Consider the following 144,179-nt stretch of genomic DNA (forward strand, 5'->3'; position numbering starts at 1 on the left):
CATCAGAGCTTTACATGTAGTCTTTGCTTTGCACAGTAGTGTGAGACTGTGGAAATGACCAAGCAAGCTGAAACTGTACTATGCAATCTCAATAATCAATGAGAATAATCCATTAGATTGTTTCACGACCTTCAAAATCTTTGTCAAAACATTAAGGACTTTCTTACTGTTGGTTATAAATGTATAAGAAAAATTTAAACGTGGCAAAACTAATATTTAGCATACTGTAACTTAAAACCTTAGAAATATTGAGATATAATGTTTGATTTCTTTATACATATTTTTTTGAGAGCTTTCAATAGTAAGAAATGGGCCAAGCACCTCTTCTAAGCCTTGGTGAATTATTCTCCTTTCTAAATTTGGCTCAGCTTCCAACATTCTGTCTTTTTCCTTCAATGTTATGAAATATCCCCAAGAGTTCCCTTAGATGACTTTTTTTTTTTGCCAGCATTTTTATCTTTTTTCTCCCCACAATTGCTTTCCTCATTTATTTGAACACATTTTCTAGGTTCCACTGGCTGAAGATCTAGAATCTCTTGAACAAGGACCCTTCCGTCCTTCCCACCTGACACCCCAAAGATGTTTCTTCTAGAACTATGCTTATGTCTCATTAAACTTTGACTTCCGGCATCACGACTTTCTGTGTCTTTGTCACACCTTCATCTTTGTTAGCTAATTCTGTCTTAGGAGTCAGTAAAATGTCATGTGGGTTTATCACAGTGAGACCAGGAGACCACACAACTGCAAGTTTTGCTGTCTGTACGTGAACTAATAACAGGTGCACAGTGACCAGTCACTGGCAGGCTCTGAATGGAGTTATGTGGTGGTTGGTCCCCAATCAGGACGCACAACTTACATTGTGTAACTTAGTGATCTGCAAACTGAAACACAAGCAGCAGAGATTGTGCCAGATGTAATTACTCACCATTAAGATAGTGTGGTGAGTGAAATTGGGACTGTGTTGTTGGGGGGTTTGTATTAGTTAACTTCTGTTGCAATAGGGTAACTGGCAATTGTGCATAAGGGAAATGTGCGAAGGGAGTCTTGCCTGCATAGACCAGAATGTGATGGCTGCCTGAGAATACAACGCATAATTGTCGCTGAGGGATTTTCATCATTCTTGACCGTCAATTTCAAGAAGTCCTTGTTGAAGGTATCAGGTCGCTCATGCGTGAAGGAGCATTCCTCCTCCAAGAAATGGCATTTCTAGTTTTCCTCATTGAATCCATTGCTCCACATGTATTTGGGGGAATTCGCTTGATGCTTTCTTTAGTGGCTTCCAAGCTGTGGTACTCAGAGTGTACCTGCATGGTGATTAAGCACTGGGAATAAGAGTTAGCTTTAAAGAAGTTGCAGACTTTTTCAGAGCATTTAATACGTTCATGCACATTGTGACTCTCTAGATATATCGTGTTTGGATTTGGAGCTGCTGCTATTTAAAAAGTATCACTGGGTTAATAACAGCTTTATAGAAAGTGTCTTGGGGAGCCTGGGTGGCTCAGTTGGTTAAGCGTCTGACTCTTGATTTAGGTTCAGGTCATGATCTCACATTTTGTGAGATTGAGCCCTAAGTTAGGCTCTGCACTGTCAGAGTGGAGCCTACTTGGTATCCTATCTCACTCTCTCTCTCTCAAAAATAAATAAATTAAAAAAAAAACAAAAAACAGTGTCTTGGCCTGCCAAGGCTGTCATAGCAAAGTTCCATGGACTGGGCAAGTTAAACAGCAGAAGTTTATTTTTTGACCATACTGGAGGCTGAAAGTCCAAGATCTGGGTGTCAATAAGGTTGGTTCCTACCAAGGCCTCTGACCTTGACTTGAAGATGGTGACTTCTTCCTGTGTGCTCTCATGGTCTTCCCTTCATGCAAGCACATTTCTTTGTGTGTTCAAATGTCTTATTCTTATAAGGACATGAAGCTGATTGTATTAGACCCACACAAACAGACTAATTTTAACTTAATCAGTTCTTTAAAGGTCCCATGTCCAAACTGAGCCACATTCTGATACACTGAGAATTAGGGCTTCAACATATGAATTTCACTGAATGAAACTGAGTGTGAGAATCCAGAAAATGTGGTAGTATACAGTATCTGTCTAGTTTATCTGACACCAGCACACTTCTTTCATACATCATCTCATTGAGGTGGTATTCTACAGATCACACTTAATGCAAAATGTTGAAGTTGGCTGGTAAAGAGACAGTAGGAAATAATGCATGGATTTTGTACAATGTAGAGAAGTATATCTACTAAAAGATTTTGTTTGGGATTGTCCTGACTGTCTAAATATATTTATAAAAAATTTACCATAATCATCAGAGATTTAAACTCTCTGCCTCCAAGTACAAGTTTAAGAAATGTTGTCAATTGCAAAATGGTCCTTTCTGATGGGGTGAGCCCTTCCTTTTGTGATGTTCCTTAGTCTGCAGAGCTTCTTGGTGCTAAATCTATACTCCATCAGTCAGGATCCTTCAGTTGCACATGTGCCTCATCTCAACTTTGGATGCTTCTAGCTTCCTGTCACTGTTCTAAACTCTAGTAAGGGATGTCTGCAGGAACTTGCTCAACACTCTCATATGCTCAACCTGGAAAGAGGGGCCAATGGAGCTGGGGGCAGAGGCCAACAGATTAATGCTCTTGTCTCTCATCCCTTGGGCAGAGAATCTTGAGATGTACTGTATAGGTTTCTCCAAAGGCCCTAGCAAGATCTTTCTCCAGGCATCCATCTTGGGGGTTAACTTGATAATACATCCTTGCATTGACATTTCCTCTTTCCTTAATTCCTGCTCCCTAGACCTTCTTCCCAAATAAACTATTGCATGTAATGCTCTGCTTTCGGGAAAATCCAAGCTAAGGCAGATGGGGTCATATAATTAGCCAGACCTGAGTCCTGGGTCTTTGCCTGGGGCCCCAAATAGCTGTGGGATGGGCTGGGATGTGGTATTCAGGTGGAGAAAGTGCAGATACTCAATGGAAAGCAGTGTTGTTTCCAGAATCAGGGAGGAAATAAATTGCAGAGACCAAAAACAGGTAAAATAGAGAATGAGAGAGAGGATTATCCACTACCTACACAATAGCCTTGAGTAGTAGTAGAAACTAGACTTTTAGAAGTATGGTTTACTAAATGGTCAGGCTGGAAGTTTACTCACAAGTGTCTCATAGTGGTAGTTAGCATTCCTTCTATGTTTTCCCCATTAGAAGATACGAAACAGTCACGTTTCCCAAATTCTTAGTTATCAGAACATACTTGTAGAGGAGATAAGACTATTATTACACAGATGGGAAACCAAGGCAAAGTGATTAATTATCACCCAAAGCCATAAAAGAAAGTCACTGCTGAGTTTGGGATTATGTTTTGGGTTTCCTGCCCTTTGCAGTTGAGCCCCACCTTTTACTGGAACCAACCCCAGGGAAGAAGGTTTGCCGGGTTTCCTGGAAGGCAGAGGTTTGCAGTTGCATGCCCTGTGCTGAGGCTTTTGACTGGGCACAGCCAGAAGAATGTTGCAGTTGGTGTGCCTAAGGAAAGGGAGTGGAGAAAAAGGATTCTGAGCAAGCCAACCTTGGGATTGGGCTATGTCATCACTAACAATCTGCTCAAGACTGGACTTGCCAGAGCTGGAAAAGAGTCTCTCTGACTCCATCCATGGTCACCAAAGGACAGAACAGAACTCATTTCTCTACAGACTTGACTCATGCCAACAGGTATTCTTTGAAAGATCACCATTTGTAGTTGAATGCAAAAAAAAAAAAAAAAAAGAAAAAAAATGCCTCCAATGTTTAGTTATTTTTATGTGCTGGTGAAAATCTGTGATTTTCAGGAGAAATTCTCTCTACTGTATTTCTCAGTTGAAATACAGACAAAAACATATTTCAACTTCATTTAAAAATTTCTTAAAAAAAAGTTTACTTATTTATTTTGGGGGTGGGGTGGGGAAGGGCAGAGAGAGAGAGGAAGAGAGAGAATCCCAAGCAGGCTCCAAGCTGTCAGCACAGAGCCCTACTATGGGGCTCTATCTGACAAACCGTGAGATTATGACCTGAGCTGAAATCAAGAGTCAGACGCTTAACCAACTGAGCCACCCAGGTGCCTCTCAACTTTGTTTTTTTAAATGGTGGTTCTGATTTATTTTCAGCTTTTGGGGTGATTCCTGGATCTGTTTATTAGGGAAGGGATACATGAGGGGGAGCAAAACATATTTGGCATTTATTAATGACATTCACTTAAGTTACTCTATTTATTTCTTATGACAGCCCTACAAGAAACATACTATTATTATCCTTTTTTTTTTTTTTTTTTACAGATGAGTAACCTGGAACTTAGAGGGGCCCCATGCCATGAGCATCACTGGGCAGGTTTAGTGAGAAAACTGACATCCAAGCCCAGCTGTGCCTGACCCCAAAGCCTGTGCTATGTGTACCTTACACAGCCTAGCTCCCTGCACTGTGGATTCACACTGTGGATGAGCTGGAGGCATTCTGGGGAGTCCACTGCCATGACCCAAACCATGGGTTTGCCATGTTTTTCTCAACTGTGGTTTTTTTCTGTTCTTTATTATGGATGTCACATCTTCCTCCTTCCCTAAAAGTTATCTTTACACACACACACACACACACACATACACACACACACACCCTGTATCTGGGTCGGGGGGAGGGGGTGTTGATGGGAGACAGCAAAAGTACACATTAACTTTGAGTGAGTATGTCTTAGTCAGTTAGGGCTTCCACAACAAAGTACCACAAACTGGGTGGCTTATAAACATCAGATATTTCTTTCTCGCAGTTTTGGAAACTGGTCAAGGGATCAAGCCACCAGCAGATTTGGTGTCTGGTGAGAGTCCACTTCCTGACCAGGCTTATCCAGACATCTTATTGCTGAGTCCTCACCTAGTGAGAGGGGTGAGGGTACTTTCTGGGGTCCTTATTATAAGGGCACTGGTCCGATTCATAGAGCTCTGCCCTCGTAACCTAGTTACCTCCCAAAGGCCCACCTCCTAATACCATCCCCTTGGAGATTAGATTTCACATATGAATTGTGGGGGGAACATAGCCACCCCATTTCATTGATTTTAAGAGGAGCACCTTCGCCTGCTTCAGCCACTCTGAAAGCTCCGTGCCTAGTAGTCACTGTCGGGGAGGCAGTGTGTGGCATACTTGTCATCACCACCATCTGACCATCAAAGCTCAGACAGCAGGTGTCAGAGTCTTGGAGGAAAATCCTGGACAATCATGGGGCACTTTTAGAAGAAATACAGCCTTACCAGACCTCTCCTGAAAGCTCTGGATGGCTCATAAGACAACCATGTATGGGAAAACAGGGATATCAAAGAGCCTGCATCAAAACGTGATTCCAAAGAGGTAGATTCTGCTTGTCACAAAGTTTTAGGCATAACTTAACCAGTTTATTGAGCTTATATTTCCCTTTTTGCATTTGCAGGAGAGTGATACATGATTTAAAAAATTCTATGTTCAAAGAGGTCTAAAAATGTTTTTAAAAATTCGTTTGAAATAAAAACTGAGCGCTAAGAAAGCACTGTGACACGTTATAGTTAGATATGAGCATTTCTTCTTTAGTGCTTCATTTAGTAAGTGTGTCTTATACCAATGGAGTTTTAGATTCCATATTATACAGTATTTATGTTTCAATATTTCAATACTCATCAATCTGTTTCTCATGTATCTGTGGAGAAATATGTGAGCCATATTGCCATTAAACTATTTTCGAAATCTTGTGGAAACCTGCCAAGTTTTTGTAACTTAGCTGAGAAACTCTTTTGCTTTTGGAAGGGGAAGGACCAATAGTGTAGGGCTATGTTTCTAGGTATATTTTTGGTTAGGTTTTTTGTCAATCCTGGCATTTTTCTTTATTTTTTTAAAAAAATGTTTATTTATTTATTTTGAGAGAGAGAAAGCCCACAAGCAGGAGAGGGGCAGAGAGAGGGGGAGAGAGAATCCAAGTAAGACTCCACGCTGTCAATGTAGAGCCTGACATGGGGTTTGATCCCATGAACCATGAGATCATTACCTGAGCCAAAATCAAGAGTCACACATTTAACTGACTGAGCCACGCAGACGCCCCAATCCTGACATTTTTCTAAAGAAAAAAAAAAAAAACTCCCCCCCAAAACAACAGTAATAATAAATGAATATGAGCAAAAATAAAAATGCTTTCATTAGGAAAAATGTGCCATCTGGAGAACACAAAGTCAGTCATGCAAAGTTGCTGCAGATTGTATAAACATTTCAGTCTGAAAGTCTTGCTTATTTGCTCCTTCCTTGGTTCACTATGATTAGGGATATGTGTGTCCTTGAGCTTTCTTGGTTGTGGCCCATGAATTTATTTATTGGTGTATTTAAATAGAAAAAATTCACCTTATCATTGGTTTTGCAGGTGTATTTATTTATATTATCTTGCTTTTAGAAAAACGCTATTATATCATAAAATATTTTAACCTTAAATTACTTCCCACCAGCCTCAGGTTTCATGTGGTTCCTATCAGGGCATGAAAAGAAATCAATACACTCTGACTCAAAGGGCAGTGGACTTTGGTACTTGTCACACTTTCAGATAAAAAATGCCTCACATAAAGTAGGCCCAGTCTTCCCAATTTGTACCATTCTTTCAGTTCTGGTGCTGCTGTGCAGTCATGTCTGGGCTGATAGCAGTTTCCATGCTCGGAGGAAATTGCATTTCCAAGAAAGTAGAACACACACATCCTGTGGTTTATGTACATCTGCATTAAACAGAGCCCCCACCTAAAATGAGCCCCCTGGTTTGGGATTTGGTGCCCTGTTGGCCTTTCAAATAAACGGTCCTTCTCCATCTCCCAGTCCCTCAACACTGAAGCCAAGCTCCTCAGTGTCCCCCTGCTTACCCCCCAATGTGAGGGCACAAGTTGTTCCTTCCACATATGCTCTCCTCCCTGTGGTCCCGGAGCCTCTGCAGCTCCAGCTCTGGGGTCAGAGTTTGCTCCCACGGTCCCAATATCCTGAGGGGGAAATGGGTTTCATCTGTTCTGATCAGGTGGATCCCCACTTAACAACATTTGATGGTGCCCCATTGCCTTCAGGATAAAATCTAAACTCCTAAAGTGGCTTCCCAAATCCTTGATCATCTCCTGGGCTTCAGGGCACCTTTCACTGTGTTGCTCTCCATTCCTGGCCCTCCAACCCAAACTCCCCAGCTTGCCATACTTTTGCTCCCCATACAGTTTTCTCCCCAACTCTGACCTTCGTCTAGCCCCCGCCCCCCCAGCTTGCCATACTTTCCCTGGCTCCCTGGTCTTCTTCACAAGGCCTACAGTGGGTTTGGCTGGTTTTAGGGAGTTCTGTAAATGCACTGCCATGAACCTCCCTGTTTTAGTGGGAAAACATATTTCAAACCAACTTTCAAACCCAGGGCTGCACAGGTTTTGTTAACCAATCATATTACACTGCAAGAGTGAGGTCTGGGGGCTAACTCCTTCATCCAGTAAGAAGCCCTTTTGGAGCTTTGGAAGCTTTTACTCAGAAGGCTGACCCATTCCATGCCTGCCCTGTGTGGCACATAAGGGCATTTGGAATACAACTGGCTAGGACAGAATGCTGACCACCAAGGCAGCCCTGGTAAATACTCCAGGTTCTCAGGGGACTGCTGGGCCAGTACATCCAACATCCATTGGCATCACCACAATGGGAAGTGGCATTCCTAGTGGCAAACATACTTGCAAAAACTACCTACGCTGTTGCAAGCTCATTCTCAGGGGTTAATAGGTGCGAAATCGGTATTTATTGCAGTGGTGTTTTACTGTGTAGCTTCTGTGAGTACTCATCTTCTTTCTAACCTCAGAAAGGATGCTTTTCCTTCCCTATAGTTCAAATATGTGTTAGAGCTTTGTCTTGGTGTCAAGGTTTCTGACGCCACATAAGCAAACATTTCTGTTACTCTTATCAAAATCAGCAGGTGACTTTTCTCTGGAGACAGTGGAAACAGAGGGCTGCTCAGGTAAGTCCTGTACAGTGGGCCAGAGCCAGGGCCACTGCAGGGATGCAGAATCTGTGGGGGCTGAGCTGCAGAAGGGACCCTCTGGAAACCTTTTCATGCAGCTGGAGGAAGGAAAACCTTCCTTCAAGATGTGGCATCTTGGCTGAAGAAAGCAATGACTCTAAGCAGACCTGGTGTGCGTGTGCATGTGCGCGTGCATGTGTCAAGGATCTTAATAGATTGTGGGGTATGGTGAACCTCAGACCTTGCTGGCATCTGCTGGTCAGCAGGCTTGCTCTATTTGATGACCATGCCCCAGGTCAAGTCTGTCCATGATGACTACTGTTTATCGAGAATTTACTACAGCTCAAGCCCTGTCCTAAGGATTTGCATATATGATCTTATTCAATCCTCATAATGATACCGGCAGTATCATTATCCCTATGTAACACATGAGGAAACAAGCTGGAGACCCTACAACCATTCTTCCGAATCCTGAAGCTGGGTCCCTCTGATGCCACGGCTGATGAGCTATTCTGCCATCTTTTGTCTCCTTGGGGACTGAATATATGGAAATGGGGACTGCTTGGTCCCCAAGGATGCAGCAGAGATAGGACAGTATGAGCACACTGCCAGACTTTTCCTCAACAGTCTTCAAAATATGTCATCAGAAATACAATAAAAATGGCTGGATGCTGAGATTCAAGGGCAGAAAACCTCTTTACCTTGAGACCTTCATACTGGCTTCTTTTCATTGCTACTTCTAAATTCAGTTAGCCACCTTACTGCCCTGCTTAAGAACTTTGAAAGGCACCTGTTTTCCCTCGGGGTCAGATCTCAATCCCTTAAGTGGCTTCCCAAATCCCCTGGAACCCATCATCGTCTGAGCAGGCATACTATGGTCTGTACCTTACAAGGTAGCAATAAGGCCATTTCAATTAAACATCTCTCAGGAAAACTATGAGATCCAGGTTTGCACAAGGAAGACACTTGGATATTGTTGGTGGGAAAACCCTCTGTGTGAGTGACTCAGAACTTGGGAATGGCACTCTTACCTCAACAGAATAGTTATTTAGCTTCTGGTTATTTCCTGCAGAATCTTTCAGCATGCTCAGCCTTCCTGGAGCTGGGATAAGTCTGGCTGCTTGGCTGGGTCCTCCTCTTTATACACCTTCCCACCACCCTGAGGGACCGATCTGGTAAGGGCTGGGGCTTCAGTGCTACCAGCCTCCCATCCTGCTTCCTAAAATGCACAGCTAACTTTTGCTGCTGGGAAAATATTTATTGAGGATCTGGCTGTAGCTGAGAGAGTTTGACAACTTATAAGGCACAAACATTCTTTATCTGCAGGATGAGGTTAGTTTCTTTTGGGCCTGGTGTTTTGTAAGAAGGAAATCGCTTTCAAAAGCATCAGATTAGATCCAGGAAGCATCCACAGGACAATGAAAAGCTGATAGAGGGCCAGCGTCAAGATTTTCTCATTGGCCACTACTGCCACCTTCTGGTTGATCTTGTAAACGACACAGTAGGCTCTTAGGGAAACAGTATTAGGAAAGCTTACTTAACTATCCCCATTTTTATAATCTCTTTGTGGTGCAAAAAGGAAATAGAAGAATTATTCTTTAAATAGAGTATTTATTGGTATATTTCACATTAGCAACAATTCTAAAGCAGAGAGATTAATTATACAAAAATAAAAATATAGTGGACAGTTTGCATTTGAGGCAATAGGGAAAAGATTCCCTAAGAGCAATTTATTATACCTCGTGACTCAGCATTCATTAGCTTTGCCCAAAGTAGGTGTTTGTCCATTATCTGAGTTTCTAAGACCTCCTTCCCACTCTTTAAAGCTGATTTCTTAGCAAATTTAGGTTAATCTATCAATCATTTTGGAAAATCAGTACAAAATTAGAGACTTAAGTGAAAACTGTTACCTAAAAAAAATTATTGGGTGTAAGACACGTCTTTAAATTATGCAATAACAAACATAAAATTTTTTAAAAATTTATTTTTATTTATTATTTTTTTAATATTTATTTATTTTTTGAGAGAGAGACAGAGACAGAGACAGAGAGCAGAGGAGGTGCAGAGAGAGAGGGAGACACAGAATCCGAAGCAGGCTCCAGGCTCTGAGCTGTCAGCACAGAACCCACTGCAGGGCTTGAACTCACCGACCACGAGATCATGATCTGAGCCAAAGTCAGATGCTTAACTGACTGAGCCACCCCTAAAAATTTTTAATTTTAATTACCCAGTGCTCATCATGACAAGTGCACTCCTTAATCCCCATCACCTATTTAACCTATCCCCTACCCACCTTCTTTCTGTTAACTATCAGTTTGTTCTCTCTAGTTAAGAATCTGTTTCTTGGTTTGTCTCTCCGTGCACCTCCCTCCACCCCCCCCCCGCCCCCCGCCTTGGTTATTTGTTTTGTTTCTTGAATCCACATCTGAGTGAAATCATATGGCATTTGTCTTTCTCTGACTTACTTCATTTAGCGTTTACTCTCTAGCTCCATCCATGTTATTGCAAATGTCAAGATTTCATTCTTTTTTGTGGCTGAGTAATATTTTATTGAATATATATACCACCTCTTCTCTCTCCATTCATCAGGCGATGGGCACTTGGACTGCTTCCACAATTTGGCGATTGTAAATAAAGTTGCTATAAACATAGCAGTGCATGTATCCCTTTGAATTAGTGTTTATGTATTCTTTGGGTAAATACTCAGCAATGCAATTGCTGGTTCACAGGGAGGCTCTATTTTTAGCTTTTTGAAGCACCTCTGTACTGTTTTCCAGAGTGGCTGCATCAGTTTTCATTCCCACCAACAGTGCAAGAGGGGTCATTTTTCTCCACATCCTCTCCAGCACCTGTTGTTTCTTGTGTTTTTGATCTTAGCTATCCTGACAGGTGTGAGATAATATCTTATTGTAATTTTGATTTGCAATTCCCTGATGATCAGTGATGTTGAACATCTTTTGCATGTGTCTGTTAGCCATTTGTATGTCTTTATAGAAATGTTTGTTCATTTCTTCCACCCATTTTAAAATTGGATTATTTGTTTTATGGGTGTTGATTTGTATAGGTTCTTTATATATTTTGGATACTAACCCTTTAACAGATGTATTATTTGCAAATACCTTTTCCCATTCAGTAGTTGTCTTTTAGTTTTGTTGATTGTCTCCTTCACTGTGAAGAAGCTTTTGATGTAGTCCCAATAGTTTATTTTTGCTTTTGTTTCCCTTGCCTCAGGGGACCTATCTAGAAAGTTGCTATGGCCCATGTCAGAGAAATTACTGTCTGTGCTCTTTTTAAAAATTTTTCTGGTTTCAGGTCTTGTATTTAGGTCTTTAACCCATTTTGAATTTATTTTTGTGTATAGCATTAAAAAGTGATTCAGTTTCATTATTTTGCATGTTCCTGTCCAGTTTTCCCAACACTGTTTGTTGAAGAGACTGCCTTTTTTCCCATTGGATATTCTTTCCTACTTTGTAAAAGATTAATTTACCATATAATTATGAGTGTATTTCTGGGTTTTCCATTCTGTTATATTGATATATGTGTCTTTTTTTTTTTTTGGTGCCAGTTCCATACTGTTTTGATTACTACAGCTTTGTAATATAACTTGAAGTCTGGAATTGTGATACCTTCAGCTTTACTTATCTTTTTGAGGATTTCTTTGGCTATTCGGGGTCTTTTTGGTTCCATACAAATTTTAGGATTGTTTGTTCTAGTTCTGTGAAAAGTGCTGTTGGTATTTTAATAGTAATTGCATTAAATGTGTAGATTGCTTTGGGTAGTATAGATATTTTAACAGTATTTGTTCTTCCAATCCATGAGCATGGAACATCTTTCCACTTCTTTGTGTCATCTTCAATATCTTTCATCAGTGTTTTATAGTTTTGAGAACAGAGGTCTTTCACCTCTTTGAGTTCATTCCAAGGTATATTATTATTATTATTATTATTATTTAGTGCAATTGTAAATGAGATTGTTTTCTTAATTTCTCTTTCTACTGCTTCATTATTGGCGTATAGAAATGCAACATATTTCTGTACATTGATTTTATATCCTGTGACTTCACTGATTTATCAGTTCTAGCAGTTTTTGGTGGAGTCTTTTGGGTTTTCCCTATATAAAATCATGTCATCTTCAAATAATGAAAGTTTTACTTCTTTACCAGTTTGGATGCCTTTTATTTCTTTCTGTTGCCTGATTGCTGTGGCTAGGACTTCCAGTACTATGTTGAATAAAAGTGGTGAGAGTGGACATCCTTGTCTTGTTCTTGACATTGGGGGAAAGACTTTCAGGTTTTTTTTCCAATTGAAGATGATATTAGATATGAGTTTTTCATATATGGGCCTTATTATGTTGAAGTATGTTCCCTCTAAACCTACTCTGTTAAGGTATTTTTTTTTTAAATCATGAATAGATGTTGTACTTTGTGAAATGCTTTTTTTGTGTCTATTGAAATGATCATATGGTTCTTATCCTATTTTTATTGATGTGATATATCACATTGATTGATTTATAAATATTGAACTACCTTTGAAACCCAGGAATAAATCCCACTTGATTGTGGTGAATGATTTTTAAAAAATGTATTGTTGTATTTGGTTTCTAGTATTTTGTTAAAGATTTTTGCATTTAGTCCCCCCCCCCCACCCTTTGTGGTGTCTTTATCTGGTTTTGATATCAGGGTAATGCTGGCTTCATAGAATGAATCTGGGAGTTTTCCTTCCTCTTCTATTTTTTTGGAATAGTTTGAGAAGAATAGATATTAACTCTTCTTCAAATTTTTGATAGAATTTGCCTATGAAACCATCTTGTCCTGGACTTTTGTTTGTTGGGAATTTTTTGATTGCTGATTCAATTTCTTTGCTGGTAATCAGCTGCCCAAATTTCATATTTATTTCTATTTTACTTTTGTAGTTTAAATGTTTCTGGGGATTTATCCACTTCTTTCAGGTTGTCCAATGTGTTGTCATATAGTTTTCATAATATTCTCTTACAATTGTTTGTATTTCTATGGTGTTGGTTGTTAGTTTTACTCTCTAATTTTTTATTTTATTTATTTGGGTCCTTTCTCTTTTCGTTTTGATAAATCTGGCTAGGAGTTTATCAATTTTATTAATTTTTTCAAATACCCAGCTTCTGGTTTCATTGATATGTTCTTTTTGTTGTTGTTGTTGTTTGTTTCTATGTCATTTATTTCTGCTCTAATCTTTATTATTCCTTTCTTCTTCTGGTTTTAGGATTTGTTTGTTTTCTTTGTCTAGTGTAAAGTTAAGTTGTTTATTTGAGATTTTTCTTGCTTCTTGAGGCAGGACTGTATTGCTATAAACTTCCCCGTTAGAACTGCTTTTACTGCATCCCAAAGGTTTTGAATCATTGTGTTTTAATTTGCATTTGTTTCCATGTACTTTTTAATTTCTTCTTTTATTTCTTGGTTGACCCATTTAGTGTTTAGTAGCATGTTTTTTAACCTCCATTTATTTGTGGTCTTTCCATATTTTGTTCTTGTAGCTGATTTCTAGTTTCATAGCATTGTGATAAAAAAAAGAAGCATGGTATGATTTTGATCTTTTTTTTTTATTTTCTGAGGCTTGTTTTGTGGCCTAAAATGTGATCTATTCTGGAGAATGTTCCATGTGCACTTGAAAAGAATGTGCATTCTGCTGTTTTAGGGTAGAATGTTCTTAATATATCTGTTCAGTCCATCTGGTCCAGTGTGTCATTCACAGCCATTGTTTCCTTGTTGAGTTTATGTTTAGAAGATCTGTCCATTGCTATAAGTGGGATGTTAAAGTCCTCTACTATTATTGTATTATTACCGATTTGTTCCTTTATGTTTGTTATTAACTGTTTTATGTATTTGGGTGCTTCGTGTTGGATGAATAAATATTTACAACTGTTAAATCTTCTTGTTGGATTGATGTCTTTACTATTCTATTGTGTCGTTTTTTGTCTTTTGTTATAGTCTTTATTTTAAAATGTATTCTGTCCAATATAAGTATTGCTACTCCAGCTTTCTTTTGACATTGATTTGTATGATACTTGTTTCTCCATGCCCTCATTTTCAATCTGCAGGTGATTTTAGGTCTAAAATGAGTCTCTTGTAGGCAGCATCTAGATGGGTCTTGTTTTTTTATCCAGCCTGTCACCCTATGTCTTTTGAATGGAGTATTTAGTCCATTTACATTCAAAGTAATTATCAATAGATATGTATTTACTGCCATTTCATGACCTGTTTTGTGGATGTTTCTGAAGGCTTTCTCTGAGCTTTTCTTGTCATCCTCTCTTTCATGGTTTACTGTTTTTTTAGTGATCTATTTGGAATTATTTCTCTTTTTTCTTTGCATATTTATTAGTGGTTTTTTGATTTGTGGTTATCATTAGGTTTGTATATAACCTCTTGTGCATATAACAGCTATATTAAGTTGATGGTCATTTAAGTTTGAACCCATTCTTAACTCCTCTCCTCTCCACATTTATGTATATGGTGTCATATTTTATTTACATCCCTTTTTGTGTGTGTGAGTTTCTTGACTGTTTTTTTTACAGAAATATTCATTTTTCCTGATTTTGTGTTTCCTACTTCATACTGTCATTTTTAGTCTTCTGTTCCACTTAAAGAGTCCCCTTTAATATTTCTTGTAGGGCTGATGAATGGTCATGAAGTCGTTTAGTTTTTGTTTGTCTGGGAAACTCTTTATCTCTTCTTCTATTCTGAATGATAGCCTTGTTGTGTACAGTATTCTTGGCTACAGATATTTCCCATTTAGCACTTTGAATATAACATGCCCCTCTTTTCTGGAATGGAAAGTTTCTGCTGAAAAATTCCCTGATAGCCTTATGGTTTTTCCTTTGTATGTTACTGTCTTCTTTTATTGCTTTTAATATTTTTCTTTATTACTATATTTTGCCATTTTAATTACAATATACCTTGGTGTTGATCTCCTTTTGTTGATTTTATTGGGGGTTATCTGTGCCTCCTGGATCTGGGTATCTGTTTCCTTCCCCTGATTAGGGAAATTTTCAGCTATTATTTCCTCAAAAAATTCTCTGCCCTTGTTTCTCTCTCTTCTCTTCTGGGCTCCTATGATCTAAATATTATTACATTCGATGGAGTCACTGAGTTCCCTAAATCTATTCTTATTTTACACAGTTCTTTTTTCTCTCTTTTGTTCAGCTTGATTACTTTCCATTACTCTGTTTTCTAGGTCATTCATTTGTTCCTCTGCTTCTTCCAGTCTGCTGTTCATTACATCAAGTGTCTTTCTCATTTTGTTTACTGAGTCTTTTATCTCTGCTATGTTATTCCTAATCTCTGTGTTAATGGTCTCATTGATGTCTTCCACTCTTTTTTCAAATCCAGTGAGTATCCTTATGATCATTGCTTTAAATTCTTCATCAGACATGTTACTTAGATCTTTTTTGCTTAGGTTTCTGGCCATGGTCTTGCCCTGTTCGTCCTTTTGGGACAAATCCTCTGTCTTCTTATTTTGTCTAATTATCTGTGCCTGTTTCTCTGTGTTAGAAAAGTCAGCTACATCTCCTGTTCTCAAGGGTAACGGCTTTATGAAGAAGAGGTCCTGTAGTATCTTACTGTGTAGTGTCCCCTGTTCCCCAGGGCCTGGTGACTCTGGGAGTGTATCCAATATCTGCTGTTGTGTCCTGGATACTTTGTCCTTTAGGCCAGTCTTCTGTAGAGGCTCTCTTTGCCTGTTGTGGGTAGTGTTTGGTCTCTGGCCCGAATGTGGCATGTTTTAACTAGATATGGTCTGATCTGCTTGTAAAATGAGACCTTGTGTCTGATCTGCTTGTGAAATGCTGCACACTGAAACTGAGGCTGGTTTGGGAGACACAGTGTTGGCAGGGGTTTGGGCAGGTCCTCTGGGGGAAGGGGCCCATCACAATGGGACTGAGGCAAACATGACTGAGAAGAGTGGTTCCACTGGAGTGTGGGAGTGAGTGCAAGGCTTCATGTTGTCAAGTTAGGTAGTGAGTGTTGGTGTTGTGCTGGTTCCCACAGGTGGCCCAGTACTTATACTGAAGGCTGGGGGAGGGAAATGGCACCTCCCTCTTCTTTTTTTGCCAGAGGGGTCTCTCTGTGAATGCTGCCTCTTTGAGCCATGCTCTGAGATGAACAACTACCTTCTCCACTGTGTGCCCCACATGCTCTTCACGTTGCTGTTTCCACATTTTATGTCTCAGGGGTGTCTCCCCGCTTTTTCTCCAAGAGCAGCCCCAATGTCCTCCAAGTTCTCCCAGAGCCAAGCATGCTGACCTTTTAAACTCTAGGCTTAAACTCTGCTAGTTGCAAGAACTCATGAAATTTAGGCATTCTCTTTTTCCAAGCCAATTGCCATGGAGATTCATTTTCTCTGTGTGCTCCCAGGTGTTAGTCTGTCTCTGACCCTTCTACACAACTGGAGCTCCCTCACTGCTACAGCAGCCATCATCCATTTCTCTCCAAGCCCTCTCTCTGCACTTCCTACCTTCTTCAGTGCGTCCTCTTCTCTACCTTTAGTTGTGGAGTTTGTTCTGCCAGTCTTCAGATTGATTTCTGGGGTCTTTAGGATAATTTGATAGTTATCTACTTATTTTCATGGGAAAGGCAAGCCTAGGGTTCTCCTACTCTGCTACCATCTTCCCCTCTCGCTATGCAATAACAAATACCAAATCTGATACCAGTCTTTATCATTATTTCATAGTGGTTTTATTATTAGGATCTTACTCTCTAGAAATTTAAGTTCTGTGTTAGGTAAAGGCTTATCATAGCACACACAATACATATATATTGTCAAAGGTAGAAATAATTTTTTCCGGTTATTTAAATTTTATTTCGGGGAGGGGGGAGGTTGTATTTTACCTTTAACATAGTATGTGCTGAGGTCCACAGGTCCATAAATACATTAAGTATGCTGGAAGAGACTTCTCATAATCTATTCTCCCCTTCTTCCTCAACAACAGGAACAGCAGAATCCTATCTGGCTCATGGCCACTCTGTTGTTCTGGGTGTTTTGAGAAGCAGATGCCAAGAGGGGATTTATTAAGGGGAATATCTGTTAGAGAAGATGGGAAGGGAGCTAGAGGAAGTCTGGAAGGACCACCGGACTGCAATGCAGGTCTGACCCGAAGTGCAGGAGAGATGGAAAGGAGGAAGGGGAAGGAAGGAAGCAGGCTGGGTGGAAGCATATTAGACTACAGTGCAATTCTAAGGAAAGTTAGGCAAAGCTGTAGGGGATCCTTGTGATAGGCAGATTCCAGAAATGATTCCAGAACCCCAATGACCTCTGTCTCCTGGTATATATGCCCTTGTGAATCCTTTCCCTTTGAGGGTGGACTGAACCTAGTGACTAGTTTCTAATGAAGAAAATATGGCAAAGTGATGGGATGTCACTTCCATGATGCTGTTACAAAAGACTTTGATTTCCATCCTACTGGACTCTCTTGCTGATTTTGATGAAGCAAACTGCCATGTTGGAAAGTCCCATGTAACAAGTAACAGCTAGGAAAGAGCTGAGGCCCTCAGTCCAACAACCCATGAGATGCTGAATTCTGACCCCAACTGCTAAGTGAGTTTGGGAGATCTTCTTCAGCCAGGCCTTAGATGAGACCACAGCCCTGGCTGACACTTGGACTTCATTCTTGCGAGACTTCTTGAAGCAGAGTGTCTAGCTGAACTACATTTGAATTCCTGGCTCACAGAAGCTGTGAGATAAATATGTGTTGTTTGGATCCACTATGTTTTGGAGTAATTTGTTGTGCAGCAACAGATAATCAATACAGTTCTCAAGCCACTGTTGCCAATAGAGAATCTTAACGACTCCTACACATAAGCCTGCCTTGGTATCTCTGATGCACTCAGTCATTGGCTTGGAGCAACCTGTGGGAAGCACGGCCTCACTGCAAATGTGGTGATGGATTTCAGAGTGCAGGAGCTGGGGCCCTCGGAAAATTATGCTTCCTGCCATTACAGATCCAAGAGGCACATTCTCATTGCTGCTGCGGACACCCAGAGCAAAGATTACACTTCTTGTCCTCTCTTGAAATTTGGATGGTCTTGTGTTGAATTCTGGTTCATATGGTATATGTATAAGATGCATAAACAACTTTCAGAAATGGCTCTTAAATGAAGGGGACTGTGCACTCTTTCTCTGCCCTTTCTCCTCTCTTGCTGGCTGGATTATGATGAGATGACTGGCCCTAAACAGCCATTTTGGACCATGAGTCAGAAGCCCTTTGTGGAAGATATGAAGCCACACAATAAAACAAACCCAAGCACCACTGATTTTAGACAGCCTAGGTTCATGGGAGAGAAAAATAAACTTCCAACTTGTGTAACTCACTGCTTGATTTTCTGTTCCGCAAAACAGAACTTAATCCTGATTGAAAAAGATATACATTTTGTATATAAATCCTGAAGGTTAAAGGAGTAAATAATTCCCATGGAATGAATGATGGCAAAAAGAAAAGCTTAATCACCCAGGACTATTACTGGGAGATGATATTTATTCCATAGGCTGAGAGTACTAGTAGATCTCACGTTCCTGTTTCTAGGACAGCGTCCCTCTTAGTTAGCAAGGGCAAGAGAAGGAAACCACTGATGTTCATCATGGAGAGGTCTTTGAAAACAGCATGTGAGAAAGCAGCTTAAACCACCCCACTGTGTACCAGGCTAAAAACATTGGCCCCAGAGGCTAACAGTTTGTTGCATGAGGGGACCAAGAAGAAAACCAGCTTGATTTTAATTGTCTGTCAAATCTGATGAAAATTAACTTTTTCTAAACTAATTCCTTTTGAAGCTTTCAAAGCTTTAGAACATAATAAACACTACCTTTCACTGGACTTGTCATTGATTCATCTATTCTTTGACCAGGCACATGAGCTATTTTCTGGAAGTATAAGACTGTTGTCTCTGATGACTTTCAAAACATGAATTTACCCATCTAAACTTTCTGGCTATGCTATCCATAGAATTTTTAACCCTTATGTGTATTTTCAATGAATAGCATCTGAGGGTTAGCAAATTCCATGTTTATTAAGTGCCCCACAGGTTAGAAGGCAGTAGAAGAGGAGTAAGTACATGAGCCTGGAGATACTCCAGTCTGGTTCTAGCTTTGGCTCTGTCACTGAACCACTTGTGTCAAGAACTTAATTTCTGAGATTGTTCCTCATTTGTGACAGTCCCTAGCTTGTGGGATTGCTGTGGGAATTAAATTTGATAATGCATAAAAAAAATCTTAGAGGCTCAGTATGGAGTGCTGGTCATGTTGTAAGTACACATTCTTGTGGGTAAGTAACATTAGCTATTGCTAACAATTTAATACCCAGTCTCCAGTCACAGGTTGTTCAATATAGCATCCATTGGTCACATGTAGCCTTTGAGCACTTGAAATGAGGCTAGCCCAAATTGAGAAGTGTGTGAATATAAAATACAAACTGGATTTTGAAGTCTTGGTATGAACACAGGAATGTAAAATATTTCTTGGATAATTTTTAAAATATTGTTTTGTTGAAATGATACATTTTGGATATATTGTGTTAAATAAAATATATTATTAAAGGTAATTTCACCTGTTTATTTTTCTTGTTTTAAAAATGTGACTACTAGAAAATTTTAAATTATACCTATGGCTTGCACATCGGATTCCTTTTGTACTCTGCAGGTCTAGGCAGGCAGATGGGGAAGGATGGTAAAGTGAACCCCCAAATCATGTTCCACGTGATTACTATCTGGTGGTTACCAGGGGCTTGGACAAAGTTCTGGGGGAGGAAATCTTCTTCCTAGGGCATGGTGAATACTTACTTATATTATTCAATTCTACAGATAGTGACTGAGGTCAAGGGGTGGACATCTGAGGGAGCAGCACTCAGTCACCTGAGTCTAAAGATGGGACCAAAAATCTGGGGGTTCTGACAATGGAAGTTTGGATAGGTGCAGACCAGGATCTGGGGTGGAGTCTAAGATCCAGGGTAGGGCATATTGTTGACACAGAACCAAATGGCAAGGGAGGCAGCAGCTCAAGGGTGGAAAATCAATTTCTCAGGGGCACTGTTGATATGGATACAATTCAATTCCACAGGTATTGATTAGAACATACTATTCTCCAGATCCTTTATTAGAAACTCATGAAAGCACTGTGCCTGCCTTCAAGGTGCTCACACTCTAGCACAGAGTGATGAAGTGCTATGATAAACTACAATGGGAGCTCATTATAGGGAAAACTAATCCATTTTGTAGGTAAGAAACATTTTTCTAGAGAAAGCAATATCTCAACTAAGATCTCTGAGGAAGTAGCCAAGAAAGAAAGGGTAAGCACATTCTAGGTAAGGGAGCAGCATGGGCAAAAGCTTAGGTGGTCAGGAGAGTACTGTGTACTCCAGGAGCTTCAACTGCTCAGTGTTGCTTCAGTGTAGATTGAAAGGTGGGAGTCGCTGGAAGCTGGAGAGAGGAGGAAAACCCAGATTATAGAGTGGATGGTATCACAGATGGAGGGCTTTGAGGGAACTTTACAGAACATTCAGCACAGGAGTGACCTGGGCATATTTGTGCTTTAGAAAGATTTCTCTGACTACATTGTGATGGTTCCAGTTCTAGATAAGATGAATTAAACACAGCTCATCCAGTCTCTCCCACTTAAATCAGTATAAAACTTGAACAGCTATTTAAGGACTCTGGAGGTAAATAGTAGCAAGTGAATCAGGGAAGAAGACTAGCATTTGAATTGCCACTAAGCCAGTTGTGAGTTTGTTTTTTTCCCTTCCAATATTTCCTGGACTCAGCACAACCTGCAACCTGGAAAGTGGCACCAGCACAGAGAAAGATCTAGGAGAAGCTCTCTGGGTCTGACTTGAGGAGTGGATAAGGGATCTCCTAATGCTAATAGAAAGTGGGAAATTCCCCATATTTTCCCCCATTTCTCCATTCTCTTGCATCTCAGCCCCTAAGCAATTCTTTGTTGGCAGCAGGAATAGTGGCAGCAATGGGGGCCCCAAAACTCTGAGGGAGGAAGAACTCCAGTCAGAAGAGCTGTGGTCCAAGAAGGTGCACTGAACACTTGTTAATGTTTTTTAAACTTTTTTTCATTGCTTTGTCCCAAGCATGGACTCAGTTGCACCAAGTGTGTGTAATAGTGAGTAAATAAGCTCCAACATTCTGGCTGGAGACTGAAAAGACCAGAAAGTATTGGGGAGATCACAGAGAAAAAGGAACTCAGAAAAGCAATCTTGTAAAATTGTTTATGAACTGCTGGGCTCACCACTGGGCTGCAAATGCGTGGATCTGACCCTAAACAGAACTGACTTTGAGACTTTGAGACACAGACTTTGAGCACTGACCCACTAGATAGACCACAGCCCAGCACCCAGACTGCCCACTGGGTGACACACATGGGAGACACATCTGAATAACTCTGCAAAAGCTTTGAAAATGGTATTGATATTTAAACCACACGGACAGAAGGCTGTTCACAACTTGCAGCTGAACCCAACAGAGTCTGTTAAACAAAGCAGTTTCCCTGCCTAAACAAAACCATCAGCATTCCCCATAGGTTTGAAATAAGACCTGGAGTATTACAACATAATATCCAAAATATCCTGGAAATAATCCAAAATCACTTAGCATTCTAAGAACCAGGAAAATTTTAATTTGCATGGAAGAATAACCAACAGATGCCAAAGCCATGATGTCACAGATGTTGGAATTATCTGGCAGACTTTAAAGCAGTAATTATAACAATGCTTCAAGAAGTAATGGCAAACCCTCTTGAAAACAGTGGGAGGATAGAAAGTCTCAGTGAACAAACAAAAGATACTAAATGGTGAAAAGAACCAAACAGGAACTTTAGAAATGAAAAATACAGTAACCAACATTTTAAAACCTGAGTGGGCTTCATGGAAATGATAGAGAAAAGAATCAGTGAACTTGATGATTGATAGAAACAATCTAATATGAATAACTGGGTGTTCAGCTTCTGACATTCAAAATTGATTGTTCCAGCCTGACAATATGTTTTGGTAAAGGAAACCATTTTCTAATATTTTTATCTCTTATTTAGTATCTTGGGTGGAGGGGTTCTATTCATTCCATAGCATAGAAAAGATGCTTTAGTTGTGCAGCTTGCTGCTCTGGGTAGGAGAAAGAGGGAAAATCTATCCCTTTCCATCCTAGGAGATGATGAGAGAAAAAAGTAGTGAAAAAGAGGTAGGGAAGGTTGGTTGGAAGTGTGTTGCAATTTTCTGTTTTTATGCTGAGGAGGATTGAGAGTGTCTGAGCATCAGAAGTGTGTTGGAGCTGGCTTGTACAAACTCTTAAAATTTGACATGGTGGGGATATTTGCACCATGATAATTGGCAAACATTTCAAACTCTTGGAGAGTCTATTGCTAAATTATCAGCACAGTACTGGTGACAGATGGATCAAAGGGAACATGGGGAACAGAGGGTGGGATATGCTTCCCCTCTTTACCATTTGGCACCCTGAAGGACAATGCTATGCAGGGACCACACTAGCATGGTGTGATCCAGCATGGTGGTATGACATAGTTGGACAGAGAGCAAATTTGGTTAACATTCTCAACCTTACCTAGTTTCTCACATAGTGTAAATGTTGGGCTGAAAGCTATGGTCTGCTGTGGTAAGGTGGGGAACCCCACGACAGAGCCTGGTCAGGGAACTCAGACTCAGCTGTCAACCAGTAAGAGCTGAAAGAAGGCTAAGTCAGTGGGAGGATCCACCGGAAAGGCACGGGCCTCAGGGTCATGAGGCACAAATGTCATCAGCAGACTGGCAGATCCAACAGACAAAATCAGGCCACCTTAGTGCCAGATTGACCATGACAAAATGGGGCTGAGGATAGTTCCTGGATCCCCAGACCCCTTTATTCCACCACCATGAGGTCATAGGAGGCCTCTACCCCCATATACCCAGTACATCTTGGAAGGGATGGACATGGAAGTAGGGCACTGAGATATAATTTTCCCAAGAATGAGTATCAAAGGGATTGTTTAAGTTACTGCATCTAACTAAGGTCAGAAATCAGTCTATAATTAATTATCTTTCCTCTGCTACCTGATAGGTGGGAGATCAAGAGGAAAACAGAATCAGGTACAGGTCCAAACAAAACAGACCACATTCTTTCTTCCTATCTGGCTGGTAGTGTAAATTTGTCACCCAGCAACACTTGTAAAGTAAATGAAAAGCATAACTTGTGTTTATTTAAATGTACAATTCATAATTCATGAGTTTTTAATTTTTTTAATTTTTATTTTTAAATATAGGTTATTTTATTTTATTATTTATTATTATTATTTTTTAATATCTTGAGACTTTATTTCAGAATACACTGTATTTCCAAAGTAATTTTCTAGGTAGTCTTTTCTTTGGTTACATTTTACTTACTTATTTATTTATTTATTTAATTTACATCCAAATTAGTTAGCATATAGTGCAACAGTGATTTCAGGAGTAGATTCCTTAATGCCCCTTACACATTTAGCCCATCCCCCCTCCCACGAACCCTCCAGTAATCCTCAGTTGGTTCTCCATATTTAAGAGTCTCTTATGTTTTGTCCCCCTCTCTGTTTTTATATTATTTTTGTTTCCCTTCCCTTATGTTCATCTGTTTTGTCTCCCAAAGTCCTCATATGAGTGAAGTCACATGATATTTGTCTTTCTCTGACTGACTAATTTTGCTTAGCATAATACCCTCCAGTTCCAGCCATGTAGTTGCAAATGGCAAGATTTCATTCTTTTTGATTGCTGAGTAATACTCCTTTGAATATATATACCACATCTTCTTTATCCATTCATCCATCGATGGATATTTGGGCTCTTTCCATACTTTGGCTATTGTTGATAGTGCTGCTATAAAAATTGGGGTGAATGTGCCCCTTTGAAACAGCACACCTGTATCCCTTGAATAAATACCTAGTAGTGCAATTGCTAGTACAATTCCTAACTAATCGTAGGGTAGTTCTATTTTTAATTTTTTGAGGAACCTCCATACTGTTTTCCAGAGTGGCTGCACCAGCTTGCATTCCCTAGAGTTTTTTTTTTTTTTTTTTTTTAAAGCTCAATCATACTTTGCAAATCAAGGTTTGACCTCACCTTTATTTTGCAGATGGAAAAGAAGCTGGGGCTATTGCAGTGGAAGACAGAAAGACTACATCTTGGGTGCCTATCCTTGATTAAGGCTTTGCTGTCAGACTGGTAATTCCAGAAACTAAATTTTTATCATTTATCCCTGGAATAACCAGGATCAGAGGAAGTGGTTCATTTTGAACTTGAGGTGACTTGATAAAGAATACTGAGTTTATTTAGTTGCTATGAAACATATAATTGCCAGTGGCCTAGAATGCTCAAAGATGTAGGATGTTAGGGCCAAAAAGATAGCTGAGATAATTTAGCCCATTGACTGAGACCTGAGGAGGCAAAAACACATACTCAAAGTTAAGCAACTCATTGTCCATGGCAGGATTCGAACTCAAACTCTGGCCCCACTCCCATTTTAGTGAGAACTCTAGGATTCTACCCCACTGCTACATTTGCAGAAGAGTCCATGTGAGGAACCATGTCACAGTTGGAAGGCAGCTTAACAATCATGCAGTTAGAACAAGAACTTCATTCCACTTGCCAAACACATGGGAATCTCCCATGGGCCCATATTTCAGATACACAGTTGCTGATTCTCTGCTTCTTTTTTCTTTTTCTTTTCTAAATTCCATGAAGAAAGACCACTGGGTCTCTCCTGAGGCCATAAATGCTTAGGGCATATTATCTCTGAGTGACATGATAAGCCCAACACAGTTTTGATTGGATCAAAATGTGTCCCAAGTCATGCAGTAATAGCTAGTAGTGATAGGTCCCCATATTGGGCATTTGTTGTATATATGTCAGGTATTAGTGTTGAGCACTTTACATGTATTACTTTTTTATTGACAGACTTACAAAATATCCCTAAGGGTCTGCTAGTTTCTACCTCAGAACGTGTTTTTTTTCTCCACACCTGTGGGCCTCCATGGCCTGTGTGGAAGAGCGTGGCTTATGGGTCACATCAGCAGCCATGTTTCGTGTAGCTTCCTCAATATGCCAACTCTTCTCTCTCACCCCACAGGGATCCCACATGCCTGTGTCTTGGAGGGCTCTGAGAGCCCTGGGAATTATTGGGGCCAACCCAGGCTCTGTCAGGCACACACTTTCTCTCTTACATGGGTTCGAATCTCCGTGTTGGCTTATGTGCAAAGCTGGTGAGCTTCTTGAGACAGACTTGTGTTATGTTTTCAACAAGAGAGGAAGAATAAAGGTACTGAATGAAAATTGGAAACATTTAAGAGAAACTTAATCTCCCAGAGAAACAAACATAATACAGAGAAGTGCACATAAATAGCTGAGATTTATGGTCTACCCCTCAAGATTTGGAGCTCTGTGGGTCCCTTTGCAAGGATAAATGGTAGGCATATCCCCTCGTGTTCCCCTGGACTCTGAGGCAGGCAGGTGGGTGGTGTGGAAAAGCTATTACTTCTCAGGTACTTGTGGAATAGCTGGCTGTCAAAGAGTTCCTGACAAACTGACTGAAATGGCGGATGTGGGGTGGGGGTGTGGCAAAGTAAAAAAGAAGGACATCCTAGGTTGGACTCCAAGGCAGAGGACAGCATTCTGGGGACAGCCTGGCCCCTTTGCCGTCTCTACCTGGTCTGACCCTTTAGATCAATGTAAACTTTGGGAGTAGAAGGTCTGATAAATACAAAGAATTGAGCAAAAGGCTGTATGTACACTTCATCAAAGCTTCTCTGTCTCATATTTCTTTCTTTCTCTCTCTCTTTTCTTAAGTAGGCTTCACACCCAGTGTGGAGTTGAATGCAGGACTAGAACTCACCACCCTGAGATCAAGACCTGGGCTGAGATAAAAAGTTGGATGCTTAACTGACTGAGCCACCCAGGTTCCCCTCTGTTTGGTATTTCTATTTCATTTTTTAATGATCAAAACTCTATTAAAAATCCACAAAGACCTTTGTTTTATATTGTGGTAAAATATACATAACATAAAATTTATCATCTTAACCACTTGTTCAATGGCCTTAAGTACCTTTATACTGCTGTGCAACAATCACCACAATCTGTCCCCAAAACTTTTTCATCTTCCCAAACTGAAACTGTCCCCATTAGACACTAACTCCCCATTTCACCCACTGCCAGCCCATGGCAACTCCCACTCCACTTTCTTTCTCTATGAATTTGATGACTCTAAGTACTGGATAGAAGTGGAATCATACAGTATTCATCCCTTTTATGACTGGCTTATTTCAATTAGCACACCTTCAAGGTTCATCAGTGTTGTAACTCGTGTCTGAATTTCCTTCTTTTTAAGGCTGAATAATATTCCATTGTATGTACAGACCACATTTTAAATCCATTCATCCATCAATGGACACTTAAGTTTTTTCCACCTTTTGGCTATTGTGAATACTGCTGCTATGAACATGACCATACAAGTATCTGTTCTAGTCCCTTCTTTCAATTTTTTTCCAGTTATTTAGGAAGGAAATTGCCTGATCATGTGGTACTTCTGTTTTTAATTTTTTGAGAAACTGCTCTACCATGCACAAATAGTTTTACATTGATTCTGGCAGTTCAGACAAACCCATTATCTCTCCATAACTATGAATGATTCAAGATTATCAGGGTTTTGCTGTTACTTGGTAGCACTGGGTTTGAATACTTTACTTTAACAAGGGGTTTATTTCATTTGTTAAAAAAAAATGGAAAGGGTCTTTCTGAAATCATTCTCTTCTTTGGGAGCCTAGGTATGTCCCTCAGTCTGGTTTGTTGAGGAAGACAGGACATGAGCCCTCAAAAGTGTCTCTGTCTTTTTTTTTTTTAAAGTTTATTTACTTATTTTTGAGTGAGAGACACAGAGAGAGAGCAGGGGAGGGGCAGAGAGGGAGAGAGAGAGTGAGAGAATCCCAAGAAGGTTTTGCACTGTAAGCACAGAGCCAGATGCAGGGCTCGAGCTCACGAACTGTGAGATCATGACCTAAGCCAAAAGCAAGAATCGGATGCTCAACCGACTGAGCCACCCAGGCTCTCCAAGACGTCTCTGTCTCAATCCCTAGAACCTGTTATGTTATATGGAAAAAATAAAAACTTTTCAGGTGTGATTAGGGACCTTGAGATGTAGAAAGCCTCCTGGATTATCCAGGTGGGTCCAATGTAATCACAAGGGTCTCTAAGGTGGTCAGGGGAAGACACTCCAGGAAGGTGTGACTCTGGAAGAAAGACACAGAGGCAACATTTTGAAGACAGGGAAGGAGATCGTGAGTCAGGAAATGTGGGTGGCTGAAAAGCAAGGGAAAAGATTTTTCCCCAGGACCTGAAGAAGGAACACAGTCCTGTCTTCACCTTGGTATTAGACCTAGAGGCCTATTTCAGGCCTCAGACCTCCAGGCTGAAAGATAATACACTTGTGCAAACCGCCAAGTTAGTGGTGATTTAACACAGCAATGGCAGGAGATTCACACAGGTGGGGACCATAGGGTCCTGTGTTCACAGTTTGTACTTCCCCTGTTGCTATTGCCCATCAAATCAGAAGTGCCCTAAGAGCAAATGCTGTGTCCACCTCGTTCACACGGTGACCTGGTCTCTATCCCAGGGCCTGGTGGGATAGACACGATGAACACTCTGTGAAGAGACATGGGTGACTAGGTTGCAAGTATGTCAGCAAAATGATGAGGAAGGGCAAGCCAGGACCAGGCAGGGCTCCGTGCTGCCCCAAAGCAGGAGGCTCTACCCTCGCACAGCTTCAAGAGTTTGCACAACAGTCCTGGTTGGGGGCTGATACTCTATACAACTCCATATGCTTGGTTTCCATACTTTATCAAAAATGTAGTTCTGATAAGAATAGTTCTACTTCAATTACTGACCATACTAGTTTCAGTCATGATAATTGGATAATTGATTTTAACCTCTTTGAACCTCATTAAAAAATCTTTTAAATGGGGATATTGGTTTACAGGATAGTGGTGACTTTTAAACTACCTCACTTGTGGAAAGTATCTAGCACAGTGCTCTTCAAAGCAAGCCCATAATAAGGACTGAAAAAAACATTGCAGGTAAATCCAAGGTCAAAGTGCTCAAGGCAACTGATTCTCAATGAAGTTTTCTCCCTTTTTCACTCTTTCTGGGATATTTAAACAGAATTGTTTGTTTGCTTTGCATCAGAGACCTTCCTTTCTTTTCTTTCCTTTGGAAAAAGGGGGGGGGGGAGCATGGGGGCGGGGGAGAAGCTTCTTGGGAATATGGAACTCAATAGGGCCAAGATCTTCCCTCTCTGCACTTCCCTGATAAGAGATATTTTCCTGTTCCATTAAAAGAGTTTGAATCTGTTCCCAGCTTCAGTTGAAGGGATTACTACCCTTACAAAGAACAAAGCATTTTAAGAAAAATCTAAACAATGCCTTTGAACACGTTTTTATTATAGCGTTAATGTCTGCCAAAATTTCAGGATCAAAGAAATCTGAAAAGATTTATACAATAGTCAACACTTTGTGCAAAATGTTAGATTAATGGGGAGGCCATGTCAAGTATTAAACACTTATGGTTCCATTTTCTTTTTCTGGCCCAGTAAGGAATAGACTCAGAATGAACTCATTTTAATTTTTTCCAAATTAAAAAAAATTTTTGGTAAACTATACATAATGTGCACTTTTAGCCATTTTTTAAGTTTGCAGTGGCATTAAGTACATTCACTTGGTTGTTTAACCATCACTTCTGTCTATCTTCAAATTTTTTCACCAAACTAACCTTTGTATATTAAGATACAAGTTGCATCAGTAGATTTAGAGTCTATATTATCTTCCAGTCAGTATTTAGAATTGTTCTGATGTTCTATATAAATATCATGCGTTTGCATATGAGCAATTATAGATGGCTCAAAGGAGGAAGGAAAGAGAAGAGAAAATATGTATTGAGGGCCTACTAAGCCCTACATGTTACATATTCCACACAAGGATCTGTGAAGCAGAAACTGTTATCCCATTTTACAGAAACCGAGGCATAGAAAAATTAAGTAGCTTGCCCAAGGTCACATAACCCGGAAGTGATGTAGCTCATGCTCACCCCTGATCTGTTTTCAATGGCACCACGCTCTCAAGTTTAGACCACATTAAGCACAAAGAAAAGAAGGAAAGGAATTTGGGTGAGATGAAGACTTTAGGACTGTTAAGCTGCTGGTTAATGAAAAAACCTTCTAGAAAAGTATAGGTTTTGCTTTGTTGGAGATTTTTAAGGACTCAGGACTCAGGACTCAGGTCTTCTCCTGCCTCCTGTATCCTTTGACTGAAAGATTCTCTGGAGGATCCCCGTGGTTGCATTAAAGTACCCCATTGTTACAAGTCATTGTGAAATGGTGACAATAGGGACAAAGATAAGCAAGGAGCAGATTAGAAGGCTAGTGGCACAGCAAGCTGTGTCAGAGGGGAGGATGTCTGGGCTGGGTTGCTGTTCCTGGACATTCCTGTTTTGCTCAGAATACCATATCTGAGCTGGAGGAGGAGGTGCTGGAAAGGAAACAGATGGCTTCTCCGTGAATACAGGATGGGTGGACTTTGCTAGAAAAGTCTCACCCTTCACAGATGAACCGGAGACTCATACTTCATTTCTAACTGAAATCTGGTGCTGTCTCTGAGGCTGCTTTTCCGGAAGATGCAGTTAGAGTGACATCATGATACACTATTAGCTAATTTTTTTTGTCAATTTCTGTGCTAGACAATATATGGTGATTGTTTTACTTGCCCCGCATCTCCAAATGATGTGAACACTTTGGTTCTATTAGTGCCTCTACTTAACAAGTGAGGACATGGAGGCCACATGGCCCAGAGGTCCAGGGGCAGAATTTCCGCTAAAGACCATCTGTACCCCAAGTCCATGCTCGTCTTCACCATGACATTCTGTCCGGTGTTAAGGCCACATACACATGGGTACAAAACCTGGCTGCACTAATTACTACCCTGTGCTCTCCCATGGAGTCTCAGTTTGCAATATTGTGAATAGTGGGAATTATACTACCTACTACATGGGATTGCTATGAGTATTAAGTAAAATTACCCACGGGTTAATGTTGGCCAAATAATAGGCCCATGTTACAGATTGAATTGTATCCTCCCAAATGATATGTTGAAATCCTAACCACAGAAGCTTAGGATAACCTTATTTGGAAATAAGGTGTTTACATGGACAACCAAATTAAAATGAGATCATTAGAGGGGGCCCAAATCCAGTATGATTTGTGTCCTTATAAGAAGGGGAATTTGGGGCGCCTGGGTGGCTCAGTCGGTTAGGCGGCCGACTTCGGCTCAGGTCATGACCTCACGGTCTGTGAGTTCGAGCCCCGCGTCGGGCTCTGTGCTGACAGCTCAGAGCCTGGAGCCTGTTTCGGATTCTGTGTCTCCCTCTCTCTGACCCTCCCCCATTCATGCTCTGTCTCTCTCTGTCTCAACAATAAATAAACGTTAAAAAAAAATTAAAAAAAAAAAGAAGGGGAATTTGGACATAGAGACAGACATGTATGGAGGGAAGGTGATGGAAAGATACACAGGGAGAGGGCCATGTGAAGATAGGATTGAGGAGGTGTTAATAAGCCAAAGAATGCCTGGGGCTACCAGACTACCAGAAGCTAGGAGAAGCACAGAATGGTTCTTCCTTAGCACCTTCAGAGGGAGTATGGCCCTGCTGATACCTTGATTTGACTTCTGGCCTCCAGAACTGTGAGACAATAAATTTCTGTTGCTCTAAGTCACTCAATTTGTGGTACTTTTGTTACAGCAAGCCTGGCAAACTAATACAGTGTGCAATCCAGATTATTTTTCTTCCTTAGACCATTCATTGATCAGACATTTTAAGCCAAGTGCGAGAGATTTGTTCAAAGGTGAGTAAGTCCTTGTTTCTACTCTCAGGTTGCTTATGCCTCAGTATGGCAGACAGAAAGTAAACACGTAATTACAGGAGAATGTGGTTAGTGCAACCCCATGGTCAAGGCAAGGGGAGGGCACTACAGGAGCCCCTGTAACCCAGCCTGGGTATCAGAGATGGAAAGCTTCTTGGAGGGAGTGATACTCTAAAAATGGTGAAGTAGCAGTATTTTCGATAAGGACAAGGCTGTCATGGAACAAGGATGTTAACAACATTTTTGTTGTTATAATAGAACAAGCTCAGTTCTGAGTTGGAATGAAAAATGACAGGAACAAGCAAGATTAGAGGGAAGCCTATGTATTTGTTTCATTTAGCAGCTTTACCTCCAGAATAACTTTTTAGCTAGGGTGGCTCATTATTAAGGTTGGTTATTGGTAGTGGTGAGTGGGGACTGGGGTAGGGTGGAGTAATTGATGATATCAGGGACCTTTAATCAATAGGCACAAAATGATGTCTCTTTGAGTCAGAATATTCCCTTTATTTGGCTCTTTTTCTTGAACATGAGCTATGTGGTGGGAGACAATTCCAAAGCTAGATTTGGACAACTGGGTTAGGTTGTATAGGTTGTGGACTGCACAAACAGAGACAGAGGACTGAAATCCAGTGTGTGCCCACTTACAAAGCCATGTATCTGGGCATAGGCCCATGTCTGTCTACAAGACAAGTACTCTTCTTCTTGGCACAAAAGTGTCATCTTCTAGCCAAGTCATATGACACTGATTCTGGCTTCACCAGGGGTACCTTTTTATAATCACATATAATGTTTTATAATCACATATAATTGATGTTATCTATCCCAGTGGTAGTCCCAAGCATGGAATTTGATCTTGCTGCATGACAAGGCAGCTGCTCCTTTGAAACAAAGCCTATTTTACATGGTGGAAGTCTGCCCAAGGAGTCCTTGTGACACAGTTAGAGACTGGATCCACGACAACTAACTGTATTCCCTTCTCATTAGCTAAATTAGCTGAAGTCTGAACCTTTATTATATGGATTCTGGCTCATGTTCCTGACTTTGAGACCATATCTGGTTTTTGTGGAGTCTAGAGGGGAAGGGACATAATAAAGCCCTAAGCCTTTGGCTAATAAATGTTCATTATAAATATTATCTGTGCAATTAGGACAATATTCTCCACAAATTCCATTCTTGTCATGCACATATCTGTCTAGTACTTTGCAAGTTTCCCTGACTTCGGAGTTTATTCTCCTGCAGACCCTACCACGTATTTTCTTTAGAAGTGAAGTAAATGAGTGCTGTGGGGGTTGAGGGGTGTACTCCAGGCCAGAATATAAACAGACTATAGGTTCTGATGCTATTGTCAGGAGGATGGTAAAGAAGGAACTCTACTCACAATAGAAACAATACACCTGTCTTTCTTCCAGCAGAGGGAAAAACAATAGTATGGGGATGGTGCAAATGTTGTAAGTAGGTCCACATGCAGTCCCAGATGTAAGTGGGGAAACAGAAGGAGCTGGGGTGGGATCACACGATAAGGTAATGGGATTCCCTATTCCCATGTGGCTCTGGGGAAGGGAAATCCTGCCCACTAGTAAAATTGGAACTTCTGTGTTAGTCTGTGGATTCATATGAAGATGCTCTAACAATCACAACTTAAATAAATATCACTGACTTATCATTCCACATGCATGTTACAGAATCTTTCCAGACTCTCTTCTTATCTGAGGCTGGTTACTTCTGGGCACCTCGTGTCAGCTCAAGAGCAGCTCTTTCCTGTTTCATTCTTCACCACCCTCCCCTGGTGCTGTTGTCCAAGCTCTTAAAGCTACTGTTGTGTGTTTTGGAGAAGCATGGAGCCTGTGCCAGGCCTGATTCTCTCCTCCCCCACTTTGTGCTGGGTTCTTCCAAGTTTGTGGAACAAGCCATGCTGTGTTCTACCCACTTGCCCAGGTGCCACATGGTTATTGGACCCTACAAAATGCCACGGGATCCCTGACATTATAAAGTCAGCTTCTGGCTCAGCTTCTCTCTCCTTGAGGCTTTGCCACAAATCCAAGGGGCTGGGTGGGGAGATGGGATGCCTTTTGACTCTACCTTTGCACTCATGAGCTCAGCTACAACATGATGCCAACCTCATGGTTTCCACCCTGAAGATATCCAGCAGAGATGACATGGTGTCCTTTGCTAAGGTGAGAATTTATTTCTTTCCAAAGTTGTGTTGATTTTTAATTACTTTAAAAAATTTTAAATGTTTACTTATTTTTGAGAGACAGGGGGCGAGGGGCAGAGAGAGAGAGAGAGAGAGAGAGAGACCCAGAATCTGAAGTAGGCTCCAGGCTCTGAGCTGTCAGCACAGAGCCCAATGAAGGGCCCAAGCATACTAACTACGAGATCATGACCTGAGCCGAAGCTGGACCTTTAAACAACTGAGCCACCCAGGGGCCCCACTATTATTTTATTTTATTTTATTTTATTTTATTTTATTTTATTTTATTATTTTATTTTTTTTAGATCTGCTTCCCCAGCCTTGAAAGTCCTCTGGGAACAACTCCTCGAGGGCGAGAACAGGTGTGATGCAGCTCTCAGTGGATGACTTTAGTGCTTGTTTCTGATTCTAAGATTCTGAGTGCACTGAACATGGCTATGAGATTATGATTATGGTGGAAGTTAAGAAGGAAGTCATCGAGAAGTATGAACGACGTATGTGTGTGGGAAATTGCAAGATTTTATAAGAAGTCTACATCTGCATCTCATCCGTAGAGGAGGAGGAGGAAAAAAGCAGAGGAATCCCTCACTTTAAATGAGATTAGGAAGATATGTCAAATATGGGAAACAGTGCAAAATTTTGTAGAAAAGCACCACCCAAATACGGCTATGGCAGTGCGAGCGATGAATATGTTTAAAGAGAATACAGTGTTGCATTTCCATGAAACCCTCAGGAGGCAAAAGCAAGTGTCAATGGATAGGTTCCTTGTTAAAGTTGCTCAAAAAGAAAAAGATTCCATTAAGCCAATAGATAACAGTGATTCCGTTAGTGATGGTGAAAGTTGTCCTACACAATAACCCTTTCTTTCTTGACTCCTTCACACCAGCCATGAAGTTTTTCAAAAGGTAAGTGCAATTTAATTTGTTTTTCTTTATTTTTTGTATTTTCTTTGTGACTTTGTATTATATTACAGTATTATAATTATTTTTATATGTATATTTTTGGGTTGTGGAACAAATCATCTAAGTTTCCATTATTTCTTATGGGAAAATTCGCTTTGATAGACAAGTGCTTTGGATTATAAGCATGTTTCCGGAACGATTTATGCTCGCAAACCAAGGTTTTACTGTACTTCTGTTTTGTTACCAAAAATGAGATGAGGAAAGGAAAGAAGTGCTGTGGTCTGAGTGTCTGTGCCCAGCCCCCCAAATTCATATGTTGAAATCTACCCCCCAGGATGATGGTATTTGGAGGTGGGCACTTGGGAGATAATTAGGTCATGAAGGTGTAAGTCTCAGGAGTGGGATTAGTGCCCTTAAAAAAGAGACCCCAGAGAATGCCCTCACCCGCCCCCACCACCACGTGAGGATACACTGAGAAGACAGCTACCAACGATCCAGGAAGCAGGTTCTCAGCAGACACTGAATATGCCGGCACCTTGATCTTGGAATTCCCAGCCTCCAGAACTATGAGCGATACATTTCTGTTGTTTATACGCTCCTTATTCTATGGTATTTTTGTTACAGCAGTCCAAAGGGATGGAACCCAGGGGAGAACTTACAAAGACCATGATCTTGGCTCCAGTGAATATTGTGGTACATGAGTATGACTACGTGGGCTCTGGAAAACAAATGTGGGAAGAAGGTTGACGGGCACAGGGCCAGGCGCTATGGGTCTGCCCATCCAGGCCTCCTGGCTTCTATGGGTACCATGTCTGCCCTGAATTTCCTCACACCTGCTGCTTATTACCCTCAAAACAGCTGCTCTCTGCTCCCTGCCCCCTGCATCTCCAGTCTCTGGTCCCCTCTCACTGCATTTGTTCAGGTTACCATGCTGTTTTCCAGGCGCTTCTCAGGCTGGCAACCCCTCTCTCTCCTTCATCCATCCCATCCTCAGGAAACCTACACAGGACCCTCACTTACTGGGTCAGACCCACACCTCTCAACACTCAGGGATGAAGACAACATGAGTTAAACATGACAGGGGTGAGGGTACACTTGGTGAAGAGAATACCTTCTCACCAGGGAGGGATGGAAAGGAGTTCCTCGAGAGGGAGGCAAGGGCACCCTTTGATGGGGAGATGGGCTCAGACTGAGATGTGGGTTCACAATAAGCTTCAAGAAACGCTTGCTGATTCTTTCAGTTCTGGGGATTGCAACTAAGCATTAACAGAAAAGCCTGTGCTTGGGTGAGAGTGTTTTATTATATACTTCATTTCATCTAAAATCAAATTTATTGCCTAATGATAGCAGAAATACAGTATGCGCCAGTCACTGGGAATGAAACACCAGATTGATTGCCAGGAAGCCAGAGCTGGGACTGCTTCCATCATGGGCACCAGGGTCTCTAATGTCATCCATCCTTCAAGGGCCAGCTCATGGCTCCTTCCACCATGAAGCCAACCCTGTACACCCTCCCCATGAAGCCAGAGTGTTCTGTTCCTCTTTCTTGCTACCTACCATGGACTACCCATCCTATAAGATTTTTGATACTTTGCTTCTTTCCTTTGCCTAAAATATTAGACAGGAATTATATATTATTCATTTCTATATTCTATGTACTATCTTTAATACAGTGGTTAGCAAGTAGGTGGTACTGGATAAAAAATTTACTGAAGAAAAGAAGGGAAGAAAGAAAACAAGAAGGAAGGAAGGGAAGGGAGGCAGGAAGGGAGGGATGGAGGAGGAAGGGAGAAAGTGAAAAAGCAAGGCTCTCCTGGACTATTCATCCAATTCATCCAGGCAGGTTTGACATGAATGACCAAGAGTTTTTTGTTTTGTTTTTTGTTTTGGTTGTTGTTGAAGAGTGTAGCTCTTTCAAATCATGAAACTCAGTAGTTTAGTATATTCCTTAAACATTCATGGTCTTTTTTTTTTTTTTTTCTTTTCTGCTCTCATCAATGGGTTAATAGAACTCTTTATTAGCCCACCTTTGTTTATAGCCTGGTTGCTTCTTGACTTAAATTCTGCAAGCCCACAGCTAAACCCATAAAGTGCTCCCTACTATATGACCTCCAACCAAGCAACCAGCAAGAGTCTGGGTTTGCAGTCAGACCGATTTAAATCCCAGCCTGCTGGGCTCATGGGAAGGGGGAGGAGGAGGGGGAGGGGGGGCGGGTGGTTACCTCCCTTCTGTAACACCAGCTTTCTCTTCTACAACTTGAATTACCTTATCACCTGTGCACCGGCTGTTATTGAGATAGGAAAAATATGTGTACATGTATCAATGTCTGGCACATAGCAAATGCTCAAATAATGGTTAGCTTTCAAGCCATGGTATTATTATTTTTATTATTGTTGTTGTTCTGACTTCTCAGATGCTATCTTTCTAAGCCCGCTCATTTAAAATCCTTTTAATTTCTCTTTATGCTGAAGCCTGGTTGTATCCCTTTGATCATTTCTATAATATGCTCTGGCCCCTTCTGAAATTCTCTTCCATTTCTGAATAGAAGAAGGGAAAGCCACAATAAAATGGTACAGCCTTCTGCGGCATGGATGTTTTCTTTTTTTCTAGACCTTGCTTGGGTTTCAGGGAATCCATAAAAATATCAGCTAAGGGAAGAAATCATTGTTTTCAGCTGAAATAACATCCATGCATAAATTCTTTTCCACAGGAGTGAGGAGACCAAGATACTGGGGGAAAGAATTTGGTTTTGTCACACATTTTAAAGGAAAGCTGGGTGAGAGGAGAGCGGTGGGGGGGGGGGGGGAAGAAAGTTCAGTCTGGTGCATCTGAAGGTAGCTGAAGCCTTCAGTTCCAAATGGAGCCACTGAAGTTATTTACAAACTGGATGTAAACTAGCTCTTTCCCAATTCTCCTGGAGCCCCTGCCTGCCAGAGAAAATGATCAGGAAATTAGAGGAACTTGTTTTGCTGACTGACAAAAAATGCAGCTGATTCAAATCTGAACTTGAACTGCTGAGACCCGATGAACTGCCTCCCTCACAATTCGGGTTAAAATCAGGATGTGGCCCTTTCCCTTCTCTTGCTAGCTATTTTGGGTTATTTTCGCTGAAGGCAGATGTAATTGTTAAATGTGCAGATGTTACATTTAGTTCCTCCTTTTTGCATGTGTATCTTTTCTTTGCTTTTTTCCTTTTACAAGAAACAAATTTAATTCAGAATTATGCACATTTTCTTTCCTGGGCCTGTTTGGCTTGGTTAGAATGTTTCTGTTTAGGGAAGGGGCGCCTGGGTGGCTCAGTCCTTTAAGCTTCAGATTTAGATTCAGGCCACCATCTCACAATTTGTGGGTTCCAGCCCCATGTCAGGCTCTGTGCTGACAACTTGGAGCCTGGAACCTGCTTCAGATTCTGGATTCTGTGTCTCCCTCTCTCTCTGCCCCTCCCCCACTTATGCTCTGTCTCTCTCTGTCTCTCAAAAGTAAATAAATGTAAAAAAAAAAAAAAAAAGAATGTTTTTGTTTGGGGGAAATTTGGACCTGGATATTTCTCTTCAATCCTCTTTGGAGCTCATGGTTCCAGGACGAGGCTCAGTGGACATGCCCCATCCCAGGTCTGATAAAACTAGCTGCACTTAGAAGAAAGAAATCTAGATGCCAAGGAATCATCTGAATACTTAAAAAGGAATGTGGGCTTATGGGCAAGGGCAGGGCTGGAAGACTGCCTCAATCATGTAGGAGGGACAGGAGAAGTAAATTAGGGAAAGGGGCTTTAGCTCCTTCCTACCTCTTATTGACAAATGGTTTGTGTCCTTCCTAAGTCACATGTTGAAATCCTAACTCCCAAGGAGATGGTATCTGGAGGTGGGGCCTTTGGGAGGAGATTAGGTGATGAGGGTCTAGCCCTCATGAATAGGCTTAGTGCCCTTAAGAAAAAAGTCCCAGAGAGCTGCCTTGCACTTCCTCCATGTTCAAGAACACAGCTCCTATAAACTGGGAAACAGCATCTCATCACACACTGAATCTGCCAGCACCTTGATCTTGGGCTTCCCAATCTCCAAAATTCTGTAAGAAATAAATGTCTATTGTTTACAAAACATTCGGGTTAAGGGACTCTTGTCACAGCAGCCCAAAGGGACTAGGCACCACCTCGGCATAATAACTCCCTTTTATTGAGTCACCTGCCAAGCTCTAAGTGTCTGCCATGCATTAAGTCTCAGTACTTCTATAAGGCAGGTGTCACCGCTGACACTTGCAGGTGAGCAAGCCAAAGTTAGAGAATTAAGTCACTCACTCGGTTAGCAGCTAGGGGAGGGTTAGGACTGCAGTGCTGATCTAATTCCAGACATGCTAGGGCCTCCTGGCATCTTTCTACCCTTTCTCCTTTTACCCCTCTCCAACTCCCCCAGTTTACATTTAGGGACAAGTGTGGTTCCGGCCGGGTTAAGGCTGATCCCGTGCAGTACCGGGTCACATGACCTAGGTTAAGCCAATCAGTGCAGGGCCAAAGCAAAGGGCCCGAGAGGTCATGTGACCCAAGCCTTTGCACGTAGAAGGAATGCAGGGCTTTGGGAGAAGGGTGTCTCTCTCCTTTTGTACACTGGACAGGGTGTGAAACTGCTTGCTGTTATAGGAAAGACTGAGAGTGAAAGCAGTATTCAGAGGGCCAGAGGTGCAAGAACCATGGAGAAATAGAGGGGAAGCACCACGAGAAGTTTTAGTGTCTGCGGCAAACCAAAGCTGGTGCCAGAAACACGTGGGAGCTCAGCAATCAAGGGGCCAAGGAGGCCCCTGTATGTCTAAGACTGAGTTGAGTCTCTGTTCCTTATGCTCACACATTCTAAGTGACCTGGTCACACTGCCCAAATGGATCTTCAGCTTTGTGCTTGAGTGCTGGCCTTGGACCCTTCCCACCAAATATATAGATACACACCCTGGAACAGCATGCATATGTGTAATTGAAAATGGAACATGGGTTTGAACTGCCAGTGCCCATGTCTTTGCTGATTTTTTTTCAATAGAGTGCAGCATTGTAAGTGTATTTTCTTTTCCCTATGTTTTCTTAACATTTTCTTTTCTCTAGCTTACTCTGTTGTATGAAGACAACATTTAATACATATAACATACAAAATATGTATTAACTTATTGTGTGATTGGTAAGGCTTCTGATCAACAGTAGGCTCTTCGTAGCTGAGTTTTTGGAGAGTCAAAAGTTATATGTGGGTTTTTACTTGCATGAGGGGTTGGTGCCTCTAATCCTCGTGTTGTTCAAGGGTTAACTGTATATGTAAACACAGAGATTTAAAATATAAGGAGAGGCCTGTGGGCACCAAAATGCCTGGAACTGTCTTGTTTCCACAAGAGTTCTTTGGAAACATAGCATCATCTTGAATCAAACTGATTTTTTTTTTTCAGGGAATTTTATTGAGAAGTTTATTGAGGATGTTTTATAGTGATTTTGAAACAGCAGCAAACTCTGTGAGAAGATGAGACACAACTTAAGTTCTTTGTCAGTGTACCCCCCTCCCCACACGTTGGGGGGGTTACCCCAAGAGAGCTTGCCTTGGTATTGCCCAGCCCCCTCCCTGAATAACTCTTGCTTCCTGCAGGGGCAGTTCCAAACTTCATCTTAGTTATTAATTTTCTGCCAGAGTGTTTAATAGTGATAATTATTCTGGCATTTCTCTGACCAAGATGGTTTGTGTTTTATTTTACTATTTTTTTAAATGTTCATTTACTTATTTATTTTTGAGAGAGAGAGGGCGGGGAGGGGCAGAGAGAGAAGGAAAGACAGAGAATCCCAAGCAGGTTCCACTCTGTCAGCACAGAGCCCGACGTGGGGCTCAAATTCACAAACTGCGAGATCATGACCTGAGCCGAAGTTGGATGCTTAACTGATTTGAGCCACCCAGGTGGCCCCAGTTTGTGTTTTAATAGGAGACGCGGAACCAGTGAAAAACTTTCTCAGCTTTCAGGAATGAAACTCACGGTGAAATTTAAGGCCCGTGACAGGACACAGAAACATCCTCTCAAGTCAATCCTTTAGTGCAGCCTCTGTGTATTCATGTGTACTCAGTCATGGCTAGGGCCAGCCCCGTACACGGAAACCCCTGTTTAAGCCAAACCCAGAGATCTGAACCTCTCTCTCTTTCTCTCTCTCTCTGTCTCATGCTCACACGCAGGTGCGCGCGTGCACGTACACACGCATTGTCAATGAATTTTAAGAGGACAAAAGAATAGGAAGGGAAATTGCAGAAAAATAAGAAGTGAGATTGTTTCTACTTGTCCCTGCCTCTGGAAGGCTGTGACCACTGTCCTGAGCTGTTGGAACGTGTGAGTGCCCAGAATCTCCCTCCACACGACTTTTACTGCATGTTATGGGAAAGGAAACAGGGGCATGTCTCTCTTGAGGGAATGCCATCTGTGTACATAACAGGATCACCCCCGTGTGTGGATTCAGAGGTTTGCTCCCCAGCGGGGCATAACCACAGTATGTCTTTTCTCCCGAGCATTTATGGGTGTAGGTGAGGACACTGCTATAATTTTGTTTCTCCATAGCCAAAAAAACCTCAGATGCTGGTTTTAAAGTTTTAATTCCCCAGGCATTTACAGCCTGCTATTCTGGGTAGTTTAATTATGTGCGGATGGTAATTAATAGCAATGAACATTTTTAAACTCTGTAGTTTTCCTGTCTTAATCTCTAACATAGTGGCATTTGTGTGGATATCAAAGACCTACAAAGTCAACCCAGTCACCCTATGCCAGTTCCCCAGTAGGAGCAAGAGGGCCAGATGCTGGGCTGAGGGACACTGGAAGGATTGGGGTAGGGGAGGAGGGCACAGGATGGTGTCAGGGATGTGGAGCCCACCATGCAATTCTGCACATCCTGGGACAGAAAAAGACAGGGCTGCCAAAACGGCTCTAACAGCAGACAGCAACCGGCTCCTTTGCAGGGGGCATTGAAGGAGATGTTTCTGTGCGTGAATGGATGTGTCCACACTGATCAACATGACTTTTTAATATTTCAAGGGACCGCACACTTGACGAGGCAGGGACAGTGTCTGTTTTGCTCCCTAGAGAATCCTAAGTGCTGAGCACAGGGCCTGGTACTTAAGTGTTCAGTAGTTACACATGGAGAATGAATGAATGCATTACTGAGAGCCATGGTGTGCTGAGGCCAGGGGTAGCCAAGGCTTTTGGGGTGAAGATGTAATGAGGTTTGGTAGGTGGGACTTTGATGTCACTCTGTAGGGTTTCATCGGCTCCTCAGCCCTCGCGGCCAAAGGGCCTGGGACTTGCCTGGGAGAAGGAGGAGGAGAAGGGGCATATTTTCCCAATATCCTCAGGACGTCAGCTTCCTGAATCTCAGAACTACTTACGCTGCGCCAGCACCTGGCACCCTGTCTGGAGGAAATTACATTGTAACTCAAGTATGGCACTAAGATCCTTTGAACAGACCATCAGGAGCGACTGTGGGCCAGATTTCTTTATTCTGGGTAACTGAAAAAGTGCTCCCGAGGAGCTGAGAAGCAGGAGAGCCTGGCCGTTTGGAGGAGGGTGGACCCACGGGCTGGCGACCATCAGGAGGCTCCTTTAGAAGCACGTACACCTGTGGAGTCTGGGGACGTCTGGCCCCCGGGGCTAAAATCTGCACCTGCGCCTCTGATGAGCCTCTCTGTTGTCGGCTGGTGTTTCTTCCAGAGCAGGTTTGGTGTGGGCAGCCTGCAGTTCCCACGAGACAGAGCATGCTCCGCGTCTTAGCTTCTCAGGAGCAAATGACCGTAGCATTGGCACAGGCCACGGTGGAGCGCTTCTCATTATACAGTTCCAGCAAGACCTGGTATTCTCCCTGGAAGGGACACAGGGAAAGCATGACGTGTGTGACTCCCAGAGCAATCAGTCAATCTTTCGACAGGTAGTCACTGAGCACCTTCTATGTGCAGGCAGTGTGTTAGACGCTGGGGATGAAGGAGAACCAAGGAAACCGAACTCACGTGGTGGAGCTTATGGGCCTCACTAGGACAGGCAGACAATGCATGAGATACTTCACTGTGCGTGCATTGTGTGTGCTGATGCCACAGAGAGAATGCAGGCGGGGAAGGGGATGGACAGCAGGGCCGGGCTGGGCCCGGAGTGGCTGGGCCGTTGGCAGTTTTAAGTAGGGTGGTCAAGGCAGGCCTTGCTGCAAAGGTGACCTTTGGGCAAAGACCTGAAGTAGATGGGGAAGTGCTTTGAGGGCTGGGCCCCACATTCGAGAAACTGCGAGGAAGCCCAAGGGGCTGTAGGGAGACAGAACCACAGGAAGTGGGGGAAGGACATGAACCGGGGATGGCCTCACAGGCCATGGTGGGGAGACACTGGCTTCCACTTGGAAAGGGTCGCAGGTCATGAGAGCCTCCTCCCCAGAGGAGTGGCCTGATCATGTATACATGTTAAGAAGATCCTTCCGGCCGCCCTCTGAAAAAAGACTGTAGGGACAGAGAGTATAAGCAGTTAAGACCAGGTAGGGGACCACTCGGGCCTGTAGTGGATGGGGGAGGTGAGAAGAGAGATTGGATTCTGCATAGATTTTGAAAGAAGAGCTCATATGATTTACTGAGGAAACCCATGTGGGTGGCAGAGAAAGAGAGGAGCTGTGGGTGATTCTGAAGACTCTGGCCCGAGCAATTGGAAGATCCAGGGAAGACAGAGAAGACCTCCAGGCACAAGATTCACCCACACGAAACCACAGCGCTCTATCAGAAAAAGTACTACCACCTTTTAGGGTTCCTTTCTGGCAACCACACTCCACAGAGGACTCCCTTCGTCTGTGGTTAGCAGCTGGGCTATATATGGAATCGCAGAAAAACCCATGTGTTTGCTCAGCGGCTAAGCCCCGCCTCAAGCCCCCAGAGGCCACACGGTAGTGGCAGGTCTGCAGACTCATCCCTCTGGAGAAGAGACACTCTGGGTGGCACGACTTAGTGGGAAGCAGGGCAAAGGGCCCAAGAGGGAAGGATCTCAAGAGATTCCTGGCACATCTTTGAAGTGCCTGTCATTCAGAGAAGGAAAGGGGTTTAATATGTAGAAGCCAGAGGGAAGGAAGAAATCAGAACACTGGATGGAGTTTGCATGAGAGGTAGTTTTTGTTAGAAAAGAACAACTTTTGGGGCACCTGGGTGGCTCATTCAGTTAAATGTCTGACTTCGGCTCAGTTCATGATATCAGGGTTCGTGAGTTCCAGCTCCAAGTTAGGCTGTCAGAGCACAGCCCACTTCAGATACTCTTGTCTCCTTCTCTCTCTGCCCCTCCCCCACTCGTTCTCTCTCTCTCTCTCTCTCTCTCTCTCTCTCTCTCTCTCAAAAATAAATAAACATTAAAAAAATAAAAAGAAAAGAAAAGAAAAGAACAACTCTCTAGCAATGAGCAAAGGTCCAGGAGCGAGTGGGTTCCCCAACAATGAAAAGTGCATTGGGCAGAGCCAGGCTGTGCACTGGATGGTGGCTGAGGGGGGAAGGCTGCTTACAGCCGTCCCCCAGGGCACCATTCAGCTGGAGGGTCCTGCGACAGCGACAGCGGGGCTCCCTGAGGCTGATCACCCAAACAGGAGCAGCTGTGATTTCAGAAGCAGTTTAGGAATTTCACCAAAGCAGTGTAAAAGTTAGAGAATTAATTCTGAGTAAAGAGCAATGGGAACCTGCATCTGTTTGTGCCACCATCATTGCCATCATTCCTGTCCACTTTTCTTTTAGAGTCCCTGTGCCTTCAGGTACACACCCTACATAATTATTGAAAAACAAATGAATTTTTCATTAATGCTTTATAAGCCTAAGAAAAGATGTAGTATTTGCAGGAAGGTTCTAGATGATGAATTACTGCTTACATTACATACGTGCATACCTACCTCCAGGATATGCATACTCTGGTTTAGGAGTAAGGGTATTTAGGCAACTGTGCTCATCCTCAGGCAGGTGGAGGGTCATGCTAGGAGGACAGGAGGGGCAGAGTAGGGAGGGACAAGGGACAGAGAGCAGCAGCCTCTGTGCTGTTGAGGAGAGCACTAAATTTGCGAGTCAGGAATTTATAGTTATATCCTTAGCACTTACGCAAATTAGACCATCCCTGTAAGCTGTCCACGTACTTTGGAACCCCAAAAGGCCTCTAAATTCTAATTCAGAAAACAGCAGTCCTGGAGATGCAGGGTTCCAGGCAAGACCTCAGTCTGGGCCAAGGGACTGGCTGTGTTGAAAAGCAAATAATACCAAGACACTGCAGATTGACTGCTGAGTGGAAAAGTTTTCAGCCGAACAGGGATAGAATTAGCACAGAGGCCCATCTCTGGGGGATTTGGTGGGAGGAGGGGATCCGGGGCAGGTCTTTTAAAACCAGAAGGCTTCACACTGTCTCTGTCCCATATTAGGAAGCAAAGTCTCTGAGCCTTGCTGGCTGGCTGGCTGCCAAGGAAGCCTGGGCTGGCTGCAGCTGGTCCCCCGCCAGCGTGGGAGCTCATGTTGAGATTAAGGCCTCCAGCTGCCTCTGCTGCATACGTGACAGGTTGCATGTGTCCCACTTGGGTGATGTCCCCTGTTGATTCTGGCCAGGTGTCAGCAGGCTGGGGCACAGTCAGGGCTGGCCGGGCTTCTGCTTCCTAGGCCCCAAAGACGAGGAAGAGATGGGAGGACCAGCCAAAGAGGACCAGTAGATGCTTAAGCAGCCATGCCCATGGCCAGGACACCTGAGCCTGGCTTTGTCCTCACACCGGGTGACATGCCTGAGCACCGCTTATTGGTTGAGGAATGCAGATCCTGAGCTCACCCAAGTGTCCTAGGGGAATGCAGTAAAGCTTTTTTACATCTCTGCCAGATTTTTCTTTCAAAAGGATTCTGTGTCTCTAGGAAGTTCTTTTTCCCTCCTCCAGGTCATAGCAACTCCCGAGGGGAGCTGCTTTTTTTTTTTTTTTTAAAGTCAATAATGCAGGGCACCTGGATGGCTCAGTCGATTATGTGTCCCAGTCTTGATTTCGGCTCACGTTTCATGAGTTCAAGCCCCGCATCGGGTTTTGTGCTGACAGTGCAGAGCCTGCTTGGGATTCTGTCTCTCCCTCTCTCTCTGCCCCTCCCCTGCTCATGCTCTTTCTCTCAAAATAAATAAATAAATGGAAATAATATAAAATTAAAAAGCCAGTAATGCCAGATGAAAATCTATTGTTTGCAAATTTTAAGCCAATTGCCAGGGGAAGGGGGAAGGGAGGGGTTCAGGAGGAAATCGGGGAAGAAAAAAGAATTCAAGTAGCAAAGACTTAAAGAAAAAACTAACTGGGAGAATTTTGGTTCCACATCCTAGAAGTGAAGAGAGTTTGCAAGACTCTAATATTTCAATGAAAGGCCAGCAGAGAAGACTCTGGAGAACCCCAGAGGGGAAGGTGAAGCCGCAAACTTCCCATCTGTGGGAGCAACAGCTAGAGGATGTTCTAGAGACGGTACGGCTTGCACCTTAGGAACCCAGAGCCTGGGACAGAAAGGAAACACACACAAGATAAATGAAAAGTTAAACAGATTCTTTACGCAGAAGGAAACCCTTTCCCAGAGCCATAGATGGGTTTTGGGATCTGGAAAGCAGAGAGGTTAAAGTTGAAACAAACAAACAAACAAACAAAAAAAGAAAGTTATTACAACCTTGTGATTCCTTTTATGATGTCCCGTAAGATTCTCTCAGGAGTAGCATATTGAAAATGTATTGCTCATGTCAGAGCAGCTTGAGTTCAGCCATTTAAGAAGGTCACATTATTTTGCGGAAAGGAATTTGTGGAAAACTGGACCCTTAGCTGTGAGCCCTGCCGGTGAATGCTCAGGGTGGGGGTATTTTATTCACCTGGTGACAGCCCACTAATACTAGTGTAAGGCTGGTACCTGGGGGCCTTTACCCTTCACGCTTGTGTGTGTGTGTGTGTGTGTCTTCCTCTCTCTGAACAGCCAGCCTCACAGACAGCTCACGTCCCAGCAGCTCTAGCCCATGCAGTACCCTCAGATACCAACCATCCTGCAGGACAGGATGAGGGCCTCCCTCTCCGTGGGAGCTGTCTGCCCAGGGGAATCCCAGAGGGTCCAACAGACATAAAATGTTATAACGAAAAAGGTAAAACCAGCGTGTTAAGTGTTTGTGAGTACCCATCATGAGGTATCAGCTTTACTGAAGAACGGTTTTCTTGGTAGGGGTCAGTGGAAAATGTTTAAACTGTTGAAGTTTAAACTCAAGAAACTGCTCGATACAATAATTAAGTAACAGAATAGAGCAGAAAACCAAAACCTTACCTCGAGAATTTCAAATCCAGGATTATTGATGGGGCCAGCATAATAAATCTGCTCTGAAACATATACAAAACAGACAAATGTTACTCAGTCATATTAAACAAAAATGATTTGCTCCTACTATCTGTGCTCGCTATTTAATAGGGATCTAAGATTGGGAAAGAAGGTCTCTGTTCACACAGTTGCTCATATTCTAGGGAGAACATCGACAACATGTAAATCACTAAACAAGGCAGTGTCTGGATTGTTGAAAGTGCTAGAAGGAGACATGTAGGTGGTGTAAGAGAGGCAGATGGTGAGATGGTTAGGAGGCCAGGCTGGAGCTGGGCTGCCTGGGGTTAAATCCTGAGACCACCTGTGATAACTGTTTCATCTTGGACAGTCATTATCTCTTTGGGCTCAGTTTCCTTGTTTTCAGAATGGGTATAATAATGAAAATAACAGTGTCCACTTCCCTGAGCTCTGAGGAATCAAAGGATTAATCAATGTAAAGCTCTAATACTGGTGTCTGGAAAGCACTCAATAAGTAATTTGCTAAAATAACAAACTAGGAGACGCCAAGTTTGGTTGGATGGCTGGTTATCTCTAAGGAGATGATATTTGAGCTAAGCCCTGGGGGAAGGGAATGAGACAACATTCAGTAGCTCTGATGCAATAATGGAGAGGGTAGATGGTTGGGTAGTTTTACCGAGCAAGAATGGTAAGGAGAGAAAGTCAACACTGTTGGGAATAGATTGGGGAAAGCTTATAATAACAGACCATGGAATCTAAGGAAGGTAGGGAAGAAAATGGAGGTGGGGGTGGGGGTTGATAGTAGAAACAGTGGTAGAGTTGGTTGAATGGAGTTTCCATCACAGCTGTCAAGGTCCTAGAATGGGTGAGCTGGAAGGACATGGTGAAGGCAGATGGCAGAAGGCTTCACAATGAGATTTCAGAAGTGGTGCATTTTCTGATGATGACAACACACAGCATTGACGTGGGAGTCAGGGATTGAGGTGGAATGATGGAAACGGTAGTTGGAAAATGGTAGTGGAGGTGAATCAGCTGAGACATTATGGTGGTGATGGGCTGTGACTGCCTCCTCTGTGACTCCCCAGCCCCATGCACTTAACACATTATAAGCGGTGCCTAAAAGCACAGGCTCTGGGGTCAGATTGTGCTGGGTTTGAATTTTGTCTTTTCTTATTACTAATTGGCCAAGTCACCTAATCTTTCTGGGCCTCAGTGTCCTCATCAGGAAACATGGGCAGGTTATAATAATATTCACCTCAGAGTTGTTGTGAGAATCAAATGAGTTAATACAAGTAAAACTCTTTTAATAGCATCTGGCACATGGGGAGCAGTCAGTAAGTATTTGCCATTAATATACTCACTCACCAATCCACTCTACAGGGCATCCGCCCAATACAGGCCAGGCACTGTGCCAGGTGCTAGATACAACAGGAGACAAGAATATTATGTGAAACATTTGAATCATTGGCCACCCAGAATTGTAATCATTTGTTTACAGGCTGTTTCCTGCAGTAGCCCGTGCCTTCTTGTTTGCATAGCTCCCAGTACATTGCAGAATCTAACACACAGCAGGGTGCAATATAGGGTTGTTGTAGAGGTTGTTGAATGAGCAGATACAGAGCCAGGACATGGGTTTGTCAAGCAACTTCATTCTTGCTCCTGCTATTGTAATCCTCTCCCTGCTAGAAGGCTCTGGACCTGGGCTGTTTACACGAGAGACTGGATTAGGGAATGAGCCAACAGAGCAGCCAATATGGTGGTGAGGGTGGAGGGATGGTAGAGGAGAATGGAGGAGAAAAAAAGTGCTTATTAGTTTATTGATGGCATTATGTGTTTTTTAAATATATTCTTTAAAAGTTTACTTATTTATTTTGAGAGAGAGAGAGAATGTGTGGGGGACGGGAGAGAGAAAGGGGGACAGAGGATCTGAAACTGGCTCCGTGCTGACAGCAGAGAGCCCCATGCAGGGTTTGAAATCATGATCCATGAGATCATGATAGAAGTCAAAGTCAGACACCTAACTGAGCCACCCAGGTGACTCTTATTGATGGCATTAGGTATTCAGCTCTTTTAATGGCACAGTGACTTCTGTCTCACATATCCCCTGGTGCCTAACCACTGCTCAGTAAATATTTGGAGACAGAACAAAATCTCCATGAAATGAGGTTTTGGGTCAAGGGCAGCATGGTTGGTGTGTGAACAGCTGCCCACACAGAATACTATCAGGGGCATGAGGGTAATCCTTTTTGAAAAAGGCCTCTCCAGGCAATCTGAACCTCAACTTCTACCAGGAGACCCATTCTTTGCATAGACTTTGGCTTCTGTTAAATGCTCGTGCCCCCAACACATCCATCCTTCCTTCCCTTGGTCAATTTCTTGTACCTCACAAGGAGAACGCACAAACATGGTGGATGCCAGATGGACAGCCTTCCTATTTCATTGCACTAAATGAAGTGATCCATTTATTTTTGAAAGGAAACTGATATTTGGTTGTGGATATAAGCAAAACTTTAATTGGAAACTACTTTTCCGTACAAGATGATTTTGGAAATAGAGATATTGAACTTCTGGATCTTATCCTTGAGAATCTTCCGGTGCAACTGAGAAAGATACAATGACTAGCTACACTGAATGTTAACTGTGTGAGGAGTGAGTGGTATATGTGGGTGGTGTATCTCACAAGTGCAGAGAGCTCAGAGGGGGCTGCCTAGGATTGGATTGTAGTGCTGGCATACTGTACACCCTGAGGGCGTACCATTCACATTATAATTTATGTGAGTGGTGCCCCCTGGAGTTGTGCAATGCAGTGGCCCAACTACCAGTACACTGTTCCTTTTTAGGAAATTCTCTCTTCCCCAGGGGATGTTATTTTACCCAAGCCAGAATAATCTGAGCAAGAAGACAATGAGACCCAGGACCAATCTATTCTGTCAAAAGATGGTTGATTTCGACTCACCGGTATCTAGAGGCGTTCACTGTCTGCCTGGGGTTGCAGCCTTCTTACTGCGTCTGTGACTCCTAGATAGCCTTTCAGAAAATCCCTTTGCTTTTGTTGTCTGCTTTTGTTTCTGCTACCCACAATTCAAGGACTGTGAATGCTGTGGGCATGAACCAGTCAAAATCATTCATGCTGGCCATCAAGGTATGGGAATGCAGTGCAGCCCAGGAGCAGAGCCCAAGAATGGAGAGAGGGAGTGTGCCCGTCTGTGTCTGGTCTGGTTGGGTTCCCCTGGAAACATTTTACCCCTGCTTTGTGCTTCTACTGATTGTTCTAAGGTGGCATAGTGCAAATTACTTGACCTTAGAAGCAGACAGACCTGGGTTTAGGACCCAGCTCTCCCATTCCTCAGCTGAACATCCATTCTGGAACTCAATTTCTGCACTTGCAAGATAGAAATGGGACTGACTCTCCTGCAGGTCATTGAGAGGACCAGAGAACTTGTGTATAAACTTGATGAGAAGAGTGGGGTCCCCAGTAATGGCAGAATCACTAGTTATTATTATTGTTACTGTTATTAGTTGTATTATTATTCACTGGATGTGAAGAAGGGTGACGTAATGAAAACTCACTTGGATGCTGAGGAACACACCAGGCCTAGGTTTTGGAACCTTTTGGCAGAGCTAACAACCAGTAAATTCTGTGGGTGCCTTTGTTTTAAAGAAATGCATGAGGACAACTCTTTGAAGGATAACATTAGAATGACATCTAACATTCTATTATGCTCATTTAATGCTCCAAGATTTGCGAATTTATGTTTCAAATAAAGGGGTTCTTTACTGGGCCAAGGGGGTTTTCATTAAATCTGTCTCTTACACTTTACGGTTTCAGTTGGAGCTTTTTGGGGGGTCCATGAAGTTCCGGAGCATGGCTGCAGGTAGCTCATGAAACTGTCTTCTTTTTTTAACCTAATGAAACAACACCTAAAATTAAATTCTCGCCCCTTCCATTCTCAGATCCTCCCTGATTCTGAGATTCCTTTAATTAACATTCTCACACTCCCGTTCTATAAAAAGAGCCCCAGTATATCTGTACCCACTCCTTCCTTTCCTCCATTTGAAATCTTTATCAGTTTTTAGTGTGCTGTGGATTAAAGAAATCCACCTCCCCGGTTCTGATCCCATGAAGTCATTTCTGCGAATTGGCTTTGTTTTTGACCCAAATCTTTGTGTGGTTGGCACAGAGTGTCTTTTTCAGAAAGGAAATTGATTTTTAAATTGTGGAAATAAAAGGTCCCAAAGGGTTTTGGATCAGATGGACGAGGGCCTCAGGGCTGCCTCCCACTCTATAGCCTTTTGTCCTCAGCCACCAGTGCGGGTGCTGGCCTGGAAGTGCTCCCTGCAGGCGTGGGTTCTGTGGGAGGAGTCCTCCCCGTTTCCTGGCCCTTGCTAGTGCCTTCTTGCAATTGCCTCCAGTCTTCCAAATTTATTACAAAAATGTCATCAATATTTCAGCATTATTAGGGTGCTCGACAGTGTAAAACTGCTTAGAGTTATAATTTATGATAAGTCGGCCCATTAGTATATTCTGACAAAGACTTAAAAAATGATCATTTATTTATTTGCTCAGCTTTGAGCCTTTTCTCACCTGCCTGGCCCAGTTGGGGGAATCTTTGGGGGGTTGTGTTGAACTAGGAGGGCACAGCCCTCACCCTGTCCTCCAGGAGTGGGAGCACCTCAGGACCTGGGAAGGCCCCATACAAGGGCTCCTGTGGGCAGTGGTCCCACAGTGAAGAGAACCTTCCAACCAGACCAAAAGCCTCGTCTCAGGAGCGAGAGGGAGCGAGTGTATTACTTCATTTTGGTGAGCTCTAAATATATTGTTCTTTCCTCTCTCTGCCTCTGGGCATTTCTTTAAAGAGGCCCAAGTCTGTAGGTGGCACAGGCCCAGGCACCAGTCTTCATCTCTTCCCTGGTTTTAGCTCTGCTTTTTTCAGTCTCTATCCTTGCAGGGTGTGGAACGTGTTTCTTGGTCCCACAGGGCACTAGCTGCTGGTTAGGGCACTCATTTAAATCGATAATGAGCCTGCCTGCGTGGGGACCTGGAACAGGGTCCCCTGCCTCCAGGTTGAGTGTGGCTGCAGATAGACTCCCTGGGGGCCTGAAAGCCTGGAGGTTTCATCCAGGTTTCAAGGGATGGATTCCAGACAGTTTGGGCAGATAGCCCCAGGCTAGGCCCAGGCCCAGGCCCAATTTTTATCTACTATCATCATCATCATCATTATTATTATTAATTAATTTATTTATTGTGTGTGTGTGTGTGTGTGTGTGTGTGTGTGTGGTGTGGTACTTTGTCAGCTTCTCCATCTCCTGGGCCATTTCACCTATTAGTCTTTAGAGCCTCTGCAGTTCTTATGTCCCTCCTGAGGGCTTGCCACCAGGTAAGCATGCCTGTATCACCTCACAAGTGATCTCAGTCTCTGAGTACAGTTGCACAGGCAGCCCTGGCCGAGGGGGTAGGTGATTGGAAGCAGAAACACAGCTCCTGCCCCACGGGGCCAGACTGTGCAGGCTGGGGCTGGGCTGGGCCCCACCTGCAGATACTTCTGGTGTCCCGGCCACATCCCCTAACCAGTTTTGAAATCATGGCAGCCTTGGTGGCATCAGCCATGCCTCTGACATTATCCCAGGTCAAGAGCTCACACCTCTCTACACTTTCCCACTGCACAGCAGCCCGTGTAGGACAACCAGGAAGTGCAGGGACATTATCCTCTGCAGGCCTTCAACCCACAAGGACTGGAATCTGGGGATGTATTCCACAGCCTCCTGACTTTCAGAGGGGCAATTCTGAGATGCACACCGCGGTTCCCGAAGGATCCCAGTGGGAGTGAGCCCCAGTTCTCACACTGGAAATCAGCTTCCCATTTATCCCTTCCTGGCTTTTCCTCCTCTCTGGCATAACTACTCACCCCCAAGTCCTTGTCTCTGACTTTGCGGGGGGACCCCAAACTAGGAACGCTTCCTGGCAGAAGGTGAACCTTTTATTGAGGCCCCATAAAAGCTAGTCCTAGAAAGCTGGCTGCTGATATATTTGGGTCTGAGTCTAATGTTGGAGCCACCCAGCCTAGGAACAATGTGAACACCCTGAAAGCTGCTTTTTGACTGGCTTCTACGCCAAAGAGCAGGAAGAAGAATGAATGCCTTGGTTGTCCCTGAGACGGCTCGGAGCCTCGTGCTTTGGAGAGGACGGGAGTTGGGAGAAAGGGACAAGGAGGTGAAGACCTCCTTGGGTGTGTGGAGGTGAGGGAGCCGACAAGCTCAGGGAAGAGGGAGCAGAGAAGGAGAGGGAGAGGTGCACAGCTAGCCTCTTGGCTTCTGGTTTCTTCATTCAGTCACATGGACACTTCCTGTCGCTGAGCAGTGGAGCATTATAATAAACGAAGTGTCTTCCATTCACTGATTCGAACTTTTGGGATTCCCTGGCGTATCACATGACCCTTTTACTGGGAGAATTTTTTCTGTTGCTACTAGGAGCTCAGTAGTTAGAACATGTTCAGTTTTATTTCCAAACATATCTTGAGATGTCCAGCATGTCATTTGGCCCCTTTGGCCCATTATTGTCACTCTGTCTGAGACCCCATAAAGCTCTGGGCATCATAACTGTGTTTTGTTTTTGTTTTTTTTTTTTTTTCAGAATTAACAGCTGTACGTTGGAGCTCATAAGTATCTGATTAGAGTTTGGATTACTACATCTTAGCTTTGCTTATGCTACTTTGATATCTTTACCTGTTCCTTCAAATGGGCTTATGAGAACTTCCTTTTGGCCTTTTCCACTAGAGAAACTTAATATTATTTACAACTTAAAAACATTCACTGTGTACTTGCAATGGATCACTTATAAAACTATGAAGTGAGAAGCCTTCCAAGGTTTACTTGTTCATGGTCCTGTGATTTACACTTCTCTGGTGATTCAGAGATGTGCCTGTTGTTATCCCTATTCTTTTTTTTTTTTCCTAATAGCACACTGGCTTCCTCTTAATAATACATTTTTATAAATGTCTCATTGCCATCTTATCTTCTTCCTCCGCCAGAATGATTCCAGCAAATGGGTCATGGAATTGACTTCTAGCCAAATAGCTTCTGTTGTGAGTAGGGTCCAATGACAGGTGGGGGCTTTATGGGGTCTTGGATAGGGTGACAATAATGGCCCAACAAGGCAAACCTTTTCTTAGGAATGATATGGTCCCCTAACAGAAAAACTCGTTCTCTCTCCTCAGGTAAATCAGTGACTGTATCATCTGTGAAGTCTCCAAACTGTTTGACTTCTGTGAGGGTATTTTCATTGAAAACATATAGAGTTTGAGTTTTCCTTGGATTATACACAATTATTTGGCTTTTTTTAAAAAATAAAAAGTAAGGTTTTCTTTTAAATGTTTATTTATTTTTGAGAGAGAGAGAGAGAGAGAGAGAATGAGCAGGGGAGGGGCAGAGAGAGAGAGGGAGGCAGAGGATCCAAAGTAGGCTCTGTGCTGACAGCAGTGAGCCCAGTGCGGGGCTCCAACTCACAAACCATGAGATCATAACCTGAGCCAAGCCGGACACTCAACCACCTGAGCCTCCCAGGCACCCCAATTATTTGACCTTTTCACATGGTATGCAGAGGTCAGACAGGATGGATTGGTTTTCCACTTGGGAGTTGTGCAGGCTAGGAGTGCCTACTCTCAAGATGTCCCTATCCTAATCCCCAGAATATGTATGTTACCTTCCATGGCAAAAGGGACTTTCTAGATGCAATTACATTAAGGATTTTGAAATGGGGAGATTAACCTGGATTACCTGGATGAGTTCAGTGAGATCACAAGGATGGATAAATGCCAAGGAATGCCAGCATCCTCTAGAAACTGAAAAAGTCAAGGAAATGAATTCTCCCCTAAAGCCTCCAGAAGAAACATGGCCCTACTGACACTTTGAGTTTAGGCTTCAGACATCCAGTAGTGTAAGAGAATAAATTTGTGTTGTAAGTTACTAAATTTGTGGTCATTTGTTACAGTAGTAGGAAACTTACACAGTGGTCTTGGATAAAGAAAAGAGGCTCCAGGTGATCAACTTGAGAAGGGGTCAAGAGTGATGGCTTGTTTGGATTTGGGTCCCCGACAAAGGGCCCTTCAGAACCATGACACCAGCATAACCCAAGATTTCAGCAAAAGAGAAGGTACTTGGTTGGGCTTACGTCTTGGGCTAGAGAGTGAAATTTCCAACACAAATTCACACACTTGAATTCAGGATAGACTGTTAAAAAAAATTAAAGCAATGTAGAAACTACTAGATCAGTGATGTCTAATGATGTTCTGCAAAGATGGGAATGTTCTACATATGCATCATCAAATATGGTGGCCTCTAGCTAAATGTGGCTAGTGTGACTGATGACCTGAATTTTTAATTTAATTTAAATGTAAATGATTTAAATACAGACATGTGACAAGTGGTGATCATATTGGATAGCTTTAGGTCAGCACCGTCTAATAGAAATATAACGTGAGCCACATACATAATTCAAAATTTTCTAGTAGCCACATTTGACAAAAAGGAAAAAGAAGCAAATGAAACTAATTTAGTAATGTATATATATTTTACCCCACATCTTAAACATGTAATTTCAATATGTAACCAATATAAAAAGTATTAATGAGATATTTAGAATTCCTTTTTTCATACTTTTTTTTTTTTTTTTTTTACAAAGTCTTCAAATTTAGTGTGTATTCCACACATAAAACACATCTCATTCCAGGGGTGCTTTGGTGGCTCAGTTGATTAAGTGTCCGACTTTAGCTCAGGTCATGACCTCATGGTTCGTGGGTTCAAGCCCCACATTGGGCTCTGTGCTGACAGCTCAGAGCCTGAAGCCTCCTTCAGATTCTGTGTCTCCCTCTCTGTCTGCCACTCCCCTGCTCATTCTCTGTCTCTTTGTCTCTCAAAAATAAACAAAAGTTAAAAACAAAGCCCACATCTCACTCTGGACTGGCCACATTTCTGGTGTTCAATAGCCACATGTGGCTAGTGGCTACTGCAGCAAACAATGCCAATATTAAGTCACTGATGAGGAATTGGGGCCCAAAAGGTGAAATGATTTGCTTCCAAGTTTATTTCTCCCCTAAGACCTTTTGGTCTTGGCTGCTCAGCTTCCCTCCAAGAGATACATAACTTCTGACAATCAGAAAGGAAAGAAAGTTTAAGTTTTTTGTCCCTACCAACTTATTTCTGAATTCCTGCAGATAAATACTTAATGTAACTCTCAAAATATAGCCTGTGAATTGGCGGGCTGATTGGATTTCCAGAAATGGAAATGAAGAAGACGGTGCTGGGGAGAAAGAGAAGAAATTGAATTGATCTCCAGGAACCTGGGGCAGACTCAGGAAACAGCAGTGTGATGGGAAATAATGAAATAGACATTACAGAGGGTGGCCTCTCTCAGACCGGGGGTCTCCGGGGTCCACACAGATTGGAGCTCTCAGGATGTTTGCCAATATGCAAATACCAGCCACCCGTGGGATCAGAGTTTTGGAGCGGTCCGGGGAGCTGGGAGAAGGCCTTCTTAATTGGGTTCTTAAATGATTATTACATGAAAGTGTGGGAGTCATTGAGCCAGGTTTATGCAAAATCTACAACAGGCTGAGAATTTGTAAAGGAGCTTGTATTGCCTTAGAAAATTAAAAATGCTTTGGTCCTGGGTTATCATTAGTCTAAATATGCTGGGCTCAACTAAAGGGAAAATGTGATGTCATAGGAGAGTTTCAAAACATTCTTGGCTCTTACAAATGGGCTTGAATTTGTGGATAGAGGGAAATCTCCCAGGCCTATGGGATTCCTTAATAGGCCGTAGGTTTCCTTTCTTTTCTTTTTTCTTTTCTTTTTTTCTTTTCTTTTCTTTTCTTTTCTTTTCTTTTCTCTTCTTTTCTTTTCTCTTCTTTTCTTTTCTTTTCTCTTCTTTTCTTTTCTTTTCTTTTCTCTCTTCTTCTTCTTCTTCTTCTCCTCCTCCTTCATGAAAAAGTCCTCTTTTGCTTGGTTTTTGCTGGTGCCCTCTCCAGGGTGATCATTGTTTCCACTTTGGTTTTTGCGGTGTTAAGAGGGGGGTTTTTTGCTATCACAGTAGCACACCCCAGCTTCTGCAGACTCCCCACCAGTCTGCAGCAGTGGTGGCTGCCCAGCAAATCCACAGCTGCTTGAAGGGTGCAGACGAGGAATACAACATGAAGAGAAGAAAGGCCAAAGGCTGAGGAGATGATGCTCCAAATGCCCAGTTCCATGAGAAATGCAAATGGGTCTGTCTCCCCAAGGGCACACAGGGGCCATGGAGACTCGGCTCTGTCAGCCACCAGAGAATACACAGCTCAGTCATGTTCTTGCCACCTCAGAGAGAAAGGGTCTTAAACTTCAAACCCTTGAAAGCTCTACTGCTTCTGCCTGCCTTGCTAAAACGCAGACTTCCATTCTGAGATGGATGACCTCAGGGGCCCAGAGCCCTGGCTTGAGAAACCCCTAATCAGCTGCATGAAGTAACTTCCATTTATCACTCCAAACTCCGTTCTAAGGGCTTTGTGTGGATCACCCCATCTTATCCTTGTAAGAATCCCATGAGGTGTCTCGTATTTTCCTTATTGTACACATGAGCAGAGTGAGGCTCTGAGAGGTTGTGTAATTTGCCTGAAGTTGTATACAGACAAATGGCAGTGGTGGTCCAACTCCGTGCAGGTTTAGCTTCAAACTCTGGGCTTATCCCTATCTAGGCTAGTGGTTCTCAAAGTGTAGTCCCTGGACCAGCATCAGCAGCCTCCCCTGGGGACTTGTAAGAAATGCAAATGTTAAACCTCCTCTCTAGATTTACTGAATCGAAAGTGGGGGTGGGCATGTCCAATAATCTGTGGTTGAAAAGTCCTCCAGGTGATGTGATGTATATGTTAGCTTGAGGACCACTGTCCTGGGCTATGCCCCCCTGCCCCCTCCAAGCTGGCTCTGCAGTGAGATAAGGTAGGCAGCAGTAAATTCCTGGAGAATAATATCAGGTTTGGTAGTGTGCTCCTGCAGCGAAAGAATGACAGTAGGGACGGCAATGACAGGCTCCCCACCTGGTACTGTCCCTGGTGGCCAAGAAGTATCACCCCTCCATGGGTCTATTGATTTATCCAAGTGAAGTGGAACCAAGACACATGAGTTCCCATCTAAGCCACTTTGTCATCAAGGGAAAGAGGACAAAAATCTGGGATCGTGAGAGTTTGAGAAGGAGGTACAGGGACAGCAAAGCAGAAAGCCTGAAGCAGGTGGCCTAAAATGACCCACATATCAGGGGTAAGCAAATAGGTGGGACAGATGACCTAGAGAAGACATATCTTAAAAGTGACGCCTCAGATAAAATTGCTTGTTCCCCTTCTCTTATAGCAGAAATCAATGACCGTGCTCCTGGGGCTCACATTCATTAATCCATGTGCAGTGAACCCCAAATGCCTGAGAAGTGAGGCTCATGGTAGGGGTGCCTGGTTGGGAGCATGCTTTATAGAGATTGTCGGGACCATTGGTGTAGATTAACCATGGAAGCACTTGCCTGGAAGGTGTTTTTGCGTCTTCTGCTACAGCAATGCAAGGCATAAGGCATTTTGCAGAAAGCATTTGTGGGACTTTTTCCAAATCTAGGCAATTTCTGAATTTCCTCCATTTCATAGACCTGTGAAAAGGCACACATAGAGGGCTAGGGCAATAGAAATCTGATGGATGGAATCAGAATTGCTGATCTAGATAGAACTGTTCAGACCGAGTTTTGCATTGTTACAGACAGTGAGATTGAGAAGATTCTGTAATTAATATTAATGATGCTCGGAGGATGGCCAAGTGCACTCATTTGGCATAAACCAGGACAGATGAAAGACACCCCAACTAACCAAAAGGAAGGAGGACAGGTAGCCAACTTAAGCATCCCCTATGCTTCTGGCTTTGTCTTATTCGTACAAGTAAAATCAGGGACTATTATAACAGAATCCCTTAGTTGCTGTCAGAGATAATATCTACCTTGTGGGAAATGTCATGTCAGACTTTATATACAGTACTCAGGGGACCTACTCTGTGTTTATTGAAATTCATCTAATTACAATGCATCCCTCACTTTGGACAAACACTTAAAGCAGTAACCTTCAGATTTACACAAAAGATAAACCAGGGAGCAATTATTTCCTTGACTAAAGGGTTCTTCAGCTTATAAAAGGTGTCCCTGTAATACTTATTTTAATTACAAGCTTTCCAAATGCATTTGAAATTAATCCCACAACTACTTTTTTTTATCTGTCTCTCACATATTGCATGAAGTATATCAATATCTGTTGTATTTCTTTTTTTTAAATGTAACTTATTGTCAAATTGGTTAACATACAGTGTGTAAAGTGTGCTCTTGGTTTTTGGGGCAGATTCCTTGTTGTATGTATTTATTTAATAGATTTGCTCTTCCTGGAAGGTGCTAGCCTCCACATAGAGAGACGAGTGCACTGTGCAGATCTTCTGAAGACTGTTGAGTTCTGCCCCTCTCTGGGATTCTGACATGCATGTGACATCACGTCCTCTCAGCTTTTCATTGTGTTTTAGCCATGCCAATCACAGCTGCCAAGGTCTACTTCCCCTTGACCTAAGGTGTCCTACTTTATAATCATATATACCCGGTATACACACATGAGTGTGTGCACACACACATGTTGTTATTTAACTTCTTCAAGCTTTTATTTTATTTATGTATTTATTTATTTATTTATTTATTTATTTATTTATTTATTTATCTATCTACCTATCTATCTATCTTGAGAGAGAGGGAGAGAGCGAGCAAGGGAGGGGCAGAGTGAGAGAGGTAGAGAGAGAATCCTAAGCAGGCTCCTCGCTGTCAGAGCAGAGCCTGACATGGGGCCCAATCTCACGAACCGTGAGATCATGACCTGAGCCAAAACTGACTGGGCCACCCAGGTGCCCCAAACTTCTATCTCAATTTCAGTTGGTTTTGGCAAGAGCTTGGGTGCAACTGATATTCACAAGTTAATCCATGAAACAATAAACAAATTAGTTTTGAAGGCCAATTAGTACTTAGTGCTGTGAAACCAATACCCTTAACCTGGGTTGACCCACCCTGACCAGAACACATAGAAGTTTAGCCAGAGTCAAGTCTGACAATTGATGTGTCTTTGTCATCAAGAATGAAAATCCTGTGTTCATTCTATTTACTTTATGGTCTTAATATAAGTTTTTGCCAAAGCTCCAGGTTCATTATCAGTTGAGAATCTTGTTTCTACATAGCCCTGCACACTATATTCTGGGCAGCCAAAACACAAGCCACTCTGTTCCTTTGAGTATCCCCACCTCACATTCTGTTTGGGTGGAGTGTGTCCTGCAGTGGATCCTTCCTACTTCCCAGATTGGTATCTCAGTTTCATGTTCAACAGTAAGTCCTACAATAAGTTTTATTCTCTTCTTTTCATTTTATGCTCATCTTCCTGAGACAGGATATTCCAGGAAAGTTGCTGAACAAAGTGAACCCCAGTTTGTTGAGAATGGATATCAAAGTATGTTGACCTCATGATAAATCAGAAGGGGATGAAAGGGACTGAGATGAGCTCAACTCATTTCCAAGCTAGACGAAGCTGTGGGGTCTCGTTCATGGTGGAGATCAGTGCTGACAAATCCAAATTTTGTAAAAATTTTATATATGAGACCATTGTGGGATAGTCTTGTTGGGGCCTTGGGGACAAAACATACCTCTGTGGGTAGATGTCATGTTTCCAGGAAAGAAGTGGACATTTCCACCACCACTCATTCTGGAAAGAAGTCAAGTCAGGGGCATAAAATGAGAACTTTAGAGACTGACTTTAGACCAACACAGGAAAAAACAAAACAAAACAAAACAAAGACACAAGAAGAGACTTCTTCATTTACTCCACAGGAAGTCCTGGGATCCTGAGCAGGTGGCAGAGTGTTAGGTCAATTGCCCCCAGCTTCTGGTGAGCTGATTTGAGTCGGGATCCTTACTAGGTTCATTCCTGTGGGAAACCCTAGCCTGGGTAAACCAGCCATGGGTCCCTCAAGCTGCTCCACCCCTGCCTCGAGGTCCCTCAGGTAGAGGAGGAGGCAGAGAGACATGTCATTGCCATGTTTATTGCTTTCCAATGTGCCAGACATGTTCTTTTTTTTAATATGCACTATTACCTGAAAAAGAATTATGGTTACTCCCATTGCATAGATGAAGTAACTGAGAACCAGAGAGATCAAATGATTCTCCAGAAAGAAGTGGCTTCTATCCCCAGCCTATAAATGGCAGCTGTGGAGAGAGGAGGAGATTATCAGTCTTACTCTATGACTTTTCTTTCCTCCTTTCCTTCCTTCCATTCTTCTTTCCTTCTTTCATCTCTTTTTTTGTTTTAAAGATTTTATTTTTAAGTAATCTTTACACCCAATGTGGGGCTTGAGGTCACAACCCCAAGATAAAGAGTTACATGCTCCATTGACTGAGCCAGCCAGGTGCTCCTTTGGCTTTTTAAACAGTTCTCTTTCTTCCCTGCCATTGGCCTCTCTCATTTGTCTTCCTGTTATGCCCCTTTCTTTGCCCCAAATCTAATTTGTTGGCACTGGAAAAGCATAGTTTAAAGCAAAGTTGTTACATTTTCCAAAGTAACATAATCTTAATTTATCCTGAACCTTAGGTGAGTGTTCACCACAGTGAAAGCCAGAGAATACCTGTGCTCGGCAATTCTGGCTAAGAGCCTTGAATCCTTATTTTCCTTACAGCTGTCATTCTCAAGACTTAGCATGCAACAGAACCATCTAGAGCAGGACTGGCAAGCTATAGTCTGTGGGCCAAATACCCCTAATGGCCTGTTTTTCAGCAGACATGAGCTAGGATTGTTTTTATATTTTTAAATGATAGAAAAAAAATCAAAAGAAGAATAATATTTAACAACACAGGAAAGTTACATGAAATTTACATTTCAGTGTCCATAAATAAAGTTTTATTGGCACACAGCCATGTCCATTCATTTCCATATTGTCTATACTTTTATCCTGCAGAGGCCAGACGAACATATAGCCTGCAAAACCTAAAATATTACCCTTTACAGAAAGGGTAATTACTACCTCACCCTTGACAGAAAAACTTTGCTGACCTGTGACCCAAAGGGATTTTTAAAATACAGAGTGCTAAGCCCTGACCCTGGAGTTTCTAATTCAATAAGTCTGGGTGGGGCCAAAAATGTGTGTTTCTGATAATTTCCTACATGATGCTGATGTTTCTGGTCTAGGGACCACACTTTGGGAACCACCACCGTATATAATGACTGGTTATGCCCAAAATGATTATTTGATTCCTATAATTTTGTTGTGCCTTTTAAATCTTGTTTCCAATTCTAGTGGAGGGCTGAAATGAGTCATACTTCTCTAGCAGAGTTTTCTTGATGTTCAAAGAGACTATGTAGCAGACAGGTTTAGAGCAAGTCCCTGGAGCCCAGCTTCTTGGAGAGAAGCCCAGCTCTACCACTTTCTGGCTTTGTGACCTTGGGTAAGTTTCTTAACCTCTCTGGGACTCAGTTTCCTTTTCTCTTAACATGAGGATAATAACAATAATAGCTTCTATACCTCACAAGGTTGATACAAACAGTGAATTGGTTAATATACATAACACATCTGCAAAGGTCCCTGGCATGTATTAAATGCTGTGATAATGCCAGATGTTATGGAGTCATCCCTGTCTGGGGCTAAGGTAGTACTCCTCAACCTTGGCAGAGTGTTGAAACCACCTGCTTTGGGTTGTACCTCTAGAGATTCTGATTTAACTAGTCTGTGATGTGGGGTGTTGGGATCTTCAACATTGTAAAGGTAAATTAAAATGGAGCACTGCCCAATAAAAATATAATGGCAGTTGCATGTGTAATTTTACATTTTTTAGTGGTCACGTTTAAGAAGGTGAAATTAATTTTAATAATGTCAATAACAATGTTTTATTTTTGATAAATAATAAATAAAATAGTAATTATATATTTTACTTAACATAGTATGTCTCAAATATTATTATTTCAACACATAACCAATATCACAATGGTTGAGGTATTTCACTTTCTTTGTTTTCGTATTATGTCTTTGAAATTAAGTGTGTACTTTACATTTATAGCACATCTCAACTAGCCTGGCTACATTTCCGTGGCTGGGTAGCCACGGCTTGTGGCTTGTGGCCACTGCACAGAACAGCGTGGGTGTAGCTAATGTACAACCAAGATTGAGATCCACTGGGGTAAGGGCCCTTGCGGACTGGCCCGAAGCCATGGAGCTTCTTCTGACATTACTGTTCTTAACTTGAGTATAAAGGAAGTTTACTGCAGCTTCTCTCTCTATGGTTAGTAATCAGGTGTGGCCATTAGGACATTCGATTTAATCCAAGTTTAGTCTTAAAAACTGATGTCAATTTGAAAGCAGCAAGATCAAGTAAAGCAAATGAATCTACATGACCTGATGCCACCAGAGGCGAGAAAGACACTATGGGAACATTAACAGAGGACAAAGTAAAACAGTGATCTGTTTTGGTTCCTTCTCAATGAACCCATAGCTGGGTAAAGGGGGAAGGGGTGTTGAGTATCCCAGAAAAAAAATACGAAGCAGATATTAAGCAATCCCTTGACATTCTATGCTACATTTTGACTCAGAACTTTCTGACTCTAAATATCACTGAATATTAAGTAGGTCAAGATGCTTTTCGAAAAGAGGCAGAGGAAGAAGAAGAGAATTCACCCTCTCCGTTCTTTCCTACAGTGCTCAACTAACCTTCAAAAAGAATAACCTTGTAAATTTATTGTAAAAGCAAAAGAGATTTCCAAAAAGATAAGAACAAAGATCTGTAGTTCTACCACTTAGAGATAACCACTATTAGCACCCAAGTGTGTACCATTTCAGAGCTTTTTGGTGCATCCACTTACACATATTTTAATAAAAACAGTGTCCAAGAGTTAGCACTCTTTTATAGCAATATTCTTTGTCACTTAACAACATTTTTATATTTTCAAGTAATTTAATAATCTCCTGCAACAGCATATTGAACCTGTGTTTGGCTGGACAATGATCTACTTAATCAATCCCCTATAACTGTATATATAGACTGTTTCCCTCAAACTGCTAATCACACCACAAATGCTAATGCCAAAAGAAGAACATCCCTTGGTATTTATTTATTTATTGTAAATGTTTATTTATATTTGAGAGAAAAAGCATGCACAAGCAGGGGAGGGACAGAGAAAGAGAGAGAGACAGAATCAGAAGCACACTCCAGGATCCGAGCTGTTTCCAGGTGCATAGCCTGTTGTGGGGCTCGAACCCATGAACCGTGAGATCATGACCTGAGCTGAAGTCTGATACCACCTGAAGACTGAGCCACCCAGGCACCCGTCCCTTGGTCTTTAAATCTGACAACCTCTTGCCTTAGAGCTAGCTGGGCAAGATGCAGAAGAAAAGGACACACTGTTTTATCCACATGGTCTCACTAAGCCTAACACATTAAGAAACATTTTTTTTTCAGTTTATTTATTTTTTACAAGAAAGGAAGGGTGTGGGGAGGGCAGAGAGAGACGGAGAGAGAGAATCCTAAGCAGGCTCTAGCATTGTCAGTGCAGAGCCCGATGTGGGTCTCAAACTCACCAACTGAGCCAACATCAAGAGTTGTACACTTAACCGACTGAGCCACCCAAGTGCCCCAAAATCCCAAGCAGGCTCTGCACTATTAGCATGGAGCCTGATGCCGGGCTCGAACTCAGGAACTGCAAGATCATGACCTGAGCTAAAGTCAGACACTTAACCAACTGAGCCACCCAGGCGCCCCTCCCCCATTTTGTAGTTTTTCTGGCTCAGAGAACAGCCAGCAGGGTGCAGGGTGCAGAGTAATGCATAGTAATGCCGTGGAAATAATGACATCAAACAAATGATACTGAACACCATTGTGCCACCTTCAGCAGACACCAAGTTTTCTCACTGCTCTGCTCAGAAGGACCTGCAAACCCCAGAGGGACTCTGCTGCCTCTTAATATGTCAACAGCAGCTTGTGCTTGGATTTGAATTGGCTTCTCTCTGGTCTTAGAATTAATCACTTCTTTCAATAGAATCATTCCTGCAATAGGTTTGTGGGTGGGTTGGAAAAAAAAAGTAATAACCCAAGAAGCCTCAAAATTTAAGGTGTTAGTTTTTCTGGCTTTATATAATTTGCATAATTATTTGTTCATGCCGCATTTGTATATCACTTCTCTGATTGCTTTATACGATGTGAAATTTCCTGGCAATTCCCCAAATGCCAGCTTCTCAGACTGAGTATGCAGGTTTCAGCCCATGGCAATAAAGCAAATAAATGACTGCAGGACTGCCCGGCATTCAGATAAGGTAAACACCAGCCTTCTGAGCTCTTACGCTGAATTGGACACCTCAGTTTGGGAGAACAATATCTTTTCTATTTTATTAATTCTATTAAAACTATTCATAGGAGGAAAAACCAGGTTTTATTAAACTTGGAGGATCAAGATAATTCACCCTTTGCTAGGATATGGTGCACCTGTATCTTTGTGGCACATATAAGCATTATTAGAGAGTCACTTTTAAGGGGAGCTGGTAAACTTACATTCAATCTGTCATATAAAAATTCAATAAAACAAGTATTTATCGCATCTTTATTCTGTGCCAGGCTCTCTTTGCCAAATCTCCAGAGAGAGGAGCAAGAAATATTCCTGCCTTCAAGGAGTTCATGGTTTAAGGAGGGAGATACACACACACATGCTATGGGATACGATTCTAGCTGAGGTAAGTAGAGTGTGGTGCTCCAGGAACATCCAGAGGGAGTAATTCATCCGGCTGGGTCTAGCCTGCCTCTCCAGCCCCATCAGACCTTCTATTTGAGAAAAGACTACCCTGGCTGCAGTAGGGAGGAGGGAAACCAGGTAGGACACCATTTCCATCATTCAGGAGGGAGTGAGGGAGACTTGGTTCAGGGAATAGAAGGAAGTACGAGTGAAGGTTGGCACAGTATGTGCTCTTTCTTACTAAGCTCATAGTGCTTCCGAGTGTACTTGTTTCCACATGTGGGTTCAAGAACACTTATTTTGGGGAAAAATTGGGAAGATAAGCAAAAGACAGGCGATAAAATTGTAGATGTTGCCTATGGAAAAGGTTAAATAGGTATCAGCTAGTGAAGAAGAAGTACATGAATGCATCTGATCAATCAGAAATATTTCCAGCAAGTTCAGAGAGGAAAGCTGACTGGCCAGTCTATGGTAAGTTAGCCAGGAGGGGAAAAAAAATGTCCCCATTTAAAATAAAGTCAGATCACTGGCCAGAATGAGTTCTTAAATGATGATTTTAAATAAACTCCTGGCCAGAAGGCACAATTCCTTGTTTCTTCTTTTGTTTATTCACTAAGATTATGGGTCTCAGAGCCAGCTCACCTGGATTTGAGCCATGGCTCTCACACTGTCTCTGTGACTTGGCACAAGTTGCTGAAACTCTCTGTGCATTGGCATATTAATAGTACTAAAGTTGTGCTCAAAAGGTTGGGGTAGTAAGTACATGTCTTACTGGATGTGAAGCTCCTAGAACAGTGCCCAGCACAGAATGCTTAACTGATGTGGGCTCCTTCTATCTGCACGCACGCTGTACTGAGTACTCCCATTGTAGCAGGTGCATTTGAAGTCCTGGCCTTAGAGACTAAGACGCTCCTACTCCAACCTCAAGAAGCCCATAGTCTATTGGGGATGATAAGTGGGAATAAATGAGGCCAATAAAGTGGCCATAAATAGGCCAATATGGCAAGTGCTACAATAGGAGTAAGCACCCCATACTTTGGAGAACAGAGAGGAGGATGATGAGGGAAGGCTGAGCTGAGGCCTGTCACCTACTCGTCACAGCAAAGCCCACTGGGCTTCAGTGGGCCTACACTCCCTTTAATCCCCTGTTTCCTTTTCCTGCACAAACTTCCTCTGTCAGCACCCTTTACTGTGGGAAGGGGACCCCAGTTTCTCCTAGATCCTTTGTTTAGAAAGCATAATTGGGTGATCTCACCCTGCCCTATCTGAATGAGGAAATAAATAAATAAGCAGATGCTTCTGGCATAAGGGGTTAGGTGTGCGCTCCCCCTTGGGACTGGGAAGGAGGAGGAGAGTGGTTCTGGAGAGGACACTCACAGATCAGACCTAAGTTTTAGTTAAATAAACAGAGGCATCTCAAGGCCTTGGTGAAGATGCTGGGTGAGGACAAGGTGCAGAGCGAGGTGAGGACAGGCTGGAGTAGAGTTTTTGTGTTCCTTAGGTACATATGGCACGGGGGTAGGCGGCTAGTGAATTGAAAAAGGAAGGAGGGGATGATGTAATGGTTTTATGCTTTGTACTTTAAGCCTAGCTACCGAATAGCCCTATCAGTCAATGACTCGAGTGGGCAAGACCACAATAAAATAGTGACATTTAGAAAGCTTCACTTTTTTTTTTCTTTTTCTCGGAGTCCATTGACCTATTGAGTAGACCCTGTTTACTGGGAGATCACTGAGCAGAAACCTGGAGATACTTTGAATCTCAGTGGATTTGGCAAAGCTATTGGCTCTTTCTGTTGCCAGCCCTTTTTTGATAAGGTGCCACCACTAACAGCAATGCTTTTCTGTTTGTAAAGTGCCTCAGAAGCATGTTGCATTTGATTTTCACATACACTGTATATGGTAGGTCCTGTGAAATGGGCTTTAGGGCTGTTTTCATATAACACATGCTGTTAAGCAAGGTTAAGCTGGTCCAAAGGTGAGGGGTGGAACCAGGGCTCCAGCCTCAACTGGAAGCCATTGTTCATCCCTCTCTAGACCCCAAGCAAGCAGTTGGCAAGTCACACGGCTTACCCCCTTTCCTTCTCCCGCAGAAGGAAAACTTCGGTAGGTCCTCTTCACAGATGGGATAGGAGAAATTCAAAATGGACGATCCTTTAGTGAAGAGAGCTATGTCAAGAAACAGCTCTTTGATGTCCTCTCCTTAAAGGTAAGAGAAGACCAGCTTTATTGTTAGTGTGGGTTTCGCTGTGTATCAAAGCATTCAACGTTTATAGAAGCATGAGCAGAAGGGCCTTTATTTCCAGAAGTCTGCTTTGTATGGGGAAAGTTTTCTTCCCTCCTTCCATTTTTCCTTCCTTCCTTCCTAACTTCCTTTTTCTTGCTTTCTTTGCCTTTCTTTCTTTCTTTCTTTCTTTCTTTCTTCTCTCCTTCCTTCCTTCCTTCCTTCCTTCCTTCCTTCCTTCCTTCCTTCCTTCTTTCCTTCTCTCCTTCCATTTATTTATTTATTTATTCATTTATTTGTAAAACAACACTTAGGCAAAGCTACAGGGGATAATGGCAGAAGCCCTCGGTATGAACTGTGACCCTTTTATGAACGTTCTCTTTTTGGAGCAAGGTAGTCACTCTATGTGCTCCCCAGCCCTGATACTCTGGCTTCTACAACTTCTCAGCTGCATAGTATTGTGTGCCTCCCCTGAGGGTGGTGGGGTTTGGTCACCCCCCACAGTTATTAGGTAAATACTATATCACAGTTATACAGGAAGCTTTAGGGTGCTTGTCAGTGCTGGCTTCTAATTCTCTGCGTCTTTTCCTCCATTTCTCCCTACTATGTTGCACCTACTTCTCATTCCATTTCTCTTTTACTCAGCTGCTGCTATAGAATCCAGATATTGTGCAAGTTTCCAGAAATGCGAAGATGCATGAGAGTTCTTGGTCCCTAGCAATGTTCCCTCCATTTCTCTGGAATGGTTCCACACATGAAGTTTATTGAATCCTTCTGTTCTGGCTTTGATAAAACCACTTTAGAAAGGAGATACTCTAGTAGCTATAGCAATATAATGATTAACTGTTAAAGGCATAGCTAAATAAAAACAAACAATCAGACAGCTACCTAGCTCATTGATTGGGGTGGAGGGAGAAGGTATTTGCCTTTGTCACAAGTTTCAGGAATCACATTAACTCTTTGGGAAATGAAATAAAGCAAATTATAAGCTATGCTGCTGGAGGTTGACTTGTTTGCTGCTGGGATAACAAAGCAAAAGCTCTTTCCTGCATAGACATCAATATTTAGGCTTGACGTTATCTTTTGTTGCTGTTGGATATACTGATTCCAGGTGCTTATATCATCCAAATGAATGCTTAGAGTCTTTTCAGTACAAAAGCACAGCATTCAGTGAGAGTTCTACTGTGTCTGGATATTACTCAGGAAGAGAAGTGAAAATAGAGATGGAAATAGAGTTAATCCCACAGAATGGTGGGCAACAGTGGCTTAGCTGGCCACTAGAGTTAATGCAAGAAATGGGGGTGTGTGGAGCAGGAAGAGATGGTGCAATGTTTCATTTCATGTCAATAATCTTCACTTACTCAGAAGGATTCCAAGCCTAATGTTGAGATTTGACTTCAAGTGTTTAGAACACTGGTCAACAGAAAAGCCAAAATCTTGTAGTGGATCTGCCAAGAAGAACACAACAGATTAGGTGTGAGTACATTGTATACTCTGCAAACTCACATTAAGAATTCACACGAATGATATTTTTTTTCTCCTACATGAATCACTAAAATGGATTCAACACCATGTTGCCCAGCACTTTTTTTTTTTTTGCATAAATTCACAATGTCTCAAATAATCCCTCCAAGTCTCTCCAAAACCAATATTGGTCAACACGATGTTCACCAATGGAAGCCTGTCAATCTGAAATGAGCACGGTGTCTTGATGGGTGGGTGACAATCCAACTTGACATTTTTATCGTTACTTGAATTCTTTTAGTTCCTGAACCTTTGGCCTTAAAATTGCTTATTGGTTATTCTAAACATTTCACAAAGCATTATTATAATTAAAACAGAGGGAAATCTATACAAATTTTCAAAGTTAAGACCTGCCTTTGTAATTTCATGCCATCTCATCTCATTCAATGTAATATTTTTTTTCCCAAATATTCCATTATATGTGAGGTATTGTGCTAGATATGATAGGGACTGCAAAGATAATATCTTTTGCACTTCTGCTCATCAGAAATCTCCAGAAGTTCATTTATGCCTCAGAATAAAGTCAGGAAATGTCCTACTGGCCCCACCTTCCATACTCCACATTGTTAGTTCATCCTCCATGTTTTGAGATCAGGTAATCACCCAGCAAATTCCTGCCAAGTTACCTGCTAATGTGCTTTCTCTAACATGTAATGGTCCCACCCTTTTTGCTGTTGTCTAAATACCGAGGACTTGCTCATTCCCATCTTTTTTTTTGTGAGCATTTCCCTGACCATCCCCCAAATATTTTTTGGCTTCTCCAAATTCTTAAAACAGTTGTCTGAAATATTATTTCAAAATGTACCAACACATATTACTTTGTAATCTGCTCTTGGATTCATCCTACAACACTCAATCTAAACTTGGAAGCTCCTGAAAGAAAGGAGCTGGGTTTTTGTTTTGTTTTGGTTTCTATGTCCTTTCTTTTTGTTTCCCACTGGGCCCGAGAGAGAGAACTGATTTTAACTGAGAGTCTAAGTTGTAATGGTCAACGAGTTGTGCACTTTACAAGAGTTTTCTGTTTCATCCTCCCGACTCCCTAGTGTGTAGAGCAGAGCCCTGCAGTCGGCTGCATGGAAAACACCCTGTACCTATAGGGAACAAATGGATTGAATGGGCCATGAGTTAAGCTGTTCTTCCTCAGCTCCAGATCCAGTCTTCCAAACTGTGCTGCGTAAACCAGGGCTCTCTGTAATTATGCTTTTCCTTTGCCACCCACCAGCAGAAGTGCCAGAGGGAGACTGAGGCTGAGTGAGGGAAGGAATCTGCTCCTTCTTGCATACTTGTTAGTTCCTAAGAGTGTCACCTGGAAATGGCCTGTCACCCTGGCAGTGACCATAGGTTCCAGTGTCCAGCTGTCTTCTACACCTTCCCAGAATGAGCTGAGGCTCATATCTGTGGGTTCCTAAGCTTCTGCTACAATAGTTTCTGCTGCAGAAACTGTCTCCCTTTCCCCAGCAATCTGTGCCTCAGCTTCACAGCGTCCTTCTTTGAAGCTTCCAGGTTCTGGTAACTCCAACTTCTGCCCCCTGCTCTCCCAACCCTCCTGGTGGTTGCTGCTTCCTCGCTGTCCCAGTGAAAATTACTGACATGATCTGTATTTTCCTGATAGGACTTAGACCAATTGAATAAACAACAATCTTGAGAGAGAACTATGATTTTCCTCATTTCACAGATGGGAAAATATAGACTCAGAGAGGTTCTATGAACTTATCCAGGTCCCACTCTATCATGTGGGTAGAGTCAAGATTCAAGCCCAGACTTAACAACAAACAAAAAATTACAGCCCAGTATTGTGCAGAAGTATTCATGAAGTAGAGCCTCAAAGATATATGTTAATGATTTAATTTGTAAGATGGCCTGGAATATTTTGTGTGCAGGCATATGGCATGTGATAATTCTGTTTCATAACTGGTTTTAATTTCAGCTTAGCTATGAGCTCACATTTGTCAATGATGGTGTTCCAGACAGTTTTATCATCCACACTGCTGACCTGGAAGATATGTGATTGTCTGTGGTATCTGCTGTGGAAATGATCACTAGGCTATTTTGCCTTGCAAATCTAATCTAAGGTGCACTTCTGTTTGATCAAACCCTCTTTGATCTGGCCACCCATTTTCCTGAGGAAAGACCATTCTGTCATAAGCACCTTTGTGTGGTCCTGGGATTCTTTCAGCTTGGGGAATGGGAGAAAGAGGTATGGAGACAATCGTCCCTGCTCAGTATTTGGCACTCAGTATTGAAAAAAAGAGGCCAATGAACAGACAGTTAGGAAAGTGCACCTGAATGTTTACTGATGTTTTAAAAGTTTAGATAGAAAAAATAAACAAAGGGCAGGAGAAGGAAATAAAACATCTTGATACTGGAAAAATATTGTTAGAAAAATAATCTTAAAAAAATTGTATTTCTTTGGGGGCTGAGGGGCAGAGAGAGAGAGAGAGAGAGGCCCAAGCAGGTTCAGCACTGTAACCACAGAGCCTGATGCCAGGCTCAAACCCACGAACTGTGAGATCATGACGGAGTCAAAACCAAGATCATGACGCTTAACCAACTAAGGCACCCAGGCACCCTCGCTTTAAGCTTTACACTTCCTTCTGGTGCCAGTTTCTCAGATGCCCTAGGGGCCAGGGCCATGGGGATCCATCCCACGAACTGTGAGATCATGATCTAAGCTGAAATCAAGAGTTGAATAACTTCACTGACTTAGCTATCTAGACGTGCCCAGGAGAATAATCTTAATATGGAACAAAGTCACAAAGAAAGCAGTAGATTGCTTCTCTCTGAGGCTGGATACATAAAAACATTAAAATAGATTGCTTCAGGGGCACCTGGATGGCTCAGTTGGTTAAGCTTTTGACTCTTTCAGCTCAGGTCATGCTCTCCTGGTTTATGAGTTCAAGCCCTACATCCGGCTATGTGCTGATGGTGCAGAGCCTGCTTGGGATTCTCTCTCCTTCACTCTCTGCCCCTTCAGCTCTCTCTCTTTCTCTTTCAAAATAAATAAACTTTAAAAAAGACAGATTGCTTCAAAATCTCTTAGGGGTTTGGTGATCTTTCCTAGCGGTTATTTTTATTCTATATTTGTGATCGAATTTTATATTTGAGAGTGAACATGCAGTTGGGAAAAGTGACATCAATTCCTCCTGTCCCCCAGTCTCATCCTCAGAGGCTAGCCTTCCCTCTGCAGATTTGTGTTTTCACTCAGGCTCTATATTGCCTTGTATTTTCTTTATACCTTTGCCATCCCTCTACTAGATGCTGTAAGGCAGGCTCCCAGCCTCAGGGTCTAGCACAATGCTTTAAGATTATGCTAAGTTCCAAGTGATTGTTTGATGAATTGAATGATAAATGTTGTATGTAGTAAACTTGTAGAGAACTCTAAGACAGGTTTTCTCAACCTTGGCACTACTGACTTTTTCGGTCAGATAACCCTATTTTGTGGGAGTTGTCCCGTGCATTGTAGGATGTTAGCCACATCTTTGGCCTTGCCCCCCCCCCCCCAGATACCAGCAGCACCCCCTACCCCTAAATCCAATTGTGACATCCAAAGATGTCTCCAGACATTGCCAAAATGTGTCCTGGAGGACAAATCCGCCTGTGGTGGAGAACCTCTATTTTCAAGAACTTCTTTGTCACTTGCCAGGCAAGTGGCTCGGAATCGCCTACCAAAATAAAAGATGGCGGATTGCATTTTTAAAGTAGTTCTTCTTATGTAATTTGAAAACTGCTGGGGGCGGGGTGGTGGTGGTGAGAGGAGAGAGTCCCTTGGACACTTGCCTCAAGTAATTTTTAATACATATAAATTGGATTATCTGAACTTGGATCTTCTGAAAGAATGAAATTGGAAAGTTAATGAGAGTTGGTGTTCCCGGGCTATGAGGGCAGAGATAAATGTTTCCTCTAGACACTTCATTGTAGAATGGCAAATGAGCTGAGGAAAAAGCCAAAGCTTCATCGTGAAATATACAACCTTATCATTTTGAATATTTTTTTCCTTAGCCTCTGTGTTATAACCCCCTTCTGTCTGTTCTGTTGACATCTATGGGTTCTGCCCAAGGTGGAGGATGGTAGTTGCAGGGAGTGAGCCCGGGATGCCCCAAACTGCCTCTGCTGTCCCTGGCCTCTGGGACATGTGTGCATATGGAAGGCAGGCTCCTCTAAACAGCTGAAAGCAAATGGTGCTGGGGGTGAGGAAGAGGCTTCGGGAAAGCAGCTGGCTGCATCTGCCTTGCATATTAAGGGCAGTGGTCCTGGAGCTGTTTTCTTGCTCATCCATAGAGTAGAATAGAATTAGATAAACAGGTGGGACTAAGTGTGAGTAGGGTCTTAACAAATCTCAGCTCCAGAACAATTTTTGTGCCTTAATCTCTGTTGGTGGCCTGCGTTCGCCTGGTCTGGGCCAGAATTGGATGGTCCAGGAGAGGACAAGCTCGCCTTGGTAGTTTCTCGTCAGTGCCAAGCCTCAGCTAGAATCAGGATAGAACACTAAACCCAACAGCACAGGCTCTGGAAATGTAGTTCCTTACTGGAGGGTGGTGGGGATGCAAGCTTGATGGGTCTGGGGGCGGGTAGTGCCCTCTGCTGGGTTCCTTGCTGCTTTGTTCTCAGGCATCGGTTGCTGAGTCCTGGAGTTCATGGGTGTCACCTGGCAGGCAGCAGCCCGTATTGCTGGGTGCTTTGAGGGTTACCAGAGGGGCCAAATCTCATGCTATTTTTAAATATCTCATAGCTCTGCTTGAGGGTTACTTTTTACTTTATATTTTGAATAATTATATTCTCACAAAATGTTGCAAAAAGATACTGAGAAGTTTCACTCACCCTTCATTCTGCTTTCCCCCATCACAACATCTTACATATAATAGAGTACAACATCAGAACCAGGACTCTGACACTGGTACCATGAACAGAGTTTATTTAGACTGTACCAGTTTTATACATGTTTATGTGCGTGTGTGTGTGTGTGTGTGTGTGCATATGTGTGTGTATGCACACATGCACACGCATGCCTTTACATTTTGATTGCTTAGCTTTTCCAAACTGTTGCAAAATGGGTGAAGCACTGGGGCGTCTGGGTGGCTCAGTCGGCTGAGCATCAAACTTGGGCTCAGGTCATGATCTTGTGGTTTGTGAGTTCAAACCCCATGTCAGGCTCTGGGCTGACAGCTCAGAGAGGCCGGAGCCTGCTTCAGATTCTGTGTCTGTCTCTCTGTCCCTTCCCCACTACTGCTCTCTCTCTCTCAAAAAGAATGAATAAACATTTTTAAAAAAAACTGGGTGAAGCACTGGCTCTTCTGCTCTTATGGCAGTGCCAGCTCAAGCCTCACCTCCACTGGCCTTCCCATGTCTCTGCCAAGTCGATCTCTAGGCTTATCCATGTTCTTCCTGCTGCACGAAGGTAATCTCTCTCTCTCTCTCTCTCTCTGTCTCTCTCTTCCTTGTATGACTATGAGTGGGTGTGGGCTAACAAGTCTGAAATCTGCAGGGCAGGACAGCAGGCTAGAAACTCAGGTTGCATTTCTATGGTGCAGCCTTGCAACTGAATTGCTGCTTCTTCTGGAAACTTCAGAATTTTCTCTTAAGGCCATCAAAGGATTGCATGAGTCTCACCCACATTAGCGAGGATAACCAGCGTTACTCAAAGCTTATTGATTATAAATGTTAATCACATCCACAAATACCTTCAAGGGAACATCTTTTATTTTTTAAGTTTATTTTTTTATTTAGAGAGAGAGCACTTGCACACACACATGAACAAACGGAAGGGGCAGAGGGAGAGGGAGAGAGAACCCCAAGCAGGCTCCATGCTCAGTGCAGAGCCTGATGTGGGGCTCGATCTCACAACCATGAGATCACAGCCTGAGCCGATATCAAGAGTCGGATGCTTAACCGACTGAGCCACCCAGGTGCCCCGATCTTCACTGCAACACCTTGACCAAACAAATGGGCACCAGAGCCTAGCCAAGTGGATGCACAGAATTCATCATCATGGGGGGCCTTTTGTGTTGTATCGCTGGAACCCTCAACAGCCCTTCAAATTGTGCCTTCACAATCCTTCTTGTTCTTATATGGTCCAAAGTAACTTGGGATTCAAATATCTCTGACTGGCTCCATATGTTTCTGGGGTGGATATATTGAACCCCCTACCAGTGGCAGGCACTGTGCTTAATGCTTGGGATATAGAGATTCAAAAAAGCCATCTTAGTTTTCAGGAGTATATTGAGTAGGGATGTCCTGGCCCATGGAAGCCCAAAGAGTGAGCCAGTAACTATGTTTGGGGAGCCATTGATGATTGTAGAAGGAGAGGGTGGCATGATATGATCCATGCTTTCCTTACCTGCAATGGTTTCTCTCCCTTCTATCCAAACCCTGACCTCTTTGGGAAATATATTACCTCATTCCACCAGCTTCTTTCTTTTTATTCCTATGAATTTATGATCTATGCTGATTATTTAGCATGTAACATGGGCTACATTGCATAGTTACTCAATGCTTTATATGATAATGTCTTGCTTCCTCAACCAATGTCAGATCTTCGAGGGCAGGACCTTTTTATTGTATATTATTATATCATATTTGCCTCCCTTGTATTTTGATTACTCCTCCCCTTCCCGTCATATCTGATATGCACCTCCAATGGCAGGTGCTAACTCAGTTTTTGCTGATAAATCACTCTTACTTTTATTCTTTGTTTTCCGAAAGCATGTTTCCCTCTATCTGCAGTGTAAAAATCAATTTGGCCAATTTCCAGTAAATGTCTTGTAAGAAGTTTAGACCCCACATAGGAAAACTTTGATTGCCTCCCCTACTTTTTGTTTTGTTTTGTTTTCTACACCTTCACAGTCCGGCTCAACTACCCCCTCCCCAGGATTCCAACTGGGGTTTTCTCACCTGTCCTTCCCCTGGTCTCCCATGGTACCCTGTGTATATTTTTATCATCGTGAGTGTGGGAATTATTACTAGTTTGCACTCTAGTAGATTGCACTAGGGTATAAGCTGTGAGTGGTCAGGAGCTAGGCTTTGTTTACTCATCACCACATAACCAGAATCTAGTCTAGTAGGCATGTCTCAGAATATCAGATGGTTGGATAAATAGATGGGAAGGACAGAAAGTCAGTTAGTTTGATGATAACAGAAGGGAAGTTGAGCATTTATTTCCAGGCTTGGTGGGTGCCAGCAATTACTGGGGAAGACTGAGTTGTAAGGCCAGTGATATCAAACCTCGCCCCATATCTGGAAGTTTCTCTTGGCAGGTGTTAGTACATTAACTTTATCATCATCATAATAAGAATTTTGCTTTGGCACTTAGGATGGAGTTTCAGAGTGTGGTCAAAAATCTAATCCCAGGCTAAATAGTAGAAGATATTCATTCCTCTGCCATCTTTCAGAATTCTTTTCCCCCAAAAAACTCCAAACAACAAATAAGCCTTGCTTTTGACTTCTTCCTTTAAGTTACATGATTACCAATTCTGCAAATTTGTATTCTGTATCTTATACAGGCCTACTTGTGCATGGATCTGGAAGTCTGCCTTTTTTGATTGGGGTATTTTAATTTGTTTGTGTGATTCACAAGACAACTGTCAAAGGTCACTGTGGATCCCTAAAAAGAGGATGGTGTGTAAGGCTTCATGTGTAAGTGAGATGTCTTTGCTGGAAATTCATTACCATGGCAACATAAAATTAACTTTCCTCTTTTCGTCCTTGATGCCACTGTGGTACATTCCTTCTACCCCTTCCCTCAGACTCCCTCTCTGCCTTTGAAGATAGAGAAGTGACTTATAATGTGGCAAATGTATTTTAGCTATGTTGCTCTGTTATTTCCTGATATCTTTTTATTTCTGCCTTTCAAATCTTGTTACTCTAGGACAGCACAGGGATGCCCCCCAATGGGCCATTAATTCAAATAATAGCAGTCCCACCATGTTCCAGTCTCTTTGGAGGTATTTCCTTGGGAATTGACTCACATAGCCAAAGTCAGATGTATGATCTGACTTCTCGTTTTATCTTGGATAGGCAGATGGTGTATTCAAACTGTGTTTGACTAGGCCAGTTTACCCAGAGCCCTACTGTTGATGTTGACTGAGTAGGCTCCCCCAAGTCTAGAAGCATCCGAGGAACTTGCTTATTCTGTTTAGTATTTAAAATTATTTAACTTTCTGTTGCTAATCTGTAGTCAATCCATACGGGATAGAAAAATGGAGAAAAGCTAAAATGTCTTTTTTTTCCTTTTAATGGAAAATTAGACTTCAGAGCATGAGTCTCCACTACACTTTGAGGGTGAGGATTTACATTTCACCAGCAGGTAAACTTCTTTCCCAGGAAGGAGCACACATGTGGTTTCATACTCTTTGGCTTAGGTATGTCAGAAACCATGGCAGTGTTTGGTGACACTGAGACACAATCAGGATATACCTGTCATATTTCACCTCTGCATTTCCTGCAAATCTCTCTGTTTTCTGACAGGGCACAAGGACTGGGTTATGATGTACAGGTGGTTTACGTGATGGTGTGTGTGGCTTTGAAGATAAACTCTGGGACTATTCTTCAAATGCTGGGCACGCTGAAAAGGAATTCCCTCCTGCTTCTGGAAATCATGAACTGGGAAAAAGCTAAGGACTTTGTCCTTGGCGTCTGGTGCTGTGGAATATGAAGCATAAGTGAGTAGGGGCCAGTAAACTGGGTGAGAGGGAACATCTGACATCATCTCTGTCTGCTTATTTATAGAACTGGACTTGCACCCAAAGTACCAGGAGGTTCCAAGATATATATGAATCATTGACTCTGGCCCCTGTCTTGTGGGTGGCCAGGACATCAGGTATTAATATCTCCATTTTGTGATGAAGAGGCTGAGATCTAGGGCAGCAAAGTGATGGACTCCAGTCTCCAGACTCAGCCTGCTGTGGCTCTGCTCTCACACAGCTGTGTGTGATAGACAAACAGCAAGAGAGGTCAACTGACTCAGAGAAGGAAAAAGAGCTCTGGACAGAAGTGGAATGAACCCAGATACATGCACCAAGCCTGCTCCTCTTGTGTCTCAGGTTGATCATGAGGAGGGACAAGGCAAGGCAGACCCGAGTCCTCAGTTTTGCTAGGCTTGCTGGCTAGACTTCCTTGCAAGGATTGTTTGCTAGGATTGCCTAGCTCACTGTTACTCTGCAAAGCTGGGTGGCTGTTTCCCAACCCAAAGGACTCTGGGAAAGCACAGATGAAAAAACAGAGGTGTTAGAAGATTTTTGTAGGAATTAAGCAATCCAAGGGGTGCCTGGATGGCTCGGTTGAAGGTCCAACTTCACCTCAGGTCATAATCTCATGGTTCATGCATGGGTTCAAGCCCCAAGTCAGGCTCTGTGTTGAAGCATAGAGTCTGCTTGGGATTCTGTCTCCCTCTCTCTCTGCCCTTCTCCTGATCTCTCTCTCTCTCAAAATAAATAAATAAACATTTAAAAAACTAAAAATATTCATGTAAAGCATCTAGGCCAGTGGTAACTACATAGTAGATTTTCAATCATTGGGCAAAAAAGGATGGATTCTGTTAGGGCAACATTGACTATACTTCTTGTGACAATTCAAAATGAAACTAACTTCTTTTTAAAATTTTCTTTGTCACGTTAAGAGCACTCTAGGGTTTAAAATAATTTAGTAAAGTTCAATAGATATTTCTGAAACAAAACCTAGATGTCAGCTAGAGCCTCTCAGCCGTTGAGATATAAATAGGATCACACTGAACACGGTTAGAGGTTGGAGATGTTCTTTGTCCCTTGTTCTTAAACTTGGCTGCACATTGGAGTCACCTGGGGAGCTCTGTAAAATTACTGATGCCTGGGTCCTGCCTCAGATGTTCTGGATACTGTCTGGGCCTCAAGATTCGTATATACTCCGCAGGTGATTCTATTGTTCAGCGACTTGTGAAAACCATGGTCATAAGCCACACTAAGTTGTGTGCTCATTCCCTGAGCTTGGGATGGCATGGGTGGGCTTCTAGATCTATTGTGCTATTATTCCAGGCTGAAAATTTAATCACTTCACAGATTTACTAAGAAATCTCCTCACAAAACTTTTCACAAATTTATAGATTGTATGAAGAAGCGGGGGGGGGGGGCGCGGAGGGTGTTTCACCATATTCCTGGCTCCCCCCTACCTGTCTTCCTCTCTCTAACTTCTTTCTCTAGACAAAATATTTCCCATTGTCTCCATGCTGAGGGTCTGGAAGCACACCAGGTGCTCCAGGGCTTCAGTAGCCACCCCAGTGGCTTGTAAAGGAATTCGTTCAAGAAAGGCTTAGTTAGAATTGTTGGAACAGCCCCTTAAGAGAATTTTTTTCTGTTTCATTTCAGGAACATGGACTCAATGCCAAACACTAACCCAGGCATGGAAAGGTTTGAGATGGGGTCCAGGGACCAAGAGGATAGAGGTAAAAAGGTGGACATTGAGGGCGGTTGGGAGAGAGTGGGCATAGGGTGGGGGGCATGTAAGGGGAAGAGAAAGTGTGGGCTCAGAGAAGCTGGCCATCCAGGACCAGTGGGCTGCCTACAGGGCTCACTCAGACCTCTGTGCTGAGGGGGGAGCAATCACTTGTGCGTAGGGATCCAAGCAATCCCTGAAATTAAAAAATACTAAAAACTTGGGGTGTCTGGATGGCTCAGTCGTTTAAGAGTCCAACTCTTCATTTCTGCTCAGGTGATGATCTCATGGTTTGTGGGTTTGAGCCCTACATCAAGCTCTGCACTGACAGCTCAGAGCCTGCTTGGGATCTTCTCTTTGTCTCTCTCTCTGCTCTTCCCATAAGCACCCCCCCACCCTCTCAAACTAAATAAATAAATAAACTTAAAAAATACTAAAACTTTGTGATTGAAAATAAAAGACATTCTGGCCTTAATTAAGTATATAATTAAATGATTAGTTGTGTCTTTTGTGGCCTAATTGGCTTTACTTTCCTATACCCTTTGTGTCCACAAAGGTGACCAAGGTCCACCATGGTGGGGCTCAGAAGCTTTGGGTGTCATTGTCGGCAGAATGTGTCATGTTGTATGTGTTTGATATCTCTCCATAAACCTCCATGACCTTTGGGGATGGAATGTCAACATGTCCATCTACTTTTTTTTTTAAGTTTATCTATTTTGAGAGAGAAAGAGAGAGGGAGAGGGAGAGAGAGAGAGAGAGAGAGAGAGAGAGCGAGCGCAGGGTGAGTATGAGTGGCGGAGGGGCAGAGTGAGAGAGAGAGAATCCCAAGCAGGCTCTGCTCTGCCAGTGCAGAGCCCAATGCAGGGTTCAAACCCGCTAACCATGAGATCCATGACCTGAGCTGAAGTCAAGAGTCAGACACTTAACTGATTGAGCCACCAAAGTTCCTGGGTCCATCTACTTTTTATTGAATTTTTTTTCTTCTTAAGAGGCTGCCTCTGTTCCTGAACACAGGCACAAGTACAGGCTACCAAGAAATAAAAACTTCTTCATTTTCAGAAGAGAGGTAAGGTTTAAGCTATAAACTCTCCAGAAAATATTTCCATAAGAATTTGAGAATGAAAAACAACAACAACAACAACATACAGTCCCTTTACTATTTCTGAATTCCACACTCCGACAATATCTTGTTTGTCTGATTTGCACTATGTAATAGGTATTGGATAATTGTTTGTTGAGTGAATAAAGGAACGTTGAAAAACAATCAGACAGGGGTAAGTAAGGGATTGAAGTGATTTTGGAAATGGTCTGCCTGCTCCTTTATCTCCTCAGATGTTTTCCTAAAACATTTCTGTTTTAAGAAGTCTCAATCTTAATTTGTCTTCTCCTAATACAAGTGGACATAAAGATCACTTTCCCCTATAGTTCTCAGTACTCAGACTGGGGAGGGAGGGGGGGCGGTCAACGTTCTTCTGGTGAGATTGTGTTTGGGACACACACTTGAAGTCAGACCAACCAATCAGAGCCTGCCAGCATTTGGACTCTTCCTATTTTTTGTGGGCGACCAGAAAATAGAGTAGGAGATGCTACATCAACAGGGGAGACAAGAAACCTAATACCAGTCTATTGATCCAATCCCGAACATATTTGAAGCTCCTACCATGGGCTGAGCACTGTGCAAGATACAAAGATGAGTTAGTTTTAGGCATAACCCCTGACTTTCTGGAACACAGAGTGTAGAAGGAGAAAGGAAAGGTGAATAGACAATCTCCACACAGCATAGCTACAAGGTGCAACAAAGAACAAGGGGGGTGTGCGTGATCCAGTGTGAGTAGTCAGAGATGGCCACCAAATGGAGATGATGCCAGCGCTCAGACTTGCCAGCTGCAGGGGACGCAGGAGAATGAAATCAGTGGTCACTTTTGTAGCTCTGACCACAGACAGGTGCTATTCGAAGCACTATGTGTGTATTAGCTTGAATACTTTCAGAAGCCTTAAGAGAGAAATAGTATTATTATCTGCATTTTAGAGTCTAGGAAACTGAGGCAAGGAGGGCTTAAGGAAAGTGTCTAGGGTCACACACCTGAAAGGGGCTGCAGTATGAACCCAGAGAGACTGTCTATACACAGGTACTCTTTTCCAAGAAACTTGGGCAGAGAGAACAACACATACAAAAACTCTGAAGGCCTCAAGAGCATATAATTTCTGGGAGCTTCACATTTGCCAACAAAGCCCTTTGTGAAATCAGGGAAGTTCTTCATTTGTGGCGTTCACCTTGAATGTTATATATGCAGTCAGTTCAGATTCTTTGAAGACTTGAGGTCAGAGGTGGGTGGTGTTTGTAGGAACATACACAGATCTTAAAGTTCCTAGAGTCACCTCTGGAAGGATCCTGAAAAGGCCAGAATACTTAACTTTCTTTCTTCTCTTGTTTAGAAAGGCACTGGAAAGGTGGATTTCTGCTTTCTTCCTATGTATTTCCCAAGAAGGTGCCAACCTTAGTGAAGCACACGTTTCTGTTTTTGTTTTTTTTTTTAATTTTGGGAGAGAGAGAGTATGAGCCAGGGAGGGGCAGAGAGAGAAGGAGAGAGAGAATCCCAAGCAGGCTCTACACTGTCAGCACAAGACCATGAGATCATGACCTGAGACAAAATCAAGAGTTAGATACTTAACTGAGCCACTCAAGCGCCCCAGTGAAGCACATGCTTCTGTGGTTGTTGGGGTTAAGAAGACTGCACCGTCATCACTGGCCTGCATCTTGCAGGTAAGCTCTGAGTTCTCACCCTTTCTCAGACTTTGCCAAACATCTTCCCATCATGTGGAATTGAATAACTGTACTGCTGATGTCCAGTTTGACCCAAAACCAGTTTGTCCTTTGCAGTCCTTAAATACTCTCCTCCCACCATCCCACACTCCACAAGAACAAAAACCGCAACTGTGTGTCACTGTGGTCTTCTAGGCTAACCATTTTAGGGGACTCTTTCTAGAAGTAATAGGAATAGCTACTTCTACTTAACTCAGAATTTAAGTCAAGGTGACAGCCAGCCATCTTACTGAGCCTCTCTTTCCTCATCTGTAGAAGGAAAAACTTGGCACCACTTAAAGCTTTCTTTTTAAAAAAATTTTAAGTTTATTTATTTATTTTGAGAGGGAGAGAGAGAGAGAGAACACCAGTGGGGGAGGAGCAGAGAGAGAGGGAGAGACAGAGAGACAGAGAATCCCAAGCAGGCTCAGCATTGTCAGTACTGAGCCTGATGTGGGGCTCAAACCCATGAGCTATGAGATCATGACCTGAGCTGAAACCAAGAATCGGACACTTAACGGACTGAGCCACCCAGGTGCCCATGCTTTAAGCTTTACACTTCCTTCTGGTGCCAGTTTCTCAGATGCCCTAGAGGCCAAGGCCATGGAGCCTGAATGTGGGGCTCAGAGCCTGTGCTGTCAACAGAACTGCTGAAAGTGAGATGCAGGGACTTAGGCTCAAACCTAGAGCTGGGCCTTTTTTTTTTTTTTTTGACTTTTTATTTTGCAATAATGATAGATTTACAGGAAGTTGCAAGAAGAGTACAGGGAGGTCCTGTGTATCCTTCACCTGCTTCCCTCCATGCTAACATTTTACATAATTTAACCAGTTTTTACATGCACTAGTGTATACACATGTGAACACATGTGCATGTGCAGTTTTATGTAATTTTATCGCGTGTAACCACCACCCCAATCAAGACACAGATACAAAGGATATTCCTCAGGCTCCCTTTGATAATTATCCCCTTCCTTACCCTTAGCAACCACCAATCTGCTCTCCATCAATATAATTTTGTCATCTGGAGAATGTCATACAAATGGATTCATATGGTGTGTAACCTTTTGAGATTGGTTGTTTTCACTTGGCATAGCATCCTTGAGATCCATCTAGGTTGTGGTGTGTACCAACAGCTAATTCGTGTTTATTGCTGAGCTCTATTCTGCAGTATGGATGCCCTATGGTTTGTTAACCATTTACCTACTGAAGGACATTTGGCCAATTTGAGAGTATGACAGATAAAGCTCTTATGATCTGTCACATACAGGTTTATATGGACATAGTTTTCATTTCTCTGGGATATGTACCAGGAACTGAGATGGCTGAGTAATACGGTAAATGTATATTTAGTTTCCTAAGAAACAGCTTTGCTGTTTTCCGTAGTGGCTGTACATTTTACATTCTCTCCAGCAATGTAAGCAGGTCTTGTTAAAGGAAAATTCTTGCTAGAGAAACTTGTTCCCCAGGGAGAAATCAGAGAAGGAGCTTGTAGTCCAATATGGGGTCGATAGCTTCTATACCTGCTCAGCCTTGGAGATTGTGACAAGACTCCCTCTGTGACATGAGAAGAATTTCTCAGAAATGATTCAAATACAGTAAAACCTTGGTTTGCAAGCACAATTCGTTCCAGAAACATGCTTGTAATCCAAAGCACTTGTATATTGATATTTCCCCATAAGAAATAATGGAAACTCAGATGGTTCATCCTACAACACCAAAATATTCATATAAAAATGATTACAATACTGTAATATAATGCAAAAAATACAAAATATAAAGAAAAATAAATTAACCTGCACTTAGCTTTGAAAACCTTCATGGCTGGTGTAAGGGAGACAAGAGAGAGGAAGGTTATTGTGTAGGACAACTTTCACTATCACTAACAGAATCACTACTATCTATTGGCTCAATGGAATCTTTTTCTGCATGGGGCCATTGTATACACTCGCACAGATGTTGACTACAGTACAGTATGAATAAACTCTTGTCATCTACTGTATTTAATGTAACTGGCAATAAGGCAGCAGAGGAAAGCATCTCTATCTACAGGCAGCCTGACCTAGAATGAAGCAAAGCATTCCTAAGCTTCCTCTTGTATGAAAAAGCAAAGGACTGTCCATAGGTGCTTTGAAGTGACAAAAAATACACTAGTGCCAGTTGTGGGCACCTTCCAACGTTCTGAAAAATCACTGATTTCTGCCAAACACCACAGCCTGAGACTGACCATCAGAGCATGGGAGACAATCACCCACAATCCCATAGCAAGAGGGGGAGTGGGGAAGAAGAGCCATTTTCTCTGTTGTGATCATGTGATGTTTGGCGTCTCGTACTACTCGTATTGCAAGACATCACACGCACTTGTTTATCAAGTTAAAATTTGTTAGAAAAATGTGCTTATGTTGCAGAACACTCACAGAACAAGTTACTCGCAATCCACGGTTTTACTGTACTAGGAGCCATGAAGTGCAGGGCTAGCCGTGGTAATTGTTGGTAATAACGTGTAGGTTGGGAGGCTTAGATACTTGTGGCAGGGAGCTTCCTTACTTTGCCACCCGCCTTCCTTCCCGATGCTGCCCTTGGGGCCCCTGAGGCAATTTTGGCCACACTCTGTCCTACAGAGGCCTGCAGGGCAAGTGTTCATTCTTGAGATCTGTTTCCCTAATGCTGTCTGGTATGAGATCAACTTGATATATTTTTTGTCCCCCTTGGGTACTGCTCTCCCCACATGTGGTAATGAATTGTCCATGCTGCCTCCAATCAGTCCCACAAGAGGAAAAAATCAATTTACACTTTTTCAAGGAAGCAATCCTATTGACAGAGCTGACGTGTTGTCTTAGTTTGCCGGGATGCCATAACAAAATCCCACAGCTCAGGTGGCTTAAACAGCAGACATATGTTTCTCACAGCTCTGGAGGCTGGAAGTCCAAGATCTAGGTGCTGGCTGATGTGGTCTGTGGTGAGGGCCCTCTTCCTGGATTACAGATGGCCACCTTCTCAATGTATGCTTGCATGGCAGAGAGGGAGACAGCAAGCTCTCTTTGGTCTCTTCCTCTTATAAGGACACTAGTCCTATCATGGAGCCCCCTTCACATAACCTCATCCAACCTTCCCATAGGCTCCACCTCCTACTACCTTCACATTGTGGTTTAGGGCTTCAACATAAGAATTTTGTGGTGGACACAAACATTCAGTCTATAATATGTGAAAAGACCCTCCTCTTCACTGTTCGCGGGTGGGTAAAGGGGTCACTCAGTGGCACTGTCTCCAAATGTGACCACCTTGATTGAGAATGAAGAGAAGGGCTCACTCACAGAAAGGCATTTGAAGGAAGAAGACATGTTCAAGGAGGATCACTGGCTCCTTCTTCAGAGAATAAGAGGCACAGTATCTCTAGGGCATGGAATCAACCTTTCCTCAAGATGCCATGGAGATTTCCTGAGAAGATGAAGTGGGTACCCAACCAGAGTTTCTTCCAGAGGGTCTTATAGTGAAATCAAGGAAGTAGGATTTCTCATTCCCCAAACCAGTTCACCATTCCTTCCTGTGTCCCCCACATTGGGAGACAGAGCCAGAATAGGTCTGCTGGATGTCCCAGCTCTGCAATCGAGCTCTCCCTGATGGGAAGGATGGAGATGTTTCTGTGGGAAAACCCACACTTCTCCAGCACTTTGTCACTTGTGTTACACAGACCACCCTAGGAATAAGATCCCATGGCATGAATGATATAGGACTACGATCACTCACAGGTCGATGCTGGAGGAGAAAAGAACCAGCTGCCTTTGGCTTGACCCTTCTGCCAACAAAATTAACTCCTAAGCAAACAAAGGGCTTATCTCTCTGCTTCCCAAATCAACACAATCCTACGACTTCCCTCCTGGTTAAAGGATTAAAAATACATTTGCTAAAAATAAAATAAAATAATTATCTTGGAAGATAGCAAACTAACAGGAAAAATAAGATGGGAAACCTCACTTCAGATTAATCAATGAGGATAGAGTACCTGCTGTATACCCACAGCCTTCCTGCCCCCCACCCACCCCACACTCAAGTTAAATGCAGCACGTTGATCACAGTGAAGTTTTTGTTGTTGTTGTTTTTAATGTTTGTTTATTTTTGAAAGAGAGAGAGAGAGAGAAAGAGAGCAGGGGAGAGGCAGAGACAGAGGGAGTCACAGAATCCAAAGCAGGCTCCAGGCTCCAAGCTGTCAGCACAGAGCCCAACGCAGGGCTTGAACTCACAAACTGGTGAGATCATGATCTGAGCCAAAGTCAGGGGCTTAACTCACTGTTTAAGCCCCTGGTGCCCCTGATGGTAGCAAAGTTTTAAGTAGACCCCTGACTCAACACTTCACCTTTCTCTTTCACATCATTGCTGTAACCACTTAGATATTATTCAGCCTTTTCTTGCCTCTGTTCATATGTTTTCAGAACATAACATTCGAAAGATGTTATTGTGGGGAAACATTCCTAGATAAGAACCCTAGAGCAATTCTAAATACCTTTGCCTGGCCTTAAACCTGAGAGGTAGGAAAAAAAAAAAGTCCTGGGCTGGGAAACCTTTTCTGATACAAGGAGACATAAATCATAGATGCTGCCAACAGTTTATAATTATAAAAAATTGGAAGCCACCAAAAGATTAATCAAAAGGAGAGTGGATACAATTGCAGTCTACACAAATAATTATATACTCTACAGCTGTGAAAATGAATTAACCAAAGCTATGTATGCTAGCTATCTCCTGGAATAAATGTCATGCATAGGTCCCCAAAGAAATTGTTCAAGCAATGCTCTTATTAATTCCAATGATTTTTAGATTAGGTTTTTCTGCTTGGGCAGTCCTATTGTATGCATATAATAACATCTTTGTTTCTTCTTTTCAAATCCTTAAATGTTTTATTTTTCTTGTCTCACTGCCTTCAGTGCAATGTGGAATAGAAATAATGATGGTAGGCATGCTTGCCTCATTTTTAGATTTAAAAGAAATTCTTCCAATGTTTCACCATTAAATGTGATGTTCACTGTAGGTCTGTGTTTTAGGTGTGCTTTAGGATTGTAGTGTAGGTGTAAAATTCAGAGAGCTGATTCTTAAGTTCAAGCTAGTGTTCTTTTTTGTAAAACAAATCCGCTTACCTTAGTCAATTTATATATATTAGGACCTCTGATATATTTGTAATTATTTCTCATTTACATGTGGATTTTCTTAATGCCCTGATCCTTCCATGCTACTTTGTCTCCTTCATTCTGACATTCTTTTGGATTGATTGGAGTGTTTTTTTTTTTCTTTTACAAGTTTGAAAGTAATATACTATATGGCTAGTTTTTAAATAGTTGCCCTTGAATTTCTAACATGAATATTTCACTTAATAAAGCTTAAAATCAAATATTAGCTTTTTTTCCTTTTTACTTTTACTCTTGGCATTATTTATTTACTTATTTATTTATTATATTGTGGTAAGAACCACATGATATTAGATTTATCATTTATCATTTAGATTTATTACATTTAATCATTTTCAAGCACACAGTTCAGTAGTGTTAAGTATATTCACATTGTTGTACTACCATAGGACAACAGAACTTTTTCATTTTGCAAAAGTAAACGTGGTCTTTACTCTCTCCCTGATAAATACAAGGATAAGGACATCAGAATGCTTTATGCCATCACCAGCCCCCTCCTCCATGTGCTATTATTTGTGCTGAATTATGGCTTGTTGTAGGCAGCCTCTAATACCACCCCCAGTGGACCCTGCTCCTAATTCAAGCCCTTGTGTGAAGCTCTCCCCTGAGAGACCCAGTGACTTGCTTCTAAGCAGTAGAGCATCACGAATGTGTTGAGAAGTTGCTTCTGAAATTAGGCTACAAAAAAATCTGCCTCTCTTGCTCTCTCTTACTCTCTTGCTTGGAGCCCTTGCTCCGTGGGAGCACAGCGCCATGTTGTGAGATGCCCACGTGGCAAGCAACTGATGCCTCTGGCCAACAGCCACTGAGGACCTGAATCCAGCTAACAGCCACGTGAGTGAGCTTGGAGTGACCTTCTGGGGCCTGACTCTAGCCACACTCATATGAGTTTGGGAACAGATCTTCTCTCAGTCAAGACTTGAGACGGCTGCAGTCCAGACCAACACCTTGATCAGCCTTTTAAGACACCCTGTGTCAGAGACACCCAATGAAACCATGCCTAAACTCCTGCAGAGAAAACCTGAGACAGTAATGTCTGTTGTTCAAAGCTGCTAAGTTTTAGACTAATTTGTGATGCAACAATGGAAAACAAATATATTCCCTTTTCAAACTAGACATTATTATCATCCTTATATTCATCACTTATTTGAATTTGCCAACTCTTTTCTTGCTAGTCCATCTTGCATATCTGAACTTACTTTTTTTTTTTTTTTTTTTTTTTTTAAATTTTTTTTTTTTCAACGTTTATTTATTTTTGGGACAGAGAGAGACAGAGCATGAACGGGGGAGGGGCAGAGAGAGAGGGAGACACAGAACCGGAAACAGGCTCCAGGCTCCGAGCCATCAGCCCAGAGCCCGACGCGGGGCTCGAACTCCCGGACCGCGAGATCGTGACCTGGCTGAAGTCGGACGCTTAACCGACTGCGCCACCCAGGCGCCCTTTACTTCTTTTTTTAAAGTATTTTTAGTATTTCTTTTTTTTTAAGTTTATTTATTTATTTTGAGAGAGACAGAGACAGTGTGAGCAGCAGAGGGGCAGAGAGAGAGAGGGAGAGAAAGAATCCCAAGCAGGCTCTGTGCCACCAGCAGAGATCCCAATGTGGGGCTCATACCCACGAACTGAGATGACCTGAGCTGAAACCAAATGTTAGACACTTAACTGACTGAGCCACCTAGGTGCCCCTCCAAACTTACTTCTGAGAGATCATTGTGTTTCTTTCTGAAGTATCCCTTGGAAAGTTCCTTTACTGAGTCTTTTGGGGGAAATTCTAGATTTTGTTTGTTCAAAAAACATCTGTAATTTAATTTCTAGACTTGGGGTTTCCTGGATCATGAAGGTAATATACATTTGGACCCAGGCCTATAGGCTCTCTGGTCTGTAGCTACTAATTCTAAGGGAACACTTATTATTCCAGAGGCCAGGTAAGTTAGATAAGTTTCCTTGTCTTCCATATTTGCCAAATCATTTTTTTTCTTATCCACTTTTAAAATTGTGGATGTAATTTTTTGAAGGACTGAGCTTCATGGAGGGGTCAATTTCCCATCTTGTACAGCATAGGACTGTGTTGCCAGACTCCCACATAGCTACTGAAGCCTGAGTTCTAGTTCCTGGAGACAAATTTTCTGAGGGCGGATATGGCTTCAGTGTTGGCTTTCCTCTGCTTTTAGGCTTTCTCTTTGTTTTAGTTCCTAAAGACCTCCTCTATTTTCTTGTAAGATCAGTTATGCATTAAAAATCAGGACACTTGATACTTGCTTGTAATCCTGTGCTTTGTTCAACCACTGGCTCAAATAAACCAAGAGCCACTGGCGATTTTTCTTCAGGTCTTTTTTTGTTTGTTTGTTTTTTAATGAATATATTCACATGAGAATTGCTCTTCAGTTTAGCAAAAACCAAAGCCAAATGTGAGGCAGAAGGCTATTGTTCACTGTGGAAAAATGATATTCCTGCCCACTCTCCACACTGCTTGTATCCCAAACAACTCAGTGTAGGTCAGAAATTAGAGTGTCTGGGGAAACTGAGGCTCCTCGTACTTCCCTTTTGGAATAACCTCCACCTCAGATTCGGACCCAAGCCAGTCAACCCCAGTGGAGTGGGGGCAGAAGGATTTAGGCATTTGGGAATTTGCCTAATGGCTGAAGTCGGCTGCACTGAGGAAGCTTTTCTACATGTGGAGAAAAGAACAGAAGAAGCAGGCAGCTTGGCATGAAGCATTAGGGCTTTAGGGTCCCAAGTGACCTGTCATATTTTCATCAGGTGTCCCCTGTCCTGGTTATTTGTTTACTAACTGTGATTAGATTACTTAACAAGGTTCACATCACAGTGCAAGGCATCTCTATTCTAAACATGTTCTTGCTTTTACTGCTTTATGAAACCATGTCATTTCTAGGTATGGTCTGCAATCAGAGTACATTTGTGGAGACGTTGGTCTTCTCGATATTACAAATGAGCCCCCATAGGTTTTCTGTACATACAAAGGCTCTTCTTTTATAGCAGCTTGGACAAGAAAATATATGGACAAATTGCATTAAGAGAAGGGCTGCATAGGAAGAGGATGTTTTGCACTTTGAGGTTGTTGGTATAAAAGAGAGGTTCTGATCTTGCTGCGTGTGGTATCTTTTTTTTTTTAAGTTTATTTATTTATTTTGAGAGAGAGACAGAGGGTTTGAGCAGGGGAGGGGCAGAGACAGAGGGAGAGAGACAGAATCCCAAGCTGTCTCTGCACTGGCAGCCTAGAGCCCAGTGCAGGGCTCAAACCCACGAACTGTGAGACCATGACCTGAACTGAAATCCAGGGTGGGACGCTTAACTGACTGAGCCACCCAGGCACCCCTGTATGTGTTATCTTTGACCTGAAGTTGGATGAGCTCACCCATCATGGTTTTTAGGCTGAAAGAGGAAGCAGAGCTGACCTGGGAGGTCCCGTTGGGTTCAACTGCCATGCAGTTTTGTGGCTGTGGTTAGGACACACTGTCTCTCTGGCTCAAGTTGCTCTGAACAAGGAGGCACTTGGTATTGAAGCCCTGAGGTTCTTTCTGGCCAGAATATTTACAATTCTGTGTGAGGTTCCAGTCTACCCTGAGCCTGTGGAAAGGGGTGGTAGAATTCTGACTCCTCTCTATGTGTCATTCTCTCCATTCTTGTGGAGAAATAGATGGTCATGTGACATCCATGACCATAACAGGTGCCATGAGGCAATATGTCAGAAACTGATGCTTGGCCCCACAGAGCAGTAGAGCAGCACCAGGAACCTTACCCTATGCATCTTTCTCCTCAATTTGTTGCTATCCTACCACTGTGAACTACAATGGCTACATTGGCCACAGAGCTATAAACAGATGGCAAGGAAGTGCTAGTGTGGCCTGTCATTCTCATCCCTGACTGAGAGGCGTTAGGGTGGGAGGACACCACTGGGAACTTCCTCCCTGCTGGTTGGGGAACCACAATCAGCAATTCCAGACAGTAGCTGGAAAGAGGCAGCAAAGACAGTGACTATAGTTTTGAGCTCTTGAAGACCTCATCTCTCATGACTCTATCTTTGAGAATGACTTAACAAGCATGTCTGGGGGCTGCAGCCCTAACAATAGCAGGAAGGAAGTCGGGTCACATCCCAAGCACTAGATGCGCATGTAGCCTCATTCTTAGTTATTTGGAGGTTCAGAGTGTTTCTACCCCTATGGACAGACCACAGAGAACAAAACACTTTTCTCTCCCTTTGGAAGTAGGTAAGAGTAAGGACCAAGAGTTATGACTGAGCCAGAAAAAAAATGGGACAGTAGGATTGATGAACTTGAGGGGTCTCATATAAAATTTGGATAGAGAGCCAGACAACAACAGCAATCAAATTGGCACCAGCATTCACACAGAAGATAGAAGTAGAAAGACAATTCAGTGTATGTTCTGAGATGATGTGTCAGCTAACTGCTGTGCAGATTAGTCTCACCTGTACAGACAGAATCCATCATTTCTTCTATACAACCCTTCTAATTGTACATTTGACATTACCACGAAGTTTCCTGCAATGCTGACAGCCCAGGTTAATGTATAATAATGCTAGGACAGTAACAGCACAATGACCCTGCGAAACACGTACCATTTGAGGAAAAAGCACTAGGATACAGGGAACTTTGTGCAAAGAAAGGCCTTAGGGTCTTCAGGACACAATAGGTCAAGTTCAAGTAAAGAGAGCTTGCTGACCAGCCATCAAACCCAGAATCAATTGACTGGTAACTCAGAACCTGTGTCCTTGGCTAGTCTGAGGTCATAGTCTTTATCTTTGGTCTGGGACATCCCAGACACCTAGGAAGATACTGAACTAAGTATGGCTATAACCCCAGGAAGGTGTAAGAATACAGGTACGAATAAATATCAGTGTAACCATATTAGAGATACAAATGTAAACCCATGTTACCAATATTTGAAAAATACTGTAGTTTAAGAAAAAAGGGTAGTAAGTGGAAACATCATTGTCATAATTTGTATCTGCTTTGCCTGTTTTTAAAGATTTTAAAGCATTTAAGGAAATCTGTTGTATTAGGTTAAATGTTCAAGATAATTCTATTAATAAATGGGTGACCAATGTATGTATGTCTGCAATAAAATTAGTGTTTAACTTACAAAATTCTGACTTAATTGTCCAAGTAGTATTTAATTGCTTAAGGGATTTTATTATATGGTGTAGGAAGATTGAATTGAGCATGAAAACATACGGAGGACCCTTGAATAGGAAAGATCCCAGCTATGGGAAAAGATTCTAATAGCTAACAGGCAGAGGGAACCCTGATCATTCTGTTGTGGATTTCTCCAGAGCAGGAGCTGGCACAGTTCCCACCTGGCCATAAGGGGATACACCAGGCTTCAAATAGCAGTGCCCATTGGCAGCTCTGCTTCGACTGTTAATTGTGCTTGGAAGCAGCATTTTCTAGGCTGAGGATATTTTCTTCCTCCTCCTAGCCATTGGGTTGGTCACCACTCACTTCTGTCCTGAAGGCGGAGAGGCATGGAGGGAACTGGTACAGAATTTCAAGAAGGGACACACAATGACGCCTTCTTGGATCCCACAAGGAGGCTAGCAGATGTGACTTGCACACTGCCTGCTGTGCATGAATCATCCCTTGACTGCACCCAGATGGATGGTTAAATAATTGTTTCTGGTGGACCCCAGAGAACCCCTTCCAATGCTTGGTTGGCTCCTCTAGGGTCCCAGAACAGAGCTACTGTACAGGGGCCTGGTATATCACTTTACAAGGTATCCCAGAAAGATACCAAACACCAACTCACATGACACAGAGTTCCTGGGTGGATCATCTTTCCCTTTCCATTAAAATACCAGCCCCGTTGTTTGGGTTTTAGAAGGGAGCATCTGCCCCCGCATATGTGTGACCAACATTGCTCCTGCATTGCGCCTTCCAGCTTGTTCTTATCAGCATTGCAGAGGACTCTGCCGGGCTCGGTACTCCTTCATCATTGGGAGCCTGGTGCCTGTCAGCCTCTGCCAGGTTCTCCAGCTGCATAATTTGGGGCTGGAAAGGGGCTCTTTCACCTTCACCTTCTTTGGCCTGGAGCAAGCAAGCTGCTTTGGTCCCCTGTTCTCCCTCTTCCTGTAGTCCTGAGTTTGAAGCCTTGCCTGGGACCTCGCACTGGGGGCGGCTTGGGGGAATATATGGTTTATGTTGTTGTTTGCACAAAAATAGCCACAGAGCTCAACAACATCCTTCCCCCCATCTCTGCCCCTTCAAAGATTCTCCTCCAAAACATGAACAAGGCTGCTTATCACGATTTTGCTTGAGAATGGGAAGAGCAGTGAACAGCACCCTAGAAGACGTTTCCTGCCTGTGCAGAAGAGCCTCTTAGACTCACAGGCTCTTGGCCTTTTCCCCTCTTTAAGTCCTCATTTACTAATGGACTCAGGATCTCTTTTGAAAAGTGCTTGGGATAATTAACGCTGCCTGGGAAGTCTGGCTCTAACAACCTCACAGAAACGGGGAGGAGCTCAGTGGCTTGGTAGCCGGAACCCACCTACACAGTTTGCTCTGGTCCAGCTCCTGTTCACAGTCAACTTTTTCTTGTTCCCATTTTTAATAATATATATTAATATATATAACATAATATATAACATATATATTTTATTTTAACTTAATATGCATATTCTAGTACATATATTTATTTACATAATATATATTATATATATTTATAAATTTATATATTCATTTTAATTTATGATATATTATATATTATTTATATATATTATTTTAATATATATAATATATTACAAATATATACATTTTAAAAATAATTGCATATTTAAAAAACTTTTTTTAAGTTTATTTGTTTTTGACAGAGAGTGTCAGCATGAGCTGGGGAGGGGTAGAGAGAGAGAGGGAGACACAGAATTTGATGCAGGCTCCAGGCTCCAAGCTGTCAGCACAGAGCCTGACACATGGCTCAAACTCACAAACTGCAAGATCATGACCTGGGCTGAAGTCAGACGCTTAACCGACTGAGCCACCCAGGCACCCCAAATAATTGTATATTTTAAAATCAGCTTTCTGCCTTTAAGTTTGAGCAGTAAGGCCTCGCTATGCTCCCAGAAGCTAGCTGTTTAATCTTACATGCCCACTTATCCCTTTAAAATGGCATCATTGTCTCCCTGGCTGTTTGTCTACTTTTCTCTAATTGTACAATATTTATATCCCTATTAATATAGGAACATAAACTAAGGGAGAAATGGCTTTCTGTGTGCAATATTTTAAAGTACTGTTAAGTGACTATGAGCCTGTGATATTTTCCATTATTATTATTCTTTTAATTGTGTTCCTTCTTTTGTGTTGTTTTATGCTTCATTTATTTCAGAATTATTAGGCTTTGAGGAAAGCAGATTTTTCCCCCCACTCCCTTTCCTTCCAGGGCAGTTTTAAAATAATTTTTCTACAAACACTTTATCAACATGCCCTCCTCTGCAGCCAGGTCATTTGGAGTTTACCCTTTATCTTGGAGAAGATGTCGCCAGCATTGCTTCGCATTTTTAAAATCTGATTAATTGTCCTCTTTGACTATCTTGATGGATTATTCAGATGCACATGACCTGATTTGACTTTGAAATTAAAGATTTTTTTGGAGGTCAGATAAAGTGCCTGCCCTACTGTAAACTCCAGCAGCATGCAAAACCTATTTAGGCAGAAATGGACAAAGCTGATTGCCTTCAAGGAGAGAAGAATATGTGTTGATTAAGTGTGAAGCATGGTGACCAGTCACCCTAGAACCTCCCAGGTGACTGGCCCAGATCCCCTAAGGGCCACCCACACCCTCAACTTACTGCTGGAGATGGGGCTCCCCCTGCCCTGCTCTCCCCACTCACCAACTTCTCCACACTGAAAACGGCTGTCAGGTGCAGAGGAAATAGGGTTTCCCTATAAAATAAGCAAGCCAACTGCAAAGGAGGGCTATGATCAAAAAATTTGCTATTCTTACTGACAAGAGAATGGCCTTCCATTTGCTTGTCTTAAAAATTTGGTAGATGTCATTTCCAAACACCTTGCAACAAAAGAGAACTTGATACACGTGGCTGAAAAATGTAGATGTGAGTGTTCCTTCTCTTCTATGACTCTTACGGGTCTCTGATGGATACTTGGGAAGAGCCAAACTAGTCCAGCTCCGAATGCATGCAGAGAGGGGGAGGCTGGTGTAGGTAGAGATGGAACAATCCTTGAATCAGAAGACAAGTCTTTCTCCTCTTCCTCTTCCTCCTTCCTTTCTCGTTCACTTCCTCCTCCTTTCCTCCTCATACTCTTCCTCCTTCTTTTGCTAGTGTAAGGTTTTAACCTCCTCACCCAAAGACTTGGTCTTTGAGCTGTCTCTTCTCCCTGTCCCTATCCTACATCTTTGGGATCAGATGGCATAGGTTGTGCCATATTGGAATTCCATGATAACGCTTTGAATCACTGGGCATGGAGTCAGACACTTAGGGTTGTATCATGACTCAGTATGTTACTAGATAAGATAGTTAATATGTAGGTGCTTCAATTTCTCTACCTGGAAAATGGAGACAAACATATACCTCATAGGACTCTTCATAAGGATTGAATGAGACCTTATAAATGGAGTGACTTTATAGATTATAAAACACTATGGAAAATCAGATTATTATGGAAATGATGATTCTCTCAAAGGTATCATGACTTCCTGCATTCATGGTGGTTTTGTGTCAAGATTACTTGGCCACATAGCCTCTCTATGGCTAAAATTATCCAGAAGATGCAGAACTTGAGGCTCTGAACTGGTGAAGAGTTTGAAAGATTCTTTCCTAACCTTGACCAGGGAACAGGAACGTTTTTCTATAAAGAGCCAAACAGTTAATATTTCAGGATCTGTGCCCATACAGTCACTATCACACTACTTATGGGAGAAGCCATAGATAAGGCGTAAACACATGAGCATGACTGTGTTCTAATAAAACTTTATGGAGACAGAAATTTGAATTTCATATAATTTTCACATGTCACAAATATTATTATTCTTTTGAATCTTCTAGCCATCTGAAAATGTAAAAACAATTCTTCATTCACAGGCCATATAAAACCAGGCAGCATGTAGGGGTGCCTGGGTGGCTTCAGTGGGTTGAGCATCCCGCTTCAGCTCAGGTCATGATCTTACAGTTTGTGAGTGTGAGCCTCACGTCAGGCTCTGTGCTGACAGCTCAGAGCCTGGAGCCTGCTTCGCATTCTGTGTGCGTCTCTCTCTCTCTGCTCCTTCCCTGCTCACACGCTGTCTCTCTCTCTCAAAAATAAATAAAGATTAAAAAAATTAAAAAAACAAAAACAAAAAACCAGGCAGCATGTAGGATTTAGTGTGTAGACTTCACTTTCCAACTGCTGCCCTAGACTCATCCCAGGAGCCACTTGCATGGCCAGGTTGACTGTGAGTATCAAACATATCAAAAGGGAGACATGAAGTCATTTAGGCAATGTATCATAGGTCTCTTACTTTTTATGACCCTCTTCTCTGCCTGTTTGATGTCAAAGCATCTTACAGCATGTTAAAGTCTGTTAAAGGACAACCCCGAGGTTCACACTCAAGGCCCTTGCCAAAAGATACAACCTAGACCTCTGCTTGCCAACCCTTATCAAAAAACCCAAAATAGCAGCAACAACAATGGCAACACTATTTATGGGTGGCTGCCTGGAGCACATGTGGCTCATCCATTCCTCTAGGCAGTCTAACTTTCCCTTGAGCAATTCAGACCTGCAAGTGCTTACATTCATGGAAGTTTCTACTGCAGCCCTTTGCAAAATTAACCCTGATTTGCATTTTTGTGATGAGCCCTTGTTTCCCACTGAGGGGCACCATGAGAAACAGCGGATGGGAGTCACATCTGCCCAGGGAGAGATTCCTCTCAGAGCTCATCCCAGTACCAAGAAAACGTAGACAGCTCCTTAAAAACTGGTTTTATTTTGCAAACAATGTAATCTCATTTGATTTGGCTTCAAGGAAGCTCATAGTCAAATATACCTCTACTGACTGTAAAATATCTTACAAGCCATCAGCAGCAAAGATTTATTGAAGCACATAGTATGTACTAAGCACTTTGTATGCAGTGCTTTTTACTTAATCCTCACATAGCCTTTGAGAGGTAGGTAAAATTATTATCCCTATTGTCATGGGCTGAATGATGGCTCCCAAAGATACCCATTTCCTAATCCCCAGAACATGCAAATGCTGCCTGATGTGGCAAAAGGGAATTTGCAGGTGTGATTAAATCTCCTTGAGACAGGAAGATAATGCTAATCCCAGTGTCCTAAAAAGGAGGCAGAGGGAAATCTTGCATAGATGAAAGCAATGTGACAAGATGTTGCAGCAAGATGCGACACTGTTGGCTTTGAAGATGGAGGAAGGGGCTATGATCCAAGGAATGCAGCTGTAGATGCTGGAAAAGACAAAGAAAGAGATCTCCCCTGGAGTTTCCAAAGGAGCGTGGCCCTTGACTAAGTGAAGTTGGCTTTGGACTTCTAACCTCTGGAACACTAAAAGAATATATGTATGTCATTTTGGGCCAGAAAGTGGTAACCATTAGTGCATCCATAGGAAACTCATACACCACTTTGCAATCAAGGACAGGAGGCAGAGAGTATTGCCCAAGGGGTGGAATGAGGTTTCCTGACCCCAGACCCCCATATTTTATCTTGGACATTGCCTCGTCTGTTGTATGTGTCCTGACCTCTCCTGGATTTATTATTCCCCTCCTGCCCTCCTCCTGATTCTCCCACTACCTCCATCCTCCAATCCTGTGGACTTTTGTAATCCACCTGATGCCATAGTGTGATAGAAGCAGCATATAAATAAATACATCAGTGGACATTTGTGGCATGTGAATGGAGTGAAGTCCCTGGGCTTTTGCTAGCTGTGGAGACTGTCTTATGATTTAACAAAAGAAAGGTCCCCAGCTGCTTCTCTTCCTCCTTCTGCTTTTGTAAAGACTGCCACTCTTTTCTTTACTATAGCATGAACAGTTGGACAGAGCAGGACTTCTGCTTTTTCAGAAAATCGTGCTCACTTCCTAATCAGTATTCAGAGCCCAGTAACTGCTTGTGAGCTTCTTTCTTTCTCCCAAAGGATTTTTGTCTTATTTAGAACAGTGTCCAGCCTAAAAGCTCTCCCTCACACTAAAATTATAAAACAAAACAAGAAGGAAAATAATGAAGCACTAAACTCAGAAAACAGTAGATCCTTTATTTTTGTAGGATGACATCCCCACATCTGTGTGAATGTAGGGATTCTAGAAGCCCTGATATGCACTGAGGATGTCTGGATACCAGGGTTGGATACAGGGTCACAACACGTGGCCTTTGCTCTATGTTAACAATGTGAACATCTTGGGGGTGAGGGAGCTGCCCTGTTATGAATCCAGCAGCTAAAGGGAGGAAATTTTCCATCTGGGAGGGGTATGTGACCATTCAGTGCGTGATATCTCAATGGCTCTCAAGAGATGAGGCAGGGCCCACCTTTGGAGAAGCCCCCAGGGCATTGCTTTCTTTTGTGCTGATCCTAAAGTATACCAAGAATCTTTCTGAAGTTGAGGCTGTTGATATGATACTAGTTTAGACTTTTATCATTTCTTTCTTGGGTTATTGATTCTATAGCCTACACAACCTGGCTGTGGCCTCAAACAGCTTTCAATCTAATATCCATGCTCCAACCCATTCCCCGAGGAAATCTTTCCAAAATGCAATCTCCTCATTGCCGAAGGGATGCAGCTCCACCATGTCTCTTGTATTAGGGTTCTCCTGTTTCTCTGGAGAAATATCTATATCTATCTATATCATCTATATCATCTATATCTATATCTATACCTATATCTATATCTATATCTATCTATCATCTATATCTATATCTATAAAATAGAAAAAGAATTATCACAAGGTGTTGACTCACATGATTATGGAGGCTGAGAAGCCCCATGATCTGCCATTTGCAAACAAGAGACCCAGGAAGGCTGGTGGTGTCTGAAGTCCTGAGAGAGAGGCAGAAAGCCAGAAGAGCTACATGCAGGAGGTCCAAGTCCCAGCTTACAGTTAGGCTGAGAGAGTGAGTCCTTCCTTCCTCCACCTTTTGTTTCTGTTCAGGCCTTCAACAGACTGGACAGTGCCCACTCACACTGGGGAGGGTGATCTGCTTTTCTCAGGCCACTGATTCTGGTGCTAATCTCCCCTAGACACACTCTCACAGTCATACCCTGAAAGTGTTTAATCAGTTCCCTGGGTGTCCTATGGCCCAGGCAAGGTGACACATGAAATTCACCATCACTCTTGGGCTCTGCCCACATTCCCTACCTCATTTCTCATCCTCTCTTGTGTTCCAGTCCTTCTGCAGTCCCCTGAACTCTGCCTGCTGGCATCTCCCTGCTGTCACACACGTGCCAGAGTTATCCTTCCTACCCCTTACCTCTACCCCACCTGCCTTCAGATAGCAGGAGATTAAAGCATACCAGAGTCAGCCAGGCCTGGGATCAACTCATTTTAATTCCACAGATATTGACTTCATGCCTTCTCTGTGCCCCCAAGATGTAATTCTGCCACTATTACCTGTGTGTCCTTGGAAGAGTCACCTGGCATTTCTAACTCTTGCTTACACATCTGTAAAATATTAATGCGTAGGAAGAACTTAGCATGGTGCCTGGCACATGTAAACCTTCCAAGGACATAAGGTGTTATAATTGCCATTTTTTATCATTCTTTGAGGCTGAGGTCTAGCTTGATGACCCTTTCCCTGGTAGGTTAAGATCCCCAACCTCACCCTCTCCAACTACCATGACCCCCGGTGCATGACGCACGCCTCTATTCTGGCATTTCCCATAGAGCATTTCCCCTATTGTTTAGTTGTCTGATCTTCCCACTACCCTTTGATGAGAACTGTGTCTCTTTCATTCTTTTTCCCTGAGTGACCAGAGCAAGACTTGTGCCGACATTTGTTGACTCCGTTGAGTAGCTACCCAGAGGGAGGAGTTATCCCCAGAGGCGGGTGATATGCTTTTTTTTCTTTTCCTGGTGCATCCACTTCTCTTGCTTTTCTTGGCAATGACTTGAAAGGCTGTGCCAGGCTTGGCTACAGGCTGCAGGCTGGTCTGGGGGAGGGATCAGCCATGGCAACCTTTTATGGGAGGATGAATTAGAAAAACAAATTCCAAGCAGCCCATTCATCTCAAGGCTCTCCTCTTATCCTGCACCTACAATGCATACATGCCAGCAGAAAGCATCTCATTCCCATGGGAAGAGCAAGAGTAATGAGATCAAGTCCTATAGCATTGAGCTATTCATTGTCTTTTACATTAGAAAAAAAAATGTTTTTGTGTGTTTCAATGTTCAATGTTCCTTCTTTTTAAAAGAGTGAAGTCAAGTTGGACAAATGGTTCTGGAGGCCAGCCTGACCATCCCAGCCTCTCCAAGGAAACTCTTGAGGTGGCAATTGTAGGATCAGCTATCTGCTCAAATGCAACATCTCCATTACTCCCCAGCTTATCATGGGGCCAATTTAAATACTTAAAGGGCATCTTTTTTCTAACTCCTCCAATCACAACTGCCTTTTGCTTCCTGTCTACCTCCAAAGTGTCATATTTCATACTGGCATACTTTTCCATGAACCTGTCCCTCTAATGTTCATTCAAGGTGTGATCCTGAGGCTGAGTTCATTTTCCCACTCAGGCCCCCTTTGTGGACTGAATTGTTCCCTGCTCCCCACCTGCCAATTCATATGTTGAAATCCTAACCGTTGGTACCTTAGAATGCGATTTTATTTGAAGATGGGGTCTTTAAAGAGGTGATTAAGGTTAAATTAAGTCCTGTGGGTGGGCCCCAATCCAATAGGATTGGTGTCTTTATAAGACAAGAAGGCACAGTGGAAAGACCACGTGAGGACATTGGGAGAAGATGACCATCTGCCAGCCAAGGAGAGAAGCCTCAGGAGAAACTGACCATGTTGACACCTTGACCTGGGACTTCCAGCCAAAGAGCTGTGAGAAAATAAATATCTGTTGTTTAAGACCCAGTCTGTGGCACTCTGCTCCAAAGTGTTGGTTCTGACTCTGACTGCAGCAGCTCCCTGCATTCTATTGATTAGATTGTGTTTTTTGTTAGCAAAGACATATGTCCCATTGGGGTAATAACCATGGCTCATTCTCATTGGTTATGTCTGGCTCTGGACAAAACCCTGGCATTGAGAGATCAGGTAAGTGTTGAATTCATGAGCAACACTTCTCTGGAGTGTCATACAAAGGGCAGGAATCTATTCTTTGGGCATATGTGATCTTTTCACTCAATTTGCAAACTAAATAAACTGGAAAGATAACCCAGGTATACAGTTTGGGGTGGTGGTGACTATTGGAAGCATTTTTTATTTTTTTATATTAAAAAAATCTTTAATGTGTATTTATTTTTGAGAGATTTATTTTGAGAGAGAGAGAGAGAGAGAGAGAGCGCACAAGTTGGGGAGGGGCAGAGAGAGAGACACACACACAGAATCCGAAGCAGGCTCCAGGCTCTGAGCTAACAGCACAAAGCACAATGTGGGTCTTGAACCCACTAACTGTGAGATTATGACCTGAACCAAATGGCACACTTAACCAACTGAGCCACCCAGGTGCCCTGAAAACATCTTTTCTTAATTTTGAGCTGATGGGGTGTCAGGATTTGGTAGACTCCTTAGTCATTTTCATTGTTTTCTGGCTCTGCAGTATTAATGAACTGCTCCATTTAGACTCAAGGCCTTTTTCATGTCCTTTTCGTGGCTCTCTTTGGGCTGTTTCCTACTCACACCTCCCACCCCTCCTTCCCCCAAGGGCTCTCGAATCACCTTGCAGACCCACTACAAGTGGAGAAAGTGTTTAGCCCCTGGGCCCCTCATCCTTTCCCCACCCCAACTAAGCACTTCAGTGGCCCCCTCCATGGGCCTTCATTTTCCCATAAACACAAATAATGATGTTTTGAAAGACCTTACCACAACTCTGGTAGAACACTTCCAAGTTTCCATCCCGGCAGACCGTGTGTGGGGGCCAGGCTTTGCCGTTGCTGCTGGGAGATATCAGAGTCCAGATAAGGAGGAGGACCACCGTGACACCCTCCATGAGAGACCTTGCGTGTGACCCACAGAAAACTAGCAGTCCCAATGCAAAGGGCCTTCCGGGTCCTCTCTGTCCTCTCACTACAGGGGTGAATGTTCAGTTTCACTTCTCATATTTTATTCTCCCAAGGAACCGCTGTGAGATGCATTTGAATACTGTTCCCCCAGGACCTTTGACACTTGAATGAGCACGGTGAGGATAGCTTGTGTCTAAGGTAGGCTGGATGTTGATGTTCCACTTTCATGGGGAGGAGCCAGCAAGTGATGCATGACCTTATGCCATGGTCCCCCTCCAAACAGCCCCCTTAGAGTCCAGCACCCCCAGGTGGAGTGGTGAACTCACGAAAGCAACACCACAGTACCCCCATGTCTCCATAGGCTCCTATGTGGGCTGTGGACCAGGGACCTGGCGGGGTGCCAGCAGGCAGTATTTGGCATTTGGAGGGCTACAGAATAACATTTGGAATCTGGAATGAGGTTTTTGCCCTGTTGGCATTTTCTCCCGTTTGGCTCCAGCCCACTCTCAGGGTTAGGGTTTCAGCAGTGAATTGTGCAGCTGTGAGAACAGAGTTTGTTCCGGGAGCAGCAGATGTGGCCTCTGGAGGTGTGGTGGAGGGAATGGCCCTGAGAGCTGAGCTGTGTTCTATTTCTAGGTTTGGCTTCGTGAAAGGGGTGGCGAAGGAGGGGGAAGTGAGGGCCTCCTTTTTAAGATGGTGTGGAGGAAGGTTAATTTCTTTGGTCATTGGAGGGATGATTGTCACATCCCACTTTCTCTTCAAAGCCAAGAGTCTGTCCCCCTCTTCCACTACCTCTGTTGTTCTGCATCACAATGGCAAAATTTATCAACCCTGGTTCCCCGCCTCCCACCTCAACTTAGTTTAAGAGAACCAGAGTCAGGGCCAAGGCAAGCAGATTGGAGAAGTAAACAGAGTACACTATTTCCCCTGGGAGGAAAAGCATTTCTCCGAGCTCACTAGATAAATTGACTGTTTCTGCTGATAGGTAACTTTAGTTACCTCAAAACTTCTTTTGAAGTAAGTGGAACTTAATTACCAGTGAAAACAAATACACTGACTTAATTGATGGGCATTTAGGATTTCATGGGAGACATCACAAAGTAGCCATTTGGGGAAGGGGGAGGTCTCGGTTGATTTTTTTGTTTTGTTTTGTTTTGTTTTATTTTGTTTTGTTTTTTAGGTACTCATCTGTAAATAAGTTTAGAGATGTTGGCTTTCAACAGTGATTACCAAAATGTGGTCCCCAGACAACAGCATCAACTTCAACTGGGAACTTGTTAGAAATGAAAATTCTTTGGGCTATATGCAAGACCAGGTGAATCAGAAACTCTGCAATGGGGGTGGGCACTGTGTTCTAATAAGCCCGCTGGTAGTTCTAGGATGGGAACATGGAGGCTGTCCCTAGGGACCTTTGAGCGCTCTAGAAGGTGTTGAGAGAACTCTGACCAGTGAATGAGGAGAGCAATTGAGGCTAAGCCCTTCCACTCATGCATAGCACTGCATAGCCAACACACCAGTGGAAGGTTCCGGGATGGCAGAGCAGGGAGCAGGTATCCCGAGAGAGAGCTATAAGTGGCTGCCAACATGCCATCTGAGGATCCAGCTATAGATTGTGAAGCAAAGGACCTAGTGATGAAAAGAAGCATAAATCAGGAATTGTTCTGACATTTGGAAATGGCAGTGGGGGTTGGACTTGAGTGGGCATCAGCTTCAGGTGTAGGGTTTGTTAATACATAGATTGCCAGGCCCTAAACCCAGAGTTTCTAGGTTGTAGATTCAGGAAACCTGGGGTGGGCCCTGAGAGCCTGCATTTCTAACAAGTTCCCAGGTGATTCCATTGCTGCTGGTCTGGGGCCACAGTCCGAGAACCTCTGCTACTCTATAAGATTTGGTCTGTGGCATTCAGTTTTGTTTTGTTTTTAAATCATCTTAGTTTTTCCCAAACATTTTTGTGCTAAATGATAGACATTTTGTATAACACATGTAGACCCACATAGGAATACAGAGTGAGCCACTTGTTCTACAGAGTTCTGCTTACTGAGAATGAGGATTTGCTTGAAATCATCAGCTATGGCTCATCAAGTTCAAGCAATCCGAAATGTCTTGAGGAGTTCTTTAACTAGAAGCTTTATAAAGACAACAAAAGAATTCATTAACAATGTCCTATTTCTGAACTATAAAATAGAATTAGAATCCATTTATGATAGTTATGTAAAATATGCTTTTATAGATGTAAATGGTAACTAAATATACCGTCAGGCTCTCATATTGACTTCCAACACCTTACCAATCTTAGCCAAAGAAGCTGTACTTTTTATTTTGCTTTTTTTTTTTTTTTGTAATCCCCTTCCTCTGCGTTTCAAGCTGCTTTCTTTTCATAGGGGTTTGCATATGGATGGTGCCTTTATTTTCTTGCAGGGTAAGATGTTATTATCAGGATGGCCATCACTGAAAGTGTTCTTTTTTTAATGTTTATTTTTGAAACAGAGAGAGGAAGAGAGAGAGTCCCAAGCAGGCTCCACTCTTTCAGCACAGAACCTGATGCAAACCATGAGATCATGACCTGAGACAAAATCAACAGATGGATGCTTTCCTGACTGAACCACCCAGGTGGCCCTGGAAGTGTTCTTAAGAAGAAAACTCTTGATGTTTAAGCAGAGATTTTCAGAATAAAAGGTGAGACTCTGAGGACATGGGAATACAATTACCTTGGGAAAGTGGTTCAATCTTGGTGTGGGCACTGCACTTCTGTGTACATGGAAGGGGCTTTAGGTCAATGTTATCTACATCTCATGTGCCAGCAGGTGGCAGATAGCCCTAACTCTCCTTTATCACTGAGGGCTGATGATGTGGCACTGTCTCCAATGGCAAATGTGTCTTCATCAACCCTTGTCTTCAACTATGGCCACTCTTCCTTCAATGACCCTCAGATATTTATTCTATTAGCAACAATTTCCTGTTGTATTGCACTACCACTTTGACCTGTGTCTGTGTTTCTGCCACACTACAGCTGGATGAGTGAGGTTTGATCTCTTCATGCTTTTGGCTTCCAGATTGAGTGAAAACTAAAAATGACTCCCCAGTGTGTAGAAGTCAGGAAGTCACGCCACTTCCTGTGTTACATCATTTAGCAGCCCCCTGAGCTGCCTGCTGAGGTTTCACTATTTAACTATTTTCATGCCACTGTTATGTGGGCTACATGTGCCAACTACTGAGTTTTTCCGTAGTATCTCCCAGACTTTTGGAAGACTCATCCCAGGGAAAATGTGAGATCCAAGAAACCCCTTGGATTTTTATTACCATTATATTATGTGTATGTACCTGATAGAAAAGTATAGAAACAGCCTGCTTTCTACAGAAAACAAGGAAAAATCCAACTATTTGTCTACTTGCTTCAGATTCATTCACTTATTTATTCAGCAAGTATTTATTTAAAAAATTTTTTTTTCAACGTTTTATTTTTGGGACAGAGAGAGACAGAGCATGAATGGGGGAGGGGCAGAGAGAGAGGGAGACACAGAATCGGAAACAGGCTCCAGGCTCTGAGCCATCAGCCTGACGCGGGGCTCGAACTCACGGACCGCGAGATCGTGACCTGGCTGAAGTCGGACGCCCAACCGACTGTGCCACCCAGGCGCCCCTCAGCAAGTATTTATTAAGCACTCTAGCACACCAGATATGGTCTCAAGCACTGGGAATGCAGCAAAGTCCCTATTATCAGTGAGCTTGCTTTCTAGTGGAAGGAGATGATGATCAACAAATTTGTTTAGTACTATCGTTTAATAAAAGAGACTTTGCTTCTTGAAAAATTGCTTGGGTTTCACGTAGAAAATGGGATTGAGTTTTCTGAAATATTTTCAACTGACTATTACATATGTATACTAAACTTTGTTTTACTCGCCCCAGACAAATGAGGCAGCTCATCAGGTATTTCCAATAACTGTTTGTTTCAACAGATAAACTGTAGCAGGACTATCTGAAAAAAACCCTAACACTCTTACCCCCCCCATTTCCTTATTATTGCCTCATGTAGTATCATATTAATATTCATTATCATTATTCTGGGGGGCTTAATATGCAAAGTACTTGGTTTCTAAATGGGTCTGTAAGTTCTATGACAAAGTACAAACAGAAATGATTTTTATTTGTCTGAGGAATCTGTACCTTGGCCTGGGAAGAGGTGGGTTCTCCAGGTCAATCTGATCAATTTCCAATAATGAAAGGGCAACAAATGGCATTTTCTGATTAAGGCAGAATATCATGGTCCAAGATGCAGGTCTAGTCTGAAATCACTGATGCACATCGCCCCAAAATTCTCTATAGCATGGTATCAATGACCAACTTGTAGCTATAACTCTCCTCAAATTGAGAATGCTCTCAAGACTTCATTTGACTAAGATTGAAGTGGTTTTTAAGAATGTTTTAAATGTTTATTTATTTTTGAGACAATGCGAGAGATAGAGTGCAGGCAGTGGAGGGGCAGACAGAGGGAGACAAAGAATCTGAAGCAGGCTCCAGGCTCTGAGCTGTCAGCCCAGAGCCCAATGCGGGGCTCGAGCTCACAAACCATGACATCATGACCTGAGCCGAAGTCAGACGCTTAACCAACTGAGCCACTCAGGCTCCCCTAAGATTGAAGTGATTTTAATAGACTGAAGGAAAAGCATTAGAGAGGAAACCAGAAGTCGGGTGAAGAATGAAGAGAGTTCTTTTACCTGATTTGCTCCTATCATGAGCAAAGCCCTAGGCTCAGGCTTCAATAGGTACATCCAACTGTGGTTGCTTCCTGAACTTTCTGCTGGCCATTATGGGATTTGCACTCATCACATTCAAGCCAAATTCTTTGAGAGCCCATTTTGATGGACTGGCAGGTGGCAGCTGAAATAAAATAATGTGTCTGTCTTTGCATCAGATCCCTGGAGATTTTCTTGACTTCTTTCTCCTGGCAGTGGTTGCTGAATACACCTAGAATTCTTCTAGAGAGGTTATCATGGAGAGCTTTCTAGTCTCTGATGTAGTAAGCTTCCTCAGCAGTAACCTCAACATATAAATAAATAATCACAAATAATGATCTTTGAGATCTTTTTTCTCCTCTGCAATAAAAAAATAGCCAAGTGGACACCTACTATGTGCCAGATACTCTTCTAAGCACCTTGATATATATTCCCTCACTTATTTCATCCTTATAACAGCTTTATGGGGTAGCTGTATCTCCATGATCCCCCATCTACAATGTGGAAATCCCAAAGTCTTGAAAAAGGAAGACTTTTTTTTGAAACTCTTTTAGTAAAAAAAAAGTCTGATCTAAACTGAGAGTTCATAGTCTACTCAGTTTAATAGTCTGTTTAGTCTATTATATAGTCTTAATTTAACCCACCTAGGTTTCATTGCAGAAATATTAATGCGAGTGATTAGTGGGTAATGGGTCTTGCACCAGACCCCACTGAAAGTGGTTATAAAATATAAAACTTATTATTTTTCTAAAGTCAAGAAATTTGAACAATTTATTTATTTTATTATTAATTTTTGTTGTTGTTTGAGAGACAGAGAGAGAACCAGTGGGGGAGAGGGGCAGAGGGAGAGAGGGAGAATCTTCAACAGGTTCCATGCTCAGTGCAGAGCCTCACACAGGGCTTGATCCCATGACCCTGGGATCATGACCTGCCCTGAAATCAAGAGTTGGATACTCAACCAACTGAGCCATCCAGGCACCCCAAGAAATTCTGAATTTTAAAATACATCTGTACTGGGGCGCCTGGGTGGCTCAGTTGTTTGAGCATCTAACTCTTGGTTTTGGCTCAGGTCATGATCTCATGATTCATGAGTTCGAGCCCTACATCAGGCTCTGCGGTGACAGTATGGAGACTGCTTGGGATTCTCTCTCTCCCTCTCTTTCTGCCCTTCCCCTGCTCACTCTGTCTCTCTCTCTCTCTCAAAATAAATAAACTTAAAAAATTTTAAATACATCTGTACTCAAAGATTTTAGTTTAGAGATTCTGGGCTTGTTCTATCATGGTCCTCATTCTCTAAAGAAGAAACTGAGGCATAGTTAGTAACAAGTTCAAAATCACAGGTGGTAGGGCCAAGTCGAAAAGCAGACAGTTAGGCTTCAGATCCAAGTTCTTGACTCCTGAGAAAAAGGTGTCTTTATTACGGTGCCTTTATGCTTCCTTATCTTCCCCTCCAGTGATGTCAAAGCAAATGACCCCACTACGTGGAAATTGCTTGTAGACTTTGCTCTTCAGCCAAAGCCAGGCCTATACCACATGGCCAGTGACAAAATGGATGGACCTATGTGGGACATAAATATCTTATTAGAAGAATATCTTCCCATTAGAAATGTGAAGTGACAATAGAAGAACAGGACCTTCAAAGTCCAGAATAGAGAGGCCATGGAAGGCAGCCAGTAAAATGGCGAGCCCCTAAAGGAGTCTAATGAATGGCACGTCTCCTATCTCCACTGGACACTGTTGAAACAAAGGGTCAGACAATTTCATGGCAAGCTGCTTAATATTCAGAAATTGAGGTCTTTCCTATTTCTTTGAAGCCTGGATATGTCAGCTCCAATTGTAAGGTTATTGATGAATAAAGCAAGGGAAAAGGCACTTTGTACTTTTCAGGCAAAACAGTGCTTTCCATGGCTGTGGCCTCTGCTCACCTGGAATTTAATTGTGTTAAAAAGTCATGGCCCTGAGTTGTCACTTTTTGTTCAAAAAGCTGGTCTTTCCTTTGCTCAAGCTTTTGAACTATAAGATTGGAGACTCCCCGTCAGGGAGTCAAAGATGAAGTCACTTAAAAATAGTCTGCCCGTCACCAAGGGCTTTCCATTTGATTGCATGAGAGTCTTTCATCCCATCTGTGTCTGTCTGTCCCTACTGCTGCCACCCTAGACAGGTTCCTCATGGTCTCCCAGGATCCACCCCAGGCCTCTCTGAAATCCACGCTCCAATTGGCACCCAGTCTTCCTGCTGAGATGCAAATCTGTGAAGGACCCCTCCCCACCCTGACCAAGGCCTTTCAGTGGTGCCCCTTGCGTGTGTCCACAAGGCCTTGTCTGATTTGGTTTTCCCTACTCCAATCCCTGCCAGCCCTCAGTTCCTATAGCAACCCGGCTCTTTCCTGCCCAGCATCTCCAGCACACGCTATTACTTTGCCCTGGAATTCTGTTATCCCCTTCCTCGTCTTGATGCTTATGTTTCCTTCAGAGCTTAGCTTAATGCTGGCTTCCTGGAGAAAGCAGCTCTGACCCTGGCAAGTCCCCTAAGTAAGCTTATGCAGCCGGTGGACCTCACCTCTTCACAGCACTGCTCATAAGCCATCATTCGATTGAGGTCAGATTCCCTCATAATGTATCAGGAAAGCTTTCTTCCTTCCTCTCTCCTTCCCATCCTTCCTTCTATTTTTTTTTCTCTGTTTCCCCCTGACTCTAATATGCCCAGTGCCTAGCACATAATTGGTACTCAGTAAAATATTTTAGACTTAATGGATGACACAGAGAATGAAGATGACCCAGACAGCTTGTCTTTTTGGCCTTGGTGACTGGGCTTCTGTATTTCATGGGCCCTTACAAGTAAAGCAAAGGAGCTTTGTCCCTCCTCTGAGAGTCTATGATGTTCAAAGAAGTTAGCAAAGCGTGATGTCATCTTTTTCCAAAAGTATATCACAATTTCCTTTTCTCTCTTTTTGCTTCTCATTCTTAAAGGAATATATTCTAATTGAAGGACTTGGAGATATTTAGAATAACCCTCTGTTGTAGGGAGGTAGGGCAGGGAAGCTAAGGAGAAAGGAAAAATAATCGTCCATAATCTCAATACCCAGAGATAACCCCTACTGAAATTTTGTGAAATCTTCTTTGAGTCCACATGCACACACACACACACGCACACACACACGGTCATATTGTACAAACCATACATACTGTAACATACTACAGTATTTACACTGGTCATTTAGAATTCTTCTAAGACATAATCCTTAATAACTGTATCATATTCTAATCCATGGTCATATGGATTGACCATGATTTATTTAATCAATTTAAGCTTTAGACATTTAGACTATTAATCACTAAATAATAGGAGATAATGCTATAGTGAATTTCCTTATTGTTATATTTTTGTGCATCCATAATTATTTCCCTAACATAAATTCCTAAAAGTGAAATGCTTGGTGACAAGAACTACCAAATTTTTAAGGCTTTTGGTACATGCTACCATATTGTTTTCCAGATACTTTGAACAATATAACAGTAGCTAGGCATTATTATTTCAAAATTGTTTCCGTCAACTGAGTAGATAAATATTGGTTTCTCCTTGTCTTTATTTATATTTCTTTCTTATAGTTCATACAGTTGAGCTATTTTTTTGGTCATTTATATTTCACATTATTATTATTGGTCATTTGTATTTTATTATTTATTTTATTTTATTATGTATTTGTATTTCATTATGTATTATTTTATTATGTATTTCACTTATTATGTATTTTATTATTATTGGTAATTTGTATTTCTTCTTCTGTGAATGCTTGAAAATGACTATTGCCTATTTTTCTATCATGATTTCAAATTTAAATAGAAGAAATTGAAAGTGAGAGATGGCCAAATTTAGACCTTCATGAAAATCCAATCAACAAACATTTATCGTCACCTTTTTGCATGGTGCTCTTTATTCTTGGATAAACTGTGTCAGGAGATGGTACCAGTAAGATCCTGCCATGAGATTTGTTTGAGACTTAAATTTACTCAGAGGATGAGGCAGATTATTAATAAAATATACAGTGCTTATAATACAGAAATACAAATAAAAAGGAGTTTTGATATAAGACATTATATTAGCTCAGATAATTTCTTTATATTTGTACATGATTAACTTAGAAGTCGTGTGGGAAAAGGGGAATTCTCAGCTACCTTGCTTGGCTGCCACTCTTGACAGTGAACATGTGACTCCAGGTCGGCACTCCTGCTTGAAGTATATGGTCTCTCTGGAGAGCCTCTGAATGTTGTGTAAAAATGGAAGAGGTGTGACCAATTCCTTACACTTTGAACAGATTGGAAATAACGTTGCTTAGCAATTGCTCTCTCCTAAGTACCCACCGGAAGAGGAAACTATATAAGGGAGGGTTTGCATGATGTGGGTGGAGTCAGATTGACCTTCTGCATTCTGGCCCCAGCACTGACCACTATATGACCCTGGCAGATCACAGACTCTCATCTGTCAAAAGAAGCTTTCTGATGCCATGTTTCAGGCTTGGACACAAAACTAGATTAAATATGTATGGAAAGTGCTTGTTATACATTTGGCATTAAAAAACCTGGTAGTCCTCATTAGAGAATAACTCTCTGTGAATTAGGGGTTGGGTTGGGTTATATATGCCAACAAACACAATACTTTTGCAAAAAGAAGCTAATGGAGAAGACTATCAATAAAATACTAATTGGTTCCTAACAGTACTAAGATTAAAAAGATTCAAACTTTTTGGTGAACAAATAGAAACTCTTCTTTTAACTTAAACGTGAATAATTTATTTTCCATTCACTAGTAGAATAAATCTTGCTAATTTTTGGAAAGAATGATTGGAACAGAGCTATACTCATGATACTCATGGTTTTTCCAGGCTCCTTGGTTACTGAGTTTTGTCAAGGAAAACAGATTACACATCCTCCTGTGAACACTGACATAGCAACGTTTATATATTTACTCTACTGATTCTCTCTACCTCTTACTTCCACCTCATGATGGCCATGTAAGTAGACAGATATTATGTGTCACACTTCTGTATCGAATAAAAGAATTTTGCCATTTACCTTTGAGTCTTTGCTGCCTTGAATGGTGTCTAGCCCATCGTTCATGGTCCTTAGAGTTAGATGGCTGGATAATGATAATAATAAAAAAAAGTAATATTTTTGAGGGTTTCCAAGATGGCAGGCACTTTTGACACGGATTTAAGGTAGTTATAATATCAATTATGCAGATAAAGAAACTGAAGCTTGGAGCAATGAGGGAATTTGTCCAAGGTTCACGTAATGGCAGAGCCAAAACTCAAATCTAGGGCTAATATCCAAATCCATCTTCTTAACTACAGCACTCTACTGCTTCAGCAAACAGATAAACAAGCTCTATAATAAAGGAATAAATTCACAAAGCTTTTTATGGGTGGGTTTGGGACTAAATATGTTTGGACTACTTGAGCTTTCTTGCCTACCTTTCCTGTGCTCTATTCTGTCTGGTGCTGATGACAGACTGAACTGCTATACCTAGAAATCATTTTTGTTCTACCTATTCTTTGACTTTTTTTTATTTTATGCCTTTTTCTGGCTTAAAACAGTATTTCTTTGGTATTCCATTTTATCTCCTCTGTTGGCTTTTCAGCTATCCCTTCTTTTTTATGTTGTTAGTGGTTGCTCTAGAGGTGTATCATCCAACAGGCTAGCCATTAGCTCCATTAGCACCTGGAATGTGGCTACAATATCTGAGATGTGCTCATTGTTTAAAATATACACTATGAGGTGCCTGCATGGTTCAGTCAGTTGAGTGTCCAATTCTTGATTTTGGCTCAGGTCATGATCTTGTGGTATGTGGGCTCGAGTTCCACATAAGGCTCTGAGCTGACAGCCATGGAGCCTGCTTGTGATTCTCTTTCCTTTTCTCTCTGTCCCTTCCTCTCTGACTCTCTGTCTCTCTCTCTCAAAAATAAATAAACATTAAAAAATAAAATACACACTAACTTCTCAAAAATTAGTACAAGCAAAGGATGTAAAATATCTCACTAATAATTTTTCTGTGACTACATGTTGAAATGATAGTATTTTGAAGATATTGACTTAAATAAAATATCAAAATAAACATTCTATTTATCATATGGTTTTAATGTGGCTTCTTGAAAATTTAAAATGACATAGGTGTCTTGTGCTTGTTCGTATTCTGTTTCTATTAGACAGTATGCTGCTCTAGGGATTATAGCATGCATCTGTAAGAAGCTTGCACTAGTATATGTCCATTTAATCCCTTCCATTCTTGGGTGCCTGGGTGGTGCAGTCGGTTAAGCGTCCGACTTCAGCCAGGTCACGATCTCGCGGTCCGTGAGCTCTCCGTGAGTTCGAGCCCCGCGTCGGGCTCTGGGCCGATGGCTCGGAGCCTGGAGCCTGTTTCCGATTCTGTGTCTCCCTCTCTCTCTGCCCCTCCCCCGTTCATGCTCTGTCTCTCTCTGTCCCAAAAATAAATAAACGTTGAAAAAAAAAATAATCCCTTCCATTCTTTATTCTACAATACACATTTAACATCTACATATGTTATAAACCTCATAATACATTGTCATAATTTTTTGCTTAAACATATATTAAGACCTGTGAAGTTTCAGAGATATCACCCTCCTTGCAAGCTAATAAATTAACCTGTTATTATTTCATGAAAGCTGGCAGAAGACATGAAACTTCTGGGTCAGAGATACAGGGCTTTATTACTCACAGTATAATGAGCAGTATGAAAATCAGCATATGTACATTGATTCCTCCCACTCCCAAGTCTCACATGGGCAGTGTGGTGGGCCGAGATGGATGCAATACATATAAAGGGTTTGTGATGCAGCCAGGGAACCCATGGTCAAGGGCCTGGAACTTTTGGGACAAGAGGTAAACATTATAAAAAACATAAAAAACAGAAAACAAAAGCCAGTCTTCCTACTGCTGGTAAATGAGCAGTTCTCCAGTATCCATGGCTATAGCCGTGACCTACTTACTGGCTGTTTTGCTTAGCAACATTAGTTATTCCTTATTAGATATTAGATATTATGTATTATTAGATATTATTAGACAGATAGGCCTTGAAATCTGGTATATGCAGCAGGAACTTTCACAGACTCTCACAGCCTACCACAGATTGCCTCTTCCAATAACAGTCAATTGTCTTTGAAAGAAATGAAGAAATGAGAAAAAAAACTTTCCTATTTATCCACATATTTGACATTTTAGTTGTTCTCTCTTTTGTGAAAATCCTACATTCCATCTATTATTATTTCCTTTCAAACTGAAGAACTTTTAGTATTTCCTGAAATGCAGATCTTTTCTGGTAATGAATTCTCTCAGCTTTTATTTATCTGTAAATGTCTTTATTTCATCCTTTTTCTTTTAAGATTTTATTTTTAAGTAATCTCTGCATACAACATGGAGCTCAAACCCACGACCCCGAGACCAAGAGTTGTATTCTCTACCAACTGAGCCACCCAGATGCCCCTGTAATGTCTATTTTACTCTGAATGCACTTAAGGTTTCCTATCTTTGATTCTCACCAATTTGACTTGTTATGGTTTTATCTATGTTTATCCTGGTTGGAGTTCTTTGAGCCTCTTGGAGCTTCAAGTTAGATTACTTAAAATTTGGAAAAAGTTAGGGCATTAGTTCTTTAAATTTGTTTTTTTCTCTCCTGTCTTTTTGGGACTTTGATCACTTACGTGTTAGACCGTTTGGTATTATCACACAGATCAGTGAGGCTGTATTCATTTTTTCCATCTTATTTATCTCTGTTTCAGTTAAGAAAGTTTCTACTTGAAGTTCAAAATCTACTATTTTTTATTTTCAATAATATATTTTTCAGTTCTAAAATTTCCATGTGGCTTCTCAGTTCCATTTCTCAGCTGAGACTACCTTGTTACTCTCATTATGTTAATCTTCTCCTTAAAGTCCTTAATTATATTTATAATAGCTGTTTTTAAGTCCTTCTGAGCTACTTTTAGTGTAGGAGTCATTTCTAAGTGTTTCTGTTAACTGATAATGAGTTACATTTTCCTGCTCCTTTACAGTGTTTAGTTACTTTCTAATCTATGCTGGGCATTGTAGATACTACATGTTGAGAGTTTGAATTATATTGACTTCCTTCAAATAATATTGAAGCTGCTAACAAAAAAATATTGAGCAAGTAACCCACTGAAGCTCAGCTTGATCATGTCAAAATCTGATTTTAGGCTTTTTTAGGGTGGGCTTGGGTGGCTAGAGAGGTTCTATCTCTGGTACGTGTCTTCTTTTAGGATTTTGGTTGGATTCCAATAGTATCTCCATGCTGGCAGGTAAAACTCTATTATTTCCCAACACACTGACCTCCAGAATCTCTATCAGTTCTCAAACTCTTCTTAGTTTTTCTTTGTCAGGCTTTGTAAAATTTTGCCCTGTATGTGTACAATAGCATTTGGGCAAAAAGTTAAGAGGACCCCATGAAAATCTAGTTACTTCAGCATCCCCTGATTTCTGCTGTTCTGAGTATTGCTGTCTTGTGCCACAGTTTAGAAAGTACTCTGCTTCCTCCCCAACAGAAAACTAAGGCAATGGGATCATATCTGTGTTTCCCTTGTTTCAAGTACCATAGCCTCATGGTGCCTACTGTCCTATTCCTGAAGATAATTGTTTCATATATTTTATCTAGCTTTACAATTGTTTAGGGAAGTGGGTAAATTTTATGCTTATTCTTCCCTCCATGCAAAAAGTCCCTAGAAACTTTGGAAGGTTGGTTTATTATATCTGAGTCTACCTGACATCCAAGCTTTTGCGCTTTCCCCTATATAGTAGTTCCAGGATGGTAGGTTCCATATCTTAGTAAATTTTTAAAAACCAGGTGCCAATATATGAAAATTCCACAGGTAACATCATACTCAGAGGTGGAAGACAGCTTTTTACTGAAGATGAGGAACAAGACATGGATTCCCACTTTTAAACACTTCTATTCAACCAAGTACCAGAACTTCTAGCTATAGTAATTAGGCTAAATGATAAAAGTCACTTAAATTCAAAAGGTTGGAGTAAAATTATCTCTGTTCACAGGTGATATTCTTATATCTATAAAACTCTAAAAATTCCACACAAAAATATCCCCTTCAAATTGATACAGCTAATAAATGAATTCAGCAAAGTTACAGGATACAAATCAACACACAAATATCAGTTGCATTTCTAGACATTAACAGTAAATGATCTGAAAAGTAAATTAAAAATTAATTGCATTTACAGCAGTATAAAAAGAATGAAATACTTAGGAATAAATTTGACCAAGGAAATGAAAGACTTGTATGCTGAAAACTTTGTAACATTTTCAAAAGAAATGAAAGAAAATGGAAAGAAATTAAATAAATGGAAAGACATCTTATGTTCATGTATTAAAAGACTTAATATTGCTAAAATGCCAATACAACCCAAAGGGAGTTACAGATTTCATGCAATCCCTATAAAAATCCCAATGACACGTTTGGCAGAAATAGAAGGCCCATCCTAAAATTCATATGGAATCTCAAGAGATCTAAATAGCCCAAACAATCTTGAAAAGGAAGAACAAAGCTAAAGGAGTCATATTTTCCAGTTTTAAAATTTACTTTGAAGCTACAGTAATCAAAACAATGTGATATTAGCATAAAGACAGACATATAGACCAATGGAATAGGATAGAGAGCACAGAAATAACACCTCATACATAGTGAATTTTGACAGGAGTGCCCAGATTGGTCATAGGGAAATGGCAGGGTTTTCAACCTGTGGTGCTGGAAAAAAACAGATATCTACATGCAAAAGAATGAAGGTGGAGCCTTACCTTACAACCTATAGAAAAATCAAGTCAAAGTGGATCAGACTTAAATGTAAGAACAGAAACTATAAAGCTCTTAGAAGAAAACATGAGGAGAATCTTCATGACATAGGATTTGGCAATGGTTTATTGGATATGCCACCAAAAACATGGGTAAGAAAATTAACGTTAGAAAAATAGAATTCGTCAAAATTAAAAACATTGTTTATCAAAGTACAATAACAATAGAATGAAAAGACAGAATGGGAGAAAATATTTGCAAATCATATATCTGGTAAGGGATTAATATCTAAAATATATAAAGAACTCCTAAAACTCAACACAAAACAAACACACCAATTTAAATACGGACAAAGGACTTGAATTGGTGTTTCTCCAAAGAAGATCTATGCTACATGAGAAGATGCTCGTCATCGTTAGTCATTAGGAAAATTTAGGTCAAAACTACAGTGAGATACCACTTCACACATGTTAGGATGACTATTATATATACAAAAAAAAAGTGATACAATGGAAAATAACAAGTGTTGGTGAAGATATTCAGAAATTTGGACCCTTATGCATGCTGGTGGGAATGTAACACAATGCAGCTGCTGTGGAAAACAGTTTGGTAATTCTTCAAAAAGTTAAACATAGAGTTACCATATGAACCAGTGAAGCCACTCATAGGTAAACAGCCAAGTGAATTGAAGGCAGGGATTGAAACAAATACTTGTACATCAATGTTTATAGCAGCATTATTCACAATAGCGGAAAGGTGGAAGCAACCCACATGTCTATTAACAAAAGAATAGCTAGACAAACAGGCATATACATGGAATAGAATGTGATTCAGCCTTAAAAATGAAGGAAATTCTGACACAAGCTACAACATGGATGAACCTTGAAAACATGCTGAGTGAAATAAGCCAGACACAAAAGGACAAATATATGATTTAACTTATATGGATCTCCTGGATAGGTAAATTCATAGAGACTGAACATAGAACAGAGGTTCCCAGTGGTCTGGGGAGGGAGAAATCGGAACCTACTGTTTAATGGGTACAGAATGTTTGTTTGGAGGGCTGAAAAAATCTGGAATAGTGGTTATGGTTGCATAACATTGTAAATGTACTTGATGCCACTTAATTGTACACTTAAAGATGTAAATTGTTTTAAAAAACTAGTGTTGATAGCTTTTTATTTTGTGATAAATGACATTAGAAGAAAACCCCAGGCACCTGGGTGGCTCAGTCTGTTAAGCATCCGACTTTGGCTCAGGTCATGACCTCACGGTCCGTGAGTTCAAGCCCCGCGTCGGGCCCTGTGCTGACAGCTCAGAGCCTAGAGCCTGCTTCAGATTCTGTGTCTCCCTCTCTCTCTGCCCCTCCCCCATTTGCGCTCTCTCTCTGTCTCAAAAATAAATAAACATTAAAAAAATTTTTTTAATGTTTATTTATTTTTGAGACAGAGAGAGACAGAGCATGAACAGGGGAGGGGCAGAGAGAGGGAGACACAGAATCTGAAACAGGCTCCAGGCTCTGAGCTGTCAGCACAGGGCCCGACGCGGGGCTCGAACTCACGGACCGTGAGATCATGACCTGAGCCGAAGTCGGACGCTTAACCGACCGAGCCACCCAGGCGCCCCTAAAAAAATTTTTTAAAAAGAAAAAAACCTCAAATTATCTATTCTTGCTATAAATTATTTTTATAGAAAGGACATTTTAATACCAAAAAAGAAAGAAGAAAGAAAGAAAGAAAGAAAGAAAGAAAGAAAGAAAGAAGAAAGAACATTCTCAGATTAAAACAAGAGTTCTTTACAATCAAGACAGTTGGTGACCTCACACTGACTTGATATTATTCTTATTCTGCTTGGGCTTAGAAAAAAAATGTTTCTTGTACCTCCTCATGCCTGTGGGTAGGTATATCAGCATCATTGCCCATCACCTTCAAAAGGGTTTTTGAGCTGAGTTGACAACACCAGGGTGATTTTATAGTGGCATAGAGCCAGAGTGATCCTGTACAACACCTGAATTCTTTACATTATTCCTGGAATATGTACTATACACATTTTATGCTTAAATGTTTATATGTGATTTTCACAATACTGTAATCAGCTGTGATAGGCAGTGAAGGAAGGATATTCAAGAGGTATATTTCTATACCATTTGTGTGTTTTACGGTGAGCCCCATAGCACTGGTGCAATTTAAAAAGAACATTTGAAAACAGTGTTCAACTAGTCAGTGCAAGTTGAGATTGTTAACTTTCACTTTTAATATCATTTCCTCAACCTGTAAGAATATCTACAGGGGCTTCAAAGTCTGCTTCCTGTTGTAGGAGCGCCAGTTTTGGGTTTCTCTGATTTTGACACTTTCAGTAGCGAGAGGAACTTCTAAAGTGATCATCTCTTTTGATTTTTGTTAAGAGGGGGATGTTTTGCTTCTATAGTGAGTTGTCTTTGGAAGATGAACATAAGATGTTAAAACTGACCTGTCAGGAAATGAATAAGTCAACATGTCTTTGTTAAAATGTAAATTGTGGAAATACATAAATATCTACTCCTCTGTTGAACAGAAGAAATACAACTCTCATGAGCATACCTTAGCATTTGAATTTTCCTCAAGGACAGAGCTTCAGACAGAGAAAAGGAAGAACTCATACATGGAAGCAACATTCATACTTCATTAGCTTAACCTCAAGTGTGACCATGGCGTGGCCCTTTAGGAAGAAAGGCACAATTAGATACGGAACTACTGAACTTTGGTTGGCTCTGGATCTTACCTCCTAGACTTTCCCTCCCTGGAGACAGAGAGGCCTGTTTGTATTGTATATTTTTATTTAGAGGGTCAGTTGGAACAAGGAAGAGAAGCTTAAACAAACTGCTCTCTACTGCCTTTTTTTGCACTAGTTTTTATATCTGAGACTAAAGACTCCATTTAATTCAAAGTGGGAACAGATTTTCAAATGTCAGGGACAGCTGTGGAGTGATTCTCTCAAAGTCCCAGGGCTCAAAATACTTGTCAGGCCTGGAGAACAAGGAGAAAGAAACTGTCCTCCAGCTGTTCAAATAGAAATCATAAAAATTGTTGCCCACAAAAGATTCCCTTTAAAGCCAGCCATTCCTCTCCTCCCCACCAACCCTACCAACTCTCCAGTGGAGAGCTTCTTTATGCCTCTTTATTTCCACCCATCCCAGTGTTCATGCTGCACCCTTAGAACCTGTGCTTGACTCTTCTCTCTCTCTTTCCTCCTTTGGCTGTGTGGTATGGGGAAAGAGCACGAACTTGGAAAGGACATGTCGCGGCATATACAGCCTGATCTGCCTGCCTTGTGGTGAGTATCTTCACCTCACTGAGCCTCAGTGTCCTCACATGTGTCATGGGGATGATGGCTTTTATTTCCTGTAGTGTTGGTGATTAAATGAAGTAGTCCATGAAAAAGCTTCTGCTGTAAATTGGACATTGAGTAAGTGTGAACAAAAAAAAACCCAAATCAGAAACCCAAGCCTCCCCTCACCCTTTTCGCATCATTTCTCAGCCTCATCCCTCCTTTACTATGCTCACTCCTTAGCCAGGGGCCTGTGTCCCCTCCCACCTGAGATAATGGGATAGCTTCCCACCTGGTGTCCCTGCCTACAGTCTCTTTTTCCAAGCCCTCCTCTGTGTCATGGAGACAATGAGTTCTGAACCCCACTAGACATTTGTCTTATGCACAGAACCTTTTGTGTGTCCTTTTCTACCCTCAGGATGGTACCAAGTTTATTGGTCTAATATTATTGGCTCTTATAGTTAATTTTCCCAAAGTAGCTCCAACTTTTCCTTTCTCCACTTTCCTGTCTAACCTCCCTATTCATGCCAACCCTTTGTCTTCTGTCCTCTTCCATGTAGACCACGTAGGTTCCCACCACCACCCCTTGTCCTTCCCAGTCTTTGACTTCATCTCCTTTTCTCTAGTTCAAAGATACTTCTCCATGGACTTGTCTCAACTACCTGGGCTTTGGGTGATGTCTCTCCTCTGATGTCCTTTGCACTATCTCACCATCCCAATGACATTTACTGAAGAGTGTGCTCTATTTTACATAGTGTCTGTCTCTTCATCTGGACTTAGAGCTCCTTGAGGAACTGTCAAATATAACATTAGACCTTTGAAATCTAGAGGAGTGCTCTTCACAAGACCAATAAATCTGAATTTCTGAAGAACATCAAAATAGGATGTACAGAAAGGTTCCCCTGATCCCCCTGCCCTTAGCCCCCTTTCCATTCATGTATTTCTGTGTTGAATAATTGCTCACATTATTTGAACATGAGCTTTAATATTCATTTATTCTTTAAAATTTTTATTTTATTAAGCATCTACTGAGTGTTAGGCACCATGGTAAACACTGGAGGTACAATTGTGAAGAAAGCTTTTCCTAAGTCCATTTGCTTATAGAAGCTTGATTTCAACTCACTTCTTAAGCATTTGGGGAAGGGCAGGGGTAAATTCAAGTTTTGTAGAGCCGAAAGCCTTTACCATCTTTGGATCCTCTTGAAGAAGAAGTAATAAAAAATTGCAAATACAAATGCATGTTTAAATTAAAGATTTAAAATGATAAAAGAAATAATATTAAATTTAAAATCATTAAATTAAACTGTTGACAAGTATCACAAACATGGCAAAAATAAAAATAACATTTTAATTAATTAGCTCTCTGACTCTCCTTTAAGTACTTGTTTCTCCTAGAGTTTTTTGGTTTCAGTCTCCTCAGATGGCACTTTTGTAATATTTTCCTATAAAGAGATGAGGAGGATGATTCAGTCTTTCCTTTAGCGTTGTTGGTTGTTTTTTTTTTTTTTTTTTTAATTATTGATAGTTTACCAAAGAAAAGATTAGTTTCCAAGTTTGTTTTTTGGCTGATTTTTAGAATTAGTGTCATATTTGGAAAAGCATCTATTGAGTTTTTTCATATAATACTGTAAGAGTCAAGGACTTTTCAATGTTTTTAATATACTGATTAATCTCTAAAAATGTCTGTGACTTAGCAACACTCATAAACTATTTTGTCACCACGGTTCTCATTCAGTGGCTTCTTATAAGTTTTAGGTTATAGTTGGTCATATCCATGATTTGTGTCAAATCAGTAAGAGTTCATTCTTTTTCCATTTTGCTATGGGACTTATTCCTCTTCCTTAACTGGAATATCAAACAACCCAAAGAGCCCATTCCTTACTTTCACTCACAGTGTATTTCTTTCTCTTAATGAATTACTACTTTGGGTTTAATATAAAGATTTTTTTTTTGCTACAGCTTGCTTCTCAGTATTATAAGAATCCTTACTAAATACATTGCTCATTTTTATAACTTTTATATTTCATTCATTTTTGGTTGGATTTTTCTCTTAACATTTTAATATATAAATTTAATAATGACCAAAATAAATACCCCTTTTATATATCCAAATTTGGACTTTGGTTTTTCACTTGTTTCATTGATATATTCTAAAACCTCTTGCCACTTTGCAAGTAAAACAGTGTCTTCAAGCTTTATCAAAACATTGTTTTCTTTTCAAAAAGAAAACAAAAGAGACTGATTTGTTTATAATTGTATTTGTCTAATCCTCCAGTATATATCTGTCCAAGAGAGCTTCCATTCTGACTAGGTGCCTGTAAGAATTGAACCCTTCACTCACAGTTTTAAATGTCTGATGATTGGAAACATTTTCCACAGATTCCATTTCAAACCTTGTTTCTCTCCCATGACTCACATACTTCTATTTGGTGCTGGGGAGACTGCATAAGGCACCATCCTGTAGGCCTGAACCTTCTACTCAGTGCCAGCAGGTCAATAGAGTGGGTGGTGAGAACATTCTTGATGCAGTTCCTACTCCAGGGCCATCCATAGTAACTCCATACATGCACATGACTGGAAACCACAAAAATATCCTCCTCGTGGCAAAAAAAAAAAAAAAAAAAAAAAATAGATGCTCAATTTAATCTCTCCTTAGCACCATTCCCCAAATGCCTTTAACCCCTTCACATGACCCATCAGGAAAGTAAGTGTAATGGAGAGTTGGTCAGAGTGGTTTTAACCAATCCCAGGCTGATAAATTTTACAAATTATTACCTGCAACACACACTGTGGAAGCCCCTCTTAAGTGTTGGAAGGGACCATGAAAGTGAGGGTCCTAGAGCCCATTTCATTGACTTCATGATAAGTCTATTTGGCAAAGGATAGGTGTTGCCCTCTGCTGACTTCCAGGAACTTGAGTCCTTTACAACAGTGCTTCTCAGATTGAGATCCATGGACCAGAAATATCAGAGTCACCTGGGCCTCTAGGAATGCAAATTCTTGCACTCCACCCTAGGCCTACTGAATTAGAATTGACGTCTTTGGGTGGTTCTGCTGCAGGCTAAAAGCTTGAGAACCATTGCTTTAGAATTATGCTATCTAATATGGTAGCCATATTACCATGGTAGATATGGTAGTCATATCTAATATGGTAGGTATGTGGCTATTAAAATCGGTAAAAATTAAATAGAACTAAAAATTTATAGCACTATTGGACAGTGCTGAAATCAAACATTTCCATCATCACAGAAGCTTCTATTGAACAGTGCTGCTTTAAATTTTACGTCATGTAGGTTTGCTCATATCCTGACTCCCACCCACATAGGGCACAATTGTATATCTCAACTGTAGCATTTACACACTGTATCAACATTATTTATTTATGTGTGTACTTCTCCATCTGTAAAGTGAGTGAGTTCCAGGCCTCTGCATTATTCATCTTTATGTCCACAGAGCCTGGCCTGGAGTCTAGTACATAATGATTGTGAAACAAATGTTTGTATAATAAACAAATAAGTGAAATATACCAAGATAAACTATTCTTCTCGAAGGATGGAGACATTTTTCTACGTTTCTTCTGCAATTCTAATTTGTGTGTCTATCTTATTTTACATGAGAAAGCTCTAAATTTATTATGAATGCTTTGATTTGGAGAGGACTAAATCTACTTTCATTTGAGAAAGGGCACTGGCCTTAAGTTTACACTTTTAGTCGAAGGGTAAATGGGAATGTCCTTTATTTGCTGAGTCTGACTAATTTGGAGACACACTCTTCAGTGAAATAATCTTCTTTTTTTTCCCCCAGAAATCCCAGGCTGTTCTTGAAATAAATAACACAGGATGGGAAAAACATTGATAATACTGCCATTCAGTCAATAACACTAAGATAAGAGCCAAATTATTCCACCTACTTAAATCATTTTTATCTAGCTCACGAAAGGAAGATAATTTAATTTCAGGAGATTGGAAACATTGATTGAGCTGTGAGTCCCTAAGGCATTTATTAGACAAATGAGACCAGTGAAAAAGAAATGTGTTTTTCATCTTTAATTTCCATAAGAGATTTATAGTCAAACTCGGGAGAGTTGATTTTTAAAACATAACATTTCCCCCCACAATTGACATCCACAGGACATTGTAGATGAAGATGTAGCGGAGGAGCTGATGGAAGGTGGCTCTTGGGTTTTATGCTGTATCATCTCCTCTCAAACCTGCAGTCTTTGCTCTGAAGCCAAAGGCTACAAAACCAAGGAGCAGCTATCACTCCCATCTATTGCTTTTTGAATTGCACAGACCTTCAACAGATTAATTACAACTATTATTACAGGGCACACCAGCTACACATGATTATTTCTATCTAGGATGAAACTGATGCAAAATTTTTAAAAATTCAGTTCTAATACCCATCTCAATTTGGGCTTAGTGGAGACAAGAACAGAGAAGAATTTGTCTCAGTGCACTCAGCCTTTTTCAGATCCTAACTGTAATAAATAAAACAAATGATCCTATAGAATCAGTCACCTCCTTCCTCCCCACGAGGTTGTATTCATGCCAATCTAGCCATTTCTTCACGGAAACCCCAGCCCATCCAGCATTTTTCCAATTCTAGCTGTGGTTATTTGTCTATATTTGCTTGCACCAAAGGTGAGGCATCCTCATAAGGGTAAGGAAGATTGGCAGTGGGGGAGGGAAGAGAATCCCATGCAATTCCAGACTGGACCCAGCATGTGCTCTAAAGAGAGGAGGATGCATTGGCAGGGGGAGGGGGACCCCTGGCCATTACTGCTCAGGTGGGTCACTTCAGCCCTGCTCTTTAAAAGAAAGTTTAGGATTTTCTTCTTTTTTTATATGAATATTTTTCTTATTTTAATACATTTTTACTTATAGTATCATATAAGAAAATTAAGAAAATTGGAAAATATTTAAGGTATTCAGAATTGGTTTTCTTGTGCTTGGAGTCCTTTGTCAACACCTTCCCTGGTTTTCACTCAGATGTTTCACTGTTGCCAAGTGTGAACAGGGACAGAATAATGAAGTAAGAACCAAGTGTTATGTAGCTCCATTTCTAGGAAGTGAAATCTGACCCCAAAGACAGAGGTCTAGACCCATTCATAGGAGGTGGAAAGGTGTATTGGAAGAATACACATTTTAGGGACAGGTGGACCTGGCTTCAAAGCCCAGCTCTGCCTCTTTAGAAGGTATTAACTGACCTCTCTGAGCCTTAGTTTCACTAGTTATAAATGTTGAAGTAGTGTAATAATAGCTTTTAAAGTTTCTAACTCAAAATATCATGCCCCTACTATCTCATTAAACTAAGTTTCCCCCACTGTTCTCTTTATGCACAAATATATCCCAGTAACCCATAGGTCATGCTATGCTATTTGGCTATTGGTTCACATCTAATTTGTCTTTCTACCCAATCAGATTTTTTCCAAGTGTGGACATGATTTTGTACACAAACACAATTATAGTGACTCTTCTGACCAACAGGCCCTCAATCTGGTCTCTGGGCATTCCTGCTTAGCCCTTCTTAGGTTTCTAAGGGGGGTGTCAAAGATGGTTGAATCCCTTTTATCTGCTCCTCCTCATTGAAGCACAATTACAAGCTCTGGAAATAATGCAAGAGATATCCAAAGAAAAACTTTGAATGAGAGAAAAAGACGAATTTGTTAGGGATCCCAGGACTGGAGGAACAACATGGAGGCAGGGCATCTTAAGTTCCCCAGCCAACAAAAGAAAGCCATCCAGACTTGGCATTTTCCATCCTACCAATGGAAAGCAGCCCCGTGAAGCTGATTCCTCCCCCACATTAAAGAGGAGTCCCTCTGTCTACATTCAGTGTGCTCAATACCACTAGCCATTGGGTATCCCACAAAAAATAAGCAGACAGGCAAAATATTCTTCCTTGACAGAGAATAGACTCTATGAATTTGAGGACAGAACAATAGAATTCACTCAATATGAACAACAGAGAGAAAAATAGCCTGGCATAAATGAACGGAACACCAGGGAGTATGAGACTCTAAAAAAGATTCAACACTTGTACCATCAGAATCTGAGAAGTCTGAGACAGTGGGCTGGAAGAGGATTTGAAGAAAAAATGGCTGAAAACTTCCCAAACTTGGCAAAGGGCACAAAGGAACAGATCCATGAAGATGAGAAAACCCCAAACAGGATAAGCCAAAAGAAATCCATGTCAACATGCCATAATTAAACCTTTGAAAACTAAAGACAAAGAAAATATCTTGAAAGCACATCAAGCAACACATTATCTGTATGTGAACACCAATTCAAATGAGAGTGGACTTCTCTTCAGAGACCTTGGAGGCCAGAAGGAAGTGGCATAATATTTTTAAAGTGCTGAAATGAAAAGATGTCAATCACAAATTCTTTATCTGGTAAAAGTATCCTTCAGGAATAAAGAAGAAATAAAGACATTCTGAGACAAAAGAGGACTAAAGGAATGTGTTGTTACTGGACCCACCCCTAAAGACTGGTTGAAGGAAATTCTTCATGTAGAAATGATTTAAAAAAAATTATGGATCACCGGGAAGGAAGAGGAAACAAAGGAAAAAGTAGAAATATAGGTACATGAAATAGATTATTCTTTTCTTCAGGAGTTTTGCAAATTGTGTAGTAAAGATTTTACCTTACCTAAAGAGAAGTCTGGCCTTTGTACTTGGCCCCTGGAGGTAATCTCTAAGTCTTTGGAATGTCCTACCTGACAAGAGTACTTTTGTTTACCTGGGACCTTGGGTCACATCAGACAGTCTATGCTAAAGGTGATTTATGGCAGGGGGCCTTGGGAACTTGGTATTAGCTCAACTTCTGCAGGAGCTGGAGACTAAGGTCAGCCATCCAGCTTATATAACCAAGTCTCAATAAAATCTCTGGGCCCTAAAACTCAGATGAGCCTTCCTGATTGACAATACTCTGTGAATATTGACATACATCATTACTAGGAGAAGTTAGAGTTCTCCATGACTTCACTGGGAAATAACAACTGGATCCCACACTCACCTGGACACACCTGGACTCCACCCCAAGTACCTCTTTTCTTGGTTGAATTTAATTTGTATCATTTTGCTTCAATAAACACTAACTGTGATAATAGTGATAACTGTGATAATAGTCTTTAGTATGTTCTGTGAGTCTTTCTAGCAAAATATCAGGTCTCCCACAGTCTTGGAAGTGCTCAAACTAGCAGTTAGTGTAATAAGGAAATGTGGTCTCAGGAACCGGCAAATCTGGAGTCAGTGTCAGAAGTTGGGGACTCCTGGCTGCACAAATCATAGTAGAGGATTGACACAAAAATTATAACACCATCTTATACTCAAGATAATAATATTTAAAAATGAGGAAGGCAGAGAGGCATAAATAGTGCTCAGGTTTCTACATCTCACTCAAAGTGTTTATACTGCTAGCAATCGACTGCTATAAGCCACATATGTATGACACTCAGAGAAACCACTATAAAAACAAGATAAAGAGATACACTCAAAGACATCAGAAATAAAGATGTAACCCTAACAAGTGTCCATGTAGCCCACAGGAAGAAGGTAAAAGAGAAATAGGAAAACAAGCAAAACAAAAAAGAGAAACAAAGAAAATAAGCAAATAATTAAATGGCAAACTTAAACACTAACATATAAGCATTTACTTTAAGTATATTTTTTGATAGAGACAGAGCATGAGCAGGGGAAGGGCAGAGAGAGAGGGAGACACAGCATCCAAAGCAGGCTCCAGGCTCTGAGACATCAGCACAGAGCTCGACACAGGGCTCAAACTCACAAACCGTAAGATCATGACCTGAGCTGAAGTCGGACGCCCAACCGACTGAGCCACCCACGTGTCCCTGCATTTACTTTAAGTACAAACGGTCTAAATATATCAGTTAAAAGACAGAGATTGGCAGAGTAGATTAAAGAAAAAGAAAATAATGACCAATTTATATGTTGATTCCAAGAAACTCACTTCAAATTCAATGACATAAGTTGAAAATAAAAGGATTGGAAAAATATATTTCATTAAAACATTAATATAGAAATCAGGAGTGGCTACATTACTGTTTGATAAAGTGGACTTCAGAGCAAAAAAATTACCAGAGAAGAAGACATTACAAAATAATCTACCAAGAAGACATAATGATAGTAAATATATATGCACCAAAATCAAAGTCTCAAATTACATGAATCAAAACTGATAAAGCTGACAAGAGACATAGAAAATTCATAGTTGCAGACCTCAACATCACCTTCTCAGCAAATGACAGAACTAGTGGACAGAAAATCAGTATGGATATAAAATATCTGGACCAAACTATCTAATCTACAGAATCTAGTTGCCATATATAGAACATTCCATCCAACAAATAGAAAATACACATTTTTTTAACTCTCATAGAATATTTACCAAGATATATCATAAAACTGGGCCATGAAATAAAACTCAGCAAATTTAAAAGAAACTATACAGTTCTCTGACCATAACAGAATCAAACTAGAAATCAATAACATAATGACAGCAGGAAAATCCTTAAAATTGGAAAATGGAAATTAAACAAAATGCTTTTAAATAATACATAGATCAAAGAAGATGTCTCAAAGGAAAAATTTTAAAAAACAGAACTGAGGGGCGCCTGGGTGGCGCAGTTGGTTAAGCGTCCGACTTCAGCCAGGTCACGATCTCACGGTCCGTGAGTTCGAGCCCCGCGTCGGGCTCTGGGCTGATGGCTCAGAGCCTGGAGCCTGTTTCCGATTCTGTGTCTCCCTCTCTCTCTGCCCCTCCCCCGTTCATGCTCTGTCTCTCTCTGTCCCAAAAATAAATAAACGTTGAAAAAAACAGAACTGAATGGAAATGAAAATACAAAATACAAAATACAAAAAAAAATGTGAAATGCAGTTAAAGAAGTACTGTGAGGGAAATTATAGCACTAAATGTTTTCATTAGAAATGAGGAGAGGGGTGCCTGGGTGGCTCAGTCAGTTAAGCGACTGGCTTTGGCTCAGGTCATGATCTCATGGTTTGTGAGTTAGATCCCCATGTTCAGCTCTGTGCTGACAGCTCAGAGTCTGGAGCCTGCTTCAGATTCTGTGTCTTCTTCTATCTCTGTTCCTTCCCCACTCATGCTCTGTCTCTCTCTGTCTCTCAAAAAATAACTAAGTATTAAAAAAAGTTAAAAACAAAGAAAAAAGAGAAAGAAATGAGAAGAGGTCTTGAAACAATAATCTACATCCCTACTATAAAAAAACTAGAAGAAGAATAGCAAGATAAAGCCAAAACAAACAAAGTGTAGGAAATAATAAAAAACAGGTATCAATGAAATGAAAAATAGGAAAATAATAGAGAAAATCTATGAAATAAAAAACTGACTCTTTGGAAAAAATCAATAATATTTAAAAAATCTCTAGCAAGATTGATGAAAATAAAAAGTGTGAAGATATCAATTACCAATATCAAGAATGAAATGGGAGACATCACTACAAATCCTGCAGCCATGGTAAAGATACCAAGGGAATGCTATGAACACTTTGTGCTCATAAATTGAAAACCTTCCATAAATGTCTTTCCTTGAAAATAACAAACTACCAAAATTCAACTAATGTAAAACAGCTAATTTGAATATACCCCTCACTTTTAAAGAAATAGAATTTGCTATTAAAAGCATCCTGAGGGGCGCCTGGGTGGCGCAGTCGGTTAAGCGTCCGACTTCAGCCAGGTCACGATCTCGCGGTCCGTGGGTTCGAGCCCCGCGTCAGGCTCTGGGCTGATGGCTCAGAGCCTGGAGCCTGTTTCCGATTCTGTGTCTCCCTCTCTCTCTGCCCCTCCCCCGTTCATGCTCTGTCTCTCTCTGTCCCAAAAATAAAAATAAACGTTGAAAAAAAATTTTAAAAAGCATCCTGAAAAAGAAATCCTTAGGCTCAGATGTATTTAGGGTCCTCAAGACCACACCGAGGATAACGAGTGGGACTCATGGGACCCAGCATATTGTACTCATGGTTAAGATTTGTTACAGCAAAAGGATACAGATTGAAATCAACAAAGGGACAAGTACTTGGGGTGAATTCTAAGGAAACCAAGTATAGACTTCCAAGAGTCACTTCCCAGTGGGAGTCAAACAGTTCTTAATTCCTCCAGCAAAGAATTATGATACCACATGTGAAGTTCACCTGAGCCTAGATGGCCAGGATTTTTTTTATCAGGGTTGCTCATCTAGGTACATAGTGCCTGTGTGACTGACCATAGTCACTAAAATTCCAGATGCCCGGAAGGAAAGTAGTAGTTTAACACAAACCACACCACACTGTTTAGGGAGTGCTCTTAGAAGTTAGGGAAAGGGGTACATAACTTTGGGAAACTATTTACCACCCAGATTTCCAGACACAGCCAAGGGTCAACCTTGCAAGCAGGTCTTACAAGGATCACAGCCTTAGGTCTGCAATGTTAACTATTTTCTGCACACTGGAGAATTCCAAAAAACAACTAAAGGAAAATTAAAACCAACTTTACACCATCTCTTCCAGAAAATACAAGAGAAGGGAACACTTCCTGGTTCATTTTTTGAGGCCAGTATTATCTTGATACCAAAACCAGGGAGATACTACAAAAGAAAACTATATAGAACAGTATTTCTCATGAACTTAGATACAAAATCCTCAACAAAATATTAGCAAACTGAATCCAATAATGTATAAAAGTAATTGTATGTCAGGACCAAGTGGGATTTATTACAGCTATGCAAAGGCTGGTTCAACATTTGAAAATCAACGAAGTAGTCTATCATACCATAATCAAAAATCATATCATATCAATTGATGTAGGAAAAAAATAACCCCTTTTATGATAAAACCTTTTAGCAAGATAAAAAAATCAAGGTGAATTATAGCAACTTAATAAAGAGCATCTACAAAAAACATATGGCCTGAAACATACTTAATGGTAAAACACTGGATGCTCTCCCTCCAAGATCAGAAATAAGGCAAAGATGTCTGCTCTTACTATGCTTATTCAGCACAGTACTGGGAGTTCTAGCCTCTGGAATTAGGCAAGAAAAAAAGGGAGAGGAGTAAAGATTGAAAAAAAGAAGCTATTTGCAGATGACCTAATTGTCTCTGTAAGAAATCCCAGAGAGTCATGTATAAACTGAACTTAGAAACACAGTATCATTTACAATCGTTTGGAAGAAGATGAAATGCTTAACGATAAGTGTAAAAATTACATATACAGTCTGTAGGCTGAAAAAATTTTTTAAATGTTTTATTTATTTTTGAGAGAGAGAGAGAGACTGCAAGTGGAGGAGGGGTAGAGAGAGAGGGAGACACAGAATCCGAAGAGGCTCCAGGCTCTGAGCTGTCAGCACAGAGCCTGACATGGGGCTTGAACTCACAAACCATGAGATCATGACCTGAGCTGAAGTCTGACACTTAACTGCTGAGCCACCCAGGTGCCCCTGTAGACTAAAAAATTTTTAAATGCTGATAAAAGGAAGTGAAGAAGTTCATAAACTGGAAGACTCAACATAGCAAAGATGTTAATTCTACCTAAACTGACCTATGGTTTTAAGAGAATATCTATCAAAATCAGCAAGGCAACTCTAAAAAAAAATATTTATTTTGAGAGAGAGAGAGAGAGAGAGAGAGAGGTGGAGGGAATACGTGCATACAGGGAGGGGCAGAGAGAGTGAGGGAGAAAGGAGAATCACAAGCAGGCTCTGCACCGACAGCCAAAATCGAGTTAGATGCTTAACCGAGACACCCAGAGGTCCTGACAATGTAATTTTTTATAGAAATAAAGAAGTTTACTCTAAAATTTATATGGAAAGGCACAGACCTTAGAAAACTAGGTAAAACAATCCTGACAAAGAATAGGGGGGGGCGGGAATCAATCTTTCTGATAGTAAGTCCTACTCTCTAGCTATGCTAATCAAGACTTGTGAGGAATGGGTGGGAGTTAAACATATAGATCAAAGGAAAAGAGTACAGAGCCTGGAAACAGATCCACAGAAATACTTCCAAGTGGTCTTAGAAAAGGTACAATGGCCATTCGATGGAGGAAGGATAGCTTTCCAACAAGTGGTATTGAACAAACGGACATCAATAGTCAGGAATACACACACAGACTGACCTAAATCTGGTATCATAAAAACTAACCAAAATGGATCATGGATTTAAAGGTAAAAATAACCACGGGACACCAGTGGCTCAGTTAGTTAAGTGTCAGACTTTGGCTCAGACCAAAGTTCAAGCCCCGAGTCAGGCTCTCCACTGTAAGTGCAGAGCCTGCTTCCAGCCCTCTGCCTTCCTCTCCCTCTGCCCCTCCCATGTGCGTTTGTTCACTCTCTCTCAAAAATAAATAAACATTAAAAAAATAAAAGTAAAAAAAGATAAAACCTGTAGAGAAAATTGGATAAAATTTTCAGGATCTAGGGCTAGGCAAATAATTTTTAGGCTTGAGGTCAAAAGCCCAAATCATGAACATATTGATAAATCATGTACATATTGATAAATTGGGCCTTATGGAGCTTAATAGCCTTTTGTTATGGAAAATTTTCTATAAAGAGGATGAAAAGACAAACTACAGATGGAGAGAAAATATTTGCAAACAACATATCTGACAAATGATTAGAATCTAGAATATATAAAGAACTCTCAAAACCTGAGAGTAAGAAAAAGAACAATCCAATTAGAAAACAGTCCTAGGACATGAAGAGATATTTCACTGAAAAGGATATGCAGAAGATATGCAGTTAAAAAGTAAGAATATTCAACACCATTAGCTAGCATGCTCTGCTAAAAACACTAATGTTCATAGCAGTTTTACTTAACAGCCAAATCTTGGATCAGCCCAGATGTACTTCAACAGGTGAATGGTTAAGCTTCCTGGAGTACTTACAAACTCTGGCTTGGATGAATCCCCAAGGGAATTATTCTGGGTAAAAAAGAAAATCCATCCTGAAAAGTCACAAACTGTATTATTCCATTCATATAATATTTTTGAAATGACAAATTTTTAGAAATAGAGGCAGATTAGTGGTTGTCAGGGGCTTGGAGAGATGTGGGTGTGGTCATAAAAGGGCAACAATAGGGAACCTTGAGGTGGTGGAAATGCTCAGTGTCTTGACTGGGGTGGAGGATGGATGAACCTGCAGGTGATAAATTGCATGGAATTAAACACATCCTATCCCACTGACATGCACATTCACACACACTCACAGGAGTGCAAGTAAAATTGGAGAAATCTAAATAAGATCAGCGGGTTCTATCAATGTCACTATACTGGTTGTTGTATTATACTGCAGTTTTGAAAAATGTTGTCATGGGGGGGAAACTGAGTAAAACATGCATTAAGTCTCTTAACACACATGAAGTCACAACTGCATGTGAATCTACAATCATCTCAATAAAAATTTCAATTAAAAAAAAAGAATACATAGCCTTCCCTACTAAAATATTGTGTTTGGGTAGCTCTAACAAGATCCCTGTGTCTTCAAAGACAGAGAATTTCCTGTACCCTACACTTCTACAATTAGAGGGCCATTCTGGTGGCTTTCTTGCTTGATACTGCTGGCCAACGTTAAATTCAGGGTTTTTTTTCCAAAAGCAAATGAAAGTAAAACAATTGAAGTTCCTCTCCACTTGGCATCTGCACATTATTATTGCTTTCTAAATTTTAATGGAAGAAGAGAATAGCAGTTTGATAAATCATGCCTAATATACAAGAAAACTCCAGGGACCAAGCCCTCTGGCTCTGGCAGATGCTAGTCGGGAACCCCCTAGTGGCTATCTGGCTGGTCTGCAGTTTCTCACAAGGCTCCTGGAAGTGCAGCAACTCCAATATCTGGAGGGCCACATAATGAATAATTTAGAGACTTTTTTTAATGCAGGCCCTACTTGAGTCCAAATTTAATGTAGTAGTGTGGGGAAACCAGGGTGAACCAAGAGGCATGTTTGGCTGGCTTGGCTTGGCTGATGTTGTGAGGCAGGAGCTTGCTCCGTTCTGCATCTGGGTCAGTGGGAGCTGCTGTGGCATGTCAGGGCTGGCACTTTCAGACCCTGGGCTCTAGTATAATTTTCCTCAATCAGGCAACATGTGGAAATTAGAACTGATGAAACTGTGTTGTAGCCTAGGCAAGCGGAGGTATCTAATACCTTCACCAAGCTGCACTGTGGCAATCCATTCAACCTCAGAGAGGAACATCTGAAGAGACAAATTGAAGTTCTTGACCAATACATTTAGTGGACATTGGATAGAGTTTACTGTTACTGGAAAATAATGAAGTGGAAAGGACATGGCGGGGGCAGTAGGGAAACTTTAGGACACGGTGTCAAACAAAAGATTCTGTTCCAGGAAATCACCCAAGTGCCTCTGAAGAGCCTTCACCATTCTGTCTATCCATCCATTTTGGTGCATTCATCCCAGGATGCTATTTTGACCATAGGAAGCCAGATGGATCTGGCACAGGATGGAGAGGTGGAGGTGTTGGAAGGCAGCGGATGAGTCACTTAACACTTCCTCAGAAATAGTTAGAAGTGCTCAAATAAAGGACCCCCCCCCCCCCGAGATGGTGTTTTGAGCAGCTTTGGTAGTAGTGCTGTCTAGTGCTGTGTGTGTGGGCCAGTGTCTGGCATTATTATGCTGAATGAATCATAATTAGTGTACTATAAATTTAAAGTTGAGACCAAATAGCCCATGAACTATAATGCAAAAGTCCTCTGGAATTACATTTTTACAAGATTTTAAACAAGTTTCCCACTCCTGCCCTCACCTTCCACACTGCTTAAACAAGGATGAAGTTGCCTTTCTAACCCAGAATTTCATAAAAAGGGAAACACTCAGTAGGAACCAAGTTCTACTAGGTGCAAAGTTCAAAAAAAAAAAGTCTAAAAAAAAATCCAAAAAGTGGAAGTCCAAAAATATCCCAAAGAAACGATGGGTAAGACATAATCTCTGTCATCAAAATGTTATAATGTAGTTGGGAAGATGCATCACATACACAAGAAAAGTTAACTAGAAATACAGGGAAGTGGAAATGCTCCACGTATGCCATAACCAGCAAACAGGTACACAGGGAGATGAGGTAGGGATCATTCCTTCACAGAAGGCCAGGGAGAGAGGTGGGTTTGTGGAGGGATATAAAGGAGTCATCAGTTAAGAAGAAGAAATAGAGCAGTACAGAGAGTAACCGCTTGAGCAAAGAGGCAAAGGCAGTGATCAGTTAGGAACTGTGGTGTTGGCTGTGTGTGGCAGAAACCCAGCACGTGGCTTAATCTGATTGGAGTATTAATTTTCTTATATAATTAGTCTCAAGGTGGGCAACTCCAGCTCAGCTTGGGTACCTACATTCAGTGCAAGAAAGGGTGTAGTGCAGAGGCGCGTCCCAGTGGAGTCTGCCCCCTTTCGTGAAGCTGCTAAGGAAACATCACCCAGAGACCTCTGCATCATCCCAGAAATGTGTTAGTGTGGCCTTACCCACCCACACATGCTGGAAGCACTAGCTGTGCACACTATCACCCAGAACAAAACAGAGGCTCTATTGGTAAAGAAGATGCAGAGACTGGATGGTGGGCAGACACAGGTAGAAAAGGGCAAGGCATGTTGCGATGTTAACACTGGAGTGGAGTAAAAGTCTGTACAATGGTTTCTGTGTGGTGCAGTCCATTGTTTTCCAATTCTTCATACATTTCCTTTCATTATGGCAAGAGATTGGCGTGTAACATACGGGGTACATTTTATCGATCAGAAGCTTTGCGTGGTTATTGATTGTCCCTTCTCCTTTTCCAGGTCAGAAGGGGCCCTCTTGGCTGGAATGTACCTTCTAGTGTTTCCAGTGCACACCTTTACAGTCTCAAGAACTTTGGCCAAAGGCTCTGATTATGTCCTGACTTTGTCAATATGGCCTCAGTTTACTGATGCTTGCACCTCTGTTCCCTGCAATATCTCCCACTTCTTCAAGTACTTCTGGGAGGTGTCAGGAGAATTTTAAGATGAACTTATGAATCTTCCCACGGTTTCCATGTTGCTCTCCCAAGTGACCAGCATGTTTTCACTCATCACTGCCCTTCTAGGTACTGTAGTTTCTCATGCTTTCATTATAGCCAACCCAGGACTCACAGCTGTACTTATGCTCCATTGTGGTGGGGGGGAAGCAGCCCTTTCATTCTTACAGCCCCTTTCAGTCTATATGTCTGGTGATGGATTTGTGATGGTAGATTAATAAGTGATTTTTTTAATGTTTATTTATATTGGAAGAGAGAGAGTGTGCATGCCCTCATGAGTAGGGGAGGGGCAGAGAGAGAAAGAGAGAGAAAATCTCAAGCAGGCTTTGCACTGTCATTGCAGGGCCTGATGCAGGGCTCGATCTCACAAACTATCAAATCATAACTTGAACAAAAATCAGGAGTCAGACACTTAACCAACTGAGGCACCCAGGCCCCTAGTAAGTGATTTTTTATGAATAGCACATATCAAAATTGTGTGAAAAATAGTAAGTGAAACAATTCAAGAGAACATCGTGTCAGGATGAGTTGGGTTATGTTTCAATAACACATTTGCCAAAAATCTCATGGGTTTGAATCTCATGAGTTTATTTATCAACTACTCAAACTACTCAACTCAAAGTTGAGGAGGATTCAGAGTTGTGCCCCGTTAATTGTACAGAAACAATTTAACCATCTACCCTGAATCATAACTTCCCTTTAATGACTCAGGTTTTGTTATGAGCTCAATCTTGGTAAACCTGGCTTATTTCCCACTGAGAGTTAGTTTCTCATAAGAAATCCTTTGGTAACTCCTGAATAGAGACCTCAACACTGCAGTGTGTAGTGAAAGGTTAGAGATCATGCTGACACGTCTGGTATACAGATAAGCTAAGTCATTTTAAACCGATCTATTCTTTCACTCAATAACTAGTCTTTATTTGGTTCCAGGTGCTGGCCTTTGTAATAAATACATGAAGAAGATCCTAAGATAAGAAAACACGATCATTGACCCCAAAAAGCTAACAGATTGGGGTCCATTTCCTCCCCACCTGCTCTTTTCCATCTATCCCTTGGGTCTAATTTTTCTCCCTGAGATTATATGAAAATACTAGTGTAGAATTTGGAGGCTCCTTATTTGCCCCAAAGCAGACACCCTTCCATTTCCCCAAACCTGAAACCTTGGATTAGTCATATTGCCCCTGTTTCTCTAACTTTCACATCTAATCTTCAAATCCTTCTGAGTGTGTTGTTGTTTTTTTTTTTTTTTTGGATTTTTTCTATTCTTTCCAAACCCCAAACCATTAATTCATAATTTCATAGTTGACTCATTGCATTAAATTCTAACAGGTCTTCTCTCCTCAGTCTATAGTGTTTCTCTTTTCCAGATCATTTAATATAAAGCCCCAAACAATTCTTTTTAATGCTTTACACCACTGGCTTTCAAAGTCCCTCACTAATGTCTCCTTACCCCGTATCATTTTCTTATCCCCTTAGGGGAACACTCCCTCTGTCCACACTGATCTTCTTGTCTTCTGCACATTCCTTGCTCTTTCCTACACTTCCTCATGTGCCAATATTTTCATCTGGTGTATATTCTTTTCACTTTTCTACTAATCCTTGTCTTTGTTTCCTATGAAGCCCAGCTGGAAACACCATCCTCCATTGATTGATTTCTCCCATCTCCTTATTCCTTGGCCACAGCACGAGCATGCAATTTGAAGTATATTATTGTGTATTTGTTGAGATGCCATTTTATATAAATGTTTAACATTGCTTTCCCATGGTGTTTTTTCTTTCCTGTGTTGGGGAAATAAATATGTCTCCCATTAATTTTTAGTCTCATGTTATACTTGGTTCAACACACTTAACTCAGCAGGCTTTGAATTAATGTTATTGACTGATTGATTGAAACATTTGACTCAGTCTACAGTCTAACCCCTTTTGTTCTGTTTTCTTAGTGAGTCCTCAGTTAGCTAGAACATGATGGCCCTTCAGTTGTGACTTCAGTTCCCTCAAAGGTGAGTTAACTTCACACAGAGAAAAGGTCTGTTATGTGCCCACCTGGTGTGCTTCCCTTTTCCAACAAACGCTATAAAGAAAGTCATCTTAGGAACCTTGTGTAAGGGAGTGTATGAGAGTCAGCATAAGTCCATTGCTCCTATTAGATGTATGGTTTAAATACATCTTGTGATGGATGTATGATGATGGATTAATAAGTGATGTCTATAAATAGCACATTTTAAAATTATATAGTGAGTAAGACAATACAAGAGAACATGGTGTCAGGATAGGTTGGGTTATGTCTCATTAACACATATGCCAAAAATCTCAGAGGTTTAAAATGGTAAGGGTTTACTTTTCAACCACACAACTTCCACTGAATGATGGGTGACTCTTAGAGCAACCATCCTCTACGTCGTGACTCAGTAACTCAAGATGCTGCCACCATCTTGTAATGCTTTTCCCAACAATCACCAAAGCTAAGGAAGAGAGGGCTGGTATGTTAAGCACTGGCTTCTAAGTGCTTTGACTCAGAAGGGACACAAATCAATTCCATTCATAGCCTATTGGCTAACATGTCACATGGCTCTACCTAATAATAAGAATGTGGATATATGGTGCAAGTAAATATCTCTATCCAGATACAATTTTGCTTCAAAGAACTGACACAGATTTCAAAGTTATCTAATAATCTTGGCTTGGCTGAAGACTAGAACAATATGCTCCATATATCCTTCCAAAATAGTACAGCTGGCCCTTGAGCAATGTAGGGGTAAGGCGTGCTGACCCCTTGCATAGTTGAAAACCTGTGTATAACATTTTACTTTTCCCAAATTTAACTACTAATACACTGGTGTTGACCAGAAGCCTTGCCAATAACATAAACAGTCAATAAACACATATGTTGTATGTAATATGTATTACATACTGTAGTCTTTCAATGAAGTAAGCTAAAGAAACTGTTATTAAGAAAATCATGAGGAGAAAATACATGTACAGTATTGTATTTATTGAAAAATATGCATGTTTATAAGTGGATCAACACAATTCAAACCCATGTTGCTCAAGGATCTACTGTACTTGTAACCACAATTGCTCCTCCAAAGAATAACAAAACTTATGTGGAGTTATGGTAAAGAATACTGGCTAAAGATAATAATTAATTCTTGCTTGATCAACTTTTTGTTCCCTAAATAAATCATGACACTCAGTGCTGTCAAGCATGGCCTTACTCTGACAGTAATGACATTTTCTTTTCATCATTCTTTGTGTCCACAATAAATGCTCTATGAGAAGTGGGAGTGTTTTTTTTTTTTTTTTATGGTGCAGAGGGTTTTCTTATTTATGAAATTAAAAACTTATTGAATTTTATCTCTTTCAAAGGAATATATATACATATATATCTCTATCTCTATCTCTATCCTATCTCTATCTCTATCTATCTCTATCTATCTATCTCTATCTATCTATCTATCTATCTATCATCTATCTAGCTATCTAGCTATCTATATATCTGGAAGGCTTATCGCCCCATATCCCCCATTCAGATTCCTACTCCCTATTTTAACGGTTCAGTTGTGGTTTTTTTTGAGGATATATTTTCAAACATAAACAGTCAACTTATACTTCTATTTCTTGATTGTCTCCCCTAGGTTTGAATGTATGCATTAAATTACTATCATTGGAGATGAAGACTGGGAGCTCAAAGTCACCTACTTTTTTCACATGTACTGTCTTGCTTGCCCCTACATCCCAATAAAATCATAAATAGTGCTTAGTAAATTATCAGAATTTGTATTATTATGACCACAGAAACACTGTTTATAACTGAACCAAGTAGTACGGTCTAATATTTCTTTTAATGTCCAACTTTATTTTTTCCCGGAGTTTGTAATTGACTTACTTTTAATTATTTTTGCCCCTCTGGTTTTCTGTTTCACTATCAATAATTCATTCCCATTCAACCAAAGACTTCCCTTTCATCCCTTCAACAACCTTTACCGGATTCATTTTCTAGAAGAGAACCTACAGAAGATCTCTGTGCCTCATCCTACTATCCTCTCTTTCTTACCTCCAGGGCTGGGAGCTTACAAACTACATTTTTCCAACTCCTTTGCTAGCTGAATTCTACTGAAGTCCGCCAACTGGAGCCATTCACAGAAATTAGAAGGTGTGAAAAGCTAGAAGTCATTATGTTTATGGCAGGCCCTCTCTCAGCAACAGTGTCAGAGATTCCAACTCAGTGACAGCAGAGGATGACTGTTGGCTCCTCCGATACTGCCAACAGTTCCAATACTACTACCAGCAGCTATAGATGAGTAGGTTCCTGTTGGGAGTAGCCAGCAGCTTGTGGAGCTGCCCACAATAGCATAGGGTGAGGGGTGTGGGCTACATGCACACTGGCTCCTACAGAGGGTGGTAGCAGCCTTCTGCAGTCCTAGATTTCTGGAAAAACCACTTTCCTCTTTTGCCCTTCCAGTCTTTACAACAATTTGGTAACCTAATTCCCCATATTAAATCTCCTTCATTTTGAAATACCTACAGTTGTTTCTGTTTTCTTCTTTAAATTTTTAAAAAAAATTTTTTAAACATTTTATTTATTTTTGAGACAGAGAGAGACAGAGCATGAACGGGGGAGGGTCAGAGAGAGAGGGAGACACAGAATCTGAAACAGGCTCCAGGCTCTGAGCTGTCAGCACAGAGCCTGACGCGGGGCTTGAACTCACGGACCGCGAGATCATGACCTGAGCTGAAGTCGGACGCTTAACCGACTGAGCCACCCAGGCACCCCTAAATTTTTTTTTAATATTTACTTATTTTTGAGCAAGAGAGAGAGCACAAGTGGGGGAGAGGCACAGTGGGCCAGAGAAACAGAATCTGAAGGAGACTCCAGGCTCTGAACTGTCAGCACAGAGCCTGATGTGGGGCTTGAACCCATGAGCTGTGGGATCATGATCTGAGCTGAAGTCGTTCACTTAACCAACTGAGCCACCCAAGTACCCCTCTGTTTTCTTTAGAAGCTGATGGATATAGCCATGACTGTAAGAGCATAAGAGAGCAGGAAATAAAACACACAAGTAACTAGGTTTGTGAGTGTGCTTTGGTAATAAGCCTCTTTAGACCAGTACTATCCAACAGAAATACAGCATAAGACATATTAAAATTTTTTTCTAGCAGACACATTTTTTAAAAATGAAAAGAATCAAATGAAATTAATGATATATTTTATTTAACCCAACATACCCAAAACATTACCACTTCCACATGTAATATTAATGAGATATTTGACATTCCTTTTTTTCTTTGCTATAAATCTTTGAAATCCAGTGGGGTTTTTTTGCACTTAGAGCACATCTCCAGCAGACTAGCCACACCTGAATCTCAATATCTATGTGTGGGTAAGGCTCCTGTACTAGACTGTGCAATTTCACATCCATAGAGCTGATATGGCACCCTCACCTCCCATCAACCCCAAAACAGTCTGAAATGCAGTGATCTTGTGCCTCAAAACTCTGACCAGGAGATTCCTCACACTGTGGGTTGCTGAGATCCCTGAACTGTGAGGAATGAGCAAGGACCAGACAGCAGTGCCCAGTGCCCCAGCCCTTTGCTTGGGTTGACGCTTTACTATCACCATCTTGAAATTCTTAACGATTTGTAAACAAGAGACCTCATGTTATCCTTTAGCACCAAGCCCCTCAAATTACATTGCTGCTCTGTCTTTTGGACTGATCTTGCGGTTTTCTTTCTATTTTAAAACAATTTTAATCTTTTGGTCTTTGTGTTTGACTTTCTGGGGCCTTCCTTATTCTAAACTTTCTATTCTAACTCTGCCTTTGAACCTTTCATCATTTCTATCATATACATATTTTTTAATTTCCAATAAGTCCTTTCAAACCTCTGAATATTCCTTTCTTTGTGGTATCTTCTCTTCAGGTATGTAGTATACACTTGTTTCTCATTCTCCTGAGAGTATTATTGGTATTTTCTTGAAGTTTCCTTTTGTTTATTATATTTTCTCTAAGCTCCTCCTTCTTTCTGTTTTGTTTGAGCTCAATATTTTATAGTAGCAGTAAAAGTAGATGCATTTGGTTTGGAAAAGACTAAGGACTTTTATCCCCTGAGGTAAGTGAGAATGACAAGGTAGGAGATGATGCAAACATTTTAAGTGAGAAAGAGGCAACATTGGGGACACTCACGTGAGGCAAACTTCATCTCCGGAAAGAAGAATTTGTCTTGCAAACTGTGAGGTATTGTAAGGGCAAGAGCTGAAGACAGGAAGGAAACATTTGGAATATCTGCAATGCAGGAGTCAACAAACGTTGAAAGCACTGAGTGGTAGTGAGGGCTCCTCTAAAGTCCAATAGGCGCAATTTGCTGCTGGCCCGGTCCCCAGCGTGGTGACCTCCCGTTAGTCTTGGCTCGATGAGGTGCTGGAAAAGAACACGCAGCTCGGGATGTCAGCCAAGATTAGGGTGAGGGGTAAAGAGGGGAGGAACGGGGGAGGGGTCAGAGTGTGAGACAGAAAGGGAGCCGAGGAGGATGAGGCACTGTGGGAGACCCTAGATGGAATCGTGTACCCCAGTTTTTTCAGGGAGTGAGGGGTCTGTTCTTCAAGCCCAAGGGATGATGAGCTGGTTGTGGTCAAGAGCATAGGAAAGTGAAACATTTCCCCGGTATGGAATCAGGAGGCATGGCTTCATATCCTGGCTTGGCTGGACATGGGAGAGGTCACGAGCACCCCGCTTCATGGCTGTGAATCCTGGAAGTTGGATTTTAATCTCCATGTCCCCGTCAGTTTCAAATCTTATAGTTCTAGAAGAGATTACAGCCAAGGAGGGAAATTTCAGTTACAACATATAACACTGGCCCTGTGGAGAGACCCCTTGGCTCATTTACAAGAAAAACTGAAGTATAAAACGCCTGGCGGCGCAGGGCCTGCTGCAGAGGCCTCTCCAACGGACAAATGTGGACCATTACATCACTCTCCCCGTCTCCCCACACAAGGCCCGCACCTGTTGACCACAACCACCAGATGGCGCTGTTGCTCCAAAATCTAGCGCATTCCCGGGCCTGGAGGTCCAGGGAAAACCTGACCTGAATCTAAAACTTCCTAATCACCACATTTGATTCAAAAGCAAAACAGCAGAAAAATGCTGTGCATCACAGCGAGGTCGGAGTATAGCCCCTCTTGGTATTCCGTGGCCCGTAGGCAAGTCATCGTGGTTATTTAAAGTTTGATTTTAAGAAAATGACTTCAAAATGCAAAGACTTTGGGGAGCAGGCGAGCCTGGGCCGGCGTTCCTCCCCGCAGTCCCCGACGTGGAGCTTTCCTGAAGCTGCAGCGGCGTGGCTGGCAGCGCTACGCGGAGGTGGCGAGCTCCGGGGACCCACGCAGCGTCTGTCTGCGCAGTGCCCAGATGGCAGGAGCTGCAGAGGCCTCCAGAAACCTGCGGCACTATTGCCTTTCTCCAACTCTGGACCGCCACCCTCCGTCACCGCCCCAGCTCCTGGTCTGAAGCACATCTGGGGTCCGGCCACCCTACACCCCGAGGGGCAATGCGCGGTGGCCTCGGGAGCTTGTGGCAAGGGAGGAGGTCCCTGTTGGGAGGCTCAGTCACCCGGGCGGGCCAAATCATACACTCGAGGGGTCCAGGGAGCCGAGGGCGTGCTTCCCGTTGGTATTTTGGAGAATTACCAAGGCTCTGGGCCCCGCGGGCCAAGTCGCCTGCTCGTCCCAGGAGGCATGTGCGCTTCTGGGCAGGTGGGCGCGGCGGCCCTGGAGGCTGCGGCCTTAGCTGGGCCCTCCGGCTCTCAGGAGGCCTGAGCCTGCTCCCGCGGCCCTTGAGCGTCCATCTGCGGGCTCAGGGTTCCCTCCCGGAGTGCGCCCCTCTCTACCTGCGAGCTCAGTGCTCGGCCTCCCCTCTGCGGCGGCGACTGTTTTAATGGCCCTTGCTCCTGCCGGGATCGTGTGCTCCGCCCGGATCTGGGCCGCGGACCTGCAA

The 144,179-nt window shown here is 41.8% G+C and overlaps 1 protein-coding gene across 2 annotated transcripts; it reads right to left on the reverse strand.

Annotated features, from left to right (window-relative positions):
* Window positions 1–41,475: 41,475 nt before the first annotated feature.
* LY86 (lymphocyte antigen 86) lies at window positions 41,476–102,380 on the reverse strand. 2 transcript variants are annotated; one of them, XM_030314904.1, is made up of 5 exons: window positions 102,191–102,378; window positions 68,664–68,750; window positions 67,152–67,280; window positions 46,295–46,347; window positions 41,476–41,853 (listed from the first exon to the last, which is right to left on the reverse strand). In XM_030314904.1, the coding sequence occupies exons 1-5, from the start codon at window positions 102,315–102,317 to the stop codon at window positions 41,770–41,772; spliced, it is 480 nt and encodes a 159-aa protein (XP_030170764.1). In that variant the 5' UTR covers window positions 102,318–102,378; the 3' UTR covers window positions 41,476–41,769. The 2 variants fall into 2 exon arrangements, with proteins under 2 accessions (XP_030170764.1, XP_030170765.1); XM_030314905.1 differs by lacking the exon at window positions 41,476–41,853 and adding an exon at window positions 47,669–47,721 and having other exon boundaries at window positions 46,312–46,347; window positions 102,191–102,380.
* Between the last annotated feature and the right edge of the window lie 41,799 nt (window positions 102,381–144,179).

Source organism: Lynx canadensis, chromosome B2 (genome assembly GCF_007474595.2).
Source record: "Lynx canadensis isolate LIC74 chromosome B2, mLynCan4.pri.v2, whole genome shotgun sequence".
In the NCBI taxonomy this organism is placed as follows: domain Eukaryota; kingdom Metazoa; phylum Chordata; class Mammalia; order Carnivora; family Felidae; genus Lynx; species Lynx canadensis.

Coding starts and splice junctions, on each gene's coding strand:
- LY86 (XM_030314904.1), bottom strand. CDS start 102,317: ATGGAGGGTGTCACGGTGGTCCTCCTCCTTATCTGGACTCTGATATCT. Junction 68,751..102,190: donor AGTGTTCTACCAGAGTTGTG/GTAAGGTCTTTC, acceptor TCTTCTTGGCAG/ATCCACTACAAGATTTTGGC. Junction 46,348..67,151: donor CTGCGGGAGAAGGAAAGGGG/GTAAGCCGTGTG, acceptor TATATGTTTCAG/AGCAGATTTATTATGCTGGC.